This window comes from Bos indicus x Bos taurus, chromosome 10, assembly GCF_003369695.1.
Source record: "Bos indicus x Bos taurus breed Angus x Brahman F1 hybrid chromosome 10, Bos_hybrid_MaternalHap_v2.0, whole genome shotgun sequence".
In the NCBI taxonomy this organism is placed as follows: Eukaryota; Metazoa; Chordata; class Mammalia; order Artiodactyla; family Bovidae; genus Bos; species Bos indicus x Bos taurus.
In genome coordinates this window covers 82264048-82404244 of record NC_040085.1, presented here as the reverse complement: position 1 = coordinate 82404244, position 140197 = coordinate 82264048, and the positions used below count along the sequence as shown (strand labels likewise).

General features: G+C 47.0%; 6 protein-coding genes across 14 annotated transcripts in view; 4 read left to right on the top strand and 2 right to left on the bottom strand.

The window, feature by feature from the left end:
* Window positions 1–10926, top strand: part of NOXRED1 (NADP dependent oxidoreductase domain containing 1) — a 21143-nt gene extending 10217 nt beyond the window's left edge. Inside the window, exons 5-7 of the mRNA XM_027552530.1 lie at window positions 1–87; window positions 1465–1687; window positions 10726–10926. The exon at window positions 1–87 is cut by the window's left edge and continues 62 nt beyond it. Of these exons, the coding sequence (XP_027408331.1) occupies window positions 1–87; window positions 1465–1687; window positions 10726–10906 (491 nt within the window). The 3' untranslated portion in view covers window positions 10907–10926. The remainder of the gene's footprint in view (window positions 88–1464; window positions 1688–10725) is intronic.
* A 960-nt stretch (window positions 10927–11886) lies between these two features.
* SAMD15 (sterile alpha motif domain containing 15) lies at window positions 11887–23419 on the bottom strand. Of its 2 annotated transcripts, XM_027552524.1 has the most exons (3): window positions 21586–23419; window positions 20440–20538; window positions 11887–13635 (listed from the first exon to the last, which is right to left on the bottom strand). In XM_027552524.1, exons 1-3 carry the CDS (start codon window positions 23320–23322, stop codon window positions 13414–13416), a joined length of 2058 nt encoding a protein of 685 aa, XP_027408325.1. In that variant the 5' UTR covers window positions 23323–23419; the 3' UTR covers window positions 11887–13413. The 2 variants fall into 2 exon arrangements, with proteins under 2 accessions (XP_027408325.1, XP_027408326.1); XM_027552525.1 differs by lacking the exon at window positions 20440–20538.
* Window positions 23420–23596: 177 nt separating this feature from the next.
* Window positions 23597–56574, top strand: TMED8 (transmembrane p24 trafficking protein family member 8). Of its 4 annotated transcripts, none has more exons than XM_027552527.1 (6): window positions 23597–23806; window positions 40046–40127; window positions 48774–48903; window positions 50686–50812; window positions 51291–51596; window positions 52845–56574. In XM_027552527.1, the coding sequence occupies exons 1-6, from the start codon at window positions 23689–23691 to the stop codon at window positions 53060–53062; spliced, it is 981 nt and encodes a 326-aa protein (XP_027408328.1). In that variant the 5' UTR covers window positions 23597–23688; the 3' UTR covers window positions 53063–56574. The 4 variants fall into 4 exon arrangements, with proteins under 4 accessions (XP_027408328.1, XP_027408327.1, XP_027408330.1 ...); XM_027552526.1 differs by having other exon boundaries at window positions 50671–50812; XM_027552529.1 differs by lacking the exon at window positions 23597–23806 and adding an exon at window positions 26585–26656 and having other exon boundaries at window positions 50671–50812.
* Window positions 56575–67744: 11170 nt separating this feature from the next.
* On the bottom strand, window positions 67745–83258 carry GSTZ1 (glutathione S-transferase zeta 1). Of its 3 annotated transcripts, none has more exons than XM_027552522.1 (9): window positions 82917–83258; window positions 75653–75704; window positions 73771–73838; window positions 73171–73251; window positions 72469–72594; window positions 70937–71015; window positions 70339–70391; window positions 69545–69594; window positions 67745–68284 (listed from the first exon to the last, which is right to left on the bottom strand). In XM_027552522.1, exons 1-9 carry the CDS (start codon window positions 82929–82931, stop codon window positions 68158–68160), a joined length of 651 nt encoding a protein of 216 aa, XP_027408323.1. In that variant the 5' UTR covers window positions 82932–83258; the 3' UTR covers window positions 67745–68157. The 3 variants fall into 3 exon arrangements, with proteins under 3 accessions (XP_027408323.1, XP_027408322.1, XP_027408324.1); XM_027552521.1 differs by lacking the exon at window positions 82917–83258 and adding an exon at window positions 75978–76197; XM_027552523.1 differs by lacking the exons at window positions 67745–68284; window positions 69545–69594; window positions 70339–70391; window positions 70937–71015; window positions 82917–83258 and adding exons at window positions 71033–71334; window positions 75978–76220.
* Window positions 83259–83292: 34 nt separating this feature from the next.
* POMT2 (protein O-mannosyltransferase 2) lies at window positions 83293–128170 on the top strand. 3 transcript variants are annotated; one of them, XM_027552518.1, is made up of 21 exons: window positions 83293–83861; window positions 94025–94109; window positions 99658–99762; window positions 102056–102164; window positions 103804–103912; window positions 105662–105821; window positions 107506–107612; window positions 108470–108552; window positions 110521–110630; window positions 114540–114606; window positions 116854–116923; window positions 118658–118736; window positions 119901–120052; window positions 120488–120579; window positions 121636–121712; window positions 125036–125107; window positions 125421–125480; window positions 125570–125675; window positions 126490–126630; window positions 126775–126889; window positions 127761–128170. In XM_027552518.1, exons 1-21 carry the CDS (start codon window positions 83398–83400, stop codon window positions 128059–128061), a joined length of 2664 nt encoding a protein of 887 aa, XP_027408319.1. In that variant the 5' UTR covers window positions 83293–83397; the 3' UTR covers window positions 128062–128170. The 3 variants fall into 3 exon arrangements, with proteins under 3 accessions (XP_027408319.1, XP_027408320.1, XP_027408321.1); XM_027552520.1 differs by having other exon boundaries at window positions 83429–83861; window positions 127723–128154; XM_027552519.1 differs by lacking the exon at window positions 99658–99762.
* A 6282-nt stretch (window positions 128171–134452) lies between these two features.
* Window positions 134453–139654, top strand: NGB (neuroglobin). The gene is made up of 4 exons (XM_027552517.1): window positions 134453–134636; window positions 136045–136156; window positions 136763–136882; window positions 138256–139654. The coding sequence occupies exons 1-4, from the start codon at window positions 134548–134550 to the stop codon at window positions 138388–138390; spliced, it is 456 nt and encodes a 151-aa protein (XP_027408318.1). The 5' UTR covers window positions 134453–134547; the 3' UTR covers window positions 138391–139654.
* The last annotated feature ends 543 nt before the right edge of the window (window positions 139655–140197 follow it).

The following is a 140197-nucleotide window of genomic DNA, read 5'->3' as shown; positions in this document are numbered from 1 at the left end:
TTGCCCACATCTGGGGGGCCAATGAGATCACCGCTGCTCTCCAAGACCCCGTGATTCTTCAGGCTACCTGCCCCTACAGCCCTGCTGGTAAGGGCTCACCATATTTTTGGCACTTTTGAAAATTACCTTCCTCTTGACCTGTTGCTGTCTTATTAAACCCTGGTGTGGTTGTGCTGAGGGTGTGTGTGGGGGGGAAGAACATGCTAGATGCTAGATGGCATTCTCAGCTACTTAGGTTTTATATGGGAACAACTTTGGTGGCAAAAAGCAGCCTTTTTAGGGACTTCCCTTGTCAGTCTAGTGGTTAAGAATTTGCCATCCAAAGCAGGGGGTTCGGGTTTGACCCCTGGTTGGGGAGCTAAAATCCCACATGCCTCGTGGCCAAAAAAACCAAAATATAAAAAAACAGAAGCAGGGCTTCCCTGGTGGCTCAGTGGTTCCACCTACCAATGTAGGAGATGCGGGCTTGGTCCCTGATCCGGGAAGATCCCTCATGCTGCAAAGCAGCTAAGCCCTTGTGCCACAACTATTGAACCAGTGCTCTAGAGCCCCAGAGCCAAAACCACTGAAGCCTGAATGCCCTGGAGCCCACGCTCTGCAGCCAGAGAGGCCACTGCAGCGAAAGGCCCGTATATTACAACTAGGGAGTAGCCCCCGTCTGCAGCAACTAGAGAAAAGCCCGCGCAGCAGTGAAGACCCAGCGCAGCCAAAGATAAATACTTAAAAATGTATATGAAAACTGAAAGCCGCTCAGTTGTGTCCGATTCTTTGTGACCCCATGGACTATATAGTCCATGAAATTCTCCAGGCCAGAATCCTGGAGTGGGTAGCCGTTCCCTTCTCCAGGGGATCTTCCCAACCCAGGGATCGAACCCAGATCTCCTGCATTGCAGGCGGATTCTTTACCAGCTGAGCCACAGGTGTGTATGTGTGTATATATATGTATATATATATATATGTATATATAAACAGAAGCAATATTGTAATAAATTCAGCAAAGACTTTAAAAAATGATCCACATTTTTTAAAAATCTAAAAAAAAATTTTTTTAAAAAGCAGCCTTTTTAAAGGAAAAGCTGAGAAGTGTGATTAATCAGACCTTCTAAGGATGAGTTGGAAACAACCAGAGAGGAAAGCCTGTTTAAACAAAAGAATGCAGCCTGTGGGACCAAATGGCTTTTCCTTACTGTAATCTTGCAGTGCGCCTTATTGCAAGAACCATTCCAGAGATTTCCCAAGATGCATTTGTCATTAGCAATGTCTACATTAACCTATCTGTAGGTAGGGTTAACACATGACGTGTTATAAAGGACACACCCAGGGCTCTTGGTCTGGTAAAGAAGTTTACATAACCAAACTGTCTTGGACAGAAGGTAGCTGTTCACTGTCTGGGGTTTGTCCTCGGTTCCCTGTAGACCTTTTTAGGTGGTGCTCACTGGTGTTTCCTTTCTCACTGATGTTTAGGGGGAATAAGCCTCAACATCAAGTGGCTGGAGGGGATGTTTTATGCACTCTTAAACTTCTGCACAGCAAAGGACATGCCGCACCCCCAAGTGCTGCAGCATCTGAGCGAGCTGTTCTCCTCCCAGCACCTCAAGGCCTGTAGGGAGGGCGAAGCATCACCCCTACAATTTCAAGCCCAAGATTTTGTCAGTCAGATCTATGCCAAGAACCTGTCTCAGAGACGGTAGAGTATCAGACGGTGGCCGTTCGAACTTCTCCCACACTGTTGTCTTAGCAGATGTTTTTTTATTTTTCCTTTCATGTTCTTTTAAAAATTCATAAAAATAATACATTCTTAGGAAAAAAAATCCAACTAGTGGAGAAATGAGAGCCCTCTTTTGCCCCCACCCCAATCCCTTTTTATAGACCACCTCTAATCGCTTTTGTCTCTTCACCTTATGTATTTACAAACATATATGTATATTAGCATTATAGTATAATGTGTATGCATATCTGTATCTATATGTACATTTTAGAAACATGGGGACTATACTCACTATGTCATAGGTATCGCTCTGTGTTAGTACAATAATATCTACTTCATTCACGAGCATGGTATAGGCATCTGCTGGATACATTTCTTTTTTTTTAATTCATTTATTTTTAATTGGAGGATAATTGCTTTACAATATTGTGTTGGTTTCTGCCATACATCAGCATGACTCAGCCCTAGGTATACATATGTCCTGGTGGATATGTTTCTTTCTTTTTTTTTTTTTTTTGTTTTTGGATATGTTTCTTTAACTGTATTTATTCATTCTATTTCCTCTTGATGGCATTGTACCCCGGCCCCACATTTTGCATAAAGGAACTGCTTTGAACATTTTTATCCTTAAACTTTGCACACTTGTACCAGTAGAATTTCTGGGTCAGAGGTTATATATATTTTATGTTTGACAGATATTCCTAAATTACCTATCAAAAACATGATGCTTACTTATATTTCCAGCAATAGTGTACGAGAGGGCCATTTCACTATAGTTTCATAACTATTAGATCATTCTTATTAATCTTGAATAATCTAATGGGGACAAATGTTTGCCCTTGTTACCAGAGACTTCCATGTCATTAAATCCACCGGATACTTTTATCTTTTTATTTAAAAGAATAGATACAATTTTTTTAGAGCAAGTTTAAGTTTACAGAAATATTGAGCGGACGGTTCCCATAGAGCACCTGCCTCCTGACCTGCAGTTTCCCCTACAACCCCCTCACGTTCACGTGGCAAGTTATTATTCCTAAAGTCCAGAGTTCATGGGATTCACGATTTTCTTGTTAGTTGTGGTAAAATACACAGAACATAGAATTTACCATTCTTTTTTAAAAGTGTTTATTTATTTTGGCCACACCTCACTCACAGCCTTTGGGATCTTAGTTGTCCGACCAGGTACTGAACCTGAGCCACCTATAGTAGGAACATGGTCACGGGACACTTCTAAATCCTTTTCTTTCCTGGCTATTGAACATAGCATCCTTCCTGAAGCGATTGCGTCTCTTAGTCTTCCTGATATACTCACATGCTCTTCGTTTTCTTCCTGTCCCTTTATCCTGCCTTTCCAGGTCCTCTTCTGCCCCATCCTTAAATCTGGGAGTTTTCAGGGCTCTGTCGAAGCCTTCTTTTCTCATTCTACACTTTGTTCTTGGGTGGTCTTTTCCACTGTGGAGACTTGGGTTGCCATCTTTACTCTGCCAGCACTGGACTCCATATGCCTAGCCTAGATGTCAGTTCTTCATACCCACCATCTCCACTCAAACTCCATGTGTCTAAAAGCATCCCTGCTCGCATGCCTGCTCTTTCAGTGTTTCTGTCTAATTACACGCTCCTTGGAAGAGTTGTTCAACCCAAAACCTGGAAGAAGTCCTTGATTGTCCCCCTCCCCTGCTCCCCCCCACCTTTTTTTTTTGGCTGTGCTGGGTCTTCGCTATGGCATGTAAGCTTCTCGAGTTGCATTGCATGGACTCAGTTACCCTGCAGCATAGGGATCTTAGTTCCCTGACCAGGGATCAAACCGCGTCCCCTGCATTGGAAGGTGGCTTCTTAACCACTGGACCACCAGGAAAGTCTCTTATGTTTTGTATTCTAATTAGTCACTAGTGACCTGTGACACACTTTCAGTTTGGGCATCTTCCTCCCCCCTTTTCCTAGGACTCCCTTTGCCTCTCTCTTATGTTGGATCTCTTTTTCCTGGACCCTGTCTTCCTCTGGCTTCATCTACTTCTTCATTATGATGGAATATGTTTTCCTGTACTAGCTTCTTCCATAAAGGCTGTGTGGTAATTTTTAAGGACTATGTATGACAGTGTTTTTATTTTACACTAATATTTTATTGAAAACACAGCCAAGGTGTAGAATCTAGGTTAGAAATAATTTCCCTCAGAATTTTGAAGGCAGCGCTCCATTGTCTTTCAGCTTTTAGAGTTGCTGTTCAGAGGTAGAGGGCCATTCTAATTCTTCAGGCCATGCTTGGTCTGAAACCTGTTTGTTTTCTCTCTGGAAGCTTATAGTATCTTTTGATCTCAGCATCCTGAAATTTTATTATGTGTCATGATGTAAAGTGAAGTGAAGTCGCTCAGTTGTGTCCGACCCTCAGCAACCCCATGGACTGCAGCCCACCAGGCTCCCCTGTCCATGGGATTCTCCAGGCAAGAACACTGGAGTGGGTTGCCATTTCCTTCTCCAATGCATGAAAGGGAAAAGTGAAAGGGAAGTCGCTCAGTCGTGTCCGACTCTTCGAGACCCCATGGACTGCAGCCCACCAGGCTCCTCCGTCCATGGGATTTTCCAGGCAAGAGTACTGGAGTGGGGTGCCATTGCCTTCATGATGTAGGTCTATTATAATTCACTGGATTGGACACTTGGTGGGCCTCTCCCTTTTTTTCCCTTAACTTAAAAAAAAAAAAAAAGAATTGTACAATATAACATATACACAGAAAAAGTACGTATTCCATAAATTCATGAATATACAGTTTAATGAATTATTGTAAAGCAAATATACATGTAATTGCCACCTATAAAAGAAACAGACTATTCAATGGTCATTTTCAATCTGCATGTTAAGTTCTCCAATTTTCTCCAATTATGCTTTGATAATTTCCACCCATTCCCTGTTTCCTCTCATTTTATAAGCCCAATATTGGATCTGCTGGGCTGATCTTTTGATTTTCTTAAGTTCTCCTATTTTCAGTATTTTTGTCTTTTTCCTCTGCTTTCTGAGAGATTGCGTCAACTATCTTGTTTTTGTTTCTGCTATTATATTTAGAACATATTTTCATTTTCAAATATTTCCGTAGTCTCCAAATATTCCGTTATTATGTAGCATCCTGTTGTCATCTTCCTATGCAGTACCATGTCTTATCCTTTGAGAATGTAAATGATAGCGTTTTTTTAATCCTCTGAGAAGTCTGTTTCCTTTGGAATTTTTTTGATCATTTGTTATGCTCTCCATCATTCATTTTAGAGATTTTCTTTCAAGTATATGGAAAACCTTGACTTCCTGCTCATATTTAAGATCCTGATTACTGAAAAGTTGCTTGGAAACTCTGTGTTTGCTACCATGGTCTCTACTGTAGAGTGATTTGATCAGCTTTTCCTTCAGTTCAGTTCAGTTCAGTCACTCAGTCGTGTCCAACTGACTCTTTGCGACCCCATGGACTGCAGTTCACCAGGCTTCCCTGTCCATCACCAACTCCTGGAGCTTACTCAAACTCATGTCCATTGAGTTGGTGATGCCATCCAACCATCTCATCCTCTGTGTCCCCTTCTCCTCTTGCCTTCAGTCATTCCCAGAATCAGGGTCCTTTCAAATGAGTCAGTTCTTTGCATCAGGTGGCCAAAGTATTGGAGTTTCAGCTTCAGTATCCATGCTTCCAATGAATATTCAGGACTGATTTCCTTTAGGATGGACTGGCTGGATCTCCTTGCTGTTCAAGGGACTCTCAAGAGTCTTCTCCAACACCACAGTTCAAAATTCTTCAGCGCTCAGCTTTCTTCACAGTCCAACTCTCACATCCATACATGACTACTGGAAAAACCATAGCCTTGACTAGATGGACCTTTGTTGGCAAAGTAACGTCTCTGCTTTTTAATATGTTATCTAGGTTGGTCATAACTTTTCTTCCAAGGAGCAAGTGTCTTTTAATTTCATGGCTGCAGTCACCATCTGCAGTGATTTTGGAGCCCCCCCCACAAAAAAGTCTGTCACTGTTTCCATTGTTTCCCCATCTATTTGCCATAAAGTGATGGTACCAGATGCCATGATCTTAGTTTTCTGACTGTTGAGTTTTAAGCCAACTTTTTCACTCTCCTCTTTCACTTTCATCAAGAGGCTCTTTAGTTCTTCACTTTCTGCCATAAGGGTGGTGTCATCTGCATATCTGAGGTTCTTGATATTTCTCCCGGCAATCTTGATTCCAGCTTGTGCTTCATCCAGCCCAGCATTTCTCATGATGTAATCTGCATATAAGTTAAATAAGCAGGGTGACAATATACAGCCTTGACATACTCCTTTTCCTATTTGGAAACAGTCTGTTGTCCCATGTCCAGTTCTAACTGTTGTGTCTTGACCTGCATACAGATTTCTCAAGAGGCAGGTCAGGTGGTCTGGTATTCCCATCTTTTTCAGAATTTTCCACAGTTTATTGTGATCCACACAGTCAAAGGCTTTGGCATAGTCAATAAAGCAGAAATAGATGTGTTTCTGGAACTCTCTCGCTTTTTTGATGATCCAATGGATGTTGGCAACTTGATCTCTGGTTCCTCTGCCTTTTCTAAAACCAGCTTGAACATCTGGAAGTTCACGGTTCATGTACTGTTGAAACCTGGCTTGGAGAATTTTGAGCATTACTATACTAGCGTGTGAGATGAGTGCAATTGTGTAGTAGTTTGAGCAATCTTTGGCATTGCCTTTCTTTGGTATTGGAATGAAAACTGACTTTTTCCAGTCCTGTGGCCACTGCTGAGTTTTCCAAATTTGCTGGCATATTGAGTGCAGCACTTTCACAGCATATCTTCCAGGATTTGAAATAGCTCAACTGGAATTCCATCACCTCCAGTAGCTTTGTTCATAGTGATGCTTCCTAAGGCCCACTTGACTTTGCATTCCAGGATGTCTGGCTTTAGGTGAGTGATCACACCATTGTGATTATCTAGGTCGTGATTATCTTTTTTGTATAGTTCTTCTGTGTATCCTTGCCACCTCTTCTTAATATCTTCTGCTTCTTTTAGGTCCATATCATTCCTGTCCTTTATTGAGCCCATCTTTGCATGAAACGTTCCCTTGGTATTCTCTAATTTTCTTGAAGAGATCTCTAGTCTTTCCCATTCTATTGTTTTCCTATATTTCTTTGCACTGATCACTGAGGAAGGCTTTCTTATCTCTCTTTGCTATTCTTTGGAACTCTGCATTCAAATGGGTATATCTTTCCTTTTCTCTTTTGCCTTTCCCTTCTCTTCTTTTTTCAGCTGTTTGTAAGGCCTCTTCAGACAACCATTTTGCCTTTTTGCATTTCTTTTTCTTGGGGATGGTCTTGATCCCTGTCTCCTGTACAATGTCATGAACCTCCGTCCATAGTTCTTCAGGCACTCTGTCTATCAGATCTAATCCTTTGAATCTTTTTGTCACTTTCACTGTATAATCATAAGGGATTTGATTTAGGTCATACCTGAATGGTCTAGTGGTTTTCCCTACTTTCTTCAATTTCAGTCTGAATTTGGCAATAAGGAGTTCATGATCTGAGCCATAGTCAGCTCCTGGTTTTGGTTTTGCTGACTTAAAACAAGAGCTTCTAGAGCTCTTCTTAGAGCTTCTCCATCTTTGGCTGCAAAGAATATAATCAATCTGATTTCAGTATTGACCATCTGGTGATGTCCATGTGTAGAGTCTTCTCTTGTGTTGTTGGAACAGGGTATTTGCTATGACCAGTGTGTTCTCTTGGCAAAACTCTATTAGCCTTTGCCCTGCTTCATTCTGTACTGCAAGGCCAAATTTGCCTGTTACTCCAGGTATCTCTTGACTTCCTACTTTTGCATTCCAGTCCCCTATAATGAAAAGGACATCTCTTTTGGGACTTCCCTGGTGGCTCAGATGGTAAAGCATCTGTCTACAATGCAGGAGACCCGGGTTCAATCCCTGGGTTGGGAAGATCCCCTGGAGAAGGAAATGGCAATCCACTCCAGTACTATTGCCTGGAAAATCCCATGGACAGAGGAACCTGGTAGGCTACAGTCCATGGGGTTGCAAAGAGTCAGACACGACTGATCGACTTCACTTCACTTTGGGTGTTAGTTCTAGAAGGTCTTGTAGGTCTTCATAGAACCGTTCAACTTCAGCTTCAACTTCGGCTTCTTCAGCATTACTGGTTGGGGCATAGATTTGGATTACTGTGATATTGAATGGTTTGCCTTGGAAACGAACAGTGATCATTCTGTCATTTTTGAGATTGCATGCAAGTACTGCATTTCAGACTCTTTTGTTGACTATGATGGCTACTCCATGCCCACAGTAGTAGATATAATGGCCGTCTGAGTTAAATTCATCCATTCCAGTCCATTTTAGTTCACTCATTCCTAAAACATCGATATTCACTCTTGCCATCTGTTTGACCACTTCCAATTTGCTTTGATTCATGGACCTAACATTCCAGGTTTCTATGCAATATTGTTCTTTACAGCATTGGACTTTATTTCCATCACCAGTCACATCCACAACTGGGTGTTTTTGCTTTGGCTCCATCTCTTCATTCTTTCTGGAGTTATTTCTCCACTGATCTCCAGTAACATATTAGATACCTACTGACCTGGGCAGTTCATTTTTCAGTGTCTTATCTTTTTGCCTTTTCATACCGTTTATGGGGTTCTCAAGGCAAGAATACTGAAGTGGTTTGCCATTCCCTTCTCCAGTGGACCACGTTCTGTCAGATCTCTCCACCATGACCTGTCTGTTGGGTGGCCCTACATGGCATGGCTCATAGTTTCATTGAGTTAGACAAGGCTGTGGTCCATGTGATCAGATTGGTTAGCTTTCTGTGACTGTGGGAAAGACTGAATATTGGTATCTTTAAGTCTTTGGGACCCAACTTAGGGAAAGAAAGCTGCATGTGTATAGGGGTAGTCTTATCATTCAGAGTATTTTTTCACTTTATGTCTCCCCTTTCCAACATATCCTTGCTACTCAAACTGCCTGACAGCCATGCCAGCATCTGTGCATTTGTTTAGAAATGTAGATTCCAGGGCCCCACCCCAGATGTATGGAATCAGAATCTGCACTTTTACAAACTCCCAGGTGATATGCCCATTACAGTTGGAGAAGTGCTGCTCTACAGTCTTTTTTCATCAGATGATGTTGGAATGGGAGGCAAGGGATATTAATCTTTCCACTATCATTGTAGTTTCTCAAATTATCTTTATATTTCTAATCTTTGTTTTATAAAGTTTGAAGTCATATCATCTGATGCACAGAAGTGCATATTTTTATACCTTCCTGGTGGATTAAACTTTTTAATTCTATCCCCCTCCCTTTAAAAAACTTTTTAAAAGATTATTTTGATTCACATGCAGTTATTGAGAATACAAAGAAACCCCATGTGCCCGAACAAACCATAGTACAATAGCTATATGTAGATATTTGTAAAACTATAGCCAATACCACAACCAGGACATCGACACTGACACAGTCAAGATGTAAAACAGCTCTGTAACTAGGGATCCTTCGTGTTGTTTCTTCCTAAACTGGCAACCATTGAGCTGTTCTCCATTTCTATGATTTTGTCAGTTCAAGAGTACTATATAAATAGAATCATGTATTGTGCAACTTTGGGGACTGGCCTTTTTCATTCAGCAAAATTCACTGGAGATTCATCCAGGTTGCTGTGTATATCAACAGTTTGTTCCCTTTTATTGCTGGGTAGTTCATGGCATATGTATGTACCACAGTTTGTTAAACCATTCACTTGTTGAAGGACATTTGGGATGTTTCCAGTTTTGGGGTATTTATTATGCATACAGATGCTCTGAACATTCATGTACAGGTTTTTGTATAAACATAAGTTTTCATTTCTCTGGGACAGATGCTTAGGAGTGCAATGACTGGTTGCATAATTTTTTTAAGACACTACGAAACTGTTTTTCAAAGTTGTTATTTCTTTTTACAGCACTAGGAATGTATAATTCAGTTTCTCTACATCTTCACCAGCATTTGGTGTTGTCACTAATTTTTGTTTTACCATTACACGTATAGATCGATTCATGGAGAAGTGACATCTTTATAATGTTGAGTTTTTCCATCCATGTACACAGTATATGTCTCTGTTTATTTCATCAGCATTTTGTAGTTTTCAGTACACAAGTCCTTTACATGTTTTGATTTACACTAAGTATTCCATTTTGTGTGTGTGAAAGGAACTACATTTTTAATTTCATTGCCCAAGTGTTCACTGCTAATATATATAAACAAAATTTATTTTTCTGTGTTTATTTTATATCCTGTGACCTTGCTGAATTCATTTATTAGCTCTAGGAGATTTTTTTGTAATTTTTTGGGATTTTTCTACATAGACAATAATGTCATCTACAAATACTGATGACTTCAGTTCTCCCTTTCCCATCTGTATGCCTTTTATTTCCTTTTCTTGCCTTATTGCACTGGCTATAACTTCCAGTGGTATGTTGAATAAGTGTGGTTAGAGCATATATCCTTGCCTTACTCTTCATTTTTTAAATACTCTAAAACTATACATCTTAATGTTTTTAACTTGAATTCCACTATAGACTAATACTTAACACTGCCCCATTTTTATTTGCATGTTAACTCTCTTTCTTTCTCTTTACAGTTGAAGAGGTTATCTTTTTTTTTTAAAGAGGATATTGTAAAAGAAATGACGTCTCTCCCATTTCTAATTTCTATGATCCCCTTATGTATTTTCTATCTAAATTCAAGGAAAATATACCAAAAAGGATGTTGATTTTATTATCATTCCCCAATTATGAATGCCTCCCCAAATGTATTTAGAGAATTGTACATGTGAAAACTCATAAGTACAATTAAATCCACATATTGAATAGATCCAGATGAAATTTTAATTAAGATTTTTGATTAGTTTGGTATAGAAAATGAAGAACCTTATTTCCAAGTGGAGGAAAACTTTCTTTAAAGGCAATGTTTAACAGAAAATCAGATGTATTGAACAGACATAAAAAAGTAACAGTATTTTTTTTCCCTACCCCAGGCCTTTCCCCTTGTTTGATCTGACTACTGTGCAACTCAAGGAAACTCCCTTTAGCCAGTACCTCTCAAACAGCACTACTTTTCAGGACTGCTTTACCCATCTGTATTGTGACTCATTTGGCATCTCCCTAACCAAAGAACAAGAAGAGCCCGAGGTTTCCACGGGTTCTCCATCCCAGTAAGAGAAGAGACCTCTCAGGAATCATGAATTTTTCTCCTTCTAATCAGGTAGTGCTTTGATTATCTCAACTGTCAGTGGAAGTCATGTGATTGTCTGGTGTTTCCCATATGTTAGGCAGCGAGGAAATTAGAAAATTGTACTGATGGCTCTTTAAAATTTAGAATAAAACAAGCAGTTCTTTACATCAGTATGTTTGGGTGTGTCTGGCTTTTGGAAGCAACTGAATGAAACTACATAACCTGACACATTTAAGTAAGCTGCTTTCCCAGCAACTAAATATCAGTTCAGTAAATTCAAATTCTCCCTCATCTAAACACTAAATTCAAGAAGCTATACTGTCATTATTAGATGGTTACATACTTTTTCTGTAGCATTCTTTTCCTATAGCAGTATGTAACTACTTTCTATACAGTATATACATTCCTATAGCAGTATGTAACTACATTCTCTACAGTATGTACATTCCTATAGCAGTATGTAACTACATTCTCTACAGTATGTACATTCCTATAGCAGTATGTAACTACATTCTCTACAGTATGTACATTCCTATAGCAGTATGTAACTACATTCTCTACAGTATGTACATTCCTATAGCAGTATGTAACTACTTTCTCTACAGTATATACATTCCTATAGCAGTATGTAACTACATTCTATACAGTATGTACATTCCTATAGCAGTATGTAACTACTTTCTCTACAGTATATACATTCCTATAGCAGTATGTAACTACATTCTCTACAGTATGTACATTCCTGTAGCAGTATGTAACTACAATATGTAGCTACAGTAGATAGTCACAGTCTTTTCCTGTAGTAGTGTGTAGCTAACAAATGAAACACCTTGATTTTCCTACAGTTTGGATAGAAAAATAAGATGTGTGGTAAACAATCACAGTGTTCTTGCCTGGAGAATCCCCATGGACAGAGGAGCCTGGTCGACTACAGTCCAGGGGGTCACAAAGAGTCGGACACAAATGAGCAACTAAGCACAGCACAGTTCAGATTTATTTCAAGTTTTGCAATTGCTTTATGTCAATCAGAATAGAAAACAGTATTAGTAACAATCAAGTTGAGAAAGGATGGTGGTGACTATGCTGTCACTAAACAGAACTATTGTTAGCCAAATGTTAAAGTACTTTCGAACAAAGCCATTCACCGTACATGGAAACCACCAAGGTCTTAGGTTAATCATTTACATTTTTCTCTTTTGCATGCTTGTGAGCCAAGCAGACTCAATGGTACTATCTTAAATGGTCCAAGATAAAATTTTGTTAGTCTGTTGGGGAAAAGATTAGGTTCATCATCAAATATTAATATTCTTGGTATGAAAGCTAAATTGAGGCACTGTTCTTTCTCTCACTGGGAAAAATAAAAAAGGATTCCTTTGAATATTCATTCAGGTGTAAGGAACTGGATAGGGTACAGTGGTTTTTTGGATTAAGAAGTGTCCCTGGGAAGAGAAAGAGAAGTGAAAGTCTATGAAAGGAATCGGAGTCATTCAAGCAACAAAAAGTATTTTTAATTTCTTGTGAGCAGTCCAGTCATGCGTAGCCGCTGGTCTGTATTTCATTTTATAAAAGTCTGGTGGTACCACATAGAAAGCCTTGTAGACAAACCCCAGACCTACTCCATGGTCTGTGATACTTCTATAAGCCATGCTGTTTTAACGGGTAAATACAAATCTAAAAAGATATTTAAAATTTTTTGTTCTCTGATGCCAAAAAGGAATGAGAACTCCCCCCACCCCTACTTTTTCACAAAACATTTTCTTTTAAAACGTGTAATTTTAATCCTTTTTCTCTGTTTTGGAGATGTATGCTAATATTTTTTTAAAAGTGAATAAACCTTCTGCCAGTTTTCCATCCCAGGACGGTCTTCTGGGGGCAGGGCTGTTGGGGCCACTTTGAAATGTGAGCATTTCAGGGGCACTTTGTCTTCCTGACACTGGGAGTTTAGCCTAAGGGCTTGGCTCCAGGTAGTAACTTTCTGTTTGTCATAAAGATATGAAAAGTTTTAATTTCTTTTGGATACAGACAGTTAACATGTCAAGAATAGATCATATCTGCCTGGCTATATAAAAGAGTAAGAGGTCTTTGTCTCAACAATCTCTTTAGTGACCTGCCTATAATGGGCATCACGGTCTGATTTAATGCTGATTCAATAATTATCTGGGATTATCTGAGCTGGCAGGTGATTTTACTTTCAGTTATGTTTTCCCAATGTGTTCCAAAACCAGATGAAGTAGAAGAATTTATCAGGAAGTCTTACAGTTACCCAGAAAGAGAGCTGTTGCTATCTTTGTTTTAACAAGGGGCGAAGTTGAAACATAAATAAAGGGAGGGCGCTGTGAGTCAGTGGCAGAACTAGGAATGGACCAGCAGTTCAAACTCTGATTCTGAATGAAGAGGAGAAAGAAAACACAGAAATGCCTCATTTCTTCCCCCACATAATTTAGTTTGATTTTCAAGTTAAGTGAGCCAGCTTGCCCTACAGGTCAGTGGACTATAATGCTGCATCATTTTCAAGGGTGGCCACCCGTGGAGCATGATCCTGTAATCCCATTTCTCGCGCAAATTCAGACAAGGTCAAGGAATCAGACTTAACTCCACTATGACCTTTTCGCTCTAAAAATAAGCCAATATTGTCTCTGTAGGGAAGGCGGATGGAGCGTGTGAATAATGGCTCTTCAATTCCCAGCAGCTTCCGGGTATGCCGAGAAATTGCCTGTAATGCAAGGATAGCTTTTTAATGGGAATTTCCTGAAAATACAACTATAATTGAGTAAGTTTTACTTAGTTTCATAGACCTCTTGAATGCTAACCCCTCAAGCTAGTTCTATGAGGAAATAAAACACTGAATACACTGAAAGGCTTCCCACCCTGGAATTATCAAAACACATTTCTTAAGAGAAACATCACATGATTTATCTTTCTACTTAAAGATGTTTCTAGGCCTTTGGATCAAATAGGCACAGATGGGTTCATTTCTCTTTTTTTTTGGCTAAGCAATCTGACCAACAATATGAGCAGATAATATGTTCAGATTAGGAGCCATGACTTTCTCTAGGAAGGTTAATAAATAACTTGTCTATAAGGGGCTCAGTTAATAATCAACTAAGAAAAAAAGCATTACTCAAATAGTTATTTGGTGCATTGGACTGGAAGTAAATCTCAAACACTAAAAAGCAGACATTAAAATTCCAGTTAAAACGCGTTAGTGCTTATACTTGTGTATTTTTTTAAAATACTTTTGCCAGAATTTTCAACGTCTCTAAAATATAGTTTGTATTCACTGAGTACCATGCCACTTGATATGCTCGATTAAACTGTCATTGCACTTTCAAAGTCTAGTTTTAATTGTAGATCTGCTATAACATTGCTATTTGAATTCATATTCTGCCTCTGGGTGAGAATGTAGTCCATGAGACTGCTGCTAGAATACAGTCAAAGGAGTACGTAGAATGAATTTGCATTTGTTTAAAAATACTGGCCATAGTTACAAGACTGTAAAATTCACACCACAGATATTTCTAAGCCTGATGCAAAACGGCCCAGAAAGTGCATTTTAGATAAGATAGCTTTCTTCTCAAATCTGACTTAAATTGGAGTTGTTCAGACTCTAGGGGTGGTTGTAGGTAAAGGACAGAGTCTGTATCATTGCCTTGCACTCCCGGTGGGAATACTAATTGAGGTCTGTGGCCACTGAGGTTTCAAGATTCAAAAGACAGACACAGAGGAGTCCTTTAAGCTGAGTTCCAATTAAATGTGGAAGGAATGGAGAAATAGGGAATCATCATTAGAATAACAGTAATAACTGATGCAAAGCTTTAAGGTGAAACAGGTAATTTGCATAGCCTCAAACTACCTTCCCCAGTATGTTTAATACTGGTGGTATTTACTCTAGGTCTGTGCTGTGCTGTGCTTAGTCGCTCAGTTGTGTCCAACTCTGCGACCCCATGGACTATAGTCCACCAGGCTCCTCTGTCCATGGGGATTCTCCAGGCAAGCATACTGGAGTGGGTTGCCATGCCCTCCTCCAGGGGATCTTCCCAACCCAGGGATTGAACCCAGGTCTCCCACACTGCCTGCAGATTCTTCACTCCCTCCAGGAGGCGGGGAGCTTAATTCTCCTCCCTTTGACTGTGGGCTGGACTCAGTAACTCACTTTTGATGAAGAGAATATGAAAGAGAAACACAGTAACTGTGGTGAAGAAATTTGCAGACACCACCTTAACCCAGTGATCAAAGTCAACATCTCCAGTAATAGATCATGTCAATGCCATGTACTTCCTGCCATGATTAACTGATATCATCTGTGTGATGGTTTCCCCACAAAGTATAATTCCATGGGAAACATGAGACAAACTGAGGGAAATCTACAAAATACCAGGCTGCTGCTGCTGCTGCTGCTAAGTCACGTCAGTCGTGTCAGACTCTGTGCGACCCCATAGACGGCAGCCCACCAGGCTACTACTCTTCAAAGTGTCAAGGTCATGAAAGACAAAGAAAGATCAAGAAATTGTCCTATATTGGAGAAGACCAAGGAAACAGGACAGCTGAATGCAATCTCCAACTGGATCTTGGAATGAGAAAAGGACATCAGTGGGAGAACTGTAGAAGTCTGCATCAAGTCCATAGTTTGTTTAATAGTTCTGTGCTGGTGTTAATTTCTTTGTTTTGATAAAGGTATCCTGATTACATAAGATGTTAACATTAGGGGAAACAGGGTTAAGAGTACATGGGAACTCTCTGTACTATCTTTGCAACTGTTCTGTAAAACTAAAATTACTTGAAAATTAAAAAAAATTTTTCCATTTAGTGACAATTGCTGACATGTTGTTTGTGACATGAGTTGTGCTATTTAAGCAGCTTGCAACAAGGCAGGTGAGTAAAATTGCTGAGGTATTATAAAGCTGGTAAGGCTCTACTTTGAAATATACAATCAGGCATATAAAAGGAATGGGCAATTCATTAGTTCTTCTACAAATATTTGTCACAAGGTTATCTGTTATCTTTTGTTCACTTGGACTGAATGGTTAAAAATATTTTGAGAAATAATTTTTTAAGACAGCTAAAGTAAACGCAGTGCTATCTTGTCTATTAATAGCTTGTCCCTAGAGTAAGTAGGGACAAGAAAAGGACATATAGAAATATTTTCTCCTTTTTTACCAAACGAGTGTATCACTACAAATGGGAAACACAGAAGAGCAGTTTCCAGAGCTCTCCTGGCCAGGGAAGAATAATAATTAGTGCTTCTTTTCTTCTGCACTCCTCCCAGTCTAATCTATACATTTAGCTCTTCTCTGGTCATCTTAGTATGTCCTAGGAAGGACAAAGGGAAAGGCGAGTTATTTCTATAGGGGAAGAATGAGTAGTTGCAAAATTATGAAAGTAAAAGGAAGTTGAAGAGAACAGAAACTGGCCATGAGTTAACTGCAAGGCTTATAAATGGGACTTCCCTGGTGGCTCAGACGGTAAAGCGTCTGCCTGCAATGTGGGAGACCTGGGTTCGATCCCTGGGTCAGGAAGATCCCCTGGAGAAGGAAATGGCAACCCACTCCAATTTTCCCCTGGAGAATTCCATGGACAGAGGAGCCTAGCAGGCTATAATCCATGGGATCCCAAAGAGTCAGACACGACTGAGCGACTTCACTTCACTTATAAATGGGAAGCACAGTTTATATGTGATCCAATTTCTTAGCAGCCATGTCCAAAATTCTGTACACTCAAGCAACCTGTCCTGACTCCTCCCAATCTCTAATGCCTATGAACAATGATAATTGAGAGTTGGCATGAAAAAGATAGCTACATTGCTTAAATGTTGTTATGAGATAAAATTGTGGATGTACTGTACTAGTGCTATAATTACAATGGTGCAGTAACAAACGCTTAGTGTATCAGTAAGGAAGGTATCTGTGGTATGCTTAAGGTCACTTTTGATCTCTAAAAAGTTACCTGTATCATAGTGTATAATTAGCTTTTTTTACGTGGACCTGTCAAGCAAAGCTTATCTAACATACCTGTAGGAATATCTTGATCTTTGTTACCCTAGTGATTTCAAGGAGAGGCCATATTTGTCTACTGCTTTGATAAGTATTCCAAAGTTTGCTTATTCAAACTTTTTGGAATATAAGGAGAGACTACTGGGTTCATCATTTACTCTTGAGGATTTCAGAAGATATTTAAGACCTCTTGCTTCTTGCAAGACTAGAAAAAGCATAATTAGAATTTTTATCATTCACATTGATATTGTACTTTTGGAATGAAAATGTCAAGGAAAGCAAAATGACTTGGCAGACTCTTAATACGTTCTCATGATGAAAAGTTGAAGTTTTTGGTGTTTAAATGTTTTAGGAATTTATATTACAAGTTACTGTACATTTTTGCAAAACTTTTGCAAAAACTTTTGCATAAACTTTTGCATTTCTGTTCCTTATTTTTATTTAGAAAATTGAGTACATTACATACATAGGTAGAAATTAGAGCTCATAAAAATGGTTGTAGTATCTTTGAACATAAAAAGGATAAGATATTTACCTCGTAGTACTTGGTAGCTACATGAAAGCATGATTGTAATTAATAATTTGTAATAAGTTGCCCTTTTCTATATTATGTATATGTGGGTTCACAGTTACAAAATTATTCATTTAAAGAGGCAATATTTAAAAAAGAGGCTATATAGTACAGTGGTTTAAATAGAGCATGGATTGGGATATTACACAGAATATATTTGAATCCTGGCTCTTATTATCTGAATGATTTTGTGTAAGTTGCTTCACCTTTCTGGCCTCAGTTTTCTCTTCCGTAAATGGGGATTAAACGAAGTGATAGATGTGTGGTGTCCAACATACAGTAAAAACTCAGAGAGGATAGCTATTGATGGAGTACAAGAGACTAAATGTTCACTTCAGTTCAGTCGCTCAGTCGTGTCCGACTCTTTGTGACCCCACAAATCGCAGCACGCCAGGCCTCCCTGTCTATCACCAACTCCCGGAGTTCACTCAGACTCACGTCCATCGAGTCAGTGATGCCATCCAGCTATCTCATCCTCTGTTGTCCCCTTTTCCTCTTGCCCCCAATCCCTCCCAGCATCAGAGTCTTTTCCAATGAGTCAACCCTTCACATGAGGTGGCCAAAGTACTGGAGTTTCAGCTTTAGCATCATTCCTTCCAAAGAACACCCAGGGCTGATCTCCTTTAGAATGGACTGGTTGGCTCTCCTTGCAGTCCAAGGGACTCTAGAGTCTTCTCCAACACCACAGTTCAAAAGCATCAATTCTTTGGTGCTCAGCTTTCTTCACAGTCCAACTCTCACATCTATACATGACCACTGGAAAAACCATAGCCTTGACTAGATGGACTTTGTTGGCAAAGTCATGTCTCTGCTTTTGAATATGCTATCTAGGTTGGTCATAACTTTCCTTCCAAGGAGTAAGCGTCTTTTAATTTCATGGCTGCAGTCACCATCTGCAGTGATTTTGGAGCCCCCAAAAATAAAGTCTGACACTGTTTCCACTGTTTCCCCATCTATTTCCCATGAAGTGATGGGACCAGATGCCATGATCTTCGTTTTCTGAATGTTGAGCTTTAAGCCAACTTTTTCACTCTCCTCTTTCACTTTCATCAAGAGGCTTTTTAGTTCCTCTTCACTTTCTGCCAAGGAATACGTATTTAACAATTTAAAGGATTTCTTTATATCTTGTTGTCAGAAAAATGAGTTTATATATTAACAAAGATAATTTTTTTACTGTCTAAATCATATGACTTACGGAATTATATAGTTCTAAGGGCTGATCAAGAGTTACCTAGGGGGAAACTCCTTGGCAGTCCAGTGGTTAGTACTCTGTTCTATTGCTGATGAGAACTCGGGTTTAATACTTGGCCAGGGAACTCAGATCCTGCAAGCCATGTGGCGTGGCCAAAAAATAAATAAAACTCACCAAATTCCCCTTGGGTGGGGAAAAAGAAAAGAAAAAAGGAGTCACCTAGGGAACAAATTCCAGGGCCTACCAGAGACCTAATGAATCAGAAGCTCTGGAGCCTGGAACCCAGGAATTTTTTTTTTTAAGTCTCACTTGATTCCAAAGCCTATCCAAGATTAAGAACCACCAAGGCAGAGCATTTATGGGCAAAAGTGTAATGAATGAGATGGTATGTTGAGATGGGAGGTATTTAAGCAAAGGTTAGAAATGAGATTATATATGGGAAGTTTTATACACTACAAAACACTATACATGGAGGGTACTGTTATGCAAAGATAATCATGGACTGTTGGTGCTGGAGAGATCTTAGGAAACTGAGGTCCAGAGAGGTTAATGTTAACTTGTTTCAAAGTTAAGGAGTAGAACAAGCAAAACGCACATGGTGGTTTTTTTTTTTTTTTTTTTAGTGCCATATGGGTATTAGAGACATAAAATGCAGGACAGCTTTGGAGGTGAGGCTACCATGGGCTGGGAAGATCGGGAAAAATTTCCTGGGGAGATGAGAATTGGCTGGGGTCATGAAGGATGACTAAGATTCATAGTAGTCATGCAGGGAGAGGGGGAACTGAACAAAGATATATTAGTAGGAGGAGGAATGCATGACACAGGTTTTCGAGGGTGTGAGCTTGACCTGTGAGGCTGGAGCAGGAGATTCATGGTGGTGGGAGAACACTTGTGGAGGATCCTGAATCCTAAGCTAAGGAGTTGTGTGTGTGCTTAGTAACATTGTTGTGTCCGACTCTTTGCAACCCCATGAACTGTAGCCAGCCAGGCTCCTCTGTCCATGGGGATTCTCCAGGCAAGAATACTGGGTGGGTTGCCAAGCCCTCCTCCGGGGGAATCTTCCCAACCCATGGATTGAACCCAGGTCTCTCTCATTGCTAGAGGATTCTTCACCATCTGAGCCACAAGGGAAGCCCACCACTGTAAAGCTAAGGAGTTGAGACTATCTAAAGAAGGCTTCTGAGGAGAATACTGTGTAAATGGTTGGAAAGTGACAGTCTAAAATCAGGGCCCTTGAATCCAAAAGGGCCTGTGCTGTGCTACATTGGTTCGGTTGTGTCCAACTCTATTGTGACCCTATTGTGAGCCCACCAGGCTCCTCTGTCCATGGGATTCTCCTGGCAGGATTCCTGGACTGGGTCGCCATGCCCTCCTCCAAGGGATCTTCCCAACCCAGGGACTGAACCCATGTCTCTTGTGTCTTGTGCATTAGCAGGTGGATTCTTTACCACTAGCACCACCTGGAAAGCCCCCAAAGGGACTATAGACAGAGGCTAAAAGCAGGCTACTGGAATGTTGTGTATATTCTAGTAAAGGTCTGAACAAGTGGGAATGGAGAAAACCAGATGCTATAGGAGGAGAGAGAGTTCTTGGGATCTTTGTGGGGAATCAAAGAGTGGAAGCAACCACTTTGAGCCTGGGGCACTGGGAGTATGATAATACCACTGGCAGAAATCGAAGGCCAGGTTGGAATAAAAGGAGGTTGGTTTGAGATAGATGGTAGTACTGCTGCAGTGCTCTATCAGGAAACCATACACAACTCACCTTCATGTCCTCAAAATCTGTTATCCCCATCTGAGGGAGGTTTGAGCAGTTTACATGTATGAGTTTTCGGCCACTGATGAAGTTTGTGGTAAAACACTCCTGTCAGTACAATGAGAACATCACTCAAAAGATGGATGGCAAATACAGGAAGAAAAAGCAAGAAAGAGAAAGGGAGGAGGCAAAGAAGGAAAGAGGCAAGGAGGGAGGGATAAAGAAATCATGTTTGTTGCTAGCGCTGTACTGAGAAAAAATAATTTTAATAATCCTAATAATCCTACATATTTTAAACTCAATTAAATTTCATAATGCTGCTTATTTTTATTTTTGGGGGGTATGATACAACCAGTGCTTCTTTCTTACCTGAACTACATTTTTAAGTAGAGAAGTACCAAAGATTTCAGATCTTGCATTGTCTGTAGTAGCCTAAGAACATACTTGGCAGTGAAATAAGAGGATTCACTCCATTTTAAAAAGAAAACTAGTCTTGGTTAATTGGCTATAAAAATTAGTACTGGTGGGTGATCACAATACATATAACACATTTGGGGTAGATACTAACAATACAAGTTCAAGTTAAGGGAGCTGCTAATAAAAACAAAGTACCAAAAAGTCTACCTCAGGGACTTCCCTTGGTAGTCCATCCAGTGGTTGGGAGTTCGCCTTCTGGTGTGGGGGATGGATGCAGGTTCCATCTCTGGTCGGGGAGTTGGGATCTCACATGCCACAGAGCAGTTACCAAGCTTATGAGCCGCAATGAAGACCCAGTGCAGCCAAAAAATAATTTTTTTTAAGCTTAAAAAAAACCCAAACCAAAAAAATCTACCACGGATGAAATCTTTTTAGGAATACAGATTTCTATGAAAAGAAGCCTACGTAAATTAGTCTTTATTCAAGGATTGTAGAGAAGTATAATCACTGTGATGAATAGGAAAAACAAATGTGACCTTTCCCTCCTCTCCCAATATACAAATATATGTATATATCAGTGCAAAGGCCAAAATTAAAATCCAAGTTACCTCTACCATCGTCCATGCCTGTCCTACACTTTTTCCAGTGAAGACGCAAAATCTCAGGTAAGGATAGAGGAATAAGAAGTAAAGGAATGAGAGTATGTAACACACACACACAAATGTTATTTTTGTGTACCTTGTATTGAGGGAAGCCTAGCTGGCAAATCCACGTGGCAACTTTTTCTGGGCTCCATTGAAGATACTCAAATTGTAGATCAGAATTTTTTTCTGGCTGGGTGTCTCTATCTTTATATACCAGTTTCATTGACTCTAGGCACAGATCTTGCTTTTCACCACAGGACTCTTTTAAATCCCTCTGAGACTCAGAGAAAAAGGAGTAGAACTCATAATTGGTATCAGAAAGCTGGAACAGATTTTGGAGTTCTTTAGAAAACTCATAATCTGTATTCACTGAGTCTATATCACTTATTGGAAGAGGCTCTAATACATAGTCTTTTGAAACTTTAGTTTCTTTTATTAACAAATTTCCTATTGGATAGTCAGAGTACTCAGCCTCATCCCTGTTGACAGAATGTTTAAATTTGATTGCTTCTGGCCTATCTTCCTTGGCAAATTCTACAGGTGTCTCTTTTCTAAGTAGTTGCTTGGTTTTATCCAATAACTCTAAATCTATCTCCCTAGTTGGCTCTGTTTGTGTCTTCTCTTGTTCTACAGGTGTCTCTTTTCTAAGTAGTTGTTTGGTTTTATCCAATAACTCTAAATCTATCTCCCTAGTTGGCTCTGTTTGTGTCTTCTCTTGCACCTCTGGTTTGATCTTCTGTGGTGGCACTTGACCTGTTTCTTCAGTTTTCTCTGGTTCTTTCTTTGGAAACTCTGCTTTAGTTTGTTCTGGGGGCTCTGGACCCTTCTCCTCAGTTGACTTTCTTAGTGTCTCCTCTGATCTGAACTTCCGTGATGGTGTTCGATCTGTCTCCTCGGTTGACTTTTTCTGCTTATCTTTTTTATCTACTGGTTTGGTGTCCTGTGGTGGCTCTAGAACTCTCTCTGAAGTTGACTTACTTGGTGTCTCCTCCTGAACTTCCGGTATGGTCTTTCCTGATGGCTCTCTAACTGTGTCCTCGATTGGTTTTCTTGACTTTTCCTCAGAAAACTCGGATTCAGTCTCTTCTAGTGGCTCTGGAGTTTTTTCTTGTGTTTCCTCAGTAGCTGTACTCGGTTTCTCTTCTGGAAACTCTGGTTTGGCCTGCTCAGGTGACTCTGTCCTTTTCTCTGTAGGTGACTTACTTTGTATTTCCTCTGGATTCTCTGATGTGGTCACCTTTGGTGGCTGTTGATCTGCCTCTTCAATTGATTTTCTTGGTTTCTCACTTGGAGATTCTGGTTTGGTCGGCTCTGTAGGTTCTAGACCTGTCTTTTCATATTGCTCTCTGAGTGTCTCCTCTGGAACCTCTGGTTTGCTCTCTTCTATGGGTACATCCTCAGGAACATCCGGTTTGGCTTCCTCCTCTGGTTCCTCATGCTTTCTGTCCACAGGGCTTTGCAAATCCTTCAAAAGCTCTCTTTCTATCTGTCCAAAAGTCTCTGATTTTACCTCTAGGGGAATCCCTAGCTCAACCTCGCTGAAAAGGTCTATCCTGAACTTGTGGGGAACCTCTTCCAAGGAGGTCCAGGTTGGTTTTAGGTGCGGAGGCACATCTTTAGCACTCTCTGGTGTCTTCTCTTTGAAGGCCTCTTCCTCTATCTCTGGCTGTGGCTCTTGGTCAATCTCTACAGGAATCTCTGGGCCTGCCTCTGCCACGCTGCCTGGTTCGATATCTTCGGTCATCTGAAGAAACTGAAGTTTCGGTCTCTCAGTCTTCAGGTCTTCATTTTCGTCAGAGGGGGAATCGTAATCCTCTGGGACTTCAGCCATGACGCAGATGAGCCGTCGCGCCCAGGCCGCCTAGCAACTCCAACTTCCGACAGCGTCTCTATGGAGACCACGACTTCCGGCCAGGTCTCAAGGAATCTTCCCCCTCCCCGGGTTTTGTTTGTTCTTTCAAGCACTGACTAAAAATCTGCCATAGCTGACTGAACTGAACAACCCCCCTCTGCCCCGCCCCCCGAGCCCGGGTCGCCAGCCTCCGCTGACCAGAGCTCCCGCGAGGGCGCGGGGGCCGGCTCGCTGCCCCTTCCGGCCCGCGGGCTCCGCTCGGCTCTTCGCGGCGGAGCTCGGCCTTCGGCTGTTTCCGGAGCTCCCGGCGGCGGGCGGCAGAGGCGCTGCGGGCGCGGGCTGCAGATGTCGGACCCACGGGCGGCTGAGGGGCCGGGCGTCTGGAGCCCCGCAGCCCGCCGAGGGCCGGCGCGCGGCCCCGGGGACGGCTCGGGAGTGGAGGGGAGCCAGGCGGCCGCCTCAGGTACGCAAGGCCGGGCGCCGGCGGGTGCGTGCCGTCGGCCTCGGGGCCCCGCGCTTCGGCGCGAGGCTCGGGCGAGCTCCGTCCGGCGATGCCTGGAGGAGCGGACCGGCCTGGGGGGAGCACCTTCGCGCGCGGAGCCCCTGCCTCGCCTCTGCCCGGGCCGCGACCCTCCTGCGCCTAGTACCCCCATCCCGGCCGCTGCCATTCTCCGGGCTTGCTCTTCGCTCGAGATTATTTTCTACTTCTGTTTTCGAAATACCTTAGTTCCTGCCCGCTTCCTTTCTTAGATCAGCCCGGGTGGTAGTGACCGAGCTGCTGTGCCCCCGGCGGCTCTTCAACCTTCAGCATACGCCCGCCCGTCACTCCTTGGCTGCTGACCCCCGACCACGCCGCCCTGGCTGCCCCAGGGTTTCTGGGTACCCGCCCTGATCCTCACCTCTGTCTCAGGTCCCGACCTTCTTCCACGCGCCTCTCCGCCCGCATCCGAAGAGGGAACCTCGCCTTCATCTGTCCAGAATCCTATTTGCTCTAGCCTCTTTCCCTCTCCTCCACGCCCTGCACCTAGGCCCCCCGCACATCATCTTGCATCCTTTTCTGTCCATCAAGAGTGGGCGGGATGAAAAGCAGAGTTGGAAGTTGTGTAGGCTCTGGGGTCTCTTTGAATGAACATAGCGGCCAAGGCAGGAAATAGCGTCCAAGTAGGAACGTTGGCGACCTGCCTCATTCTCCGGGACCCTCTTCTTGTTCAGGTGACTTATCTCGTTTCTACCCACGCTAGTTTCCTCCGTGTGGATTGCTACATTGTTCGAAGGCGAAAGTGTCCCGCGGTTGCACTTTTACGTTTCACGTCTCCTTATCTCTACACGGAATGCAACTGAAAAGATACTCCTTTGAAATACAGAAGGGCAGGTGGAGAGAGAACTGGTCTCCCCAAGTAGCAAGTATGAATTAACTTTCCAGTTCTGAAATTAAAATCGACCCCATATAGTACAGGTGGTCCATGGAGCCTGCGTTGGAGGCTGATTCTTTCATTTACTTGGGCAAGTTATTTTTCTGTTTGTTTCCTCATCTATACACTGTAGTACCTGCCTGAAAGACTGCTGGGAGGATTGCATAGACCAGTGTGTATGAGGCGCTTGGTGCCTAGCCCAGGGTATGCAGATTACTGGTGTTCCCCATTACTGTGAGAGTAAGGTCTGTTTTTGCGCACTGAAACTCCATGTGCGGTCAGAGGTGTTCTTGAATGTGTATCTTCCAGCATGGTGACTTTCTTTGTCTTTTTCTTCTGTCCTAAATAGCTCCTATTTCCTAATGGGCCAAAGTACTTGGGACACACACACACAAACCCCTTTGAATCACCCAGCTTTTTCCTTTTCCTGTGACTTTATGTTCTCTTACTTTAAAACGTTTAACAATTTTTGGCTTTTTCCTTCTTACGAACTCTGATGCTTTGTAGTAAATCAGAAATTTTAAGCCTACTTTCTGAAAGATTGAGCAAATGAACACTCAGAATGTCTCATTAACATCTGTTCCTTGCATCTATCAATATTTATAAATTAAGGCTTTTTTTTTTACTTCCTCTTTAGATCTTTGTGGCAAATATACCCAAGCACTTTAAATATAAAGGCCTTAAGAATAGTCCAGAAATGTGTTGGAGGATAGTGGGTTTGTCTCTGAGTGTGTCTCCCCCCAGCCCACCCCTTGTAATTGGTTCCTGCGTTCACATTTTCCTCCCAGGACTTGATAGAAATACTTAGGATTACTTCCTTCCTCTTGCCCTCAGAAAGCAGGGTGAGTGTTGTTTCTTTTATGTTGTGTAGGGGTTTGTTATTGTGGTCCGGAACAACCTCTTCCCCTTAAGGTAACATTTGTTGTTAATAAAATAGCTAATAAAATAATAGTAATGAGAGCTTACAGTAATTGAATGCTTACTCTGTGCCAGAATGTGGAAAAAGATTTCCTTGTATTATCTGACTTAATCCTGTCAACAGTCATTTCCTCCCCATTTTACAGAGCAAGCTACAGCTGAGAGAGGTTAACTTACTTGCCCAAGTTAGGTGTGGAGTTTTCACCATCTGTATGAAATTGTTACTTTGTTTTGATGAAGTTCCCAATAGTATATTTATTTTTTGGCCATTAATCAAGCATTGATATTCTCGGGCAGGTAATGGTCTTTGCCATCAAGGGGTTTTTAGTTTGGTAAAATGAGAGTGCCAGGAAGAAAAATCAACAATTCAAAACTTCATATAATTGGGTGTCTTTTATTGCAGTTGTTTATGTGCGTACCCCCAAGAAGTCGGCTGGAGGGTGGAGATAGAGCCTATCTTGTCTATTTCTCTCCTTGATGTTGTGTCCTAGGTGTTCTGGAAATGCTTGCCAGATTGTGAGACGAAGTCTCAACATACATAGAGATTTGAAGGAGCATCCAGTGCGTATCAGGAATGTTCTTTAGGTTAAAGCAGTGGTTCTCAACTAGGAGAGATTTTGCCTCTCCTAGGGGACATTTTGATTGTCACTTGGATTGGGAAGGAGAGGAAGCGCCATCACTGAGATACTGAGACTCAGAAACTTCCCTCCATGTATAGGAAAGAAGTAAAATATTAGTTGCTCAGTCGTGTCCAACTCTCTGCGACCCCATGAACTGTAGCCCATGAGGCTCCTCTGTCCGTGGAATTTTCTAGGCAAGAATATTGGAGTGGGTTGTCATTTCGTTCTCCAGGGGATCTTTCCAACCCAGGGATCGAACTGGGGTCTCCTGCTTTGCAGGCACATTCTTCACTGGGTGATCCACCGGGTGAACATCCTCCAGTGCACAGGACTGCCCCCACACAGAGGATTATCTGGTCCCAGGTCAGTAGCGCTGCTATCGAGAAATCCTGAATTAGAGTTAAGCTGGGTTCCAAAGCGCTGTGGACAGCATGCATTTGCCTTAGCTCAGAGGTGTGTAGGCTTGGGAGTAAACTCAATACGCAGCTTCAAATTAGGAGTTTGATTGAATCCTTGTGCCGCCTTCCTCTGAAAAATGACCCAATGAGTAAGCAATGGAGTAACCAATAGAGACCTAAAAATGAAATCAAGAGGTTTCTGTCATCCTTTCTTAGAGGGAAAAGTGCAGTAAGAAATGAGATTGGACATGCAGTTGTTATTGAATTAAGGGTTTAGATGTCTCAGTGTGTCTTATTCTTTCAAAGCAGGAATTTATAATTATCCAGAATAACTGTGACTTGTTTTTTCAAAGTATTCTCAATAGAGACTACCTTTTCAGGGTCTTCATATTTGTCAGCTGAGGTTTTGATTATGAACTAAGAAAAATGTTGATGTTCTGAACTAAGCTCTCCAGTGGTCATAGTGTTCTTGTTGCTTTATGAACTGTAATTATTTTTAATAGTCTTTTATTTGGGGCACCTGGGTCCTTCAATTCCCAAGAGGAGAGAGTGAGCACTCGTTATAGAGTGAAACTGAGGCATACGTTACATCACTTAAGAACAGCTCTTTTCATTCTTTCATGGCTTGTTTGTTTGTTTGTTTGTAGTTTAGGGAGCTTTGGGGAAAATAAAGGGCTAAGTCTGTTATAACCTTGAAGTCAGCAGTAGAACTTGGTCTGTTGTATATGACCCTGAGCTATCAACTCATGTAGACCGTCAAGGACTGCAAACAGGTCAGGTGAACTTGAACTTGTTTGTTATTCGTATGTAGGACTTAGAACAGTGCAATAAGTCTTTCTCCAGTTTTGGAAATGTTGCTTATCTGTGGCTATTTCAATTTCAATTAAAATTTTAAAATTAGTAGTTATCGTGTTGGATGGAGCAAAAGAGTGGATGTCCATGCCAAAGAGTCCCTGTGGTTTTGGGGTTTCTATTGTAGTTTTATATCAAAAGAGTATAAATTGCTTCTGCCTGTGGTTATTTCTTTTTTTTTGCAGCAGTTGTGTTTTTATGCGGTTGAGGTGGTCCATTTAGTCCCGTCATAATTCTGTTTGTAACGGTACAACCGAGGTTTGTAATCTGAATGACCATGGAGTGTGACCCACTCCCGAGGGCTAAGGAGAAACTGGATCACATGAACGTGGTCTCTGGATTTGGTTGGACTCTAAACTCAGCTGGTTTCTTTTCGTTTAAGCTTCTTGAATCTATAACCATGTAACCTGCTTTTGGTTCCTCTGTAGTTGAATCTAAGAGGCTAGGCTAATTATCTCTTCGCCACCTGTTTAGTGAAGGAAAAGTCCTATGAGACCTATTCTGAAGAACCCTGAAAAAGCCGGCGTTTTGGTTCTCTTTGTAGAGAGTACAAAGTACACACTACATTTAAACACTACATTTAAATCTGTAGCATGACCAGAATGTCTAAAACCTTATTCTGGTAACATAGAAAGAAAACATATTTTTTAAATTGTCAGATATAAAATAAATTATTTTAAGAAAATTTATTTTTTCCTTCTCACTTTTGCTATAAAGGCCATCAATTCAAAATTGAGTTATTCTCTCTCTCTCTTTTTCTTCCTTAGTTTTTTTGGTCTCATCGTGTGGCATGCAGGATCTTAGTTCCCCAACCAGGGATTGAACCTGTGTCCCCTGCAGTGGAAGCTTAGAGACTTAACTACTGGACTGTCAGGGAAGTCCCTAAAAATTGAGTTATTCTTTTTTAAAATTGTTTTTGGCTGAGCCACATAACTTGTGGGATCTTAGTTCTCTGACCGGGGATTGAACCTAGTCCTCAGGCAGTGAAAGCAATGAGTCTTAACCACTGGACCGCCAGGGAATTCCCTAACATTGAGTTATTCTTGAGTTTCCCGTTTCTTCTTTCTGTTCATTGTTTCCAAGACTTTGGCCTTTCAGTTACCACTGTCAGAATTTTTGCCACGTTAGAGAGTACATTCTAATGGTTATTTTTTTTTCTTTAAATTGATGTTTAAAATATTGTTTCATTCTAAATAATATTCATAATATTACTAGTTTGATGCATCAGTTTTCCTAAGACATATGAAAATAAATACCATTCAAATAAAAAACACTGTCCTAAGTACCATCCAAATTTGCAACACTTGTCCTGGTTTCTCTGTTCTCTTCTAGAAATACTTGTAGAATTGGTCTACATTTGGCTGACATAGTAAAAGCTATACTATAGAGAAATTGGCTTTTTCTTCTTTATAGTGTTCTTAACTTTACTAACTAAATTTAGGAAACCTAAAAAGCTGTGTTTGTAATTGTTTTCTTTCTCTGTAAAACAGGACTGTATCTTCAACACTTTAAACTTCTGGAAATAAACTATATTTCTTCTTTTCTTCCTTCCTGCCTCTTTAAATCCAATTACAAGTTATTTTAACAGTAGTTCTTATATAATTTAGTGAATATCTTTAACCTTAAAAATCAAAAGCAGTATCTCTTTTCACTCTTTTCCCCTGCATATATTCAGTCTTTCAGATGCTATGGGAAGTGGCTTTTCACATATGAAAGATGCTCAGCCTAACTCATTGTGAGGAAAGTGGAAGTCGTAACTGTGTTGGGTAGTTTGATGTCTCACTGGTGATAAGGGTGTGCAGAAACAAACACTTTCATGCATTGCTGAAGGGGGTGGAAATTGGTACAAATGCTATGGAGGGCAATTTGTCAATATCTTTCAGAATTACAATATATGTCCTTATTGCCCCATTTTTTCCAGGAGTTTATCCTATAGATCACACACCTGTTTAATTAAAACAAATACAAGTTTATTATAGCATTGCTTGTAATGGTGAAAGATTGGAAAAAACATAAATGTCCATCAATAGGGAACTGGTTAAATGAATTATGGAATACACTGCCAGTGAAATATTAACCAGCTGTGGAAAGGAATGAGGAAGTTTGTTATATATAGTTACGGAAAGGTCTCTGAGATGTAAGTGGAGAAAACAAAGCATGTGTTAGGATGTCTAGTATGTTCATTATTTGTATGAAAAAATGTATATATATATTTTTTTCTTTTTATGCACACACTTTTTTAATGTAAAATATCTCTGGAAGACTACACAAAACCTAATAACATTGGAGGTAGGGACTGAGAATGGAGGAAATTTTCTCTGTATACCTTTATGGTTTTTGAATTTTGAATAATGTGCATATATTACGTATTCAGAAAAACTATACACAAGTATGTTATGAGATTCTTCACTGTGTTTATTTTGTAAGTTACAGCCATTCTACATATCTCTTTTTGCTCATCAGGAACTGACTTCTGGACTTTTTTCTCTCAGATGAAATTTCTATGAAATACAGTTTGCAAATCTGCTTAGGGATTATTTTCTTACTTTTTTTAATTGAAGTATAGTTGATGTATAATACACAGATTACAGGTATACAATATAATGATTCATAATTTTTAAATGTTATACTCCATTTATAGTTATTATAAAATATTTGCTATGTTCCCCATGTTGCACAATATATCCTTGTTAGCTTATTTTATTATGTTACTCTTTAAATCCACTTCTGTCTTCCTTTGTTGTGCTGTGCTGTGCTTAGTCTCTCAGTCGTGTCTGACTCTTTTGCGACCCCACAGACTGTAGCCCACCAGGCTCCTCTGTGCATGGGATTCTCCAGGCAAGAATACTGGGGTGGGTTGTCATGCCCTCCTCCAGGGGTCTTCCCAATCCAGGGCTCAAACCCAGGTCTCCCACATTGCAGGCAGATTCTTTACCATCTCAGCCACCAGGGAAGCCTTATCTTTGTGCTAATTTTCATTTCTGTCTTAAAGTTCAATGTTATCGAAGTATTCATTATGACTCACTACATACAGAGGCTTACACTGTTTTCCAGTGACTGACAGAAGGCAGACTTTTAAAGTTTCTGTTTTGTTTCCATTTTATTCACTAAGGTATCTTCAAACTGAAAAGGGGCGAGGCAATGCAGGTTTCTGTTTTGAGTAATGGCAGACTAGATAATTGGGGTTAGTTATCCCACTGGAGACAATTAGGAGATAATTGTCGAAATATAAATATCTGCTTAAAGATCCTGGAGATTCATTACTCAGGTAATGAATGATTATTAGACTGTGATCCATGTGAGGGCAGAGAGAGAGGGGACCGAGGATCAGAGTTCAATTTGGGGTTCTTCTCTCCTCTGAGAGGATATGCTGGACTCGTAAGTGGACAGACTGAATGACAAGACTGTGAAAGCATGTCTCTGAATTAAAGCAACAGGGATTAATCAAGTAGGGGGAAGCGTTTCTCTGGGCTAAAATCTTGAAAGGCTATGTTCTAGAAGTAAGGGTAAGTTAGAAGCAGGCCATTGCAGAGACTACAGCTCCGCTTCAGAAACATCTGAGTTCATGAAATTGGGTTAAGATTACCCCCGGGTGTTAGTGCCCCCTCATTATGGAAAAAGCAAAGCCAAATCTTTTCTGAAGGGTCACTATAGTCTTCAAATTATTTTGACAAACAGTTTTGTGACACAGTTTCTGGCATGTATCAGAAATGACCAGGTGCATGAAAAGACACAATCTAAACAAAAATCAAACAATGAGTAAAACTGGATCCACAGGAACATCAGATTTTAGAGTTACCAGATACAGACTTTAATTATATTGTAATACAATATAATTCAACTATACCATTATACTATAGTATAGTATAGTGAATATACTATTCAACTATATTTCAATTAAAAATTGTATTTACTGTGTTCAAAGAGATAAAAGAGAAGCTTGAGAAATTTGGCAGAAAATTGAAATTTATAAAAATAGAACCAATGAGCAATTCTGTAACTGAAAAATACAGATGAAAATGAAGAACTCTGTTGATAGGTCTAACAATAAGTTATTACACCTGAAGAGAGAATAGTGGACTGGAAGAAAGGTCAGAAGAAAATATGTAAAATACAACAGTGGAGAATTCAGGAAAGATGTAAGAGACGTAGAGGATGTGGTAAAAAGTCTAACATTCACACAGTCCTCCTAGAAGGTAAGGAGGTCAAGAATGGACAGAGAAATATTTGATGAGATAATGGCTGTGAATTTTCCAAAACTAATGGAATCTACAGATTCATGAAGCCTTGTATATACCCCCAAGCAGGGGTATATAAGTAACAATAGGTACACATTAAATTAAAACTGCTATAAAACCAAAGCAAAGACAAAATATTACAAGTAGCCAGAAAAAAATTACACTTTGCCTTCAAAGGAATAGTAATTAGGCTGACATCTGGTTTATGCACAGAGCGATGAAAGCTAGATTATCTTTAGAATACTGAAAGAAAATAACTACCAATATAGAATTTTTCTTAGTTAAAATAGTCTTCAAGAATGAAGGTGAAATAAAGATATTTTCAGGCAATTAAAAGCAGGATTTATTACCTACAGGTAACTATATTCTTTAGGCAAAATCAAAATGATTCCAGATGAAAAGGAAATTGCGGTTTAATGTCCCTCATTAACATAGATGGAAAAAGTCATTAGCAAAAGATTAGCAGACTGAATCCAGCCTTATGTATGACCAAGGTGGGGTTTTACAGAAATGCAAAGTTGTTTTAACATTTTTTTTAAGTCAGCTGTATAATCACCATTTTTATACAGTAGAGGATTAAAATTGCCAGTTTAATAGCAGCAGAAAACAAAAAAAGTGGTAAAATTCAGCCCCTACTTATGGTTCAAAACTCTTAGGAAAGCTGGGATTAAAAGGAAACTTTCTTAATTGGATAAAGCATATCTACAAAACCCCCACAAGCAGCGTCAAACTTAATGGGGAAATCTGAAAGTTTTCCTTTTAAGATTAGGAATAGGACAAGGTTGCCCACTCTCGCCACTTGCTTTTCATCTTTTACTGAATAGCTAGAACAGTCAGGCAAGAAAGAGACTATATAAGGATTTTAAAGGAATCCTAGTGAACCTGTGGTTTGCAGACGATGACTGTTTACACAGAAAGTCCAAAAGAGTCTATAGATAATTTATCAAATTAATAAGTTTGTCCAAATTGTTGAGTACAGGACAATATGCAAAATTCCATTGAATTCATGTATACTAGCAAAGAAGTTAAAAATACATATATATGTATATATAATTTGGCATAAAGTTCAAGTACCTAGGAATAAACCTCACAAAATATATGTAAAAACTTTATGCAGAAGATTATATTATTATTGAGAGAAATTAAAGAATATCTAAGTAAATGGAAGAATGTATCATATTTGCAGTTTGGAAGACTCCATATTGTGAAGCTGTCAGTTCTCCCCAACTTGATTTGTAGATAAAATGCAATCCCAATAAAAATCCTAGCAGGGTTCTGGTGGGCTTTTAGGGTGGAATTTGACAAGCTGGTTCTAAAATATATATATACAAATGAAAGGCCATAAAATTGCCAAGACACTTGAGTAAGAACAACAGATGGTAAGGTTTGTTCTATCATGTATCAAGACTTAAAAAAAATTTTATTGGGCCCTCCCTAGTGGTCCAGTGGGTAAGACTCCATGCATCCACTGCCGGGGGCTCAGGTTGGATTCCTGGTCAGGGAACTAAGATCCCACATGCCACGTGGCTCTGGCAAAAGAAAACATAAATGGATTAAGGCTTTTATAGAACAGCCCACTAGGCCCTAGAAATAGAATAAGAGCCTGGAAACAAAATCTTTGATTTGCAACAAAGATTGTACTGTGGAGTAGTGGAGAAGGAATGATAAGTGTTGCTGGTAAAATGCTGGGAGGGATTGGGGGCAGGAGGAGAAGGGGATGACAGAGGAAGAGATGGCTGGACGGCATCACCAACTGGATGGACTTGCGTTTGAGTGAACTCCGGGAGTTGGTGATGGACAGGGAGGCCTGGCGTGCTGCGATTGATGGGGTCGCAAAGAGTCAGACATGACTGAGCGACTGACCTGAACTGAAGAGAAAAGAAAGGAAAAAAAAGCCAACTTCATCCTGATCTCATACACCATAAACACAAAAAAATCAACTCCAGTTGAATTGTAGATCAAAATGTGAAAAGAACCACAACAAACTCCTAGAAGATAATCTAGAATATTTTCTTGATCTCAGTGTAGGGAAAGATATCTTAAATAGGACAAAAAAACACTAATAAAGGAAAAGATGACAAATTTTGAATTAAGAACTTTGGTTCATCAAAGGACAGCATTAAGAGTAAAAAGGTAAATCACAGAGTAGAAGCATGTGTTTATAACACATATGGTTGATAAAACTTGTATAGAGATCTCATAAATAATGAAAAGAATTCAGCTCTCAGCTTTTGGCTTGGAGGAGGCCAAGGTGCGCCTTTGTTTGGTTGTCCCTGATCCAAATTCAGCTGACACCAGCTGCCTGCACGCCACAATCCCTTGTTTCTTCTTTTTGTTTGATGCATTGCTTGAATGCATCATCTTCTGTCTCTGACAGTTGTCTGCTTAGCCATCAGCTTTTATATGGCCTGTGAAGGCTTCTCTCAAAAGGTAGGCTCAGTCCCTTACCCAGCTGAGGCTCTTCACAGAGACACAGTGAGTCTGTTTTGGTCTCTGGTATCAATCCCAGATTTGGGGAAGAGAACTGGACACTTCGAGGCAAATATTCACCCAAAAGCAATGGCCAGCATTATGTTCGTTGGTCACAGGACTGCCCCTTCAAGGCTGTGGACAGGGGAAGTTCTTTTTTAAAATAATTTTTAAAAAACATATATATTTATTTTTGGTTGTGCTGGGTCTTTGTTGCTGTACAGGTTTTCTCTAACTGTGGGAAGCGGGGACTACTCTCTAGCTGTGGCGCGGGCTTCTCATTGCAGTGGCTTTTCTTGTTGCCAAGCATGGGCTCTAGGCATGTGGGCTTCAGTACTTGTGGCACGTGGGCTCAGTAGTTGTGGCACCCAGGCTTAGTTGCTCCGCGGCATGTGGGATCTGCCCAGACCAGGGATAGAACCCATGTCTGGTGCATTGGCAGGTGGATTCTTTACCACTGAGCCACTGGGGAAGCCCTGGAGAAAGTTCTTAAGAAAGAGTTGTAAACATCTCTAATATAACATCATTCTCTATATAACAGTGAAAGAGTTGAAACAATCTGTAGCTCTAATAGTAGAGGCTTGGGGATTGGTTAAAGAAATTATGGTACAGCATATGGGGTAATATGCAATATGGACCTAACAGAAGCAGAAGATATTAAGAAGAGGTGGCAAGAATACACAGAAGAACTGTACAAAAAAGAGCTTCACGACCCAGATAATCACAATGGTGTGATCACTCATCTAGAGCCAGACATCCTGGAATGTGAAGTCAAGTGGGCCTTAGGAAGCATCACTACGAACAAAGCTAGTAGAGGTGAAGGAATTCCAGTTGAGCTATTTCCAATCCTGGAAGACGATGCTGTGAAAGTGCTGCATTCGATATGCCAGCAAATTTGGAAAACTCAGCAGTGGCCACAGGACTGGAAAAGGTCTGTTTTCATTCCAATCCCAAAGAAAGGCCATGCCAAAGAATGCTCAAACTACCGCACAATTGCACTCATCTCACACGCTAGTAAAGTAATGCTCAAAATTCTCCAAGCCAGGCTTCAGCAATACGTGAACTGTGAACTTCCAGATGTTCAAGCTGGATTTAGAAAAGGCAGAGAAACCAGAGATCAAATTGCCAACATCCGCTGGATCATCGAAAAAGCAAGAGAGTTCCAAAAAAAACATCTATTTCTGCTTTATTGACTATGCCAAGGCCTTTGACTGTGTGGATCACAATAAACTGTGGATAAATCTGAAAGAGATGGGAATACCAGACCACCTGACCTGCCTCTTGAGAAACCTATATGCAGGTCAGGAAGCAACAGTTAGAACTGGACATGGAACAACAGACTGGTTCCAAATAGGAAAAGGAGTACGTCAAGGCTGTATGTTGTCACCCTGCTTATTTAACTTATATGCAGAGTACATCATGAGAAACACTGGACTGGAGGAAGCACAAGCTAGAATCAAGATTGCCAGGAGAAATATCAATAACTTCAGATATGCAGATGACACCACCCTTATGGCAGAAAGTGAAGAGGAACTAAAAAGCCTCTTGATGAAAGTGAAAGAGGAGAATGAAAAAGTTGGCTTGAAGCTCAACATTCAGAAAATGAAGGTCATGGCATCTGGTCCCATCACTTTATGGGAAATAGATGGGGAAACAGTGGCAGACTTTATTTTTTGGGGCTCCAAAATCACTGCAGATGGTGATTGCAGCCATGAAATTAAAAGATGCTTACTCCTTGGAAGGAGGGTTATGACCAACCTAGATAGCATATTAAAAAGCAGGCATTACTTTGCCAACAAAGGTCCGTCTAGTCAAGGCTATGGTTTTTCCAGTGGTCATGTATGGATGTGAGAGTTGGACTGTGAAGAAGGCTAAGTGCCAAAGAATTGATGCTTTTGAACTGTGGTGTTGGAGAAGACTCTTGAGAGTCCCTTGGACTGCAAGGAGATCCAACCAGTCCATTCTAAAGGAGATCAGTCCTGGGTGTTCTGTGGAAGGAATGATGCTGAAGCTGAAACTCCAGTACTTTGGCCACCTCATGCAAAAAGTTGACTCATTGGAAAAGACTGTGATTCTGGGAGGGATTGGGGGCAGGAGGAGAAGGGGACGACAGAGGATGAGATGCCTGGATGGCAACACCGACCCGGTGGACGTGAGTTTGAGTAAACCCTGGGAGTTGGTGAGGGATAGGGAGGCCTGGCGTGCTGCAATTCATGGGGTCACAAGGAGTCGGACACGACTGAGTGACTGAACTGAACAGAACTGAAAATTATTTTTTCAGCCCCAGGAATTCCCAGGGGGTCCAGTGATTAGGACTCCATGCTTTCACTGCCAAGGGTACAGGGTTCGATCCCTGAGCGGGGAACCAAGATCCTACAATGTGACAAAAAAAAAATTTCTTTAGTCTGATTTTATTGACTCTGAAAAATTTTCGTAAATAATTTCTCTAATACTAGGTACATGTCATTTTAGAAATATAAGTATATAAACATGATTTGTATATAAATATTTATATAATATATACACATATAAATATTATATATACATTTTTATTTGTAATGAACCCTAGAATAAGAAGCTGTGAAACATTAATGGAATAGTTACTGGAAAGCTGTATTAATACCTGAGCTAGTAGGTACTGCAGTCCAACAGATCAACTCGTGGTACAAAATCGTCTATTAGAACCTATGGTTTCCATGCCCCACACAAAGTTGATGGCTGTGGATAGAGGGGGAATATATAAATATATGGATGTATACATGTATATATTTATCTATATATATATGTGTGTGTATTTCTGAAAGGACATGCACCAAAAGGTTAACAATGGTTATTTTTGTCTAGTGGGATTGTGTTTGGTTGTTTTTTTGTTTTGTTTTCTGTGTTTCCTGATTTTTCTACACTGAATAATGGATTATTTGTGTATTAAAGTCTGGAAGGGTAACTGAAAAATGTTTTCTACCTGTATTTAAGTCGTTATACAATGAGCAAAGCATGTGTTTATGTCATTTCAACTCCCTGTGCTGTGCTCAGTCGATCAGTCGTGTCCGACTCTTTGTGACCCCCTGGACTGTAGCCCGCCAGGACAGAATTCCTGTCCGTGGAATTCTCCAGGCAAGACTACTGGAGTGGGTAGCCTATCCCTTCTCCTGGGGATCTTCCCAACCCAGGAATCAAACTAGGTTCTTCTGCATTGCAGGCAGATTCTTTACCAGCTGAGCTACCAGAGAAGCCCTTAAACAACCTAATTTAAAATAGATAATATGGATACTTAAAGTTCTGTATTTAAGTTAAAAATTTTCCAAAAATCTGTTTCAAAAATAGAGCCTAGGAGAAGCTAAGCTTGGAATAAGTTTATTTTTATAAGCCCTTGGAGATCTTGATTGATTTAGGCCAATGGGATAAGTTTGCAGTTAAAAAAAAAATAAATCTAGAGCCCAGTTAATATATTACATCAAGAAATGCCGTGTCCTTATTAAGAGATGATTGTGTCGATGTACTCTGCATGGTTTAGAACACATCTGGAAGAGTTGTCCATTTTAGCTCTTTACTTGCAGCGGAACAAAGAGAAACAAGATGAGGCCGGCAGCATCAGAGGTTGTCTGAGGGATGATGGAGAGAACTAGAGGTGGTTGGCCAGGGAAGGAACTTGCAGGAAATGTGATAGCAGTCTGTAAATATTTGAAAGGATATTGTGGGGAGTAGCGATCGAAGAGCAGAATTTATTAGGAAGCAAATTTTACTTAGGTCAACATAGGAAAGAGCTTTCTAGTCTCATTATCTCTCGGTGAAAAGGGCCTCTTCACAGATGGCTGGACCCTGGGGAACAGACTGGGGACCCTGGGGATTTTTGTCTTAGACCCAGTTCCTTTGTGGAGAGGTGTGAGAAAACCTCAGTCCTCCTCCTGTGTTTCTCCTTTCCTCTGTTGCGCTCCCACGTTCCCAACACTTCTAATCCTAGGTGTATGGAGTACTTGCCCATGCACTGAGCAGTTCTGCAACACCACCTGGGTGTCCTACAGTTGAACTCAGTGTTAAACACGCTCTGCCTGGAGATAGTGTCAGACCCCAGTCGTTGAGGGCTTAGTCCTACAGAACTGCTCCCGCCCCGCTTCAAATGCCAAACAGCAGTAGTAGGTCCCCAGGTTACCCACAACTTCCATCAGACGTGATTACAGACTAGAGGCTCCCACGACCTCCTCCCCCTTGGATTTGATTATTTGCTAGAACAAGTCAGAGAACTCAAGGAAACACTTAGGTTTACCAGTTTATTAAAAGATATGGCAAAGGTTACAGATGAACAGTCAGATACAGAGGGCAAGGTCTGGGAGGGTCCCAAACAGAGGAGCTCCTGTCCCCGTGAAGCTGGGGTGGGTCACCCTTCTGGTATGGAGACATGCTCACTGAACTGGCAGCTCTCCAAAGCCAGTACTTTTGGGATTTTAATGGGGGCTTCATAATGTAAGTGGGATCCATCACTGACTCCATCTCCAGTCCCTCTCCTCTCTCAGGAGAGTGGATGGTGGGGCTGAAAATCCCAAGTTTCTAACCATGGCTTCTTTCTGGCTACCAGCCCCCATCCAGGAGCCCAAGAGTCACCTTATTAGAACAGGAGACCCTTATCACCCAGGAAACTCCACAAGATTAAGGAACTCCGTGTCAGGAACCAAAGTCAAAGACCAAATATTAGAACAAAAGGTAACTCCTAGTGCTCTAATCACTTAGGGAATTGAAAGGTTTTAGTTCTGTGCCAGAACTAGGGGCAGAAACTAGTATGTATGTACATATATAAAAAATATGTATGTATTTTCTATTATCTCACAGGAAATTTGGTCGCAAAAGCTCTAAGGTCTTTCCACTTATGAATTGACAAAAAAAAAAACAAAGAACAAAAAACTGATCCTATTCATATACAAAAAAAAAAGACAAAAGTTGAATCACAAATATTTGCTTGTCATTTATACTTTTATATTGCTACCAAACTCTGAAATTTTCAGTGTTTGAGGTTTACGTCAGTGAGTTGTATTTTATATTGAGAAGTGAACTTTGGGCTTCAGTTTCTTGCTGTCTTTACTAGAGGAGGTTCACCAGGGGTTATCTAAACACACTGAAGCAAACGCTTTTCTGAGTGCTCACAGAAAGGCTAAATGAACACACCGTACAGCTTGGTAGCGCCTAATGGTTGCGGTTAATCGCCTGGGCTTGCATCCTCTCTCTGTGTTTTCCTTTGCTTGCTTGCAAAGTGCATCCACCGTAGGCTTGTTGTGAACCGCGTCTTCATGGCATATTTCACATATGTTTTCCTTGAGGATGCCCAGCAGCTACTCAGTAAGTCATTGGTGAGTGAGTACATGGATGAAATGACAAAAGCCCTTTACCTTATCCTGAATACACCGATGTGAGCTGGTCGAATGTAGAGGTGGCAGTCTCTGCTTTGGCACTGAATTCCAGTTCATTTCACTCTACATTCCATTCTGTCCTTTATGTTCTACCTAATTTAACCATTTGATGTCTGTGAAATGGGATCCTTCAATTAGGATTAATTTTGTGGGGACTTGTTTTGGGAAATGACTTTTTTTTTTAATGAGTGGGTTATAATGGTCTTGAGAATTCTTAGATATGAAGACTTGAGTGATTTATGTACTGGGCCTCCCAGAGTATAAAGTTTGTGCCTGGAATATTTTTAGAAAGAGCAAGTTAGATGAAACTGCCAGGTTTTTTTTTTTTAAAGACATAAGATAATTTTGATTGTGTTCCCTCTCAAGTATTGAATTTTTCTTCCCATGATTTTCCAGAGGATGAAGATCTAGAAAACACCAAGGTCACCTCTGTAGCAGCTTCTGCCTCTGATCCAGAGCCCGATTCGTCACCCTACAGGTAGGGACCACAACTACTTTGGATATTATGCTTCTTGGGGTTTTATCTTCTGAGGTTGTAATTGATGAAAAAAGTAAACAGCGACTTCAAGGGGGAAGACAAGTTGAAGTAAAGAGCATGGAATGTTTTGTCATTAATTAATCAATCCTTAAGCATGTTAGGGCTTCCTCAGTGGCTCAGCCGTAAGGAATCCGTCTGCAGTGCAGGAGACTTGCAGGAGACTTGCAGGAGACTTGCAGGAGATACTGGTTTGATCCCTGGCTCGGGAAGATCCCCTGCAGGAGGAACTGGCAACTCCATCCAGTATGCTTTCCAGAAGAATCCCATGAACAGAGGAGCCTGGCGGGCCACAGTCCATAGGATTGCAAAGAGTCAGACATGACTGAGCGACTGAACAACAACAAAGTGTGTTTAGGGGCAATGTCAGGTCTATCTCAGGTTATAAAATTTTCTTTTACTCTCAGAGAATAAAACTGTAACAAATAGTGCAGTATCTTCATTTATCTCCTCTTGAAGACCAGGTTCAAACGTTAAAACATTTAGAAACAGATTTAGACTTTCAAGAGAGTGTGTGTTTGGTTTTTACCCATAAAATTCACACACACGCAGAAGTACAGCATTGGAGGCAGATTTTCATTGTGTAATTTTCAGATTAAATCATAGTGATGATCTTCAGATTGTCATTCTTAATTTCCCACTCCACCCATCTCATTCACCTGCCATTACTGGTATCAGAGTATATAGCAGAAAGGGAATAGTAGTACTGAGTCCTGAAATAAGTAGAAGCCTCACAACATTATTGGAATGATTAATGAAAAACCGTGCTGTGCAGGTGGGTATTACAGTCCAGCTGATCAGCTCATGGTATAGTACTGGCCAGTGGAATCTGTGGTCTCCATGCCCCCCCCAAAGTTAACAGCTTGGGGTGGGGGAACGTCAGGTTTTTTTTTTTCTTGGCCACACCACATGGCATGCAGGATCTTAGTTCCTCGACCAGGGATTGAACCTTAGTCCCCTGTAGTAGACATGTGGAATCTTAACCACTGGACCACCAGGGAAGCCCCCCCATGATTTTTTAAAAATATTATTTCTTAAGTAGAAATTCTTTCTTCCTACCTTTGTATATGAAATAAAACTTTTTCCTCCAGAATTCAGACAATGGAAGATAATAATGATTACTGTAATTATAATAGAGTTGGTGATAATAATATAATAGCCACATTTTTTTTTAATGTCTGTCTGTAATAATGATGATAAAATCTTGTGAGTTAGTTGCTCAGTCGTATCCAGCTCTTTGCGATCCCGTGGACTGTAACCTGCCAGGCTCTTCTGTTTGGAATTCTCCAGGCAAGAATACTGGAGTGGGTTGCCATTTCCTTCTTCAGAGGATCTTCCTGACCCAGGGATTGAACTCAGGGCTCCTGCATTGCAGGTGGATTCTTTACCATCTGAGCCACCAAGGAAGCCCCAAATAAAATCTTACTTTTATCGAATATTTGTTTGCTCAGTATTGAATTAGGTGTTTAAATGTGTTATCTAATTTAATCCTTGTAAGAAACCTAATGAAATAAGTATTTTTTTAAGATGAGGAAAATTAAACAGTGAATGTAGTAATTTGCCCAAGTTCACACAGCTTTAGTTTTGCTTGCTCTAAAACTTATTCTCGTAAGTAGCAATATAAGGGTTCTGAGTTCTATGCTTAGAGCTACTCAGTTCAGTTCAGTCACTCAGTTGAGTCCAACTCTTTGCAACCCCATGAACCACAGCACGCCAGGCCTCCCTGTCCATCACCAACTCACGGAATCCACCCAAACCCATGTCCATTGAGTCGGTGATGCCTTCCAACCATTTCATCCTCTGTCGTCCGTTTCTCCTCCTGCCCTCAGTCTTTCCCAGCATCAGGGTCCTTTCAAATGAGTCAGCTCTTCGCATCAGGTGGCCAAAGTATTGGAGTTTCAGCTTCAACATCAGTCCTACCAATGAACACACAGGACTGATCTCCTTTAGGATGGACTGCTTGGATCTCCTTGCAGTCCAAGGGACTCTTGAGTCTTCTCCAACACCACAGTTTAAAAGCATCAATTCTTTGGTGCTCAGTTTTCTTTATAGTCCAACTCTCACATCCATACATGACCGCTGGAAAAAGCATAGCCTTGACTAGACAGACCTTTGTTGACAAAGTAATGTATCTGCTTTTTTTTTTTTTCTGCACCATCCTGTGGTTTATTATTTTTTTTAATATAAATTTATTTATTTAAATTAGAGGCTAATTACTTTACAATATTGTATTGGTTTTGCCGTACATCAACATGAATCCGCCACGGGTGTACATGTGTTCTCCATCCAGAACCCCTCTCCCACCTCCCTCCCCATACCATCCCTCTGGGACATCCCAGTGCACCAGCCCCGAGCATCCTGTATAATGCATCGAACCTGGACTGGCGATTCGTTTCACTGTCTCTGCTTTTTAATATGGTGTCTAGGTTGGTCATAACTTTCCTTCCAAGGAGTAAGTGTCTTTAAATTTCATGGCTGCAGTCACCATCTGCAGTGATTTTGGAGCCCAAAAAAAGTCTGACACTGTTTCCCCATCCATTTGCCATGAAGTGATGGGACCGGATGCCATGATCTTAGTCTTCTGAATGTTGAGCTTTAAGCCAACTTTTTCACTCTCCTCTTTGACTTTCATCAAGAGCCTCTTTAGTTCTTCTTCACTTTCTGCCATAAGGATGGTGTCATCTGCATATCTGAAGTTATTGATATTTCTCCCAGGCAGTCTTGATTCCAGCTTGTGCTTCCTCCAGCCCAGCGTTTCTCATGATGTACTCAGCATATAAGTTAAATAAGCAGGGTGACAATATACAGCCTTTACATACTCCTTTTCCTATTCGGAACCAGTGTGTTGTTCCATGTCCAGTTCTGACTGTTGCTTCCCGACCTGCGTACAGGTTTCTGAAGAGGCAGGTCAGGTGGTCTGATATTCCCATCTCTTTCAGAATTTTCCACAGTTTATTGTGATTCACACAGTCAAAGGCTTTGGCATAGTCAATAAAGCAGAAATAGATGTTTTTTTGGAACTCTCTTGCTTTTTCCATGATCCAGCGGATGTTGGCAATTTGATCTCTGGTTTCTCTGCCTTTTCTAAATCCAGCTTGAACATCTGGAAATTCACAGTTCACGTATTGCTGAAGCCTGGCTTGGAGAATTTTGAGCATTACTTTACTAGCGTGTGAGATGAGTGCAATTGTGCAGTAGTTTGAGCATTCTTTGGCATGGCCTTTCTTTGGGATTGGAATGAAAACTGACCTTTTCCAGTCCTGTGGCCACTGCTGAGTTTTCCAAATTTGCTGGCATATTGAGTGCAGCACTTTCACAGTATTATCTTTCAGGATTTGAAATAGCTCAACTGGAATTCCATCATCTCCACTAGCTTTGTTCGTAGTGATGCTTCCTAAGGCCCACTTGACTTCACATTCCAGGATATCTGGCTCTAGGTGAGTGATCACACCATCGTAATTATCTGGGTTGTGAAGATCTTTTTTGTATAGTTCTTCTGTGTATTTTTGCCACCTGTTTTTAATATCTCCTGCTTCTGTTAGGTCCCTACCATTTCTGTTCTTTATTGAGCCCATCTTTGCATGAAATATTCCCTTGGTATCTCTGAATTTTTTAAGAGATCTCTAATCTTTCCCATTCTGTTGTTTTCCTGTATTTCTTTGCACTGATCACTGAGGAAGGCTTTCTTATCTCTCCTTGCTATTCTTTGGAACTCTGCATTCAAATGGGTATATCTTTCCTTTTCTCCTTTGCTTTTCGCTTCCCTTCTTTTCACAGCTATTTGTAAGGCCTCCTCAGACAGCCATTTTGCTGTTTTGAATTTCTTTTTCCTGGGGATGGTCTTGATCCCTGTCTCCTGTACAATGTCACGACCCTCCGTCCATCGTTCATCAGGCACTCTGTCTGTTAGAACTACCAGGTTATTACATATAAGGATCCTTTTGGAAGACATAGTCTCCTCAAGGCACTGATTGAAAAAAAGTGAAAAAAGTGTTTGTCGCTCAGTCGTGTGTGACTCTTTGCGAACCGATAGACTGTAGCCTTCTAGGGTCCTCTGTCCATAGAGTTCTTCAAGCAAGAATACTCGAATGGGTTGCCATGCCCTTCTCCAGGGGATCTCCCCAACCCAGGGGTTGAACCCAGGTCTCCAACATTGCAGGCAGATTCTTTACCACTGAGCCACCCGAGAAAGAGATAGTTCATATTCTCAGCAAATCCCCTGAGGAGAATGTCCTCTGTCCTTCCATTTTCCTTTCCCACCTTTGTTCTGCGCATGTTGATTTGTAGGATTCTTGGGGAATGGCTTTTGGTACAGAACTGATTTCTTTTTCTTCTTAAGAGTAAATGAATATTTTGAGTGAAGAATATAGAATATTCTTAGAAAAAGGGAGATACATTGTTCAAGTTTTTTTTCTAAAATCTAGTGTGTGAAGAAAAAAAATCCAGCGAGTATGATGCCTGAAGGCTGGTGTTTGTGTTTTTTATATTTTCGCAATGGAAATGGCACGGCTCTATCTTTTCTAGTGAGGCTGGCTGGCTGACCTGGCTCTCCCTCCCTTCGGGATGGCCTCCCTGCTCTGGGTTAGCATAAACCAGAAGGCTTACAGTGGGTGTTTTTCCCTTACCTGGTTCATCATCAGCATCAAGTGATTTGCAATTTATTTTTCCCCAGATACCCTTCACTAATTCTTTAGAGCATAAAATGCTAATGTGAATATTAAATTTATGTAGCTGTTGCCTGTCCTGTCTAAAATATTTTTCTAAATAAGCAGAACTGTATTTGTGCAAAGTAACATACACAAAGGCAAAGGAGAGATTAGATTTTAGGGCCATACACAGTAAGCTCGGGCTGATGGTCAGATTAACTGTGTGTTCTCACATTCTGAATAGTCCTCTTTTGTTCCCAAACGAAAGTTAACTCACTCATTTAATCACTCAACAGGTTATTTGTTGAGAGCCCGCTATTACCTGGCAGTGTTCTAGGCACTGAAGACACCATAAATGAACCAACAATCCAAGTCCCTGGTCTCATGCCGCTTATATTCTAGTGGGGGAGGCAGATGGAAAAAAAGTGAACATTGTATTTCATAGAATCTAAATTGTCATCAACTATAAGATGCAAAGAGTCGGACATGACTGAGCGACTGATCTGATCCGATAAGATGTACTGTTATTTTATATACCACCAAGAAAGGAAAGAATGCCCAAGATAGGCTAATAAGAGACTCCCCAACACACATGAAACTGGGACCCCCAAAACCTGCACCTTCAGTGAGAAGAGAAACAAAGAAAGAGATCGTTCGACACAGAAAAGGACCTGAGGGGCAACTTGAATGTCTCCGCCTTGGCACTGAGCGAGAGGAGGAAAAAACTCCTCCCCTGAGAGTATGAGCCAGAAGTCTGTTGTCTGAACTCATTCTGCCAGTGTGATCTAAACAAAACTCTCAGACACAACTCAATTCAAGTCGCCTCAGTTGGTGGCATTCCCAGGCCCTGGCAGGGATTCCATGTCATTCCAGGCCCCAGACTGTTTTAAGACAGCAGCAGTTTTTAGGACATCCTGTATATCAGCTGTATTAAAGTCAGAAAACAAAAATGTGTCTTGCAATCAACAAGAATATGGTACATAGTACATCAGGCAGTCATAAGTGCAGGGTGGAAAAATAAAGCAGGGTAAGGGTGTAAAGAGTGATGGGCCAGGGAGAGGAAGCATCCCCAAAAGCAATGGATGAGCAGAAGGGAAGAAGGAGGGAAGCAAGCCCTGAGAAACTGGGGGAGGAGGATTCCAGCTGAGGCCATGTTGTTGTTTTTGTTTAGTCGCTAAGTCGTCTGACCCTTCGAGACCCCGTGGACTGTGGCCGGTCAGGCTCCTCTGTCCATGGGATTCTCCGGGCAAGAACACTGGAGTGGTTAGCCATTTCCTTCTCCAGGGGATCTTCCCAACCCAGGGAGCAAATGCCCATTTCCCGCATTGGCAGGTGGAGGCCATAGCACACCTGTGTCCTTAGGTGAGGGAGAGTGAGGTGTTTGAGGACTCAGGAGAGTGAAGAAGCCATTGTGACTGGAGTGGACTGGGGAAGGCAAGAGATCATTCTAGGAGATAAAATCAGAGTGCAGAGGGCCTTAGGGTTCCACGGGACAGGCTCGGCTGTGGACGCTGCGCATGCAGAGGGAGAAAGACCCAGTCCCTGCCATCAAGCTCACCTCCTCATAGAGGAGACAGTTAATAAGTAGTGTCAAGGAACCAAATTGGACTCTCATTTCTGGGTTTAAGAGAATAAAATAGACTCACAGCCTAGACCAATTTACACTTTACACGGGATAATCAACCGCAGCTCTGATCTTCGTAGTAACTGCCCCTTGTTTGTTTTGAGGTAAGTTTAAGTGACTTAGATATTGTAAACGATGGCTCTGTTTTATCTGAGGAAGAGCTGATTTATAAACTAGAAGTGATTTTTCTTGTTTATGTTCAGAAAGAAAGAAGAAAAGAAACTAATGAACTCCAAAGTAAACCCTGTGTTTCCCCATGCAGTTTATAGTATTGGTTCCCAGTCATTCACTCAGCCTTTCTGAGGACATGGGCGATACCCTAAAGCAGCAGCTCTCAAAACTTTACACTCTTAGAAATTATTGAGGACCTTAAAGAATTTTTATTTATGTGACTTATATCTATCAATGTTCACCATACTAGAAATTAAACCTGCAAAATTAAAAAAAATCATTCATTTAAAATAACAATAAGGAATTCATTACATGTTAATATTAATAACTTGGCTTTAATGAAAAACAACTAGTTTTCAAAGAAAAATAGTTCAGTGAGAAGAGAGATGCTGTAAATCTCTTTGAAGTGAAGTTGCTCAGTCGTGTCCAACTCTTTGCGACCCCATGGATTGTAGCCTACCAGGTTTCTCCATCCATGGGATTTTCCAGGCAAGAGTACTCGAGTGGGTTGCCAATTCCTTCTCCAGGGGATCTTCCCAACCCAGGGATCGAACCTGGGTCTCCCGCGATGTAGGCAGATGCTTTTACCATCTGAGCCACCAGGGAAGTCTTTAATGTCTGCATTAACAAAAGACAGTTGGATTCTCAGGTCCGCTTCTGTGTCCATTCTGTTGTGATATCATATGTCAGGTAGTGTCTGGAAAATGCTTAACAAGATGAAAAAAGGCAAACAATATTTTAGAATTATTATGAAAGGGTTTGACTTCACACACTGCCCTGAAAGAGGAGTCTTAAGGATGCCAGCGGTCCCCAGACTGTACTTTGATAACTGCTTCTCTAAAGACTCCACCCCACATTTTGATGGCAACAGATTTTCAAGAGGCCTGGGATATTGCACTACAGCCCTGGCATTTAACTCCACTTTTCTAGTCTCTCTGAATCCAGAAGAAATGGAAGAGAGAATATGTTATTCCCTTGCTTCTTTAAAATTAGCTATTAGAATAGTTGTATCTGAAGTCATTGGAAGAGTAGATTAATATGCTTTAAAAAGGAAAAAAAGTGGGCTTCCCTGGTGGCTCAGTGGTAAAGAATCTGAGTGCCAATGCAGGAGACACAGGCTCGAAACCTGATCTGGGAAGATCCCACGTGCCTTGGAGCAACTAAGTCCCTGTGCCATAGCTACTGAATTGCGCTCTAGAGCCTGGGAGCCCCAGCTGCTGAGCTCACGAGCAGCAACCACTGAAGGCCTTGCACATCCCGAGCCCGTGCTCCACAAGAGAAGCCACCGTAATGTGGAGCCCACACACCACCACTAGAGAATAGCTAGAGAAAAGCCCGCGCAGCAACAAAGACCCAGCACAACCAAAACTAAATTTAAGAAAGAAGTATAAAAGATCATACTTTTTTTTTTTTTAAAGAGGAAAAAAAAGTGGTTGCCTTGCTTTTATCACCCGTGAACTGGCTGTGCGCTGAGTAGCAGTGATAAGACGTGAATGGAAACACTGAACTGCTCCTGGGATAGCAGGGGAGAGCCTTGCCTTGCTAATCAGTCTACACTTCCTTTCTATTGTGATCAGTTTCAGGCTTGGGCGGGGCCTCCTCCCTTTACTTCTAAGGGCAGCTTTCTGTGTAGAACAGAACCGGGATTCCAGCCCCTCTTTTGTTGAAGTTCTGCTTGGAGCAAATGGCATGGGTCCCAGAGTGGGGAATAAAAGCCAGACCTGCAGTCCACCTTAGACAGCTGACCCGTGTATTTACTATGGTTCTCGGGTCCTGGGACCTGGCATTGTCCGTCCTGGGTCCTCACATGGTATCACTGCTTTACTGTGGGGCCATTTCAGCCCAGGGCGTTGGTCAGCTGAAATGACGGTGGACCTAAATGCCAGAGGAAAGCAGGGGTTGGGGGTGCCCTTTGAAGGCTTTTTTTTTTCCCTTTCATTCTGAGTTTCTCCAAGACTACTGTACCTTTTAGAAGAGTCCTTGAGGGGAATTCCTGGGCAGTCCAGTGGTTAGGTCTCCATCCATGTTGTCACTGCCACGGACCTGGTTCAGTCCCTGGTCGGAGAACTAAGATTCCAGAAGCCACATAGATCAGCCAAAAAAAAAAAAAAAGAGTCCATGAATTGACATGCTGTCTTCTTCTGGGAGGTCACAGATGGTGTCTCCAGTGACAGAGGATGCCACAGAAGATAAGCAGAAGGCCGCCCATGCCGGGGAGGCCCAGGCCTCGGTGGAACAGGAATTGCTGTCTGCTGACCAGACCCAGATCCTCAGCAAGGTCGGGAGCACGTTCTTTCTCTCTGAAAAGCACAAGTTTGGATGCGTTTGGATAGATTGGAATTAGAAAGCACTGCCATCTCACGCTTAGTTATGTGGGGAACAATCGTGTGTATTGTCCCCAGGTCCCTCACTGTACTAGCACCCAGTAAGCATCTGTTCAAGAAATGAAGGGTTATAATGAATGTTCACATGTTGTCTAAAATCCTCTCCATCTGAGGAGCCCTTAACCATTGAATTATGTATTAGTCTCAGCTTTCTTGTGGTAGATCTACTTGGGACTTATGGTAAAGATTCCATAGAAGTGGTACTGATAGCAGTGGTCTCCCTGCCTTGGAGGGAAGAGTTGTTCATATCATTATTAACATATACATTATGTATCATGTATACATATATACAGAATACATTATATATAATATATACATATTAACATATACAGAAGAACAAATGGTGTTGGTGTCAGTAAAGACAATTCCAGGCATTATAATTACATTCGTATAATGCTTTATAGTTTACAAAGCCTTTTTATCCAACAACACTTCATTTACCCCTGAGAACAGCGCCGTGAGACAGGTACTACTACTATGTTGCTACTTTACAAATGAGGAAACTGTGGTTAAGAGCTGGTATTGACTTTACTTTGCAGCTAATAAGTTGCAAGCTAAATCTTTGTTTAACCTTCTGGAAAAGGAAGGACTCATTTAAGGAAGTTAGTCAAAGTCTGGTTTAACTCATTTAATAGTGGTGATAAGAGCTGAAGGACTCTCTAGAAACAGATATTATGAGAATATAATCTGGGAGGATTACTGCATCCATGTATTCATTCATTCATTCATTTCTTGCAAATGTCATTCTGACACTTGACTGGAGTCACTGATGTGAGCTGTCTCACGGATGGGCTCTTCCGTGTTGGCAGTAGGTGTGCATTTCTTCTTGAGTTGCCTACCAACTGCTTGGAGAAGGAGCAGGAAATTAAGGCACGATGGCGCGAAATAGGGGAATGCTAATCTGAGTGGTTTGAAGTGAAACCCACTAGGGAGAGGCCGCTGTCTCCTGCTATGGGTCAGTGAGGGCTGTGAGTATCGATTGACATTTGCACTCTTCTATGCAAGTCAGATGTCTGGCAGTGGGTATACTGTTGAAATGCAAATCCTGGGGCTGGTCTAAGGTGAGATTGTGATTATTTATAGAACATTGTTGGTGGATGAGGCAGCTTGTGTCAGGTGGGACGTCCAAGGTGTGCCACGGGTGAGAGACAGGGGGACAAGGGAGCCAGAGTAGGAGCCGGGTTCTTTCTCTACAGTACTTTGATGGACTGATGGACAGCGATCTGGAAGGAACCTCTGGACGGAAATTGTAGCAGGAGGACGTGTGGCTGAGTGAAGGCCCAGAAGCAAGAGCTGTCCTGAGAGGAGCTGTGGGGAGGGGCTGTGCAGGCGTGGCCAAGAAACACGGGAAAGTCAGTAGCAAACCTTGAGGATGTTTGTGGGCCAGGTTTTTATGAAGAGTCTGAAGTGGGAAAGTAGCAAAAAGCTGGAGAGAACATGAAAGAAGCTCTAAACTAGGGAACATGTTGGTGGCATGAAAATAAAAGTGGGTAGAGTTTATTACAACCTGTGGCTGGAGGAGAGAAAAGGAACGTTGACCAACGGGGGTCAGGAGACTTGTGAGTCAGGAGAGCGGAGGTAATAATAATAAGGCAGGGCTGGCAGCCTTCAGTTGGAAAGAGGCTAATAGGAACCTGCCTTTGCATATGTCCTGTGACCAGAACTCTCTTGTGCAGATGGCCAGGTACCACGGCCCACAAAGGTCTGGGGACATCGTGATGATCCAGTCTGAGCACACAGGAGCTGTCGATGTTCTGTCAGCTGATTTGGAATCTGCAGACCTGCTGGGGGACCACAGGAGAGGTGAGACCTTTGGGGGCGTAGAAGGTGTTTTTGTTTTGTTCCTGTAAGTACTTAAAGAAGGGCAGGCAGATAGATGGAAGGAAAGAAAGGAAGGAAGGAGAACGCATCAGATTACATACGACCAAAAGAGGAAGAACAACCAGTGTCTGAATAGAGTAGGCTCTATTCAGTTTATATATATATGGTACTCTATTTACTGTATATATGTCTGGTACTCGATCCTGGTGTGTGTGTGTGTGTGTGTGTATAGATAAATATTTATGTATTTATTTATAATAAAGTTTAAAAGAGACCTGTTTCTTGAGCTGAGCAGCTGACCCACCTCAGGGCAATGCTCCCTCCTTCCTTGTGAACAGAAGTCAAGGAAGCCAGTAGGAAGAACGTCTTTGACTATGACCACCTCCCCTAAGCAAAAGGCCGGGTGTGGCAGCGTTTCCTCGGGGTTTCTTTCTCAGTAGTAAGCAGTCTGTCCTTTCAGTCTCCCCACCTCTCATGGCTCCTCCGTGCATCTGGACCTTTGCCAAGATGAAGGAATTCAAGAGCAAGCTGGGCAAAGAGAAGAACAGCCGTCTGGTGGTGAAGCGGGGGGAGGTGGTGACCATCCGGGTGCCAACCCATCCCGAGGGGAAGCGTGTCTGCTGGGAGTTTGCAACTGATGACTATGACATTGGCTTTGGAGTTTACTTTGACTGGACCCCGGTAACCAGCACCGACATAACGGTGCAAGTCAGTGATTCCAGTGAGGATGAGGACGAAGACGAGGAAGAAGACGAGGAGCTCGAAGGTACATTGAATTTGAACATAATTTGCGGTCTCCTTTCCTGGTTCAACCTAATTTCTAGCAATCACCAAGCGATCACTTCCTGCCTTGTACCCGTCCTCCTGTTTCTGAGAATGCAGGCAGAGAATCCCTTTCAGCTTTGCAAGCCAAGTTGAGTGATGCAGGCTGAAGTCAGACCCTCTGAGAACATTCTGGTGGGGTAGCAGTGATGCCTGAGTGGAAGGCCTCTGTTCTTTTTAATCGGTACCTGGCTATGTTGTCCTCCAGGATCTGCTGGGGACGGGGGTGGGTTGGGGGCAGGGAAAGGGGTGTTGTGCTGCTGTGTGTAGAGGCAGTGTTTTTCAGATCACGTATGTAAACCTGAGATTATTTTTTATTTCTCTCTTAGAGATATTTATATTTCTTTCTCTGTGGGATATTTACATTTCTTCTTGGTCTGGAACCAAGCTGAGTGACTGCAGTTTGCCAAACATACCCATTCTCTCCTCCTTCCAGACTGTCACAGCTGGCTGACTTCTGTTTACTTCTTCCTTCGTGCCCAGAGCAGTTTTAAAAATAGTCTCTGTGCTATATTCCAGTCCTTACTCACAAGCCTACTCACAATGGCCCTAAGGCTGCCTTTATTTTTTTAAATAAGCATTAATTAGCCTTATTCCTTGATTTTCCCATATCATCCTACAGTCAACCCCTTAACTTGCTTCTTCATGGAAAAGCAAGTCTATAGGGAGGTCTGCATGTATTCAAGAAGGAGGAGAACCTAGGATCTTATTTGTTGCTCCTCAGGGGACCATTAGGGGTTTGGGGGTCACTTGCTATAGCACCTTTACCTGCATTTCCTACTTCCTTTAGCGAGTTCTTTCACCTGTTGAATCTTCCCTTCTTAAATATCTTGCCCTCCCCCTTGGAAATTTCCAGATACTCCTTGGAAATTTCCAGATACTCCTGGAGCTAGGAAGGCTCTGTAAGGCTAAATCATTGTTTCTCAGTGCAAATACTGTTGGCATTTGGAAGGAGACACTTCTTTGTTGAGAAGGTACTATCCTGACATTTAGCACTCCTGAACCCTTGAGCGCTAAAGGCCAGTATCACCTACTAGTCACTCCGATGGCCTAGTTGGAGGCCACTAGACATTTCCAAATGCCCCGTGGGGGGAAAGCCACCAGCTTGTTACCTGGTTCATCTTCTTGCCTTCAGGTAGGCCTTTTTGTTCTCTGAATTCATAGCTGAACACTCTGCCCTTTGCTCACGCAGACCCCGTCCCAGCTGGAGACGTGGAGCGAGGCTCCAGGAGCTCCCTGCGGGGCCGCTACGGGGAGGTCATGCCCGTGTACCGCCGGGACAGCCACCGAGACGTGCAGGCCGGCAGCCACGACTACCCCGGCGAGGGCATCTACCTGCTGAAGTTTGACAACTCCTACTCCCTGCTTCGCAACAAGACTCTCTACTTCCACGTCTACTACACGAGCTGAAGGCCCGCCGGGACGGGACGCAGGTGGCGTGCGCCGGCTGGAGCAGGCTGCCAGCTGGGGCCTCTTGTCCTGGATAGGCAAGGGCTCCAAGCTGAGCGTGGGGCGCCCGACCCTCCCGCCTTGCTGGCGGACCTGACTGTTGGCCCCATCCGTGTAGCTTTGCCCCGTCCTTGGCTTCCGCAGATGGTGGCGTGGTACCCCTGCTCTGTGGTCCCTGACTCACGCTCTCGTTGCTTCCGACTCCAGCAAAATCTCTCTGCGGAGGACACCCATCAGGCCAAAAGCCTAAAAGGAAGTTGGGTGTTGCCTTTTCAAAATAGGTTTGTTTTGGTTCCAGGTGTATGCTTTCAACTGCTGCGCTCTCCTCTTGCAGAGCCTTCACGCAGGCGAGTTTAGTGGCCACCCACTCTCTTCACTTTTCTAAAGGACAGAAAGAGGGAACAGCACTCTGTCCGTGAAGGAGCCCAGTGTCGGGGATGCGGAAAGCTCTGGCCAGCCTCTCACCACTGCCGTATTCCCGCCTGCTGGTTCTGCCCGTTCTCTAGCACAGGCTGGGAGCCCTCACTGCCTCTGGAGGGCTGGTGATTTCACCCTGCCTCTCCTTCTCTCCTTTCCCTTTTCTAAGTCTGTGCCATCACAGCAAGAACTTCCATGCAGTCCAAAGTGATGATCCCTGTAGTCTAAGCTATTCTGGGAAGAAAAACTGCCTCCATCACTTCCTATTTCAAGAGGCGGTGTTCCTTTCCAAGGGCCCTGGGGGTGGAAGGGGGAAGGGTGGAAATTAGGTACTGGGTTGATCTCAGATGCCACATCTCCGGAAGTCAAGTGTTACTAAATCATTTTATGTATAATCAAAGAAGGAGGGGTAGATAATCTGAGAGAAGAGGTTAAAAAACAAAACAACACTCCAGATTCCCCACCGCTTTTTTTTTTTTTTTTTTTTCGTCTTTAGAAAATGGGTGATATTTAGAAATTTTGCTTTGGGACCAGTCAGATTTCCTAAGTTTCTAGATGTCTAGGTTGCTTGCATTCAGGGCTACAGGCTTTTGGTGTTCGAAGTCTCGAAGGGGAGGTGGTCATGAAGCCTCACTGCTGCTGCTGGTCGGCTTTGTTCTTTTACCAGGCTGAAGCCTGTACGTTCCCTGGGGAGGGCCTTTTCCACGCCATGAAGCGGGCGTGCCGCGGGGAGCTGCCTCCAGTGTCCCCAGAGGCACGTGGTGGCCAGGCCCCGCCCCAGCCAAGGAGGAGGCACGTCTGCGACCATGTACCTCCTCCTCTTATTCCTTGCGTCAAGCCTGTTACTACTGCCTTAGAATTCTGAGGAAGAATTAGATTTATTTATTACTTTTATTTATTGTTAAAGCCACATTTCACTTCACCTTTGAAACAGTTCCCATCTGTTTCTCAGAAGGCTTCCTTCCACCTGCCCTGAGACACCGAGGCCCCCTCTCCTGTGGAGTCTAACTAAATGGAGATTTCAGGCAAAGACAGGGAGGGCTGATGTTCCACTCCTGTGGGGTCAGTCCCCGTGAGGCTCTGGGAGGGGTCTGCCCCTCCTGAGGTGGACGAATGATGCCCCCCCGACCCCAGCCTGCTGCCCGCAGTACTCCCTGTGAGGATCTCTAGGTTGTGAGGGAATCTGCCCGTTTGTCCAGGATTGAGTGAGTGTAGAGGACTTGACCAGCCAACCAGAGGCATCCCGTGATGCCAGGACTGCCAAGCCCTCCGCCTGCTCTGAGGAGTCAGCTGCGTCACGATGCTTCCTTTGGCTCCTTCCTTCCCTGTGTGGGAGCCTCACACCACGCCTCCCCTCTGCACAGAAGCAGAAACTCAGCGACCAGGGCTCCCCACGACAGGTCCATAGCGGCACCTCCGTCACGAACAAAGGGCGCTAGAGCCGCACCGTCTGTTCCTCCGGGAGCACAGCCCCAGGTGGGAGAGGATGCGGGGCCCACCGCAGCATCCCTCCTCCTCCACGCGGCCTCATACCTCCATTACTTTACGTCTGAGTGTGTTCTGTAGAGGATTATACACTGGCCCAAATCTCTATGCCCTGTAAGAAGTTAGTAACTATTCTAGCAACTGCCTATTGAGGCGCTGAAAGCAAACTCGCTGTGCGGTCATCCCATCAGGTAGCCGTGTGATCATCACTGAAATTGAATCATGCCTTAGCTAATTGAATAGAATCTTTATAAAATAATTTTCTACCGAGCTCTTCTCCAGTCAGCTAAAGGCTGGCTTATTTTTCCTGTTTATTGTTAACTTCCGACTTTCTGTTAAGATGGAGCTGTCAGGTCATTGGAGGCTCCCTGGGATGACACTTTCTGTTGTTGATTTTTGCCATGAGAGTCTCTGTATACTTGTTTTCTTTAGAATCCTAGTTCTGTTGCATCCGGGAAGCCTGAGGGACTCGTTCCCATCGCCTCAGTGTGCCTGTTATTGTCTGGTCACTTTTGAAGTCCTGGACATTGTTATATTTCATTCTGTACCTGTGTTTCGTTAACAGTCAGTGCTTCTTTGATCCATTCACACACACACACACACACACAAATAGCTAAAAGAAGATATTTTCACCATCTAATGAATTTACTATCCCATATTAAGTCATCTGAAATTACTGAACTTTGGGGACAAAATATTACCTATAAAACACATGTAATTACTGAGAATTTCATGGTTCAGCAAACCCTAAGAGGTCGTCACTTCCTTAGTCTCTCTCTCTCTCTCTCAGTTTACGGAACCAAACAATGAAGTGAAAATCACTTGCTTTCACCTTCACCCTGTTCTTTAGAGCATAAATATTAATGTACAATGGAAAGAAAGTACTTCCCAGTAGGAGAGACTGGAAGTCTCTCCACAAGGTGGCCAAGTTCTTAAGTTTCTTTGGTTTATTTAGTTTTGCTACTTTGTTGAGAGATGGGACATTTAGAAAGTTTAGGGTGTTAATTTTTCTCAACATTTTATTTTGAAAAATTCTCAGCAAACAACATTTAAAAGAAGTATAGTATAAGCACCCTTATGTATATCCGTCACGCAGATTTTAAAATTATAAACTGCTAACTTTTAAACAAAGATGATTCTGCTGTTCTGTTCCTTTTGACAAGTGTCCGGTAGAGTATTCCCTTCACAGACATCACCTCTCCAGTGTCAGAGAGTTCCTGGTTTTTAGCAAACTCAACTCATTCAGTGCCAGTTAACCAGGGAGGTGATCCTCATAAAAATATTTCCTGTTCTCCATTTTTCAGAACTCATGCTATATTTTCCCTTTTGTACTCTTGCCTGGAGAATCCCAGGGACAGAGGAGCCTAGTGGGCTGCCGTCTATAGGGTCGCACAGAGTCGGACACGACTGAAGCGACTTAGCAGCAGCAGCAGCAGCAGCAGTAGGCTCTAAAAGCTAATGTTTTCTTCTCTATCTGGCATGTCAGAGTGAAGGTAATTGTGAAACTGCTTTCCACTGGAAGGACTTTTTTCTGATCTCTGTTGCTTTCCAACATATCCTCAGGACTGAAATTAACACTCGGATCCTCAGACATAATGTAGCTTTAAAATGGAAGTAGGTAGTAACTTGAAATTAGGCCATTCTTAGTTTTTTTTTCCTTAATTGATTCATGCACTTTAAAAATATTTTTATCTGTTATTTAGGAAAGAAAATCTTATACTTTTAAAAAGTATATATTGTCCCTTATAATATATATATGGAAGAGTTTTAACTGAAAGTTTCCTGAAAGCTCACTATCTTATTTTAATCAGTGGGTTTAGATATGACTATAAAACATCATTTATAGAAAATATCTGTATGTTTTTGATGAGCCCTATCCAGTCCCACTTTGAAAGAAATTAGGTGAAACCCAAACCCAAAATATTTTTATGTTTAAGACCACTTTTCTGCAGAATGTTGCCTTTTAACCCCAAAGTATAAGGTTCTAAGGTACAGAGCTGAGTGACCCCTAACATTTACACAAAAGGCTATTGTTTTAGAGGAAGGGATAGGAGTGAAAAGGATTGTGCAGCTTGAGGAACTGCTCTTTTTTTTTTTTTTTTTTTTTTACATTGATAGTAAGGAATGAAAACGAGAGAGAGAAAAGCTATTAAATGTATCCCAGAATCTTGCTCATATACTGATTCTGTGTAGTTCTTTAGTTTGCTTTTCATCCATTGAAATTTTTCTTTTGGCCAGAAACCTCACTGGTTCTCACTGTGCTTGTTGGAGACATCCCAGACTCACTTTGCTTTCTTTTCCAACAAGATTGCCTTTGGAAATATTTTTTTTTTCTAATTTTATTTTATTTTTAAACTTTACATAATTGTATTAGTTTTGCCAAATATCAAAATGAATCCACCACAGGTATACATGTGTTCCCCATCCCGAGCCCTCCTCCCTCCTCCCTCCCCATACCATCCCTCTGGGCCGTCCCAGTGCACCAGCCCCAAGCATCCAGCATCGTGCATCGAACCTAGACTGGCAACTCGTTTCCTACATGATATTTTACATGTTTCATTGCCATTCTCCCAAATCTTCCCACCCTCTCCCTCTCCCATAGAGTCCATAAGACTGTTCTATACATCAGTGTCTCTTTTGCTGTCTCGTACACCGGGTTATTGTTACCATCTTTCTAAATTCCATATATATGCGTTAGTATACTGTATTTATGTTTTTCCTTCTGGCTTACTTCACTCTGGAAATATTTTTGAGTAGGTCTCCTCTGCTAAGTGTAACCCTGACCTGAGGATTGACTTCACCTCTATACTCTCTGGGACTTGTGGGTCCAGCGCCATGAAAAAAGATGGTGACTTTAGAAAGGCTAGGAGGAGTTCCTGCTATGTCCCCGTAGCCTCAGTTGGTTTTGACTATGGCCAAAAAGGGATGAAACAGATTCATTTTGACCAACATCCCGGAATAGCCTCAAGCCACAAAACTTTTTGTGAACGAGCTGTGCCCTCTGTAGGCTGACCTCCCTGTGAGGGGTAGGAATCTATTTCCCTTTCATCTTGTGTGGGCCAGTCATACACACACAGTCAATGGGACCAACAGACAGACGCAATTTGGTCTTCCTTTTAGAGCCTCCATTTAGAATCTCTCCTGGGTCGAAAAAGTTCACACCAACCTCTAACTAGTCTCTTTCCACCTAGCCAGAAGCGTAGACCTTTTGGAAGCCTGAATTTGCTAGAAGTGGAAAGGGCACCGACCCTATAGAATCTTAGTGGTCGAAAAGAATTGGAAAGTGAGTTTCCGTATGAAGGAAGGTGGTCTCATTTTTTTGGTGAGGGGTAGCTTGTTAAGGGATTCATGCTCTTTAGAGAGCAAGTCCTTGTATTCATTGTATCTGATTGAGCTCATGGAGCCACCATGCATGAATCTTTGGGGAGTAAGTAGGGGATGGGTGTTTAAAACTAGTCACAAGTTGGGTGCTTCCCAGCAACCCAATATATGGTGAGTGTCCCTATGACCGAAGTCCCAGTTTTCATGCATGTGGGATCCTGTCCCTAGGCCCTCATTTCCACACAACTGAGAGACAGAGAGGGGCCAGACCCATATCCAAGTTTACATAATTAACCAGAATTCGATAATAGTGTGAGCTGAGTAGATAAGCTGATCAGCCTTGGCTGGAAGTAGGGCTGGGAGGGCGTATGACTTACAGCCCCACCTTGGGATAGCTGGGTGGGTAACTCCTGTGTGACTGTGCAGTTGGAACTCTCCTTAAGCTCACCAAGTGAGTGAAAAGGATGTGATGATGCTATACTGATGGGGATGACACACTAATTGAGTTGGCTGGGAAACAGAGCAAGGCCTCCGTCTACGGGCCCTAGACCCTGTCACCGGCCATGCGTGCGATCTCAGCATGAGGCGGCAGCTCTGCAGGTCCGCAGAGTCTGGCTTCAGGGCCCACTGAGGGGCCAGTCTAATGTGGGCAGTGACTCTGGCCTTCCGCAAAGGAGAACCTCCTGAGAGTCTGTTCCCATTGGCCTCTTTTCTGGGAATGGGCGGCGGCACCCTGGCAAGAGCTGCTTTGGTTCTTTTGGTACCTGGTTAATGATCAGTGTCACCCACTTGCTCTGTCCAGCCAGTCCAGCACCTGTGGGCACGCCTTTGACATCTACCCAGTTATTTAGGTAGTGAGATTAGGGCAGGATCTGGGACCCAAAGGGTGAGAGAAACTTTGCTAAGTGTTGTGTGGCCAGATTTCAGAAATCACCACTCCCTCTGGGGCGCTGCCCTGTCCCTCATGAACCAAGAAGGCCAGACAGAGCCCCTCCTATCTTAAAGTCTTGTCACTAGTCTAAGAAAACTCAATTAATTACCTAAACCCTTGTTAGTGGGGGTTCATTTACAAACAGCAGTGTCCTCAGAAACTAAGTCCAAAGGCACAAGATTCTGGCTTTGAAATAATCTGTAGTCCCGGTCACTGGTTTGAACTCACAATCTGATTTCTTTCAGTCCCCCAGGTATGTGGACCAGAGTTGATTTCATGGCTCTTCTTCACTCTGATAAACAGATGAAGAACATGTATGCCAGAAATTTAGAGATACAGGCTTTTGAAAAATTAAATTCCATAGTTCTCTGTCATTTTAAGCTGACAGGTTTGATTCATCTAGGGATAAAATATGTGAAATGGTTTCCAGGGGATCAAGTACATATATTTTCTGAATGTTCTGATACAGGATCATGAACAATTGTAAAGTTTTGGTTTGAAATATGATAGTATATGGGATAACAGAAGAGCCTTTAACTCACAGTCAGGTAAAGGAGCTCTCCTCCTGAACCCTTTTCCTCACTCAGGTTTGAAATGCCTCATCTGTAATGTTACCTGTAATTGATTATTACCGTTGGTTTTCAGGTTCAGTCAAGGATCACATGGAAAACATTATCCTAATTCTTTCCTCTCCTCTCCTAAGCGGCATATTTTACTGAGAAATTTAAAAAATTTAAAACTCCACTAGCATCCTCTTCTGAAATGATTGTCCCATAAATGAATCTGTTTTTTATTTAGTCAACCTAAATTATTTCCATTTAGCTATGTTCAAGAGCAAGTAAAGTGTGGAGAAAGGAACCTCATCACCCATGACTCTGCTGTACCCTTTTCCCTTAATAATGGGAAGTGTCCTGAAATCCCCAGAAGAAAGCTGCTTTGTAATCAAAGTGATGGATTATAAGAAAGCCAGTCTTTAGGTAAGGATAATTGGAATAGAGGAGGTGCTTGAAGATCTCCTAAACTACCTTATGCCATTTAGCTTGTGTTTCTGAAAGGCCTGCTTTGGCGCCATGCACTGAGATCTATCAGTTGACTGAAAGATGATCAGGCTTTCTTGGTAAATGTTTTTAAGCAACTGGCAACCACCAAGGCGTTCTTTCCTTATCATTCTGGATCATGCACTGATGCTGACATTGCAGAAAGGGGTCTGGAAGGGAAACAGTGTCACAGCCTTTTCTCTAAAATACATGGTATCCCAAGCGATCATTTGTCACAGTCAACTAGTTATGTGTTCCCTTTCATGACAAATGCTGCCAGCATCGCCTATGATTTCTAAGAACTCTGAACCAAATTGTTATTTGTTATGTCCTGCTGAGTGGTTTTCCCTTTAATAAAATACTGTATTTCCACTACCCCGTGGCACTGAGCGTGTTGCCTGAGACACATGGGATCCTGAGCTATTGTTCCTGAAATAGCTCAGTTCTTGTGTTTTTATATTATGTAACCATTTTGTGATGCTTTTGTGCATTCTTTGTCTTCTCTTCTGAATTTTGACATGTCATAAATAAACTTTTTCACTATGCACCTGAAACATCTGAGTTATACTTTAATTTTTAACATTTTTTCTTCATCTCTTCTCTGCGTCTTAAGAGGATAAGTGTTCTTTAAATCTGTGAATTATTTTATAATCTATTATTATAAAAATTTAAGAAAAATTAACAAGAAAAAGTTAAGAGTGAGATTAATGATAGAGCTTTCATCTGCATTTGAATTAAAAAATATATATGTATATATATATATTTGGCTGTGCCAGGTCTTGGGTGCTGCACGTGGACTTTATCTGGTTGTGGAGCACGGGCTTCTCATCGCCACGGCTTCTCTTGTTGCAGAGCATGGGCTCTCGACCTGCTGGCTCAGTAGTTGTAGCATACAGGCTTAGCTGCTTCGTGGCATGTGGGATCTTCCCAGATCAGGGATAGAACCCATGTCCCCTGCATTGGCAGGTGGATTCTTTAACCACTGGACCACCAGGGAAGTCTGCATTTAAATTTATAGCTGAGTATGAACTGGGATCTGGGCTTGGCCCAAGGGAAGAAACGTTAAGAGTTGTCGTTTAGTCGCTAAGTCATGTCCAACTCTTTTTGCAGCCCCAGGGACTGTAGCCTGCTAGGCTCCTGTGTCCGTGGGATTTCCCAGGCAAGAATACTGGAGTGGGTTGCCATTTCCTTCAACAGGAATCTTCCTGACCCAGGGACTGAATCAGTGTCACCTGCATTGGGAAGCAGATTCTTTACCACTCAGCCACCAAGGAAGCCCCTAAGTTTAGAGTGATGATTACTAAATAGAACTTCATTTGTTTTGTTAGTATTTGATCCCCAGGGATGTCCATTTTCCGGTGGGCTGACTCTATTCAAACTAACAATCAGGACTTTGGACACCACAGTAATCATTGAACATAGTCTGGGTAATACTCGGCCTACTTTCATTTGTTCAAATGACACTGTAAGATACCTTCGACCTGCCTTACAATGCCGCCTCTGCACATCCTTGGCGTGTACTCCAGAACAGGAAGGACTCACATCTGAGCAGAGGGGCACCATTAAATATTTTCTTAAGTGATACCTGTGGTCCTAAGATAAGCCTGTTTATTTTCCCCTGCTTTCTTTTACCACATATGTATTATAACTTACTTTAAAAAAAAAATGCTGATATTTTTATTTAATTTTTTTTTTTGGCTGAGTCGGGTCTTCATCACAGCAGATCTTCGTTGTGGCCTGTGGGATCTTTCCTTGCAGTGGGAGGGCTTCTCTCTAGTTATGGTGCAGGGGCTCAGTAGATATGGCGTGTGGGCTTGCCCCACACTATGTGGAATCTTGGTTTCCTTGACCAGCAATCAAACCTGGGTCCCCTACATTGGGAGCTCGGAGTCTTAGCCACTAGACCATCAGGGAAGTCCCTGGGGATCTTTAATGCATTGTGTTTGGGTATGCCAAATATACTATGTCACTGATGACACAGAACATATTGGAGATAATTTTCTAACTTTTGTTTTATTTTTTTCTGTAAATGGTTGTTTTTCATAGTTAAATCATTATCACTTGGCTTTTGCTGCATGAAATCTCATCCCCACTGAAATCAGGAAGCATATGAACAGGCATCTCTTTTTTTAATTAATATTATTTTTGACTGTGCTGGGTCTTCATTGCTGCTCACAGACTTTCTCTAGTTGTGGCGAGCAGGAGCTACTGTAGTTGTGGTGCTTGGGTTTCCCACTGCAGTGGCTTCTCTTGTTTAGGAGCACAGGCTCTCGGCAGGCAGCCTTTTGTAGTTGTGAAGCATGGGCTCAGTAGTTGCGGCTCCCAGGCCCCAGAGCACAGGCTCAATAGTTGTGGCTCATGGGCTTAGTTGCCCTGCGGCATGTGGAATCTTCCTGGACCAGGGAACAAACCTCTGTCTCCTGCATCGGCAGGCAGATTCTTATCCACTGGACCACCGGGGCAGTCCCATTTTCTAACCTTTAAAGGCACCCTTTATATGATCTGTCATATCATTGACCCTGACATTGTTCAGGATCATATACATGTGTGCACCCACACACTGCAGCCCTTGACATCCAGTCTGATGTTCTTTAGCTCATGAAGTTCTTGCTACATTCAGCAGACATCTTAGTTCAGGTATTTGCCCTAAGTGGGCTAATGCCTGCTTTTGACCTTGGGAACAAGAGCTAAATAAGCTATGTTCAAAGATTAGGAGGAGCCAATAGAATGAGACTTATCTTATGAACATGTATATCTACCTGCTTATCCAGTAGTTAAGTTTGCTGCTGTCCTTCATGATTATGTAAAATTGCTTGGAACAAAATTGTTTATATTTTGATATGTTCTTAAAGATTTCCTGGCAGCACCCCCATTCTGCTTTCATCCTTCTAAAGTATTTATCAGGACTTACTATTTCCCTGGTGGCTCAGACGGTAAAGCGTCTGTCTATAATGCAGGAGACCAGGGTTCAATCCCTGGGTTGGGAAGATCCCCTGGAGAAGGAAATGGCAATCCACTCCAGTACTATTGCCTGGAAAACCCCATGGACAGAGGAGCCTGGTAGGCTACAGTCCATGGGGTTGCAAAGAGTCAGACACCACTGAGTGACTTCACTTTCACTACTTCCATAGAGCTGGAAGATTCTCCATATCTAATAACCAGCATTAAGTCATTCCAATATCTGTTCTTCATCCACTATGGCCACGCCCACTGCAGAAGGAGGGCAGATCAGACCGCCCTGCGTCCTTGGCATCCTGGGATTAGGTGTCTACGGATCCGTCTTCACAGATCTAACAACTGATGTGGAAATAAAGAAGGACCTGCCTTTTACCACTCGGTCAGCCATGGGGGAGAAACGCTTCCTGGAAAATATCCTCTCAATAGGAGATGGCTTTTGGATTGAGAGATATATCTGAACTCAGCCCCTGCCCAGTCAAATAAGAATTTACTTGCAGACTTGAGAGAGTTGCAGAGGAGGTCATTTTAAAAACCCTCTATAGAAGCTTAATTATTGCTAAGCACTGGAGCCACTGTCTGACCTCTAGAGAAAAGTCTACGCACTTGGGGAAATATTTGCTTCTTCATGATCTGCCAGGGTCCTAAAAGAGGAAGAGACATTCAGGGAGGGAGAAGGTAACCAGCCATGATTGTATAGGGAGGGCATCTCTCAATTTCACCTGCATTTATGGAGTGAGGCTAGTTGCTGTGCTTGGAACTGGCGTCAAGAGAGACTGGTCAGTATTGCAGCCCTAGAGGAGCTTGAGGGAGCTCTGCCCTCACACAGGGGAGAAGGTATAGGAATGTTGCTTTCTCCCTACAGCACAGCTAAGTTACTCTGGAAATAGAGAAGAGTCTTCTCTTCTCGCCCATGTATCCAGCCCCAGGTTCTGGGAGGATGGTTTCCTAGGGGGGAGGGGCTGAAGCTGGTCACATCTCAGGTCTCTGCATTTCTGAGCAGCAGGGCAGCTACCCATGTTGATGCCCTGGACACCATGGAGGCCACAGGGCTGGAACACAGATAGCCTCGGTAGCTTTAAAACCGCAGGCCTGGAACCCCACAGATGTTCTCCTTTCTCAGGAGTTGCGTTGTTCAGTGAGGCCACAATGCTATGCATCCGGCTGCCCCCCGCCCCATTCCTTTTCCATCCCTCAGCTGGTCCTGAGCTGGTGGCTTCCCTGGGCCTGCCTGCTCTCTGTTCCTTTCAATTCCCCCTGGTTCCCTCACCTCCATAGTCCCAGCCTCCAAAGCTCACAGGAAACTCCAGAAAAGCTGCAGCAGCCTCTTGGGAGCTGAGTTGGTTCTGGGTTAGTTTTCTCCTTGATTCCAGGTGAAGAAGGCGGCAAGAATGGTTCCCAGCCCTGACCTGGAGACCGTTTTGCTATAGACTGTGTGATGAGCTCCGTGGCTCAGGTTCTTTAAAACACAAAAGTCTCCCCTTCACAAAAGCATCATGTAATAAGGAGATGGACTGTGGTTCCTCTACAGCTGAGAACCACAAAGGTTAGTCAGCCACATCTCTGGGTGGCTTAAGTCGTGGATGTGGGGACGCCTGAAGAACCCAACCCAGTGTTTCTCGGCAGCTCAGAGTAGCCCAGAGTGAGTTTCTTTGGTTTAGACACATCTGTTTTTGTGGGGGAAGAACAGGTTTGTCTGGGCTCGGGGAAAACCAGAAGACAAAAGGAAGGCCTCAGAAATGTGACGACTCCAAGGATCTCGCTGAGACCAGAGGAAAAGTGAGTGTTTTATCTCTACCCTACCCAACCCACTGCTGGTATTCACCTCACAACATGTGTCAGAAAATTCGTGTTGAACTAGAGAGGACCAGAACTATGAGAAAAATATAAAAATGAGTTTTGTGCATGAGGATGGTTTCTACATATGCTTGATAACGGAGGCTGTATTGCCTCTACCTCATTTAGATTTCCTTAAAATCCATTCAGCTTTGGCCACCAGTTTTAGGATGGATGATGGAGGCCCTAAGGTTAAACAGGTTAATTTTTTTTTTTTTTTTGACCGCACTGCAGCATGTGGGACCTTAGTTTCCTGACCAGGGATTGAACTCTTCCCCTTGGATTGGCAGCACAGAGTCCTAACCTCTGGACCTGCAGTGAAGTCCCAGACAGGTTAATATTGTGCTACCCATCCAGGACGAGACGTGAGTTGAAATACATCAGCTCTTGGACATTATCTCAGATCAGACATACAAGCAGACAGGCATGATGTTTGGGCAGTGGAGTGAGAGCTGGACAGGTCAATGTCCAGAAGTCAGTGGGGAGGCATAAGCTCAGCAAGAGCAGGGGCTGCAGCTGCCTTATCCAGTCACACAGCCACAGCCCCCAGCCCCCAGCCCGTGGGGTGGGAATGCTCACCACATGCTGGCTGACTGAGTGGAAAGAGGGGGTCCATTAGCAGCTGGAGCAGGACGGCCATCAGCCCCCGGCCCATGGGCGTGGGAAGGCTCACCGCACCCTGGCGGACTGAGTGGAAGGAGGCGGGTCCATTAGCAGCTGGAGCAGGACGGCCCCCAGCCCCCAGCCCGTGGGCGTGGGAAGGCTCACCACATGCTGGCGGACTGAGTGGAAGGAGGGGGGTCCATTAGCAGCTGGAGCAGGAGGGCCCCCAGCCCCCAGCCCGTGGGCGTGGGAAGGCTCACCGCATGCTGGCAGACTGAATGGAAGGAGGGGGGTCCATTAGCAGCTGAAGCAGGACGACCCCCAGCTAGTTTCTAGGAGGAACCCCAGCCCACCCGGCTCGTTATACCAAGTTCCCCATGAAATCGTTCAGACTTGGGGCGTAGGCTCAGCTTGTCTCTGTGTCTGGAGCCTTGTCCTAGACATGGGTTCTGGCTGGTGCCTGCACTTCCCAGAAGTCTGATGGGCGGGGAGGAGGGAGGGGTGGGAGGACGTGGTAACCTCAGCAGTGCTGGCAATCGCTTTGGATTATTTGGGCTTCCGAAGGCACCTGTGAGTGCGAGGCAGAGCCAGCTGTCGCCTTGATCTGGGGACGTGGCAGCAGCACCCCAACTGGCCAAGCCTCACTCCTGCCGCTCACCCACTGCTCCTTGCAGACCCCACTCTCTCTGGACGGCGAGGGAGCGCAACCTGAAGTGTGGGGCCCCCACTCTTCCCCCTGAGCTCAGTCCCTCTTTAAAATCCACAGGAGCTTGAATCACCTTCAAAGTCCAAGTCAGGTGACCATTACAGATCCCCAAGTTGAGATTAGTCTCTGATCTCAAGGTTTCTTGGAGAGAGCCCAGGGGAGCCTGATGCAGCCAGGCAAGTCTGGAGCAATCTGGGGGAAAGGGCCCAGACGGCAGCAGAGCAGGACACACACAGCCTCCCTCTCCACTGCTGTGTTTCATCTCCCTTCCGGTGCTTCTGTCTGTCTCCACCGGGACAAACTCGCTTTGGGACCAGAGTAGCCCACCTTGGTTACTGGAGAGCCTGGAACCCAGGTCATCTAAGAGATGAGATGCCACCAAGGAGCCCAGGATGAGAGGGAAGAGCTAGGTGCCCTGGGATTGGAGCTCAAGAAAAGGGGACTCACAGGGACTTTTCTGATGGCCCAGGGGCTAAGACTCCGAGCTCCCAATGCAGGGGGCCCAGGTTTGATCCTGGGTCAGGGAACTAGATCCCACATGGCTGCAACTAAGAGTTAACAAGCTGCAATTAAAGATCCCGCATGCTGCGAGCAAGACCTGGCACAGCCAAATAAATAAGTAAATATTTAAAAAGAAAAGAGAGGGGACTTCCATTTGGACTGGACACATATATCTTAATTCCCCATTTAAACCTCAGTTACACAGGGGAAGATAAATCTCAAGTATAGGATATACAAGTCATCTTGTTTCTTTCCCAGAAGTGACCCCAATCTCCCCACAGAGAGCAGTGGGGAGATCATCTCTGTCTAGACGTGATCCTGGTTCTGGCTGCTCACTGCCAGGCTTGGGGACCTGGTCCAGGGAAGCCCAAGGTAAGCTGTTACCAGGTTGGTCTCCTGAGCTCACCAGTTGGAGGCTGTTTATGCTGCCCGTGGAGGAGCCTGCCTCCACTCCCAGGACCATTCACAACGGGATGTATCCTAAGTATCAAACCCTGGGGTTGGTCCAGAGAACGCCGCCCCTGAAGATGAGGGGCTTGGCTGAGAGAGCCTTAGAAGTGGTACCACTCTCAGCCCTGGGCGCTCAGCTGGTCACAGGATGCTCTCTCTCCTGCTTCTCATACCTGTTCTCTCCTGCTTCTCATACCTGTTCTCTCCTGGGTCTTGTCTGACTCTCTCAGGCAGGCTTTGGGGCTTATTTTTCTTCCTGGCCCTTGGGTCCCGAGGGCCAGGCCAACCACAGGGGGTGGGCAAGGGGCTGGCTGACTCTCCTGGTCCAGACGCAGGGGGATTCCAGCCAGGAAGAGGGTTCACCTTCTGGAACCCAGCTCAGCTTTAAGTGACACAACACAGACACCTGGGCTTTAGTTTAATGATCAGATTCCAGGGTGGGCTGTCTCGGAAGTCAGTTAACAGTCGAGGAGATGAGAAGACGCACGCAGACTTCCTCATGGCTCCGGTAAACTGGCCAGACGTTTCAGCCTACATTTACTGCATCCTCCTGACTGCCTGAGACCCGGACACCAGGTAACCTCCTGCCTTACCCACTCCCGCATCCTCCCACCCCACCCTGCCCACGGGTGCCAAACGAAGGGGCGAGGCAGAGACTGGCCCGGTGGGAAGGCAGAGCCAGTGCGAGGGTTCAGGTCTTCTGCCTCTCTGCAGTCAGGGCTCGCTCATTTCCAGGTAAGTTCAGCCCAGGCCGTGTCGCCCCTGCACCCCTCCCTGCCTCCCGCCCCAGCACCAGTGGGGCGCGGTTTGAGAGCTAGGCCCTCAGCTCAGGGGGTGTATCTGGCTGCCGACAGGGGTGAGACACGTGGAAGGCCTCCAAGGCCAGCAGTGACTTGTTGATGCGGCTGATGGTAGGGTAGGGGATGAGGTCCACCTTGAACCTGGGGCAGAGAAACATCCATCTAAGCCGAGGTCCGCAGGGCACAGCCTGTGGGCGGTGGGCAGGGCTGGATGAAGCCCCTGGGGCTGGCCGGCGCAGGCCTAGGAAGGCGGCCTGCCGGCTGGGGGCTGCATTCATAGGGAGCTCTCTGCGGAGGGGCGGGTATCCTGCAGGACCATTTCCCGCTGTTCCCACTCAATGGGAACGGGCTGCCGTGGCAGTCTACACGACTTACATGTGTAAGGCTGGTTCTGGGCTCTCATATACAGATTATCTCCCAGCCATTTCATGAGCTTCTTGAGGGGAGGGAATGTGTCTACACATTCCTGTTGCTGCTGCTGCTAAGTCACTTCAGTCGTGTCCGACTCTGTGCGACCCCACAGATGGCAGCCCACCAGGCTCCTCTGTCCCTGGGATTCTCCACGCAAGAATACTGGAGTGGGTTGCCATTCCCTTCTCCAATGCATGCATGCATGCTAAGTCACTTCAGTCGTGTCCAACTCTGTGCGACCCCATGGACAGCAGCCCACCAGGCTCCTCTGTCCACGGGATTCTCTAGGCAAGAGTTCTGGAGTGGGTTGCCATTTCCTTCTCCAACACATTCTTGTTAGTGTTTCCATAACTGTAATAGTCCCTGGAGTGAGAAATGGCAACCCGCTCCAGTATTCTTGCCAGGAGAATCCAATGGACAGAGGAGCCTGGTGGGCTACAGTCCATGGGGTCCCAAAGTCAGGCACAGCTGAGCAACTGAGCACACGCATGTGTATGTGCATGCTCTCTCTCTCTCTCTCTCACACACACATACACACACACACACACACACACAGAGCAGTGCTCAGCACGATGCCTTCCACAGAGAGGTTCTATCTAGGCCTTCCTGAAGGGCTGATGGGAGGAAAGCAGAGCTCACTGCTGGGCACAGACACACCACACGGGAGAGAGCAGGCTCTCAGAGAGTCTCCTTCAGGAGTGTCCACCAGGTGAGACACCCCCTCCTGGGAGCAGGGACTATGAGGCATCCCCTGGGCTGTGGTGGGCATGGCAACGGTGTTACACCAGCTTCTCCTGGCCGTCTCCTATGGGCCACAGTGGCTGCTGTGGCCTGGCACGGGGTGGGGGGGGGGTACGTTGGCCAGTCAGGGAGAGTCTGCATGAGATGTCACCTCAGTAGATGAAGTCAGGGCCTGACAGTAGGAGGAAGCTGGGTGTTTTGAGGGGAGCGGCCAGGAGGAGGAGAAAGGGTGCCGTGGCGCGCTCTTACCTGTCAGCATTTGCCACCTGCGGCGCTAAGCACAGGTCAGCCATGGACACCTGCAAAGAGGGTCAGGGGGGCTTTCATCAGGGGGTGCACCTCAGGCTCACGCCGGTGCCTGTACCGGGGTGCTGGCCTCTGACGCTGCCATCTGTCTCTGGCCCTTCTACCCACCCCAAGGCTGCCCTCCCCCTGCTTGTCTCCCGTGGGCCCAGGCGGGGTCTGTCCCTTGGGTAGAAACACTTCTCCCAGCTAAGCTCCAGCTGCCCTGACAACCAGCTCTGTGGGTAGCCAGAGAAGGCCCGCCTGCCTCAGTGGACAGTACTGTCCTCGTTAAAAACCACCAGCATGTAGGGAGGGCGCCCAGCAGGGACGGGATGCCTCTGGGTGCGGGCTGGGGGTGGCGCTCGGGAACCAGAATTACCACAGGGCCAGGGCCTCAGCCTATATGAGCCGAGGATGCCTGAACCCTAGAATCCTGTCACTGGAAGGGAATGGAGACACTGTCTAGTCTAATCCCTCATGTGACAGCTGGACCACCTCTGCATTTTGGAGACGAAGTCTTTGACTTGAATACCTCGAGGAATGAGAAACTCACTTCCTCTTGAGGCAGCTGACCAAGGGGACCACAGGAGCGCCCCACGAGCCAACTTCTGCTTAACACAGAGGGTGCCCTCCCCCACGCCCACCGCAGCCGCCTCCTTGGGAAGCTCTGGAGACCGAGCCTGCCCCAGGCTGGAGGGAGGCGGCTGAGTCTCAGGGGGAGACGGCGGCAGCCTGAGGCGGCCCGGGGAGGGGCTTACCTCGTCCCCCACACAGTACCTCCCCGCCGTGCTCTGCAGGATCTGCTCCAGAGCTGTGGGGAGGCAACACGGCGACTCTCACTCTGGGCACGGAAAGGGGAGATCAGCCTTTCTGGGCTTTGGCATCCATAGCTATGACAAGGGCAGCTGTCTTGAGTAGCAAGGCTGGAGTGTGTGCTGGAGGGAATGCGGCCATCGGGCCTGGAGATGGGTGATGGGGTGTGGGGGTGCCTGCCCTCGGCAATTGCAGCTACTCTTCCCTCCCAAGAGGACAAGACCTGCCGCTGGCCAAGGCAGTGGTTCTCACGCTGAGGGGCGCCGCGTTGCGGGCCTTGGCTTCCTGCCCGCAGTGGGCAGTGGAGCAGAAGCTGGGCCTCTTATCTTCCAAAGGACTCGGGCGTGAGGGTCACAGAAGCACCAGGGGTTCAGGTCAGGTTTGCTTGCTGCCCAACCCACTGCCCCCTCAGCCCTGCCCATCATGCCACCACTGTCAAGGCCAAAGGGCCTGGGAGGTTGCTGTAGATGCCCGGGGCCCTGGGTGTGAGGGCCATTTCTCTGAGAGGTCACCAGGGGGCAGCTCACAGGAGCGGGGACTCACCATTAAAGCCAGAAGTGATGGCCTGCTGGGCCCAGGTCAGCTGGTTCTCCTGTCCCACCTGCTTCAGGACAGACAGGTTCTGTGTGGCCCAAGGAAAAATCAGGGGTGAGCTCTGGGAGCCAGGCTGAGCCCACCCACTCCTCCAAGGCCCCTCAGGCAAGCCCAGTTCTCATGCGGCCTTTGACTGTACACCTGTCCTACCCTGGACCCTGCGAGCTCCTTCCTCCCATCTGGGCCCCGGGTTGGAAGGGAGGTGACCATCTTGGAGGCCACCTTCTCAGGCTGCCCCAGAGTCCCCTGCAGTCTGGAAGCCTGTGACTCCAGCAGAGACGTGGAAGGTGGGGGTGCACCCCAAGGCCTCTCTCCCTTGCGTCCAGTGCTTCTCCGTGACATGGTTCCTTGTGAAGAGGGGGTGTTGATACAGGGTAGGGGGCAGGATGGGGGAGGCACACAGGACTAGCTTTCAGGAGATCCAGATGGATGTCTGTCTGCTCTAACTTCCTTTGTTAAAAAAAAAAGCAACAAGGGGGCACAGGTGCACAGTCCGGGGTCTGTCACTCTTGAGTCACTCCACCTCTCTGGGCTATTTTCTTCTTTTTTGGATCCTTGAGACTATACAGTCCATGGAATTCTCCAGGCCAGAATACTGGAGCGAGTAGCCTTTCCCTTCTCCAGGGGATCTTCCCAACCCAGGGATTGAACTCAGGTCTCCTGAATTGCAGGCAGATGTTTTACCAGCTGAGCCACAAGGGAAGCCCTGGGCTATTTTCTTATTTGCAAAGTCACTCCATCTTTCCGGGCTATTTTCTTTTTTGCAAAGTCAGGAGTTAGCACAGATGAATTTTTTAAAAAACAGATGAACTCTTTTAACAGTTTTCTGTTCTGCTACTGCTGCTGCTGCTAAGTCGCTTCAGTCGTGTCCGACTCTGTGCAACCCCATAGACGGCAGCCCACCAGGCTCCCCCGTCCCTGGGATTCTCCAGGCAAGAACACTGGAGTGGGTTGCCATTTCCTTCTCCAATGCATGAAAGTGAAAAGTGAAAGTGAAGTCACTCAGTCGTGTCCGACTCTAGCGACCCCATGGACTGCAGCCTACCAGGCTCCTCCATCCATGGGATTTTCTAGGCAAAAGTACTGGAGTGGGGTGCCATTGCCTTCTCCATTTCTGTTCTACCAGTGACAATTAAAAAAAAAATCTGAAGCGAATCCCAGTCTATGACAGAGAACAGGTGAAAGGGAGGCTGCTCTGGGTCAAGGCAGGACCTGGGTGACTCACCTCTCCCTGCCTCCTAGCCCCTTCCCACCTCAGAGGGAGGTGCTGCCTCTGGAGGTGTCCTTGGAAAGCTGGGGGCCCCCAGGGGATGGGTATTTTCTGGCTCCCCTCTTCCCTCTGCCCCACAATCCAGGGCCAAGTCCCTGAGGGTCCCCTCTGTCCTCCTGCCCCCAGCCCCCACCCACTGACGAGCTGGGTGCCGAGGGTGGGCTCGCAGGAGCGAGGGGAGGGAGGGAGCGCACACACACAGGAGCTGCACCTGCAGGGGCTGGATGCCACTGGCGATGAGGTCGGACACCATGCGCACCTGCGCCCTCTTCTTTGGGTCCCGAGGCAGGAGTCGCGGCGTGGGCCGGGTCTCCTCCAGATACTCGATGATGGCCAGCTGTCCAGAGGGGAGCAGTGAGACAGGGACCAGAGGGGACGGCCGATTCCTCCTCCTCCACTCCTCCACTGCACTACGTCGTTCAGTCACGTCCGACTCTTCGTGGCCCCACGGACTGCAGCCCACCAGGCTCCTCTGTCCATGGGATTCTCCAGGCAGGAATACTGGAGTGGGTTGCCATGCCCTTCTCCAGGGCATCTTCCCGACCCAGGGATCGAACCCAGGTTTCTTACGTCTCCTGCATTGGCAGGCAGGTTCTTTACTACTAGTGCCACCCGGGGAAGCCCAAATCACCATCCCACCTTTTTTATCCTTCTTACCATCCTCCCCTCGAGCCCCGTGAAGCCAAGAGGCTCCCCAGGAGGACAAGCTCATTTTGGGCCCTTGTCCTGCTGAGCTTGGGCTCCCCCCATGCTTAAGTCTCCCCTCAGTTTCCAAAGCAAGCGGGCAACCTCCCTCCCTCCTGCGTCCCTCCTAAGAGCTGGGCACCCTGGGTAGACACAGGGAAGGAAGGTCCGTGAGGTCCTCTTGTCCAGGCCCCATACTCATGCGGGGTCTCCCGAAGCTTCCACTTACGGACTGGCCGATGGTGATCCCATCAATCTTCAGGGCTGGCACCTGCTTCATGGGATTCAGGGCCTGGAATTCTCCAGAGAACTGTGGAGACGAGGCTCTGGTGGACTGGGCGGCCGGGGCTGAGCCAGCTAAAGCAGAGAGGAGCAAGCAGGAAGCCCCCAGCCTACTGCCCACCTGCACCCACCTCCCTGGGGAAGGCCCTGGCTCCAAGGCCCCGGGTGACACCTGGGGGAATCCGTGCAGAATCCCGAAGCCCAGTGGCTGCTGAGACACAAGCTTTGTCCCAGTGGCCTGGCTGTGTGCTTGTCCCTGCACCTCGTATGTGGCCACCAAGGCGCCTCTGCAGGGTTCACCACCCGCCCTCCTGGAGTCGTGCTGTGGTATAGCTCCTGGAACCTGGGCCTCCCCATGGCCCCGGCAGCTGCTGCACAGCCTGCTGCCCTGTCCCATGAGGGAAAGCCAGCAGCCTTCTCCGGCCGTGGGGACTACAGGGCACAGGACTACAGGGTTCATCCTCATGGGCAGAAGTCTGCATCCCCTGCTGGGCCCCTCTCCGAGGCCTCTGCCTCCTACATCGTGGCCTGGGGGCGGCCTCCTTACCTGCTGGCCCCCATCCTTTGTGAGGTTGATGGCTACTGTCTCATAGTCGATGTTTTTCAAGGCCAGAGCTAGGAGAGATGGGAGACGGCAGTTGGGTGACCGCCTCCGACCACATTCCCCAGGGTGACCAGAGAGATGGAGTCTTCTTTCTCTGCACCACTGGGGGAAGTCCTGGGCCCTGCTTCCCATCTCCCTTGACCAGCATCTGCTCTCCTACCCCAGGGCCCTGACGCTCTGTCTCTCTTCCTCCTGGGCTCACTGTATCCCCAGGGGAGGCCTTTGGGGAGCCCACGCCGTGGGCTCCTGGAGGACAGCAGGGAAGTGTCCCCGTCATCTCTGCCCCCTGCAGGGCCTCACCTAGCAGGGAGCGGGGCTGATGTGTTGGAGACACGCACTCATTTCCCCAGCCAAAGCCATCTGAGGGCTGAGGGAAGGCACTCAGTGACCAGGCAGGGCCCACATGGACTGATGACACTCTGGTTCTGTTTAGAGAGGAAGCCCTTTCTAATCCATTCTCTCTGTTCTTCAGGTTGTTGACTGCAGATTCCAAGCAGGGTGCTGGGACTCTCTGGTGGTCTCAGAGAGGCATAGCTGGGACTCCTAGTGGCTGGATTTCCTCTCCTCCTCCTTTGATGTTTCCCCACCCCCCACCACCCATCCCGGCAAAGTGAGGGTAAAACAGTCAATCGCAGTGGAGGAGACTGTAAAAGTGTGCACACTTGTGCATTAAAATACGGCGATGACCGGCATCAGGCAAAGGAATGAGGGGAGGAGGCTGAGACATGTCACAGTCTGCAGAGCCTGGAGAACACTGGGCTCTGTCAGCTGTGGTCAGCTCCACCCTGGAGGGTGAGCGTGGTCGGGCCGGGCCGGAGGCCAAGGCACACCGGGCTCGCAGAGACAGCGCCCACGCTGCTGGTCTGGCCCAGCCAGGGCGGAGGCTGTGGGCCGGAGGAGGGCGTCTTCTTCGAGGAACGTGTCCTCCGGCAGCCCGATGCTCTTGCCCACCGAATCTAGCAAATACCAGGGGCCTGTGGGAAGAGGGGGTCGTGGAGGATGGCTTCGTAGTCAGGACGGGGCTCCTGGTAGCAGGCTGCCGGGGTTCAAATGCCATCACATTCACCCGCTAGCCTCATGGCCTTGGGCAGGTAACTTCATGAGCCTCTGTGCCCGTTTCCCCAGCTGACAGGCAGCACAGGGTAGGAAAGAACATGGACTCTGGAACAACCAGACTAGCTGGGTCAAATTCCAGCTCCGCCCCTTACTGGCTACGTGACCTTGGGCAAGTACCCTTGGGCAATCTCCCTGTGCCCCAGTTTCCCCACCAGTACAATGGTGACACCAGTAATAACTCCCTCCTAGGGTTGTTCAGGTTTAAATGGAGTCATGGACACAAAAGCACTCAGCACCATTCTCTCTCGGCAAGAGCCTATGACTCTGAGCTTGGCCAAGGGCTGAGTGAAGCTGAGCGAGAGAAGGGTCAGATGAGGACTGAACCAGAGGGGCCGCGGTTTCTCCTTCCCTGAGGCCTCTGGGGTTGACACTGGCCAGTTCTGTTTAATTTGCCAGATCAAATAAGATAAGAAGTGAGGAATGCCAGCTGTTCCCTGCCAGTTACCAAGGACCTCTGAGTTCTCTGAGGTTGCCTGAAGCATGGTTGCTATGGGGCTTTGGAGAGCAGTGTGGGAGAGGTGGCGGGTCCAAGAGGAAAAACAGCCCCTTCCTTCCTCTTGTTGGCTTTGCAAGGTAGACATGCCTTCAAGGCTGAGGGCTCCAGGAGATCTGCTGGGGGTGGTACCCTGAAAAGCTGGTACCCAGCTTTTCACCCACACTTCCCTCCACCCTACCCCACCCTGGCTATCAGTGGAGGCACAGCTCTTACCGATTCGAACTCTCCATGAGCAGGAGCTTCGGAAATAGGAATACAGGATGGGCTGAGGAGAGAGGAAGAGGAGGCACGTTAACCCATGCTTGGTGGGTTCTCAGCCCCAGAAGTCCACTGGAGGGGAGGCAACTCCCAGCCAGGAGGCTCCCAGCAAGCCAGGCCTCCTTCCTTAGGCCTGCATCGGGAAAATTCAGGCCAGACTCAGAGCTATCTGGGATAGAAGCCTTGGGGGTCGTGTGGTGACTCCAACTGTGCTGTCATGCGTCCCTGAGGTCCCAGGGACTCCCCACAGGGGAAGCCAGTCTGCAAATGCTTTCCTTACCTTGCTCGATTCAGCCATGCTGCTGTGGTGACCCCTGGCCTCTCAGGGAACATCCACTCTCATAGAGCTGCAGGGCAGGGGGAGTAACTCTAAAGGGGTGGATCCTACTACCAGCCAATGGGAAGCTGGGCTAAACAGGCATCAGGGGAACTTTGAGTCTGGTCAGAAGGCCTCTTGAACTTGTGGGAAGCCTTTTCTGCTTCTGGTGGAGCCGGGTCTGGTGTCCCGGGCAGACAGGAGGCGTAGTTTTGAGGTAGTAGTTCACGTGGTGCAGTGGGCTGGGAGCTGGCATACCTGGGGTCTGGTCCCAGGGCAGGAACTAGCTCTGCGTGACTGGGCACAGAGCCCTGCCTTCTCTAGTCTTCAGCTCCCTCATCTGTGAAACGAAGGGTTGCCCTAAAATGACAGCTTAATACCTTCTGACAGTGGCAGAGATATTGGGAAATCTAATTTTCTGAGCTTTGGTGCCCATCTCTTTCAACATTCCAGCTACCAGTCCTCCATGCTCTCAAGTGATCTCATTAAAACAGCTAGGGAATATGCCCATTGACTCCAAAGCTGAGGTCACAAGCTGGCAGCCCACAGTGTTCTGTTTGGTCTATACTGTATTTAAAAACCTTTCAATTAGTTGCTAACATTAAAAATCATATTGTTTTATATATAAATCCTGTTGCCTGTTTTTCCTTAAAAAAAAAAAAAAGTCTGGCGATACTGGACTGTTTTCTGAGTAGCAACACTGACCAGAGACCATTAATCACCCCCTTTAGAGAAAGCACGCCCTCTCAGATCTGCCATGGTCCTGTCCCTCATTTTTGTTGCTTTAAAGCCCCTGAAGGCAATAGCATGTGAGACATCACCTCTAAACTTTTGGGACTCAAAGTTAGTTTCTCTGGTGCTTCCAGGTACCCAGCATTTCAAAGCAGAACCCAGGACAGAATTACCAGTAATTAGCACTCATGAATCTTCCAGCAGACACATATGTAGCCTTATGGATGAGGGAGAACTCAACAGAATTTCTCAGATTACCCCTGTCTACCATCTCTCTATAGACACTTCACCCAAGTTTCTTTCTGCTTCTGCAGGCACCAGGTCACCAAGCTGCTTGCTACTGAGTCATTTCCTAGGGAGGTCGATAAGAAGTCTAGGGGTCCCCAAGGAGAGAGGGGTCTGGAATTCTCAAGGAGGAAGAAGTTCAGTTCAGTTGCTCAGTGGTGTCTGACTCTTTGTGATCCCATGAATTGCAGCACGCCAGGCCTCCCTGTCCATCACCAACTCCCAGAGTTCACTCAAACTCACATCCATCGAGTCAGTAATGCCATCCAGCCATCTCATCCTCTGTCATCCCCTTCTTCTCCTGCCCCCCATCCCTCCCAGCATCAGAGTCTTTTCCAACGAGTCAACTCTTCGCATGAGGTGCCCAAAGTACTGGAGTTTCAGCTTCAGCATCAGTCCTTCCAAAGAACACCCAGGGCTGATCTCCTTTAGAACAGACTGGTTGGATCTCCTTGCAGTCCAAGGGACTCTCAAGAGTCTTCTCCAACACCACAGTTTAAAAGCATCAATTCTTCGGTGCTCAGCTTTCTTCACAGTCCAACTCTCACATCCATACATGACTACTGGAAAAACCATAGCCTTGACTAGAGGGACCTTTGTTGGCAAAGTAATGTCTCTGCTTTTGAATATGCTATCTAGGTTGGTCATAACTTTCCTTCCAAGGAGTAAGCATCTTTTAATTTCATGGCCGCAATCACTAACTGCAGTGATTTTGGAGCTCCAAAAAATAAAGTCTGACACTGTTTCCACTGTTTCCCCATCTATTTACCATGAAATGATGCCATGATCTTCGTTTTCTCAATGTTGAGCTTTAAGCCAACTTTTTCACTCTCCTCTTTCACTTTCATCAAGAGGTAACGATTCCTCTTCACTTTCTTGCATAAGGGTGGTGTCATCTGCATAGCTGAGGTTATTGATATTTCTCCCAGGCAATCTTGATTCCTTCCTTGTGCTTCCTCCAGCCCAGCATTTCTCATGATGTACTCTGCATATAAGTTAAATAAGCAGGGTGACAATACACAGCCTTGATGTACTCCTTTTCCTACTTGGAACCAGTCTGTTGTTCCATGTCTAGTTCCAGTTCTAACTGTTGCTTCCTGACCTGCATATAGATTTCTCAAGAGGCAGATCAGGTCGTCTGGTATTCCCATCTCTTTCATAATTTTCCATAGTTTATTGTGATCCATACAGTCAAAGGCTTTGGTATAGTCAATAAAGCAGAAATAGATGTTTTTCTGGAACTCTCTTGCTTTTTTGATGATACAGCAGATGTTGGCAATTTGATCTCTGGTTCCCCCGCCTTTTCTAAAACCAGCTTGAACATCTGTAAGTTCACGGTTCACGTATTGCTGAAGTCTGGCTTGAAGAATTTTGAGCATTACCTTACTAGCATGTGAGATGAGTGCAATTGTGTGGTAGTTTGAGCATTCTTTGGCATTGCCTTTCTTTGGGATTGGAATGAAAATGGACCTTTTCCAGTCCTGTGGCCACTGCTGAGGAGTGGCCACAAGGAGGAAGAAAGGACAAAATTTTTTTGCTCTACATTCCTTAAGATTATATAACAATGTATCCTGCCAGAGGACAGTCTCTGGATTATACCTTCTGGCTAATCCTGTTATCTTAAAATGTAAATTATGGGAGTAGGTTTGGTCTTTACAAGGATTAGATAGATAGATAGATAGTGAAGTCTGACTCTTTGCAACCCCAGGGACAGTAGCCAACCAGGCTCCTCCGTCCATGGGATTTTCCAGGCAAGAATACTAGAGTGGGTTGCCATTTCCTTCTCCAGGGGATCTTCCCGACCCACGGATTGAACCCAGGTCTCCGGCATTGTAGGCAGACGCTTTACTGTCACCAGGGAACTTTTTACAAGGATTATATAACAATAATGTACCTTGCCTGAGGACAGTCTCTGGATTAAACCTTCTGCTAATCCTGTTATCTTAAAATGTAAATTATGGGAGTAGGTCTGGTCTTTACAACCTCCAGACATTCTTTGGATTCACTGGAGAGTATATAACTCCATTGCCTTAGAGAGTATATAACTCATTGCATTACTCCATAGCAAGAGGGTACTCTTTCTACCCCCTTCTGATGTCTATGTCAGAAGCTTTCTCTATCTCCTTTATACTTTAATAAAACTTTATTACACAAAAGCTCTGAGCGATCAAGCCTCATCTCTGGCCCTAGATTGAATTCTTCTCCTCTGGAGGCCAAGAATCCCAGCATCTTTGCGTGGTTCAGCGACAAGCTTTCATCTCGGGGGCTCATCCAAGATTCTTCAGAACAAGGTAAGGATGCTTGGAGCTCTAGTTCTTTGTTCTCCTAGTGAACACGTTTTCTGCTGTACTTTACTAACTCTACGCTGTGCTTGTGTGAATGAATGAAATGCCCTGCGTGAAGCAAGTGAGGAGCCCTGCTCTGCGGTTCCACAGTGACCTCATACGGCTTATGGCAGAAACCTGTCGGGGGTTTATACCAACCTGCCAATGCCAAGAGGCATCCAATGTCTCCTTCGGTGACCAACCAGAAATGGGCAAAGCATGTGGACCGAACTCTTTCTCAGTCAAACTTTCGGTCTCTTTGACCATTTCATAACTCCTTGGAAATTAGGAGTACTAACCTAATCTGTCGCATCATAGACTTTCAAGGGACTTATGAGCTATGCTGTTACTGTGTATTGTTACTTAGATCCCAAACTTGGATTGGTAGTCAGGAAGCGCCTAGCCTCACTAGGAATCGAAAGTTTGGAAGTTAGATGGAGCTCTAGCTACAAGAGCATCTCTGAGGTTAAAGGTTACTGAGATTGGAACTACAATGGGTTTTTTTTTTACTTTGGTAACGCTGGGTCTTAGTGGACCAGAGGAGACTCTTATACTGGTGTGGTGACGCTTAGGAGGCTCTTATACTGGTATGATGATGCTTGGAAGGAACATCTCAGTTTTATGTTCCTTATCGGTCTTATTGTGGTCAGGAATATACTCAGGGTCGTGCACAGGCACTCAGGTGATGAACGGTGCCCCCAGCGATCTTAGCCTGGGAGGCATTCCAGAAGGTTACTCTGATTGCACCCCAGGTGGCATCAGAGGTAATGGTGAAGAGCCGGATGTTAGGGATGCCATCAGGTCTATCCCTGGTACATCCCCACCCCGTCTCGGTGGTAGAACCGAGAGGGACGAGTACGGCGCCTGCGTCGGTTAAGTGACAGATTAAGTCTGACCAGGAAAGAAAAGCTTTGGTGTAAAATCTGTCTATTCCCCCATCTAGAGCAAGGAGGGATGCCTCCAGTAGAAAGATGGCACTGGTCACTTTTTTTCTCTCTTACAGATGGGCGCTAACTATTCCAGCCTCAGTCCTTTGAACTATATCCTGAAAAATGGATAGATTTGATGCCCAGGGCTTAAAGAATTTACACCTGGTCTTCCTATGTGATACTGCATGGTCATGGTATCCATTAGAGGATGGCAAACAGTGGCCAGTTGGAGGGTCTCTTAAGTATAATACTGTTTTACCATTAGACTGGTTCTGTAGAAAACAAGGGAAATGGGTACAAATAGCATATGTGTTGTCCTTTTTTCTCTCTGTGAAATATGCCAGACTTGTGTCCTAAGGGTATAGATTTGGGTGTGACTCCTTCAGGTCCCTCCTGTCCTCCTACTTTATTAGATGAGATGGAGGACAGGAGACAAAGAGATAAAGAAAAGCAAGTTTCTCCAATCTATCCCTGGGATCATATGCACAGAGCAGCCAGAGAGACTGAGGAACAGCCACACAAGCTGTTGCTTCTTCATGAAGCACCCACCGGGAGAAATAATCAGTCTATGAGAGTTAATAAGCCTTTTTCTTATTAAGAAATACAAAGAATCAAGGAGGATCTGGGAGACTATTTAGAGGACCCAGAAAGATATATTAGAGCTTTTAAAGGTGTTACTCTGCTTTATGACCTTACTTGGAAGGATGATGTATATCTTGGAAAAACGCTGACTCCCGACTCAAAAACTCATTGGAAAGTATATAACTCCATTGCTAACACTAGCAAGCGGGTACTCTTTCTACCCTCTTCTGATGTCTACGTCAGAAGCTTTCTCTATCTCTTTTATACTTTAATAAAACTTTATTACACAAAAGCTCTGAGCAATCAAGCCTCGTCTCTGGCCCTGGATTGAATTCTTCTCCTCTGGAGGCCAAGAATCCCAGCATCTTTGTATAGTTCAGCAACAACCTTTCACTACCTGACCCTGCTTTCATCATCCTCGAAATACCAACTCCACTTTCCATGCAGGTAAGGACACAAGTGGGAACCCAGTCCTCCTAAATTAGTTCCTGAGCCTGAGAGTTTTAGTCTATCCTGAAGGCAACTTTCATGGGGAAAGTGAAGATAGTTCTGGCACAGAGGGCAAGTGATAGGCAGCAGACATCCTTGGAGGAAGAGTTTGGTGGCCACAATTAGATGTACCCTGCTCCACAGTGCCTCCCTTTCCTTACCTGGTTAGGCTGGAGGGGGCCCCTGAGGCCCAGAGGCAGCAACTGCTGAAACAGAATGGAATCTCTAGACAGCCGCAAACAGTAGCTTAGAATCTCTGAAGAAACACCTTACCTAGTTACTGAATGTTATACCTTTGACCTGTGCTAAGGGTGAGCACAGAACCACTGTAAATGCCATTAAGCCCTCACGTTTCCTACTTATGGGCCACCAGCAGATATAACCAAGGGCGGTTTCTGGTCTCTCTCTTACCAATGATACCTGCATAAACCATTCCATATTCCTTTTTGCATTTGCAGAGCTAAATTTTAAAAGTTAAAAGAGTGAAGTCACTCAGTCATGTCCGACTCTCTGCGACCTCATGGACAGTAGCCCACCAGGCTCCTCAGACCATGGGATTTTCCAGGCAAGAATACTGGAGTGGATTGCCATTTCCTTCTCCAGGGGATCTTCCTGACCCAGGGATTGAACCCAGGGCTCCTGTATTGCAGGCAGACGCTTTACCATCTGAGCCACCAGGGAAAGTTCTATTATTATTAAAGCTATGCTATATTCCACCTGATGTTCCTGCCACCTTCCTTTGAGCTACAATCGCTGTTCTCACTCTTTAATAAAGAGATTGATATAGCGGTTTGGGGACAGGCCTGGGAAATGCAAATTAAAACCGGTAAAGTCTCCAAGTGATTGTTATGACCACAAGTGCCACCACCTCCCCTTGGCACTCTCTCAAAATGCAAACAACCCTGGAAGGCTATTTGCTCACTGTAAGACCCGATGCTGAAGCTGAAACTCCAATACTTTGGCCACCTGATGCGAAGAGCTGACTCCTTGGAAAAGACCCTGATGCTGGGAAAGAGTGAGGGCAGGAGGAGAAAGGAGGAGGGGACGACAGACGATGAAATGGTTTGATAGCATCACCGACTCGATGGACATGAGTTTGAGTAAATTCCGGGAGCTGGTGATGGACAGGGAGGCCTGGCGTGCTGCAGTCCGCGGGTTCGCAAAGAGTCGGGCACGACTGGACTGAACTGAAATGAACTCAACTGAGACCTGTAGGGCTGACCGCCGGGAAAAAGTACGCAGGCCAGTGTGCAGAACAGGGAGACGAGAAACGGTGCTAGGAAGCCCCAGCGGGTCGAGCTGGGGGCTGGCGAGACTAGCACGAAGGGTACGACTAAAACAACCCGCGGAACCTCGAGTTCCGTGCCTCGGGCCCAATCCCCGCTCCAACCCCCAAAGACAGTGCAACGCGCAGGCGCAGAGCCGAGTCCGAGCGGCGCACGGCCTGCTGGGAGTCTTTGTGGGAGCTGTGGGCGGGGCCGAGCGTCACCTTTGACCCCGGCCCCAGGGTTGTCTCAGTGTTTCTAAGCAGCGGCCCCTCGCCTCAGATACGCGGCACAGACCTTCCCTACTTGCATCTCGCGCTGCGGGCGGCCCCTCCTTCCGGGTCAGGAAACTTCGCGCCGGCGACTCTCCGACTCGGCGACGATTCGGGCCCAGTGGGACCCTAAAACGTCGAACTTCGGTTTTAGTCTGGGTAGAAGAGAGGGTCCGGCCCCCAACACGTCAGAACTTCAGTTTTGGTCTTGGTAAAAGCGAGGGGCCGGACCCAACACGTCAGGACTTCGGTTTTGGTCAGGGTAGAAGCGAGGGGCCGGACCCAACACGTCAGGACTTTGGTTTGGGTCTCGGTAAAAGTGAGGGGCCGGACCCAAGACGTCAGGACTTTGGTTTTGATCTGGGTAGAAGCGAGGGGCCGGCCGAGCATGCGCCCCAAAGTCTTGGGTAGCTCGGCCCACCCCGCCGCCACGCCCCCAGCCCCGGCGCCGCTGGGAGCCGCAGCTCTCTGAGCCCGCCTTCTCCCCGGGCCGGCGCCCGCGCGTCATGCTGTGCGCCACTAGCCGCCTCCTAGCGGCCCGGGAGGCGAGCGCCCTCCCCGCCCACCCCAGAGGCCGGGCCCCGGCGCCGCGCAGCCGGCGCAGGGAACTACATTTCCCAGGGCACCCCGAGCTGCCCCCTGGTGACTTCTTGGTGGGGCGCTTCACGAAACCCAGCGTGCCTACGGGCCGGAGGGTCATCCTGAGGAAGGGAAGAATGCCGCCGGCCGCCGGCGGAGGCCTGGCGGGATCCGAACTGCGCCCCCGGAGGGGCCGGTGTGGGTCCCAGGCGGCTCGGGCCGCAGGCCGGGACGTGGCCACGGAGGCGGCTACAGCGCGGAGCCCCAAACGGCCTGCTCTTCCGAGCTCGCGGCGCTTCGAGGCGGCCGGCCGGTGGGCCCTGCTGGCCCTGGTGACGCTGACGTCCTTCGCCAGCCGCTTCCACCGTCTGGACCAGCCGCCGCACATCTGGTGAGTGCTGGGAGGGTCTGGGCGGGCGCCGTGGCCACGAGGAAGGAGGGGCGCGTCTTCTCATTGGCCCGGGGTCGCGGAGGGGCGGGATTCACAGTGGGAGGGGCGGGGCCCGCTGGTGGGTGGGGATACAGGTTGCTGGTGGTGGCCTTTGGCCAGGTGCATCCTTCGGGAGAAGAAATAGATTTTAGCTTTGGTGGGTGGCAGTGAGATTCCTCAGTATGTGAGGAAGGAGTCTTCCTGTCTTGCAGATTATGCTGCAGTGCCTCACGTGGCTTTTAAAGATGCTCTGAACTTTCCCAGGAGAATTGGAAATCCTCAGTATAGAATTTCCTCAGCCCGAGTTGCTAATCTGCAGGGTGTCCGCGCCTCAGTGGGCGGGGGTGGTGGGGGGTGGGAATGTTCCTACTGGTTCCTAACAGGTTTTCAGGAACCTGAACAACTTGTGTGTCCATGGGTGATAACAAGTGTCCCACCTGGCAGGTCTGGGGTCATCCTGTGAGGAGAGACATATTTTCTTACAGATTTTGTTGGACTGAGTTGCAGGAGTCAAATTCATTTAAAAAGCTTCAAGAGTCTCCAGCTGGAAAGAGGAAGAGCTTTATATGATCTGAAAATGGTTAATGTGTTTGACCAAAAAGTGATCCTATGTTTTCTTTGCATCACTGAGAAGAAAGTTAGTGTAGAGGTTGATAGAAATGGAACTCCTTGACTAAAAAGCAAGCTAACAGATTATCAGGTTACCCCACTTGGAAGCTAAGGAATTAGCTTGTTATTATTTCATGAGTGCTGACCGAAGATATGAGACTCCTGGGTCAGAGTCAAAAGACTTACTACTCGCAGGATGAATATGGGCAAGCTGGATTCAATTTCTCATGGCCCGGAAACCCCCCATGGTGGCGCTATGGGCTCAGATGGAAGACCTAGCACACGGTGGGTTGCCTTGCAACTAAGGAACAACAAACCCAAGGGATTTACTGTTTTATAGCAAGCAATAAGCAAGCATACTTTTTGTCCTAGAGAGAGACGTTATCTCATCTCTCAAGGCTGCTGGATGCAAACATAACTTTGGGAAATGGTTCAGGTGAAATGTAATCAAGGCCCTGCATTCTGGGCATACCCAGAGAGATATGTGGAAGTACAAGAGAGCCATGGAGGACTGTCTTTCCCAACAGGCTCACTGCTTGATTTTAAGCTGTCTTGGCTTCTAGCAAATCTTCATATGAATGTTCAGCTCCATTGGCTACTCTGGGTAGCCTGACTCACAGAGGCATGGACCAAGTCTGTTTAATTTGTCTCATACAAGACTTGATTAAGGCTGCTGTCACCAGGACTCAAAGCAGCAGGGTGAGGCCAACCTGTGATATTAACCTATGCCCTCCAGGGTCCTGCATTTGGCCACCTAGGAAGAATTATATGTGTGGAGGAGTTGGGAGGAAGGACCAGTAAGTCTTATTTCAGATAGCTGGGATGTAATCTAAGGCCGGTCTATTATCCATTATGGTCTGTACACAGATGTTTAGACTGACCTCTGGTTTTTGGTGTCATTGCCAATAAGAGTTCTCTCATTAATAAAGCAACTCCCATTCCCAATGGAAAGACATTCCAAGGCCCAGTTCTTCCCTACATTCTAACATATTATCTGAAGGGGTGCATGTCACTGCAGTTCAGGATTTTCTATTAAATTTTATTGGGATTGCCACAGATTTGGTTTAGACCACCATTTCAGTGATTTGGTTAAACCACATGGGCAGTGAGTGTCACTGAGTAGTTGCAGCGTCTGTCACTATATAAGGTATAACCTGTGTGGATCACAGTAAACTGTGGAAAATTCTGAAAGAGATGGGAATACCAAACCACCTGACCTGCCTCTTGAGAAATCTATATGCAGGTCAGGAAGCAACAGTTAGAACTGGACGTGGAACAACAGACTGGTTTCAAATAGGAAAAGGAGTACGTCAAGGCTGTATATTGTCACCCTGCTTATTTAACTTACATGCAGAGTACATCATGAGAAACACTGGGCTGGAAGAAGCACAGGCTGGAATCAAGATTGCCGGGAGAAATATCAATAACCTCAGCTATGCAGATGACACCACCCTTATGGCAGAAAGTGAAGAGGAACTAAAAAGCCTCTTAATGAAAGTGAAAGAGGAGAGTGAAAAAGTTGGCTTAAAGCTCAGCATTGAGAAAACGAATATCATGGCACCTGGTCCCATTACTTCATGGGAAATAGATGGGGAAACAGTGTCAGACTTTATCTTTTTGGGCTCCAAAATCACTGCAGATGGTGATTGCAGCCATGAAATTAAAAGATGCTACTCCTTGGAAGAAAAGTTACGACCAACCTAGATAGCATATTGAAAAGCAGAGACATTACTTTGCCACAAAGGTCCATCTAGTCAAGGCTATGGTTTTTCCAGTGGTCATGTATGGATGTGAGAGTTGGACTGTGAAGAAAGCTGAGCACCGAAGAATTGATGCTTTTGAACTGTGGCACTGGAGAAGACTCTTGAGAGTCCCTTGGACTGCAAGGAGATCCAACCAGTCCATTGTATAGGAGACCAGCCCTGGGTGTTCTTTGGAAGGAATGATGCTGAAGCTGAAACTCCAATACTTTGGCCACCTCATGCGAAGAGTTGACTCACTGGAAAAGACCCTGATGCTGGGAGGGACTGGGGGCAGGAGGAAAAGGGGATGACAGAGAATAAGATGGCTGGATGGCATCACCGACTTGATGGACATGAGTTTGAGTGAACTCCGGGAGATGGTGATGGACAGGGAGGCCTGGCGTGCTGCAATTCATGGGGTCACAAAGAGTCAGGCATTACTGAGCAACTGAACCGAACTGAACTGAAGGTCCCTAGGGTGTCAGGAGAAGCATATGAATCTGTATCAGTCATACTTCCCAGGTGGCTCAGTGGTAAAGAATCTGCCTGTTAATGCAGGAGACAGGAGACTTGGGTTCAATCCCTGGGTTGGGAACATCCCCTGGAGGAGGAAATCCCAACTCATTACATTATTGTTGCCTGGGAAATTCCTTGAACAGAGGAGCCTGGTGGGCCACTGTCCATGGAGTTGCAAAGAGTCAGACATGACTGAGTGACTGAGCATGCATGCATACTGATAGAAGGTGGTGTCATTCTTTGTTTTTGCATGTGAAGGGAGATCCATGTTGGGGATTAATGTTGATATCATCAGGTACATGAGGATAGTTCAAGACTGGCCATGTACACATGAGTTTTTCTGATTTTGTAGCAGGGTGATAGATTCAGCAACAGGTCAGATTGCTATATACAGCTGCCAGTTGCCTTAGTTGTATCATAGTGTTTTGGCAGTATAGACTCTGGGCCTAGGAGGCAAACAGCATTAATTATTTCCCTTCTCTTTACATTTTCAGGGTCCTAAGATGTTCCTTCCCTAGATGGCAAGGTTCTTTCTTTCTTTTTTTTTTTCAATGTCATTCTCCCAAATCTTCTCACCCTCTCCCTCTCCCACAGAGTCCATAAGACTGTTCTATACATCAGTGTCTCTTTTGCTGTCTCGTACACTGGGTTATTGTTACCATCTTTCTAAATTCCATATATATGCGTTAGTATACTGTATTGATGTTTTTCCTTCTGGCTTACTTCACTCTGTATAATAGGCTCCAGTTTCATCCACCTCATTAGAACTGATTCAAATGTATTCTTTTTAATGGCTGAGTAATACTCCATTGTGTATATGTACCACAGCTTTCTTGTCCATTCATCTGCTGATGGACATCTAGGTTGCTTCCATGTCCTGGCTATTATAAACAGTGCTGCGATGAACATTGGGGTACATGTGTCTCTTTCCCTTCTGGTTTCCTCAGTGTGTATGCCCAGCAGTGGGATTGCTGGATCATAAGGCAGTTCTATTTCCAGTTTTTTAAGGAATCTCCACACTGTTCTCCATAGTGGCTGTACTAGTTTGCATTCCCACCAACAGTGTAAGAGGGTTCCCTTTTCTCCACACCCTCTCCAGCATTTATTATTTGTAGACTTTTGGATCGCAACCATTCTGACTGGTGTGAAATGGTACCTCATAGTGGTTTTGATTTGCATTTCTCTGATAATGAGTGATGTTGAGCATCTTTTCATGTGTTTGTTAGCCATTTGTATGTCTTCTTTGGAGAAATGTCTATTTAGATCTTTGGCCCATTTTTTGATTGGGTCATTTATTTTTCTGGAGTTGAGCTGTAGAAGTTGCTTGTATATTTTTGAGATTAGTTGTTTGTCAGTTGCTTCATTTGCTATTATTTTCTCCCATTCTGAAGGCTGTCTTTTCACCTTGCTAATAGTTTCCTTTGATGTGCAGAAGCTTTTAAGGTTAATTAGGTCCCATTTGTTTATTTTTGCTTTTATTTCCAATATTCTGGGAGGTGGGTCATAGAGGATCCTGCTGAGATGTATGTCGGAGAGTGTTTTGCCTATGTTCTCCTCTAGGAGTTTTATAGTTTCTGGTCTTACGTTGAGATCTTTAATCCATTTTGAGTTTATTTTTGTGTATGGTGTTAGAAAGTGTTCTAGTTTCATTCTTTTACAAGTGGTTGACCAGATTTCCCAGCACCACTTGTTAAAGAGATTGTCTTTAATCCATTGTATATTCTTGCCTCCTTTGTCAAAGATTAGGTGTCCATATGTACGTGGATTTATCTCTGGGTTTTCTATTTTGTTCCATTGATCTATATTTCTGTCTTTGTGCCAGTACCATACTGTCTTGATAACTGTGGCTTTGTAGTAGAGCCTGAAGTCAGGTAGGTTGATTCCTCCAGTTCCATTTTTCTATTTTATTTTTCTATTTATTCTATTCTAATTATTTCCCTTCTCTTTACATTTCAGGGTCCTAAGATGTTCCTTCCCTAGATGGCAAGGTTATTTCTTTCCTCCCACTGCCATATAATCCCTGTGTCCCACTTAGTACCTGTAATCTCACCTTTACTCCAGTTATTGCCTACTACTAATATCCAGACCTTTCTGCCATGAGCACTGTCAGAAAATTGACAGAGACTTATTATGCCTCCCACCTTGGCCCACATGAGCTATTGTAGAGGGTCTTCACAAGCAGTGTATTCAACCAAGTGATCTTTATTTTTACCTCACTCCAATGAGAAAATCTAAGTAACTGAACTAGAATTAAGTTAGAATCCTATAAATCTTGCACCCCCACCCCCCACCCCCAGGCTGATCTGGAGTTGCTGTTAAGGGAGACAGACCAAGCCCAGGAATCGTCCAGGAAGAATCTCAAATTTTCCAATAGGTTTTTATAATGCTCCACCCTTTTTATCCTGATCATTACCCAGTTGGTGGCCAAGAGGAGATAAACACCTAGTTTTAGGTGGCCAAACTATGTGACTGAAGTGTATGAACCAAGTGGAAGTGAGTCAAGTATAATCAGAAATCTTTTTGAGAAGACTGTTTAGTGCTTGACAACATCCGATACCTGTGGATGGTCTGGAGTTGGAATGTCATTGGATAATTTGACTGCTGGGCCGTTGCAAAAAAAAAAGAAAAAAAAAAAGGTACACCATTGTCAGACTGTAGATGGTTTGGAATGCTGAGAACACGACACAGTTTAGTTTTAAGGGCCACAGTGGTATATCTACAGGAAGGTGATTGGACTGGAATAGCAGTATCAACATTGTAACCTGAAAAGGTGGCGGCAGCTGCAGGGCAGCGGTGATAGCCTGGAGAGGGGAACAAAGTCCTGATATGGTCAGTTTCCTTGAAGTGGGCAGGGTCAGTGCCCCATGCAGTGTGGCTTCCTTTACTACAAGACAAACAGGCCAGCTTTTGTTAGGCAGCGCAAGTTTCCGCAATGTAGCAATGGCCTCTGCTTTGGAAACAAACAACCCTTTACTTTGTGCCTCAATGGTGGTAGACGTATTTCCATGCCTGGTGTGTTAGTGGCAGCAGGTGGTATCCTGGCAGTGATGGCAGTGGTCAGGATGGTGCAGGTTTGATCAACAGCTTGATTCTAATCAGTCTTAATAAAATACTGGCCTTTACTGGGGGCATCTTCATGAGAGATCCAGATTGTCCCATTGACAGGCAGCCATGATTTTTTTCCATGATTGGCTCCAAAGAAGGGGGCTTTAAATTTCTTAATATATATAGCCTTCCAAGTGACACACCAGATGGTTAGGCCAATGGAAAAAGCCTAAGAGTAAGTAAAAATATAACTTGTCTGTTTCTTAAGAATATCATCTAAGGCACAGGCGTTGACTTTTGATTCAGTGCATTGTGCCAGTCAATTATCCCTTTTTGCAGTCGTCTTTCCAGAGTTGTCAGTGGGGCTGGATGATAGCTGCTGCCCTGTGGCTACCATCTGCTTTTAGTTTAGCCAAACCATCAGTAAACCAGGCACAAACATTAAGAGGAAACTCTGGGAATCAAGACCTCACTGAGTCAGGGGCTTTGCTGCAGGTGGTGGAGTGGAAAATAGTTTCTTCGAAAGGGACAGCTAACACCTCTGTTTGAGAAATCAAGATGCTTCTAGGGCCAGGCCAGCTATGCTCTTGAATATACCACTTCCGTTTCACCAACGAGGCTTACTCAGCAGTTTCCTTGCTAGCCACAGTTTCAAAGCAGCACGATCAGGCCAAAGACTATGGTTCAGGCTCTTCTTAATTTCAACAAGAGCTTAGGAGTAGGTTGATAGTTGCTTCTTTTAAAAGATATGTACTTGAAGCCTATGTCCAGCAGATGGCATTGCTTTCATAGAGAACCTGCCCACCGCCCACCCCCGCCCCCGCAACCCCATTCCATCTTTAAAGCTGTAATGTCCCATTTTTGTGATTATATTGTTTCTCTAGGACCCCTTGGGAGGGGACAGGATCACCTCTGACTATGCAGCAGTCCCTGAATGGGATAATCTTTGACATGTGTAGGATAAATACAACAATGCATCCAGCAGTGGGAGCCACAACAGTAGTTTCAAGGGCCCCACCCACAAGGGCACTTTACCTTCCCTTCCCAGATGGGAACTTGGCTCAGACCCTGTCAGTCGAATCTGGGTGCTTTCCCTGCTCTTTGAACTAACAAGTCTAATCGGCCTGCATCAGGAGTTACAGACAGCCACCTAGAGATTATGCTGCTCCCAGGTGGGGAGTCTGGGCAGTGCCGGATGCAGGGGGCAGGAGGAAGCCTTTCTTCCTTGTAGGCCCTGGACAGGTTTGCCCCACTTCTTCCCAGTGTACTTTCCTGTGTCTTGTGAGCCCCTGGGCTTAGGGACCTTCTTCTTTCAGTCCCTGTGCTCATTGCTCTGGTCCTCCCTGCAGTCCTCGGCACTTTGGTAACCCCTGCACCTGGCAGATCGTCTCCGAAACTCTAAGGGATTGAGTAGGGCTCCTGTATCCAACAGGACCTTGAGCTTGAGTCCCCTCTCCTCACCATGCTAAGATGAGTATGTGTGGCCTTTATAGTCCCCTTTAGGGACAGGGAGACCTTAACCTCACCTTTCATCATTTTTCTCTTTGAAGCAGCTCAGATTGTGGCAAAGGGGCGGGATCATGGGACCCAGAGGGACAGAGTGGCTCTGAATCTCTGAGCCAGGCACACTTTGAGCTTGAGCACACAGCTCACCCAAGGACCTTTCAATGTTTTCACTCTGCCCAGAGTTCTGTATGGAATAGCAAGGTCCTTACTGTGGGCACCATTCAGGTAAGCTTTGGGAGCTCCGTGATTCTTCAGCTGCATCCATATTGCGGGTCCTCAGCTAATTGCCCCATACTGATAATTACATCTTTTCCTGCTTTTACCCAGAAGAATGTGAGCAGTAACCAAGGCAGCATTCAGACAGTTTGTTTCATTTCTGCCTCTCTCCACTCAGCCTCATTCATAGATAGGCCAGGGGAAGATTCTTACTACCTCCCTTCCCCACCACTTGGGCAAGAGCATTTACTACCAGATCCAGGGAGTCTTCTGTCATCCCCTACCCCTGTCCCTGAGGGGCCTTGTCCTTTCTCTTAAGGAAAGCTATAACTCGGAATCCTTTGCTCATCAGAGTTTAGGGTTTTATTTTTACCCTGTGTGCATGCTTAGTCACTTGTCATGCCCGACTCTTTGCAGCCCCATGGACTGTACCCCACCAGGCTCCTCTGTCCATGGGATTCTCCAGTCAAGAACACTGGAGTGGGTTGCCATTCCCTTCTCCAGGGGATCTTCCAGACCCAGGGATCGAACCGACGTCTTCTGCATTGGCAGGCAGGTTCTTTAGCACTAGTGCCACGTGGGAAGCCCTTGTTTTTACCCTACTCACCAACTAATCAGTTAGTCTGTCACTGTTCTATGGATGCTGCCAGGAGACAAAGTCCTGGGTCAGAGACAGCCGATTTCATTTCTCATAGTACAGCAAGCAGGATGGGCATCAGTATGTTGGCATCAGCTCCGCTTGCCCCTAGTGTCCCATGTGATGCCCTGGGCCTGGATGAATGCCTGCACATGCAGTGGGTTGCATCACAGCCAAGGTGTATGGAGCTTGGGGAATCCGCTGTTTTATAATAAGCAGTAAACCAGACTGCTTTCTGTCCCAGAGGGAGATTCTGTGTCTTTAGGTTGCTGGAAGCATAACCCAGAGAAATGGCCTGAGTAAAGAGCTATCAGGACCTTGCATTCTTGGCATATCCTGCAAGGTCTGTAGGAACCCGAGAGAGCCTGGGAGGACTATCTCCCACCACAAACATGCAGTGGAAGCCAAGAGGAAGTGTGAATATTACTACTAGTTTTACTTGAAAGTAAAAATCTTATACTCCTTTATCAGTATGTTTCCATACAGACTTTGAAACTAACCACAAATGTTGGGACAGTTTAAATAGCGCCCCGCATGTGTGGGACTACAGTCTGCAGAGTTCTCTCACATGTGTTACTCGATAACTCCCTGGGAGATGGACTGGCAGATACTATTCTTGTCTGCTTCATGGAGATGAGAAAAGAGGTCCAGAGAGGGTGAGTGACTTTGCAGGGTCACGCTCACCCTGGGTGGCGGTGCTGGGACCGGGTCTCACTCTTTGTCTACAAGTCTGTTTGTCACGCTGCTTGGAAGTTATTTTCTCCGTTTGACATCACCAGGTCACCATCCTCATTTCATGTCAAGCCCTGCGCTCAGCAGATGCAGGAGTAGATTTGCCCTTCTGCCTAGCTATTAGAGCCAGGGAGGAAGACAAACAAAAGAGCCCTGTATTTTTGCTAAGAGCGTGTTTTGCCCCTCATGTTGTAGGTCAGCGATAACTGCTTATTGCAGCTGACCTGGGGATGGATAGTCACTGGAAAGCAACTGCTCCTCTGAGCTGCAGGGAGAGACTGACACACACCAAGGGCCAGGTCTGCTGGATAACTGGCCTGCCACTGTAAAGCCTGCATGTAGTGGGGTGAAAGGCTTACTGTGGTTTTGTAGAATAGGATTTTTACGTTGTGTTTAAAAGCTAATGTGTTAGAATCACTTCTTTCCCTGCAAGGTAATTTTCAAGTAAATAATGAGGATGGGCTTTAGATTGATTGTTAACTTAGTGAGAAAGCTCTTACTTTTTATAAAAAGTTCAGTTCAGTGGCTCAGTCATGTCCAACTCTTTGTGACCCCATGGACTACAGCATGCCAGGCTTCCTTGTCCATCACCAACTCCCAGAGCTTGCTCAAACTCATGTCCATTATTATAGCAAGATCAGAGTTCACAGTCAGAGGTTAATTATCACAAGGTTGGGAGCAAAATCAGACTGCAGCCCACAGTGTAGTTTGTAACAGCAAGAATAACGTAGTTTTTAGTAGTCTTGGGGTTAGAAGTTAGCAGACTTGGAAGAAAACTTATTGCAAAACTTTTTATAGTATAGGAAACTCTTTGCTTTTTTAAAATAAATAGAAACTCAAGATACAGAATAAGTATAGATTTAACTTAAATTTATGATGACAGGTTGGTATTTGCTAGCCTTTATCTTCTGTCTAAATGCAGGTTAAGGACCAGCTTGATGTCTTGTTTCCTCAAACTACTTGCATTATAAGCACTTTTTTTAAATCCAGATTTTCTCATTAATTGCTTGAAACTTGTAGCCTTTGGTTTTAATTTGGTAAATTTAACCATGCTGTATTAAGGCTATTTGGGTTGTATGATGATGTTAAGAATTTCATTTCTCTTTCTGTTTTCTTTTTAGTTGGGATGAGACTCACTTTGGAAAAATGGGAAGTTACTATATCAATCGCACCTTCTTCTTTGATGTGCACCCACCTCTGGGAAAGGTGAGCAGTGTGGTGGACTGCAGTCTGCTAAGGGTTGGAGCCCAGTCTTAGGTTGGGGTTTAATTCGTGGGCTTATAGAAAGAACACTCTGACATCCCAGAACAGCTGTTTTCATGGAAACATTTGGTATTTTTAGGAGTTCTCTGGGCTCAGAAATGGAGTTAGAATCCATCAACTGAAGGGTGGATACAAAATGTGGTATTCTATATAAGATGGAATATTATGGAGCCATAAAAAGAAAGAAGTATTGACACATGTTGCAACATGAATTAATCTTGTAAACATTATGTTAAATGGAAGAAGTCAGACATAAAAGGCCACATATTATATGATTTCATTTATATGAAATATCCAGAATTGGCAAATCTGTGGAGAAATTTACATTAATAGTTGCCAGGGCTTCCCTGGTGGCTCAGTGGTAAAGAATCTGCCTGCAATGCAGGAGACCTGGGTTTGGTCCCTGGGTGGGGAAGATCCCCTGCAGAAGGAAATGGCACCCCACTCCAGTATTCTTGCCTGGAAAATCCCATGGACAGAGGAGCCTTGTGGGCTACAGTCCATGGGGTAGCAAAAGAGTTGGACGTGACTTAGTGATTAAACAACAACAATAACAAGGGGAAGGAAGGTTGGGCGGTGACTGAAAATGGGTGTGGAGCTTCTTTTTGGGGTGATGAAATAGTCTGGAGTTGGGTAGTGGTGATGGTCACACAACCTGTGAATAAACTAAAAGCCACTGAATTGCACACTTTATTTTTTTTTAATTTGATTTTATTTTTAAACTTTACAGTATTGTATTTGTTTTGCCAAATATCGAAATGAATCCACCACAGGTATACCTGTGTGAATTGCACACTTTAAAATGGTGAATTTTATGGTACGCACTGCTGCTGCTGGTTAGTCGCCCAGGTGTGTCTGACTCTTTTCGACCCCATGTAGCCTGCCAGGCTCCTCTGTCCATGGATTTCCCAGGCAAGAATACTGGAATGGGTTGCCATTTCCTTCTCCAGGGGATCTTTCCCACCCAGGGATTGAACACATGCCTCCCACTTGGCCAGTGAATTCTTTACCACTGAACCACCCAGGAAGCCTGGTTTATGTTACATGAATTTTATCTTATTTGAAAAAAGGAAGAAAAAAGAAATAGAGGGAAAGAATCTGTTGCAGAAGTAGTTAGGGGAGCTGATTGTCTACAAGGGCAGGGAACTCTTTTCCCCTCCCTGCTCGCAGCATGTTGCTTGGCCTCTTCCTTTCACATGGCTTCCAATTAGAAATTCCACCAATCAGAATTCATCTTACTCTCCGAGAAACAAACACTCCTAAGAAGACTAATGGATTAGCCTGGGTGTTCACTCAGTCCTTTCTTCCTAACTGGAGGCTGAGATTTTTGGTACCAAGGGGACAGGAATTGGCCTGGTATGAAGTGTTCTTGGAGTGTGGAGTACTTGGAGCTGAAGGCAGCGGGTGAGAGGCGGCATGGGTGGTGATTTGTGACAGGTGGGCTTAGGGGCAGGCACCAAAGCATGGGGTGGGGACCAGGAAGAAGGCCCTGCAGGTTTCAGGAGAGGAGAGGAAAATGAGGTAGGTGACCTATTTCAAAATTAGCTCCAAACCCAGAGAAGAAGCAAACAATGTTACGCTTCTTTTTGTCTCCTTTATAACAACAATAAGAGAGCGGCAGTTGAACAGTCTCTTTTAGTCACTGTAGATGCATTAACTTACATAATGCTCAGAACAACCTTATGCACTAGGTACTGTTCTATCCTCATTTTACAGAAGGGGAAAGTGGGACTCAGAGCCATAAGTGGTTTGCCATAGGGAGTATAGCCAGTAAGTGGTAGAGTCCAGGTTCAGCCTGGCTTACAGTCTGCTGTCTTAACTATCATACAGCTGCCTCCCTAACTTGCCTCGCCCCAGTACTGGGGCAAGTACATCCATTACCACTGTAGACTTAAGCCACAGAACCTACTGAATATTTGCATTGGTCCAGCCTGGGAACCAGCTCCACAGAGATTTTTCACAGGAAACCCAGCCCTGTCTTGCATCTGGAGAGTGCCTGTCCGGTTTTGGAGTTCACTAGTGCTCAGCAATTCATGGGGTCGCAAAGAGTTGGACACAACTGAGCGACTGAACTGAACTGAACTGAACTGAGTGCTCAGCGCAATGAGAACAGTGGCAGCGTTGTTTTTGCGGAAGCCCTCCCTTCCTCCCATCTGGTTCCTGTGTGAAGGGAGAAATGGGAGGCTTCTTTGTAAGGCTGCCACCAGGGAGTGCAGTCCGTCTGCTTGTGTTCTACCTGCTTGAAAGACTGATGCGCAAAGCAGCTTCCATAGGTTCTGAAGCCAAGCTAGTCAAAGAATCAGAAAGCCCCATGGGAGCTGGTGGTCCAGTGGTTGACTTCACCTTTCAATGCAGAGGGTGCAGGTTGAGCCCCTGGTCAGGGAGCTAAGATCCACATGCCCTCAAGGCCAAAAAGCCAAACTATAAAACAGAAATAATATTGTAAAAAATTCAATAAAGACTTTTAAAAAAATGGTTCACATAAAAAAAAAAAAAAAAAAAAACCCTTGAAGTGGTGACTAGGAAGTTTTCTCCTATAGTACTGAGGCCAATGCCTGCTGCTTCACACTGGCCCCAGCCCCGAGTGCCGGGGCTCCAGGGAAGTGGGTGCTTTAAAATAAATAAAAATGCCTGCACATAGCAAGAAATTTGATTTGTATAGAAGGAAATAAAAGGTCAAAAGCTACCTTCTCTCACATTTCTATTCCTCAGAGGCCACCAGAGCCACCTTTATTAACATTTTCTCCTATATCCTCTCAGAAACTTTATACAAGTACAAGGGGGTATACATTTATTCACGTGTATATATTAGTACACAGGAACAGCACATTATGTATGCAAATAGAAACAGACTAAAATTGAGCAACTTGTGTTTTAAATATATCTTACCTTTTTTCCACATCAGCATATAAAATGTACCCCGTTCTTTTTAGTGGATATATAATATTCCATTATACACGTAAGCCATAAATTATTTTGCCTCTCTTCTACTGGTGGGTATTTACGTTACTTCAGTTTTGAGTCATTACAAAAGACCATGCAGTGAACTTCCTTGTACATTTGTCTTTTCATAGTTGTGCAGGTGTGGCTAAAAGAGCCTCAGCAGCTGAACTGAAGAGGCGAAGGATGTGCACATTTAGATTTGAGTTAGACATTGTTAAGTTATCCTGCAAAATGTGATAATATATGTACTCCCACCAACAGTGTATGAGGGCACTTGCTTCCCTCACCTCATTGCTAGCACTGGTGGGATCACACTGCCAAAACTTTGCTAATTTGAAAGTAAAAAATGGTATATAAGTGTTTCCATTTGCATGTCTTCCTAAATTAGACTGAAAATTTTTTTTGTATGTTTATTAGCCATTAGTGTTTTGTATTTTTATGACAGCATTTTTTTCTAGTGAATTCCTCTTATTCATACTGATTTGAATGAGTTCTTGAGTTAGAAAATTAGCAGAGTGGGCTTCCCTGATGGCTCAGATGGTAAAGAATCTGCCTGCAGTGCAGGAGACGCAGGAGACCCAGGTTTGATCTCTGGGTTGGAAAGAGCCCCTGGAGAAGGGAATGGCAACCCACTCCAGTATTCTTGCCTGGAGAATCCCATGGACAGAGGATCCTGGTGGGCAACAGTCCATGGGGTTGCAAAGAGTCAGACATGACTGAGTGACTAACACACGCGCTTTTTTTAAGTTTTATTTCACTTGTTAAATTTCTAATTTAATTTGTTATTTTTGACTGCTAGATCTTTGTTGCTGCTCAGGCTTTTCTCTAGTTGCAGCCAGCGGGGGCTACTCTTCATCACAGTGTGCAGGCTTCTCGTTGCGGGGCTCCTCTTGTTGTGGCGTGCTGGCTCTAGGGCTTGTGGACTTTAGTAGTTGTGGTTCCCAGGCTCTAGAGCACAGGCTCAGTAGTTGTGGCTCATGGGCCTAGTTGCTCCATGGCATATGGGATCTTCCCGGACCAGAGATCGAACCTGTGTCTCCTGCGTTGGCAGGTGGATTCTTTACCACTGGGCCACCTGGAAATCCCCTCAGGACTACTTTTACCCTTATGGGAACTGAGAGGGTACTGAATTTTGAGTGCTTGTTCATTGCTAGGCAGAGTACCAGGTGTTTCACCTTTGGCATCTGCTCTGAGCCTTACAGTCATCTGCGAGGAAGGCTTTATTACTTGTAGTTCAGAGAGTACTAAGTACTGTCCCCAATTAGAGACCTCATATGGGAGGCACTGAGATCCAGTCACCTGTACATTTCCTCCTGCTATGCCACCAGCCCAGCTGTCTGGGAATTTATGCACCAGGTGGGCTTGTCCTCTGAGATCCCAGGTGGGAAGGAACATTCATTTGGTTGTCACTTCTCAGTTTAAGTTCATCTGGGTATTCAGATGGCTCTGTCTTCTCAATACCTTATATTACTTTATATTAAATTAATTGACATTAAATATAACTTCTGGACTTTTGGATTCTTCTTTTTTTTTTAAATAAGGATTTATATTAATTTACTGCTGAGTTTTGGTTTCTATGTCTTGACATGGAACTATGGAGAGTGACTCTGTTTAGAACTACTTAGAGAAAAAAGTGAGTTAGTGGTCCATATCTGAGCCCCCAGAAGCAGCGTTGCTGGGCAAGGCTTTCCCTCCGCACAGCCCAGCTCGAGCGCAGGGCTTGGGCCCAAGCAGCCTGGGGCTGTTACCAACGCTTGGTATCTGCTGACAGTTCTTAGGTTTTAGCTGCTTCTAATTATATGTGTGAAAAAGCAAGTTTTACACTATTGATGGTCAAGGAAAGAGAAATGAAGAGGCTGATCCTCTCAAGCGTTTTGAGGGATTCACAACTCACAGGCTTAGTTTGCAGTTGATGTGTTCAGTTTGGGGATGTTCCAGGGTGGCCTCCCTTTGGAAGACTGGCAGTAGGAGAAACCAGTCCCTGGCCTTCTGGCTTAGTTTCCACCAGGACTTTTCCCTTCCGCTCCGAGGAGGTGCATCCATCTGCGTTCTCCTCCCCATTTTCTCCCCTTCTCTCTATGCCTGGTGTGTAGCCACTTGGCCTCTTTCCTTGCTCCTCATCCTGACTTGGAGCCTCATTTTCCTTTCAGTGGTGCAGTCTCCCAGGAATCAGCCCCTACCCACAGCCTCCGTCCATGAGCTGTCGTGTTTTACTTCACAGCAAGTGAAAAAAGGCTGAATGAGGAAGCCCCTCACTAGCCCTACCCTTCACACTATGATTATTTTCTTTTTAAGTACTCAGTCTTCACTGTACCCAAGGACTTGGCCTTAACACAGGAGAGGATTTGTTTCAAGCCGTGAGCTCTGTAAACAAAAGAGTCTTTGCTCTGCAGCAGCTGCCGGAGAGCAGCTCCCCCACTGCTGGGGGCTCCTCCTGTGGACGGTTGTCGGGGAAGCCAAGGTCTGGGTGCAGCTGGGAGGGGAGTGTGGAAGAGACGGAGTCTTCTCTCCGAGGCCTCTCATCTTTATGTTCTGCCTCTCTACTCAGATGCTGATTGGTCTGGCTGGCTACCTGAGCGGGTACGATGGCACCTTTTTGTTCCAGAAGCCTGGGGACAACTATGAGCATCACAGCTACATGGGAATGAGAGGAGTAAGGCTTCCTGACTTGCAGTTGGCTGCCTGAACTCTGGGGCCACACTCAGTCAGAAATGTTAACAGTCAGAAGCCCTCAAGTGGTGGCAGGTCTAGGAAAAGGGACTTTGGGGAGGAGGGGGTGATTGGACCCATGCCCTGTAGTCAAGATTCAGAGCTGGGGTGAGTAAGAAGAGCTAGAGAGAACATAGGTAATACGGGGATGACACAGGTGGGAGCAGGCCCAGCCTGTCACCTGTTACCCTGCCCATGAGCGGCATCAGGTTTCAGATCAGAGGGCAGCCCAGGACTCAGGCGACCAGGAGGCTGCTGCGGCCCTAATGTGGGCCTCAGCACATTGGCAGGCTACATGTCCTTCCTCTGTGGCGACAACTGCTGCAGTACTGCCTCCCTCTGAGGCCTTTATTGACACGTTAGCACCCCCACCCCCCGTGACCAGGTTCTTCCCTCTTTTCCCCATGAAGATTTCAGGCACACACAGGTTTTCTAGTCTTTTAAAGGAAGTGTATGTTTGCCCAGTCCCACTGTGCCCTGAGTTCCAGCACCAGCCCTGACAGAACATGGCAGGGCCTAAAGACCCAAGTGTCTGGATACCCCATGCTGCTGCTGCTGCTGCTGTTAAGTCGCTTCAGTCGAATCTGACTCTATGTGACCCCATAGACTGCAGCCCACCAGGCTCCTTCGTCCCTGGGATTCTCCAGGCAAGAATACTGGAGTGGGTTGCCACTTCCTTCTCCAGTGCATGCATGCATGCTAAGTCACTTCAGTCGTGTCCGACTCTGTGCGACCCCATGAACAGCAGCCCACCAGGCTCCTCCTTCCACAGGATTCTCTAGGCAAGAATACTGGAGTGGGTTGCCATTTCCTTCTCCAGGGCACCCCATACCTAGAGCTAAATTGGACCTACGGGAAACATCCTCCAGTGTGGAACTCTCAGAGCGGGTTGCATTTGCAAATCCCTTCCCTCAGGGAGTTCAAAGCAGTTTAGATAAAGGTCATGTGATTATTTGGGCTCTAGTCTTTGGCTTGCTTGTGCAGTCATATCATACTGTTTTAAACAAGGACTGTCTACTACCCTCAAGTTCATCACTCTTGAGTGATTCTGTGTCTTCTTAATGATGTTTGATCACCACCGAGCATACAGAATTGGATATCAGCCTGACTACGATCTTGCTATGGAAGTGAGAAGACCAAATATAACAGCCTGTTGCCTTTCACACCAGGGCACATTGCTTTCTGCTAACAAAAAGTGACAACCCAAATGTGAGAATTTCCATTCCTTTGGGTTTGTCTGATTACTTTTGATGGATATGGTAGGGGACTAGAGAGAACACTGGTGGTTAAAAACAAAACAAACCGAAAAACAACTGTCCAGATGCTAAACCATCAAGCTGTCTTTTTTGTAAAATCAAAATACAACCTTTAGATTAAAGAGTGGTTCCTGGTGTGATTGGATAAAAGGACCAAGGGAGAAAAAGCAGAAACAGCATTAGAATTCTCTAAAATATTAAAATATCTTGAGAGCTATTTCTCTCCTTACACCGGTTTTTGTAACAGAAGCTAGCGTCTATCAAGAACTTTCTGCGTGGTAATAAACTTTAGCTCATTTAATCTAAAAAGTAAGCCCTGGGGCTCCCCTGGTGGTCCAGTGGTTAAGAATCTGCCTGCCAATGCAGTAGATGGGTTCAGTCCCTGCTCCAGGAAGATTCCACATGCCACGGGGCAGCCAAGCCCGTGCACCACGACTACTGAAGCCCACGCACCTAGAGCCCATGTTCTGCAATGAGAGAAGCCACCACAAGGAGCAGCCTGCACACCGCAACTAGAGAGAGCCCACACACAGCAACGCAGACCCAGTGCAGCCAAAACTAAACAGATAAATAAAAATTAAAAAGTACGTCCTCTGAGGTAGGAGTGTTTATTTTTCACAGAAGGGGAGGCTGAGATACAGAGATACGACTTTGTCAAGGTCACAACTAGCAATGATGGGTTGGTCCAATCCCAGAGCCTCCCACTTAAAACCAGTGTGCCCTCCTCCCTACACCTCCCTGGCTGAACTTCGCTGATTTCATGTCAGTGCACAAGTTGGTGCTCAATGAAAATGTAAATGTTGCTTGATTTGATACTTCACTGTTACACTACCCTTTCATATTTAAATGTATTCAAAGTCATCATGTCATGCCATCCATCATCAGGGCCCTCCGTCTCAAAAGACCAGTTTGTACCAAGTCAGGTAGGTCCCTGATGCTTTGCTTAGTTGGTCCCTTGACTGCTTTCCTGTCCTTCCCTAGTTCTGTGCATTCCTCGGCTCCATGCTCATCCCCTTGGCCTACCTCACCGTGCTGGAGCTGTCCCGGTCTCTCTCAGCAGCGCTGCTCACGGCCGCCCTCCTCACCTTTGGTAAGTTGTCCTAGACCACGTTTCTTGAGAAATTGACTGCCACTCTATGAATGTAGCTAGAAATCAATGCACTTGAAGATCCTTGTCTGTGGGCCTAGTTCTGAAGTAACCTTAGGATTGGGTAAATGTATTCCAGATTTCCTTTTACTCACTAGTGATACTTACATATATGAGTACTTGTATGTAGCAAGCCTTTATAGTATTGGAGGTGTGAGAGAGTATGGGTAATCCCAAGGAATAGATTATCTCTAAGTTATCTGCATTTGAGTTTGGAATGCATAATACATGTATGTGTGCTTGTGTGTATGTGTGTGTTTGAAGGAGGCTTACAGTTCTAATTCAACTAGTATTAGTTTGCAAGATTAGTTTGCATTCCTTAAACTAATTTCACCTGAATGCAAGGGCATATGCCTCCGAGGCAGCTGGGTGACAGAGGAAAACAAAATAGAAATTTAAATTATTTCTGTGGATAATCCTCACATGGATAATTGAGAGTTGGTCTGTAGAAATTGATCCTGTTGCTAGCCTGGCTCATATGAGAGTGAATTCATGATCTCATTGAGCTTAACATTTAAAGAAGTCTAAACCAGTTTAGATGGTTACTTTAGGGGTGATTCTGACTTTGCCCTGACAGATAAGGTTGCAAGATTATAGAATCTCCCTCTAGAGGACTGGTGGCTTTTTCCTTGGGTCTTTGATTTCCCTCCTCAGTAGTTCATTTATTCATTTTTCATTCAACAACTACTTTCAAGCATCTACTTTGTGCTAAGCCACTTTCTTGGCCTCAGAGGTTATGCTGATGAGATAGGACTATCATGGAGCTTGCTTACTAGTGGGGCAGATGACAAATAAACAAGTAAATTAGTAAGTTTAACATTTGAAAGAGTAAGTACAACATAGAAAATGGGATAGGGTAAGAAATAGAGTAATACAGGGTGATTCTGTTTTAGGTAGGGTGGTCGGTGAAGAGCCCCCTGAGGAGGCGGCCTTGAGCAGATATCTGCGGGGACAGCATGTACTGTGGTCCTGGTGCGAGGCAGCCCTTGGGAGGTTCAGAGAACAGCAAGACACTGAGCCCAGAGCAGAGCACGAGAGCAAAGGAGGCTGGACGGGTAGGGAGACCAGGGCCATCTCAAGGAGTTTGTTAGTCTGAGTGAGATGGGAAGACATTGAAAGACTTAAGCCAGGCCATGATATAAGGAAGTTTTGTTTAAGAAAATCACTTCAGCACCTGCATGGAGAGTCAACTCCCAACACAGACTTCATGTGAAATGGTTAAGATTCTATCCTGGGTATATGTAGTTTGTGGCTGTGTAAGCATGATGGCAGAACTTTGGATGGTGGCAGTTAGCAAGAGCCCTTGTTTCAGGATCACTCTGTCTGAATGAATGACACGATCCCTTCTGGGGTCAATGGCCTGAAAGTGTGAGATGCTCTTTCATATCACTGGGCTTTGGTGTACCCCAAAGCTGTGTCCTTCTGCTTTCCAGTTGACTCACTTGCCTATCTAATCTTGACTGCACAAACGCTTACATGCAGTTAAGCCCAAGGGGAACTGTTTCTTAATGCTGGGGTGTTTTGTTCTCAGGGGGGCCTGTCTCTGATTCCACTTTTTGACCACTGAGCTCATGTTTTTCAGACACAGGATGCCTCACTCTGTCCCAGTACATCCTCCTTGACCCCATCTTGATGTTCTTCATCATGGCTGCCATGCTGAGCATGGTCAAGTACAACTCCTGTGCCAACAGGTCAGCAACACCATCTCTGGGAGGGGGTGTCAGAAGCTGTGGCAGCTCTAGAATTTCTATAACGTCCAGGGTTGGGGTGGGTACAGTGCCTAGAGGACTTGTCTTGAAACTGAATTTCAGGCAAGTATACTTTAAAAAATATTTTAGATTGCCCATTTTAGATCATAAAAATAGATTTACAGAAGTTTTCTATACTTTTATTTTTGCTTTCCTAAGACTAGGAAAATATCAGTTGTCTTTTTCAAGAGCCTTGTTATTTTTACAAGGGTGGATTTGGGTGGGGGTTTATGTTACTTTATGAAGGAGTCCTAATGCCTTCCCCCACCCCACCAGCTAGCCACTCCTGAGCACCAGTGCTGGTTAGGAGATCCCAGGACAACTTAATTCTTCATGTGCTCTGTCCTAGAGGGGAGGGCAGCAGACTAGGTGTTGCCTGGGAACTGTTTGTCTCCCTGCCCTCAGTCCTGACCCAAGGATGGGAATGATGTACACAGAGGTTGGCTTGAAGGGCCCACATGGATCAAGAGAATCCCTGCAGGCCCTGGTCAGTCCTAAAGCTGCTCTGGAGGGCCTGGTCTTCTTCCAGAAGAGTCCTTTCCAGATCATCCTTTGCCTCTAAGAGAGTAGAGTAGGTCATTGCATCCAAACCAAAACAGCTGGCTCTGCCAAGGCTTTTCCAGAAGCAACCTGATTTCACGGCAGCCAGGCCATGACTTCGAGCTCTCTCTGGGTTTGGCTTATCTTCTGCCTGCACCATATGCCCTCCCACCTGCCATTTCTTGATTACATACTATGTGCCAGGTATTGTGCCCAGAGCTTAGGGTTCAGGAACACATAGATCTTGACTGTTAAGGCGCATTTGCTCTGGTGGGGGTGAGGGTGGGGAACCTGGGGGTCTGCAGCTCTGAGCACTAAGTGCTCTAATACAGTAGACCTTGGAACCGACTGCCTGGCTTAGCACCGTGCTCCACTGCTGGTGGCTGTTTCATGACCTCTCTGTACCTCGAGTCCTCGTCTGGAAGAAGAGGCTGATGACAGGCTCTGTCTCCATGAGGTTGTAGTGAAAGTTAAAGGGTTAATACAGGGTGTGGTAATGGGGTTTCCATGGGGCTTCCCTGGTGGCTCAGTGGTAAAGAATCCACCTGCCAGTGCAGGAGATGCGGGCTCCATCCCTGGGTTGGGAAGATCCCTTGGAGGAGGAAATTGCAACCCACTCCAGTATGCTTGCTGGAAAAATCCCATGGACAGAGGAGCCTGGCAAGCTACAGCCCATTGGGGTCACAAAGAGTCAGACACGACTGAATGACTGAGCCCCCTTGCACGCACTAGTAAAGTGCTCAGAACAGTGCCTAACACGTAGTAACACTCAATAATAGCTGGCTTTTACAGGGGACAGTCCACCTGAATCCAGTGGGCTACTCTGGATTTTCCTTTTTCTTCCACTTGATTGGTCACCACTGAAGAATAAGCTCTTGCTTATTTGACGCCCCTTACTTACTTAGCCAGGGCTGCCATGACCCTCCTCCCCAGAAGAATCGTGCTCTCACACGTTGCTCCCGCAGTCTCAGGGGTTTCACAGACCACATCCACCTCGGCGCCATGTGTGGTCCCTGAGGTTGGGAGCCCTCACGAGAAAGGCCACAGGGCAGCCTCTCAGAGTCCGGGGACCTCTGCCCCTCCCCGCGCTGCACTTGCTATTGAGTTTGGTTCCAGCCACCAAGCTGAACTCTGTGTCTTGTTGGTTTTCAGGCCCTTCTCTGCCCCCTGGTGGTTCTGGCTCAGCCTGACCGGCGTTAATCTGGCTGGCGCTCTGGGGGTCAAGTTTGTTGGCCTCTTCATCATCCTGCAAGTGGGGTGGAACACCCTTTCAGACCTTTGGCACCTGTTTGGAGACCTCAGTCTTTCAATGGTAAGAACCCAAGCGCTTGTAGAAACGTCTTTGCTTCCTAGAGCCAGCAGCATTTCTCCATTTCTGCTGCAGGGGGCAGAATGGCTGTGTTCCGGGCCCCAGGTAGGCTGGATCCAGCTGCCCTCTGGAGGGCGCAGGGCAGCAGGGGATGGGCCATGACCAGCGGCTGGACAGGGAGAAACGGAGAGGATGGACTGACATCCTTGGGGTTCTCTTTTGGCTTTCATTCCTGCATTGTTTTTTAAATGCTCTACAAATGACTCATTGGAAGAAACCCTGATGCTGGGAAAGACTGAGGGCAAGAGGAGAAGGGGGGCGACAGAGGGTGAGATGGTTGGATGACATCACCGACTCAATGCACATGGGTTTGAGCAAGCTCCAGGAGATGGTAAAGGACAGGGAAGCCTGGTGTGCTGTAGTTCACGGGGTTGCTAAGAGTCGGACATGACTGAGTGACTGAACAACAACAAATGATCCAAAGGGATCCTGTTCCACTGGGTTCAGCCACGTGTATGGCAGACACTGACTGCATGGGACTGTGTAAACTCAGTGGGCTGACTTTCTGAACTTACAGTTTTCTCTTCCTGACCCAGAGTCTCCAGACTTGGAGGCCAGTAAGGGCCTTACAGTTTATTACAGTATTATTTATTAAGAGCTGACTCTGTGTCCTGCATTATGGAAAATGCTTTACCTTTATTATCTCATTTCCTCCTCATAACAGTCCTGTGAGGCAGGTAGTTATCACCCTCTTGATAAATGAGGGAAACAGACCTAGAGAGGTGATATTGTTCCCAAGGTCATACAAGTAGTGAAAGGTAGATCTAGGATTCAGAAAGGAGAGGCTGACTCCACACCTACTGCTCTGCTGTAACACCTCTCCATCACCTCTGGCCCTAAGTCCCAACAAGTTCATTTAGAAAATATAGACAGACCATCCAGTGAGTGTGAGACCCAGAACATGCAGATGAATAAAACAAGATTCCTGCCCTCTAGAGACAATGGAGACAGAGAAATAAGAATGAAAAGAAAAATATAAGTCATGTTCCAGCCAACAGGTGCAGTGAGAGCACAGAGGAGGGTGCAAGCCCAGGCTCAGGCATTCCAGGAAGGCTTCTGGGGGAAAGCTGAGGCCCAAAGTGAAGATCAGGAGCATTTATTCATGTTCACGTGGTGGGTGAGGCCAGTGCAGTGCAAGAAGCATAGGGAAAGTGCTGGGTGTCAGTGTGATTGGGAGGGAGAGGAAGTGGGGAGTGATGATGCTGAGGATGCAGGTCACGCCTTGTCAGCTGCCTGGGGGCAGCCCAGGCCCTGGGTGAGCATGTGGACAGGCAGCGGAGGGCTGGCCAGCGTCAGCCCTGGCAGTGCTTGGTTGGTTGGGTGTTATAAGAAGGCTTAGGGTTTCCACATACCTTTTTCTCTTGATGGCCATTAGTTTTTCAGTTGTTTCTGATTATGACTTACATATGGGCTGATGTGCTCAGTTGTGGCTGATTCTTTGTGACCCCATGGACTGCAGCTCACCCGGTTCCTCTGTCCGTGGAATTTTCCAGGCAAGAATACTGGAGTGGGTTGCCATTTCCTTCTCCAATGACTTACATGTAAAAACTTAGAAATAACACACACATCAGGCATAAGGCATAGTGAAGCCTCCTCTGCCCAGTGCTGGTACTGACTCTGTTTGCAGGTGACCTTGGGAAAACACCTGACCGCTCGCATCCTGTGCCTCATAGTGCTGCCACTGGCTCTCTACATTGCCACCTACGCTGTCCACTTCATGGTGCTGAACAAAAGGTACCGCCAGAGCCTTGCCAGTGTCTCACTTCTGTCCTTCTCTGTCTCTAAGCCCATGGAGGAGCTGCGTGATTTCCTAGGTCTGTGGTTGGGATGACCCGAAGGGGACCCAGGGTTGGTTTCCTCTGGGTTCTGTCTTATGGGTACCCTGGCCTGAAGGAAGAAGAGAAGGCCTTTGTAGCCAAACTGCCTCTTGTCCCTAAAAATAGTCCCCTTGTGCTAACAGGGATGGGGGACCATGAGCACGTACAGTTGGAGTGAGGGTAATAATAACAAGGACACCAGCAGCTCCCATTTAGACGGTAGGAACTGTGTCAGAACTGTGCTCAGTGTTTTGTATACATTATCTCATTTAGTCACAACAGTTCTTTTGATTTTTTAAAGTCCCCGATTTGTAAATGAGACGTTGAGACTAAACGAGGCCAGGTACCTTACAGAGCTCGCCTAACTAGCAGGGGAGCTGCAGTTGGACCCAGTGTCTCTGACGCCGTCCCTGTGTCTGCCCACCGCACCGCACTGCCACTCCCCTGTGCGTGTGTGCTTCGCTGCTCAGTCGTGTCTGGCCCTTTTGTGGCCCCATGGACAGTAGCCCGCTAGGCTCCTCAGTCCGTGGGATTTCCCAGACAAGAATACTGGAGTGGTATGCCATTTCCTTCTTCAGGGGATTTTCCCAACCCAGGGATTGAACCCCCATCTCCTGCACTGGTGGGAGGATTCTTTACCACTGCACCACCTGGGGAGCCCACCACTCCCTTGTATGTCTTTTAAACCGTCCACTCAGAGCTCTTCCCAGGGCTCCTGGGAAATCGTATTTTCACTCCTTTAACTGCTCCCTTCCGCTCCGCCCTCCCCCGCAGCGGTCCCGGTGATGGCTTCTTCAGTTCTGCCTTCCAGGCCCGGCTTTCAGGAAACAACCTTCACAACGCGTCCATCCCCGAACGTGAGTGTCTCTCGGCCTTTACAAAGAGAGAAGGGCAGGAGGGATTCCTGGGAGTTGGATTGGAAAAGACGATATGATAGCCTGAGTTACTTTAGATGGCAGAGTGGGAGAAAGATCCAGTTAAATCTGGTCTGAGCACTCATGAGGGTGAACAGGGACACAGAAAGTACAGAGGAGGGCGTCCTGAGCAGTGAACTTTTTGATCAGAAGACGGCTTGTCCGATATGGCTATGGGAAGGTAACAGAGGGAACCTGGGGGCGGGGGATTGAGCCCTTTGGGGCTAATGGTCAGTTCCCACCAGAGTGTCCTGTTCACAGAGAGTAGTTGAGCGCATGTTAGCCATGTTGGAGGCTATGGGGCCTGGAGTAGGATCTCTACGTGATGTGGCTATGTGAGCTCAGTATATTAAGAGGGAGTGCAGAGCTCTGGGGATCAAAGGTGTAAGAGATCACTTCTGTAGGGGGTCAGGGGGAAGGGAAAAGAGGCACACAGAATGAGATAGGTTGGGCCCAGGAGATTGCTTCCTGGAGTCATGGACAATGTCCTGTGGTCTCTCCAGGGCCTGGAACACAGTGGGCCCACCCAGACTGTGGAAGGAATGAGAAATAGGAAAGCAGGTAAAAATTGGCTTGGAAAGGTAGACGTTGGGTTCCACGTTGGCTTTGAGAAGCTTGAGGAAACCCACGCAGCGGGGCCTGTGGGCTCTTAGCTGAGGTTTTCAAAGGAGTCCTTTGAAAAGGGACAGTTGATGCTGGGCGTTGGCTGTGGTCTGAGAAGAAGCTGTAGAAAGAGAAGAGGACAGGGAGAGGTCAGGTCACTGGGGAGTGCCGGGGAAGGGCTTTGCAGGAGCAGTCCAAGAAGGAGTGTGGGGTTGAGGAGGGAGACAGCCTAATCAAGACGCAGCCATGGCCAGAAGCGTGCGGGGCTGTGTGTGCTGGCCAGCATGAGGCCTTGGAAGGATGATGCTGTGGGGTTATCAAATTGCTACTTGCCATTTAAAAGGCCCAGTTCAGTTATGCTCTCTTCATTAAACCATCCTCTTCTCACCCTTTGGGCAAGAATTTATTCCTCCCTTCGCTGGGCTCCCACCATGTCACACGTTGTCACACCTTTGCTGGAACATGGGCACATCGTCCTATGCTGGTCACTGTGTGAGGTCATCGTCCTCAAGACTGGTCTCTGCTAGGTCCACAGCCAGGCCTCCTCCACCTTTGCATCCCCTGTGTAATTCATTGTTTTGATCAAAATGAATGAACAGAGGAGGACAGGAGTGCCCAGCTCAGGTGCAGGGAGACCTGTTTCCCTGGAGTGGGGATGGGTGGGCAGCCGCCTTGCAGAGCATGGAGAGGAGGGGCAGTCCTGAGCGAAGAGGCTTCTTCCACATAACCCAGGGCCTGTGGTGGGAGGGATGGATGCTCTCGGGTAAGCTGTTTACTGTGGGTTTTTTCCCTTAAATTCAGATAAAAAACCCAAAATACCATTGAGCAACTACTGCATGTGGTAGATTCAAAAGGCACAAAATGATATGCAGTGAAAAGTCTATCTTAACAGCCTGTCTGTCTTAACATTATATCTTGGAGAACATTCGAGATGAAGACATAAATACTTTCTCCTTGTTTATCCCATGGAATGTATATAGTAGACCTTGACTAAAGGACAAGTTGTTTCTGGTCTTTGCTGTTACAAACAGTGCTTTGATAATAGCATTGTGAAACCCAGCCTCTTCTGAAGTGCTTTGGAGTGGGGAGGGGCGGGGAGGGTGCAGGTGAGACTGTGGTGACCTCCCCCTTGAGGTGACTCCCTTGGGGTGAGGAGGCAGCTGCGTGTCTTGCTTTTCGCAGTCCTGGGCCCAGTGGAGTCTGTTAGAGGGTTGGTGGGTCCTGTGGCTTCAGAGCCGCCCCCAGCCCAGTCAGGGGCCGCATCCACCCTGGGCCAGCTCACACCATCTGCTGCCCTCCTCCTCCCAGACCTGGCCTACGGCTCCGTGATCACTGTGAAGAACCTGCGGATGGCCATCGGCTACCTCCACTCGCACAGGCACTTCTACCCCGAGGGCGTCGGCGCCCGCCAGCAGCAGGTCAGTGGCCCTCTGTGCACTCGCACCGCGGCCGCCTCGCTGATTGCCGTGTCCAAGCCCGCCCTTCTCTTTTTGCCTCCCGTCCTGTCCCGTACTCTTTCCCCTGCTGGAAACACCCTGCCCCCTCCTGTACCCTTTTCTCTTTTCCCTGGCTAGCTCTAGCGTCCCAGGCTGCCACTGGGGACTTCCCCTCTGACCACCACGTCCCGCCTCTTCCTGGTCCTGGGTCAGATGTGTCTAGTGTGGGTGGTGTTCTTGGCACCCTTGATGAGCCTGTGTGGTAATTGAGCTGGGAGCGCTTCCTTCCTCCTGTCTCCTTGCTGTGCAGCTGCTGGCTCCTGGGAGGCTTGGGTGCCTGGCTCGGTGGCCGGCACAGAGTGGATGACGAGCAGAGCATACAGGTTATAAACCCAGATCTGGGAACCAGACTAGTGTATCTGAGTTTGAATCCTGGTTCCACAAGAGTGTGACTTTGAACAAATTCCTTAACCTTTCTGTGCTTCCATGGGTCATCTTTAAATTAGGGAAAATAAATGGTACTTCCCTCCATCTCTAAGGTTGTGAGGATTGAGGGAGATGATCCATGTGAAGTGCTCATTGAAGTGTTAGCCATGAGTATCATCTGAACCAGCGAGGGACACTGTCCGTGTCCATGTGACAGGGTGGTCGGTGTGGCTGTGGGGACAGTGCCTGAGAGGGAGGAGGGTGTTAGAGAGGTTGGTGGGACCGGCTAGTGAAGAGGCCTCCAATAGATTTAATTTTGTTCTGCTGACATTGGGGAGAAAACTTATTGAGAAACTTATTAAGAGATAAGATGTGATTAGGTTGCTAGTTTAGAAAGACATCTCTAGCAGGAGTGTGATGGATTGGAAGGAGGAGCAGACCAGAGGCAATAGTCATAACAAAGGATGGTGAACAGTCCTCAGGGAGAGGTGGGGAGTGTGATTCAGGGCCCAGAGACTGACACATGTCGGGTGAGCCATATCAGGTCTGTAGTCTGGGGGTCAGGAGGTCAAGGTGCATGTGTGATGATGCTGGTTCACTGTAATCAGAAAGGGAGGAGGAAGCGTGGCTTGGGAGACGAGTTTGTGGTGTGTTTTCTAGGCCTGGGGCCTGTCTCAGGAAGGAGACATGAGTGTGTAGCATACAGGTGTTAGTGACACAGTGACATTGCCCTGAAGGGGTGTGCAGAGGGGAGGGCAGCGTGTAAAGCAGCGTTAAAGGCGCTCAGAGTGGCACTGGGGAAGCAGCTGAGAAGGAGGGAGTGGACGGGGAGGCTGGAGGAGAAGGGGAGGGCCTGGCAGCGTCTCCGGGGGCAGGAGACGCTGGCAGTTCAGGTGCTGCAGAGACCGCGGAAAAGGAGGCCTGGGCAGGGCAGTGTGGGAGGCCTGGCAACTTGACCAGGAGGCTTCTGTGGCGTGGTCAGGGTCGAGCTCTCAGATGGGTGACCTGAGGAGAGGGAGGGAGGCGGGGGCTGCAGGGCTGGCTGCTGTCCTGAGAAGCTTGAAGTGCAATTTCTCTTCCTGCAAAATGGGCGAAATCGTTACTCTGAGAAACTGTTGCATCTCAAAGTGTTTTATTATTTCCTTATTTACTAGAAAGTTGACCCAGAGTATTGGGTTTTGGTATCAGTTTCCCATTCTGGGCTCTCTGCTTGTCTCTAGGGCAGTGGTTTTCAGCCCTGACTGCGCTTTTTTCATAAAATCCACTGGAGAGCTTTTAAAAAATTCTGAGATTCTTGCTTAATCAGTCTGGGATGGAGCCCATGCCTTGTGTATTTTTGTTTCAGTTTTAAGCTCTACAGAGGAGTCTAACATACAATTTGCCCTTCTGTGGTGATACCTTGCTACTGATGTCATGTAGTAACAGATGTGGTGACTGGGAACCTCTATACTGTGACTTCCCTGGTGGCTCAGGTAGTAAAAAATCTGCCTGCAGTGCAGGAGATCTGAGTTCAACCCCTGGGTTGGGAAGATCCCCTGGAGAAGGGAATGGCAATCCATTCCAGTATTCTGGCCTGGAGAATCCCATGGACAGAGGAGCCTTGGCAGGCTGCAGCCCATGGAGTCGCAAAAGAGTCGGATACAACCGAGCAACTAACACTCACTCACTCATACTGTGCAAAGAGCTGTGTTCTGAAGGCCCTATGAAGCTGGTCCTAGTGCTGCCCACCTGAGGCCCATGGGTGGAGACATGAAGTCGTGAGAGTTCTCCAGCGAGCATGTGGGCCAAGGGATAGAGAGTCTGACTTTGTCACTGACTGAGTCTCTGAGCCTTCCTCACCTGTGTCTCCATCAGTAAACTGGGGGATTGGACTTAATAACCTCTAGTAGCCCTCCCTGCCCTGTAGGTCAATGTCTTGTCAACAACTCTGGGTCTTGATTTTTAAAGTATTTTAAAAAAAGTTAGACATGATCTGAGGACCAGTGTTTATCCATGTAGATTGATGTACAACATTCTATTGTAATAGGATACCTATGTTCCTAGGAGACCTCATATTATAAAAAAAACTTCATTGTAAAAATAAATGTTTCAGTGGGAAAAAGAGGTCATGGACTTACATTCATAATAAATAAATGACTTTTCTAATAGGAATTTTAATAATAATGATTTTTGTAAAAAAACAACACAGAGTGCCCCTATGAGCACCACAAAACCATAACATCCTTGAGTAAATTCAGGTTGGGTGAAGTAGATGTATGGGCTATTGTTTCAGAGTTTGAACTTAATTTCTCTATGGCTGCCAAACTTTTAACTTCTTGTATGTTCTTAATACTGTTGTCCCTAATTTTTTCTGAGAAAGCAAGAGCCACTGAAACAAAGCAACCATAATATATGCATAATTTTTCCCCATATGCTAATTCCAAATCACTTTTGAAGTAAATGTCATGTTTTATCCAACTGGAGTTATTAAAACTCACGTTGTAAGAGAGAGGTGTTTATTTCTGTTGCTTCTGGGTGTTTATGTGCTTGTTTGCATGCTTGACACGATTGTATGTATGTAGTCCATCCTGGGAGCTTTGGATTAGCTGGCCGGGTTTGAATCCTGTCTCTCTAGCTGACAGGCTGTGTGACCTTGAGTGGAATTGCTTAACCTCAGTTTCCTTGTAAGTAAGGTGAGGGTAGCCATCGTACCCACAGCCTAGAGATGAGATGTGCCCAGTACTTAACACAGGGCCTGGCAGTAGATGGTAGCCCTTTCCAACAGCAGCAATTTTATAAGCCTTTTCCTGTGCTGGTAAAAAAAAAATGCCCTGAAATGTTTTCTGTGTAATATTCTTTCCTGTGGACATTCTATCATGTTAACTATTCTTTTGTTATTGGGGTTCCCAAGATTTTTGCTGGTCGATTAATCGCAGCATTACATACGTGTGCATGGGCACACACACACACGCGCCATTTTTAAAAATTAGTATATACAAAATGGCTGTGGCTAAAATTTCAGGCTTCTAGGACAAGATATTAATAGAGCTTCTTCCATTTCATTTGGCCACATTCTAGAAAACATAATAGCCTGAATTTTTCATTTAGAGAGTTTGAGGCATGGTCTTGATGACTTTTTAAAATGCACTAAATCCTCTTTGTGTGCTGTAGACTGTGTTACACTGTGTTGTCATGTTTCCTGCCTCAAGGAGGCTGGAACTTGAAAGACAGGATGCAGGGAGGCACAGAGACCAATCAAAAGGGCTTTTGTGGGAAGATGCCTCTAAGTGCTGAAGGAAGGAGGAAACGCACTTAGCAAACACTGCTTCTGGCCCCGTCTGGAAACACGGCCCCTCGGGTGGGTGGCTGGGGCTTCTGAGAGAGCCCGGAGCAGTCCCGGCTCACTGCTGACTGTCCTGTGGCTGACTGTGCTGATGGTAACACTCTCCTCCCTCCCACCACCCCCTCCTTCCCCCACCCCCCCAGGTCACCACCTATTTGCACAAGGACTACAACAACCTGTGGATTATTAAGAAGCATAATTCGAACTCAGGTAATGCGGCAGAGAACTGATGCTTCTATTGTTACTTACTCTGAGCCTTCCTTAACATTTCTCATGCTTCCAAAAGAATGGTTCTAGGATGGGCTTTCCTGAGCATTCTTTGCCATCTTGACTGATCTCAGTTATCCTTTCAAAAGTGATTTATTGAGCCCCCGCTATATTCCAAGGACTGTGGTTGGTCTAGGGATAAGCAGTGAGCTAGAGTGATAAGATCAGGCCCTGAGAGCTGTCATTTTGAAGCCAGAGAGCAGGCCGAGGCTCAGACTTGGTCTGGATGAGGTTCCCTGGGTACGTACCGGGGACACACAGTCGCTGCTCTCGTCTGATTTGGAGCACAGCAAGCCTTGCAGACCCCAGCGTGTGGTACGGCGTGGCTGTCCGGATGTGATAGAGGGCCGCTGCCCACTGCTCATCCCAGAGCTGGGCCAGTCAGTGGGAGACCCGTGGGCCTGCCAGCCCTCTGGCTGGCCTTGTCTAGGCTTGCACAGCTGCCTCTGAACGGCCTGGGCGAAGCAGCTCTGAAGCACACCTGGCCTCCTGGGGCTTTGTGGCAAGGGCTGTGTCTGTATCTTCTGTTTTTTGGACAGACAGCTGGCTACCTGCAGGCTGTGCCTTCTGCTGCAGTTGAGAAGAGAAGAGAACAGAGGGCGTCTCCCGCTCACCTGCCGATTGTCTTCTGCCGCAGGTGTTCACTGTGACTCCTCGGCAAACACCTCCTGGCTCAGCCTGTCTCGAGTCAGCTGCTCCTGGTCTTCATGGAGAAGTGGCAACTTCTCATCTGAATTCATTTTCTCTGTTCCTTTCCCCAGCTCCTCTTATTGCCATGGTTTTCTGACTAGAAACGTGACCGACATGACCAGTGTCTTTGCACCTACTCCTCAGTAATATGAACTATGACACCATTGTGTGCCTGCATGCTCAGTCGCATTAGTCATGTCCAACTCTTTGCGACCCTGTGGATGGTAGCCTGCCAGGCTCCTCTGCCGGGTCTGTTCTGTACCCTTATAAGACTGGTATAGATTGTGCTTTGACTTAACAGGCCAAATATAAGTGGTCTATTGCAATGAGGATTTATGAGGGAAGACCAGCTGTCTTTCTAAAGTCAAGTGGGCACAGACCAGCTCTTTAAGCATCCCTGTTCTGTTACCCTGTTGTAGCTTCCAGGTTAAGGTGGCTGCGTTTCACCCAGTAACGAAGGAGTCGTGTGAAGGCAGGTCGCCCCAAGCACTTGGGAAGTGGGAACTGTCTAGATGAAGGGTTCTGTGTTCTTGATGGCCGTGAGTGCCCCTCCCCCACAGGCCCATGTGAAGTAAAACTTCCCTCCCCGTTGATGTACCTGATCTGTCATCTTGCTGATTATTCTTTTTAAGAGACCTTAGGAGGCAGCGTAGGAATGGGCATCTCTCCAGCTGAGGTCTCGAATTCTCTTGCGAGCCAGTGATTTGTCCTGGTAGATCTCTTTCCTGACCTTGAGTGTTGGTGTCCACTCCTGGGACAGAAATTTGCAAGGATCCTTCTGTGTTGCTCTGATTACTGCCACTTTCCTTTTCCACTGTCGTCACTTCATTAGATCTTCATTGGTCTTGACTTCCTGATGATGTAGAAGTAGTCCTTTTCTTCCATCATTTTCTTTGGTTCACATTGATCAAGTCTATTGCCAGAGACAAGATAATCACTAGCAAAATATGCAGGTTTAACGTTTGATTTTGAAGAGAGCTGCGCAAATGATCATTTGCATGGGATTAATATTTGGCAGACTTTATTTTTACTACCCAAAGGAAAATCTTATTATTTATCTTCCCAGCTTAAAAATCTTCTAGTTGGGGGCTTCAGTGCTTGGCCAATAAAGGCCACGTTTCCCAGCCTGGCATACACAGTCTCGCCCCACTTGTCCACCCCCTGACCGATTCCCATTCTCCTTTCTGCCTGCCTTAACCATGTGAAGTCATTTGCCATTGATCAAATGAGTTTTTCTCTTTCCTACCTCTGTGCCTTTTCCCCACTCGTTCACCTGACAAAATTCTCCCTCTCCTTTAAGAGTCTTTTCAAGCATTATCTCTGGGGCACGCTTCCCTTCTCACCTCAGACGGTTGGCTTTGGTCCCACAGCATTCTGTCAGCACCTCAAACAGGAGTTACCACATTGTAAATACTATAACTCTTTACTGGTAGGCCCTCGATTAATACTAGTTTAATGAGTGAACGATTTCGGACATCAGTGCTTGTTTCTTCTTGGCAGATCCCCTAGACCCTTCACTCCCAGTGGAGTTTGTGAGACATGGAGACATCATTCGACTAGAACACAAAGAGTAAGTAAATTTGCTGTTTGGCATAAATGAGTGGTTTGAGCGCCAAAGGTAGGGAGCTCTTTTAAGCAGGAAATAAACAGAATCAGATGTGGACCAAGCCCTAGTAAACAGAGCAAGGCTGCTATGCTAACATGGGAGAATAATTACTTTGCCTGTTTTGGCTTTGGGAAGCTTTGGACTTTGAGTTGGACTTTGAGGGTATCTTTCAGTTTCCTTTTGCCCAGGGGCAGCTGGGAGAGGGCGGGGGAGAAGTATTTGAAGGGCCCAAAATTTCTTCGTAAGGGGTTGCCTTTAAAAAGATATGAGTCTGTTTCTGAATATGGCAAACTAGTTCACTTCTCCAGTGTTCTCCCTGAAAATAACTCAAAATGCCAGAACAATGTAAAAGCATCTTTTGAAAAGCATGAAGAACAGACAAAATAGTAAGGAATTACTACATCAAAATCTCAGTGAAAGGGGAAATACAGAGAAAAAGTGGGATGCTGTGGCCCTGTCTGCCTTGTCCCTACGATCTTGAGTTTTGAGCTTTGGTTTTTGACTGCCTCTTGAAAGAAGTTTTGAAGGCCAAGCTTTAGGCTCACCCAAAGTGGTGAGTTATTGTGATCTTCACTTCAGATTTATAACCCCCAAAGGCTTGGTGTTAGGGTAAATCTGCCCTATCTACCTGTATTCAGAGTTTATTTGGGAAGTCAGAGTGCCCTGGGGGTTAAGGTTTGTCAGGGAAACAAAATCTGGTTCCTGAGAAGTAGTGATTACCAACTGATCTTCATATGGATTTGCAATCCAAATTGATTTTACATGGATTGTCTGAAAATCTTCAAGGCATGAATTTAAATGAACATAATCCTAGATGTGGTAATGTCTCCTAGGTACCTGGCCAAAAGCAAATGTGAATCCTCTTTTGGGAAAGAAATGTTGTTATCCATTCCTATAAATCGTTTTTCAGTAACAGTGTACCGAAAAAGTAACCAAACACTCAAGGAAATAGGGCACTATGTACAAAATGAATGGGAACAGTAGATGACAGAAGCAGCCCTGCAAAAGTTTATGTGAATTATCACATACAGATTTTTAAAATAAAATCAGTGGTTATTATATATATATATATATATATATATATATATAAAAGCTATAAGCAGTGTTTTTTCCCTAGTCAGTAGGATTATGGATACTTTAATTTTATTTTTATAATGAACATTGACTACTTGTTATGGATAAAAGTAAGGATTATTACAAAAAGCAAAAGTAAATAAAATCTCAGTTAAACCCTGCACTTCCTGCACAGATCCCCACTTGGTAAAACTGACAGGAGCAGAAACAGTAGATGGGAGGGAGGAGGTTTGCCTGTCTCTGGCATATGTGGATTACAAATTTTAATTTTCTTCCCCCTAAAGCTGCCTCATAAGTCAGACTAGCTTGCCTCAGACCACCAATGTGTTCAGTCATCCCCTCTGCCCACTGCTCAAGTTATGGGTGAACAAGAAGTGGAGCCTTTTTCTTGGCACGTGGTCCAGTACTCCTGTTGGTCTGTCCCTCCTGGCTTGGGCAGCTCTCCAGTTCTCTGGGTATTTCTTGTGGGTGAATGGGCAAGAAGGTCCTGGTTTGTTGGATTTAGAAGTTTTGATTCTAATTTTTCTTCCCTGAACAGATGACTCTGAATATCCTGGGTAAAAGAAGAAACATCACACATCTCTTTTCTTCAGGATAATGGCACTTCTCTCTCTTCATTTCCAGGACTTCTCGGAACTTGCACAGTCACTATCACGAGGCCCCCCTGACCCGGAAGCACTATCAGGTCACTGGCTATGGCATAGTAAGTGAGCCACTCGAGTGTGAGCAGGACGCCAAACATTGTGGGGCCTGGCTCAGCGCCATGAGGCGGAGCGGCCTTCCCAGAATTCCGGAATGTTCCTAACGATTGGCTGCACAGGGACTCTTAGCATTCAGGAGCTTTTTGGCTAGGCTTGCTGTGGGAAAGGCCGCCTGTGAAGTCTATTTTTTTCCATCTCTTGCCTCTATAATAACCATGCCATTTTTATGTTCTGACACATAATAAATGTCAAATATGAATACTATTTGAGTCTTTTTTAAAATCATATTGTACTTAGAAGCCACAGGGCCACAATATGAACCCAGAGGAATATACAGGTCTATCCTTTGCTAGATCCCAAATTCTCATTGGCTTTATTTTTACGGATTACCTCTCTGTTCTGCAGAGGAATATTGTCCACCTTGCTTTTGGATTTTTCCTTCTTGGGGTGACGCAGCTTATTGAGGAAGCTCTATGAGTACTTACGACTTGGGAAGGAGTTTGAAAGCAAAAACACCTAGTGGGAAGATAGATTTATGACCAGCTGTCTAAGTTCCCTTCCAAGGGCTTTGGTGCTTCAGTAAAGACTCTGGGTTCCTTAAGGTAGAGTTCCCAATCCTCTTTCCATTTGCTTATCCCACATTATACTAGAGCCAAGACTCTGAACTTCATCTTTTTCTGGTGGGCATCTCCTGATGAGAATTAGACACAACTGTCTTAATTTCCATAGTATGATATCTAGGCTAGACATTCCTTAGATGGATGAGTGTCCATATGGCCATGGTGACGGATGCAAAGGACCCAAATTTATTTCTGTTGGCTCATAGTGATGTCTTGAGTTTAATTTAAGGGCAGAAGCATCTATTTAGAACTTAAACTGTAGTTCTGTGAAGTGAAGGATTGGACTTCAGGTTCCAGGCTTCATACTACTTTTGTTGGTTGTGATAATGAGGCCTGGGGAAATGGCAGTCACGTGGGATGTTCCTTGGGATGTTTCTCTGGCCCTCTTTTTCTCTTTCCCACCTCAGTCACTTAGGCCAGTTTGGTCTTTGACCTCTGTAACATGATGGCATCTGAAAGGCTGGCCATCTCCCTTTTTTGACGCGCCTTCTCTGAAGTCATCTTATTAATGTTTTCTTTGTATTTTTTTCTTAATTTATGTGGCAGAATGGGTCAGGGGACTCGAATGACTTCTGGCGGATTGAGGTTATAAACAGAAAATTTGGAAACCGAATCAAAGTGCTGAGAAGTCGAATTCGCCTCATCCATCTGATCACAGGTTGTGTCCTGGGCTCCTCGGGAAAGGTCCTGCCCAAGTGGTAAGTCTCTGGGGGTTTGGCATCCCAGCAGTGGCTCATGCTTTTCCTTTCACACTTACAAGGAGAATGCCCCGAACTTCCATTACCGAATGATCAGTGTTCCCCTCGTGTTTGGTTTTTCTTTGTGGTGGATGGAGGGAGAAAAGCCATCAAGAACTTTATGGAGCCCAGAGCTCCAGAGTTCCTGTGGTGTTTCACATGTTGTAATAGTTGAGCATTTCTATCTCTGGCCTGTGATAACTCTCTGGTTCTGTGTCTCTAAACTGGGCATGATGTAGGCTAGACTACTTCTGGGATGGTCATGAAACAGAGAAGTGAGAGGCTGGAAAGAGCATGACCGCTAGGTTGGAAAGAGAAGCGTTCCATGCGGCTGGACAGCACTGCTGTCTGGTGAGTTTCAGGTCTTCTGAGAGACATTGTGACTCCTTTTCACAGGGGCTGGGAGCAGATGGAAGTCACATGCACACCATACCTGAAGGAAACCCTCAGCTCCATCTGGAACGTGGAGGACCATATCAATCCCAAATGTGAGTGAGGTCATGTCCTGGGCTGGCTCTGAAGGGAACATCTCTAAGTCATTCTTATCTGAGGAAAATAACCCTTTACAGACTCTGCTGCCATGGTATCTTATTGTTGCATTGTCTTCCTTTTTTAAACCTAGTCTCTTCATATGAATTGTCTGCACGGGCAGCTCCTTTTTCTGCCTGCTCACTTAGACTTCCTATTCTTCTTAAATTCTTCTCCCACAAGTGACCAGTGGCCTCACTTGGGGCCAGAGCTGGTTGCCTCTCACTGGATTTGACTCCTGCTGCCGCCTGCAATGCAGGTCCCTCTGCTTGCCTCCTTCTGGGCTCTCTGTTCCCTCTGTGGTTACCTCCCTAACCTCAAGGCTCAGAGCAAGCTGGTGCTTTCCCTTTCTGCCCCTGCATAGGCTCCTCCCCTCCCCACATCCAGCTGAGGCTATTACAGAAAGTGATGGCCACGGCCCTTGATCGATCCTGTATTTATACTCCCAGGCTCCAATTTGACATTTCCGGTCCAGTGTCATCTTCAACTCAACGAGTCTCTGAGCTCATCCTCTGCCTCCTAAACTACCCCCTTTAGGCTTGATTTTTCTTCTTCATGCTTCCCACTTCATTCTTACCACCTAATTTAACCAACCAGCTAATTAACTAGCTAATTAAACAATTCACTGACGAGTATGCTGGGAGCCATGTAGGGCCCTGGGGATGCCTTGGTGAATGAGATAGGCTGGGTCGCAGTCCTCACAACCTGCTTCGGGTGTGGGAGCTGCATTTGGGGCAGCACCATCATGAAGGGTGACGGCCCAAGGGCTGTGGGTGCCTCTGGTTGGGGGTGCGGTGGGGTGGGGCTTTTCATCTGTTGCCATTGCCTCCCTCAGAATGCCTGCTGAGTGCTACAGGCTGAGGGAATGATGGAGAATTCCTCAACACTCTCACAGGCTTGTTAGCTTGTCAGGAAGGTTACCCTCAGACCCTGGCAGCAGAGTGGATATCATGGACAGACAGCTGTGAGGAGAGGCTGTGTGAGGAAGGTTCACGCCTCTATCTTTCTTTTTCCAGTGCCAAACATCAGCCTGGAAGTGCTGCAGCCCAGTTTCCCTGAGATAATGCTGGAGTCCCACATGGTGATGATCCGGGTACCGTGACCCCTTCCCACTGGGAAGCTTCTCCAAGAAGTCTTAGGCATCCGCAGATTTGGATCACAAATCAGTAACCATGCTATAGGCCCGCTGCCCGCTTGTGGAGGACTCTGAAAGTGTCTTCACATACTGACTTAAACTTGGTCTTCCAAGGCACTGAATGATGGTGGTGGTGCTGCTGGTGGTAACTTTGTGAACACTTACGCAGCTCTTGTGTGCCGGGCACTACTGTAAGCCCTGCACATGTATTAACTCACTCACTACTCATTACAGGCCTCCAGAGATTCTGTCCCCAGTCTACAGAAGACAGAACTGAGCATAGAGGTTAAGGGACTTACCCAGGGTCACAGCTAAATGGAAGCGGTGGATCTAGGCCTTCAGAGTCAGTGCTAGTGACCACTACACTCCTCTGCCTCTAAGTGATTCTCAGATCTGTTCAAGTGGCAGAGCCCCTGAACATTACAGTGCTCTTGGCTGAAAATCATGAGACACTGATAGTTGATTCCATCATATGAAATTAGAATCAGCTAGGATGAAAGGCCCGGAGAAGGCAATGGCACCCCACTCCAGTACTCTTGCCTGGAGAATCCCATGAATGGAGGAGCCTGGTAGACTGCAGTCCATGGGGTCGCTAGGAGTCGGACATGACTGAGCGACTTCACTTTCACTTTTCACTTTCATGGATTGGAGAAGGAAATGGCAACCCACTCCAGTGGTCTTGCCTGGAGAATCCCAGGGACGGGGGAGCCTGGTGGGCTGCCGTCTATGGGGTCGCACAGAGTCAGACACAACTGAAGCGACTTAGCAGCAGCAGCAGCAGGATGAAAGGCCAATTTGAGTGTGCTGTTTATATGCAGCATAAAATCCCAACCAGGACCCCACTCATGTTCCCAGAGAGAAACAGACTGCATAGGGGGGCATGGTTGATGCTTTTCAAGGTTTTAAAGACTCACTGTTTGTGCTCTATCATTAGTAGCTGACAGCTGACATAGGTTTAAGAACAACTGAGAGACAAAATCTGTAAATTGAGAAAATTCTACTCACTAGCTTAAAATTTCCCCTTTGAATTGGAAAACCCTCCTGCAGTTTTGATGTAGAGGGAGAAGGCTCTTTACTGTGGCTTCTGGAAAACTGGCACTCTGCAGGAACAATGTTTAGAGCCAGGTTTGTGGACCTCTGCGTTGATGCAGAGAGCAGTAGCTCTTGTTTTTTCTTTCCTGGTGAGCCACTGTCAGTTGGTCTCTCCTGGAAGTGATTATGTAAGCAGCACTTGGTAAATACAGTTGACTTATTTCAGCAGATTAAATTTAAAAATCCAACTTTTGTCATTTTTGCACATTGGGAGGTGATGAGTTGACAGTAACCAATCTCCGGGTCACTTCTTCCCTGACTCTGTGCTTGTAGCTGTCACTGTGGCCTGATGACAGAGCTCTTTTGAATATATGCCTGTCAGTCAAAATAGTATTTTAGATCTGGGTAGAATTTTAAGACTAAGTCTAAATAAATAGTCTCATTTCTTCTTTCATTATCTAAGAGGTGGAATCAAAGAAGAAAAGAGACATAAGGAAACTTTGTTATTCAACGGATGTAGAGTCACAATGGGGAGAGAGATCAAAATTGTCTGGACTGTAGAAGCCGCAGGGCATCTGTTAGCTGAGCAGGGGTCTCAGGCCTGGGCAGAGAAGGCACCATGCCTGCTGAGGTTAGCTGGAACAAGCCCCCTGGGTACTAAGCATAGAGAACAATGCATAGATATTCAGATTTTCCTTGCTTCCATTTCTTGGTTTACTAAAGGAGCTCGGTTTCTGAAGAGTTTAATATGTAGGATGCCCTTGGCTTGTTCTAACTCTGGCTGGAGTCCCTGGTTTAGGGCTGAACCGTACTGGCTGGAAGGAATTGATTTCCCTCAGCAGTTGCTCTGGGGTCCAGAATGATTCATTCTTCATTGTGAGGTTCTTAAGATGGCCATAGTGGTTGAGGGGCTGTGCAACTGGCCCATTTGGATCTGACACCCCCCTGTACTTTCTACCCTGAAGGAGCAACCCAGCCACCATAGGGAGGCCTGCAGACAACTCCCAAGCCCTTGAGGCATTGGGTTAATAAGGCCCTGGCTGGTGGTTCAACGAACCAGGCAGGCCTGGATTTTTCTTGAGCTAGACCCGTGGTCCTTATTAGAGCACGGTTTGTGCCTCCGAGGGGGTATTTAATGATGTCCGGAGATGTGTTTGGCTGGCATAATGGGTAGGGGTGCTATCCAGTGAGTAAAAGCTAGGGCTGCTCACCACTCTACATTGCACAGACCAGCCCCCACAGGAGACATCTGCAGCCCAAAGTGTCAGAGTGCCCAGGTGGAGAAACTTTGACCTGACTCCTCCTTGGGAAATGCCTTCTCAGTCTGTCTGATGACGAGGTTGGCGCCTTGTTTTAGCAAAGGTCTGATTTTGCCGTATGAAGACAGGTTATTAGATATTCTTGGCTGGTGGACTGAAGGGACTGAGACTGAGTCCTTCAGACTAAAGTGTGCATTCTCAACCGGGGGGTAATATATTCTTAGAGGGCGAATAAAAGGAAACAGTTTTTTAATGTATAAAACACAGGTATTCATTCATTATATAAACAGCTAAACGGAATATCTATAGTATTAAAATGTCATGAGGGGACTTATTCTGCTGATTGTTTTGCAGTATATACCAATGTTAAGTCATTATGTTGTATACTTGCACCTAATGTTATATATAAATTATACCACAATTTAAAAAATGCTTTAAATGTCACTGCAAGGGAGTGTTTAAGGAAAATATATCTTAAAAATATTGACTGGGGACAGGTAGTAATGAAAAAAAATTACTGAGAAACACTAGGCTAAAGTAACTTTTCCAGAGTCCAGGAACTTAAGAGTTCTGGGTTTGGGTTTGAAATTGGCCTTTCAAGGAAACAAATAACTGAGCCCTGATTTTACACGCCCCTCTCCTCATCCTCTTGACACCTTATCCTTTGCCAGGAAGATGGATATATATTTTGTGCCAAGGGAAACAGGCCTGTCATGCCTCTTTCCCTCGAGCAGAGAGTCTGAGCAGACTGTCTCTGCCAGGACATGGAGGCCTACTCTTTGGGCGAAGTGGGGCAGCTGTGGTCAGCAGGTGTGCGGTGACTGAGAGTGACCCCTGACTCTCCCCTGCCAACGAGGGAGAGGGCAGAGGAGAGAGGGCTTGTCTTGACATGGACATGTGGCCACACATCAGAGATGCCCGACCCTCACGTTCCTGTCAGCCTTCTAGAGCTCTGTCTGGACCAGCTTTTTCCTTACCACTTTCCTGCAGGGGAACAATGGCCTCAAGCCCAAGGACAATGAGTTCACGTCCAAACCCTGGCACTGGCCTATCAACTTTCAGGTAGGGCCCAAAGCGAGAGCTCCTCCCCGGGAACGGAGCTGAGGAGGAGGCTGTGGAGCCTGGCTGGCGGTGGGGGGATGCTGGGGTGGTGGGGGCAGGCCTTGCCGGGCGGAGGGTGGCCGGAGACGGGCTCTGGCTCTGCTTGTGCTCGGCTGGACCCAGCCTCCCCAGGGAGCTCATGGAGAAAGTGCCCGCTCCGAGCCTCCTGCCTAGGCTCCCTGTCTGTGAAAAGTGGCCGGTCTTCCTCCCCTGGAGACTCAAGCAGCTGGGCGGGGCTGAGCCCTGTCCCCACTCTGTGTCCTTTGCTCCACAGGGCCTGCGCTTCTCAGGGGCCAATGACACCGACTTCCGAGTGTATCTGCTGGGCAACCCGGTGAGTGCCCCTCGTGCTGCGGTGGGGCCCTGAGCGTGCCGCAGGGTGCTGCTGCCTCCTCTCACCCGCCCGTGCCCGTCTCCCTGCAGGTAGTCTGGTGGCTGAACCTGCTGAGCATCGCCCTCTACGTCCTCTCAGCGAGCGTCTTTGCTGTGGCTGTGCAGAGGGGCGCGCATCTGCCTGTCGAGGTTGAAGGTCGGGTCCCTGGGCTCCCCTGCGCCCACCTAGCAGCCCGAAGGGTGCCCGCACTTGGGGAGTGCTGGCCTGCTGATGGGCCATCCTCTGCCTTTCCCTCCCTTTCTTCCCTTCTCTGTGACTTTTTAGAGCTCAAAGCACCAGATGCCTAGTGCTGTGTTAAACCCTGTGTCCTCCCAGCAGAGTTTATTACCTGTTTATGGATTAGGAAACCGAGGCACAAGGAGGTTAAGAACCTTGTCCCAGTAGGTGACAGAACTGAGGTTCACACCCAGGTGGTCTGCGTTCAGAGCCTTCACTGTTGACCTCTACACTCTGTGCACGACTGCCCATTTTTTCTCTTCTGCTCTCCTGTCCTCTAGTCAGGAGCAAAGCAGCCCCCAGGCCATGGGCTGCAGCATCCAAGACGTTCACACAGGTCCTCTGCTGCCTCTGCAGCTCCGTGTCTGCAGACATGGTCCCAGGCCACCCCTCCCCAACCCCCGTCCTCTCCTGTGCCCGCACCCCCGCCCCGTCTTGCTGCAGAGATCTGTGTGGCAGCAGAGATGCGGGAGCTGGGGCCGGAGGCCGGGCGGCCTGCTCCTGGGGTTGGGCGCCCCTGCTGGGGGTGCCCAGGCCTCCCGGGCCAGGGAGTAAGCAGTTCCTTCTCCTGCCAGCCGCCGTAGGGTTGTTCACCCTGGGGGGTGAGGGACGGAAGGCCCATTCGGGTGACGTGGCTCCTGTGAGTCACATGGCGAGGAAGGGGCAGAGCTGCACGGGGCAGGCTCCATGCCCGTCCCTGTCGGCTGACCAGGCTGTGCTGCTTGGGGCTCAGGGCTGTCCCAGGTCCTGCTGCGAGGAGGCGGGCAGCTCCTGTTCGGCTGGATGATGCATTACTTCCCCTTCTTCCTGATGGGCCGGGTCCTCTACTTCCACCACTACTTCCCCGCCATGCTCTTCTCCAGCATGCTCACAGGTCAGCGCTGCCCTCTGGGACCTGGGTGATGAGGGTGGGCGGGCCGGACGAGACCACCGTGGAGCGGCGGTGCTGGGGGAGCCCATCTGCCTCCCCAGAAGACGTCCTCTGACGGAGCAGTGAGGGGTTTCCCTTCCTCCCCAGGCCTTCTGTGGGACACCCTCCTGCGGCTCTGTGCCTGGAGCCTGGCCTCCTATCCGCTGGCCAGATGCGTGCACGTGCTGGGCATCCTGAGCCTGCTCCTGGGAACTGCCTACAGGTGAGCGCCCGCTGCACCTGCATGGCCGACCCCCCAACCCCAAGGCCTCAGCCCTGGGTGCGTTTTTGAGCCCCTGTTGAAGCACACTGGTGCCTGGCTGTGTCTCCAGAGGTTCGTTCTGGTTTTGTTGAGCCCAGTTTGGGCCCTGTCAGCCACTGTTTCCAAAGCCCTCCACGTGACCTGAAGGGGCAGCAGGTGGAGAAACATGCACTAACGCCCTGCATTCTCACCTCTAGCCAGCGGCTCCCAGCTCTGCACCTCTCTGGCTCATGTTGGAGAGCACCCCTCTGCAGTTACCTGGCTCCTAGCTGGCGTGGCTCTCAGCGGGGGGTAGGGGGGGCAGGTGGTAGAGGGTCGCCAGGGGGTGCAGTGTGGCTCAGAGTAACTGCAGGGAGGATGCTGTTTGGCAGGCCGCCCCCTCCCCCATCTCACAGTCTCACAGATCTGCAGTTGAGCATCACTGGCCTTGAGGGGCCAGGGGCAACATAAAGTCCTGAACTGGGAATAGGAGACTTGTGACCTGAGAGCACATCCACATTTTAACAGAGAGTCTGGGCCACACAGCCAATGACCAGACCCTGGACTGCTCTGTCTCCTGGGCCTCTTGAGAAGAGTCCTTTTCCCTTACTGTCATTAAGTCGCTCTCTTTCAAGGTCCCAGAGTATGGTGTCCCCACGTGGTGAAGTCACACAGGCGTGCTGACACCTCAGGGTGGGTCCCGTAGGTAGAGAAGGTCTGAGGAGCTGAGCGTCAGGGGTCTCAGGGCTCCCCGCCTCCGCCGAGGCCCTAGGGTGCCAACTGCCACCCCCCCCCCCCCGGGTTCTCCCCCACAGTTTCTACCTCTTCCACCCTCTGGCTTATGGGATGGTAGGTCCCCTGGCCCAGGACCCCCGAAGTCCGATGGCCGGGCTCAGGTGGCTGGAATCGTGGGACTTTTGAGGCCACTGCGAGGACTCCAGCCTGAGACCAGGACCTTCGTGGGGACGGCCAGCTGTGGAGCCAGTCCCCGGACCCTCCAGCCGTGGAGGAAGCAGCCCGAAGAGCCTGTGGACTTGCACTGCCTGCCAGCACGCAACCCGCTGGGGAGCACCGTGGCCCTGCTCCTCACAGAGGCTCCTCCACTGGCTCTGCTCAGCCACAAACAACTTCCCTCTCAGCCCCGTCCCCCATGAGTGGATGAGTGTGAGCGTGCGTGTGTCCGTGTGCCTGTGCAGTGTAGACCATGGCTGTGGACAGTGGAGCATCATAAACTCTAAGAAATCGTCCAGGGCTACAGTAGTATTTTCTGGTGTTTTTTTCTCACTGGATTGGGTTGTAAGATTCATCAGAAATTCTCAGCTCCAGGAAGGCTGACTGCACTGACCCCGCCTTGGGGAATTACCTCGGGTGGAGCCGCCAGGATCGTCAAGGCTGTGCCGCCCTCCTTCCCGCAAACAAGCAGATCCCTAAGCCAAACACCCCAAGCTGGAGGGCCCGCCTCCTGCCCGCAGTGTGTGCTCAGGGGCCCGGGCCCCAGTGCAAAGCAGCCCCGCTGGCCCTCCTCAGCCCTCGGCTCCTTGCCGTCTGGGAATGCTGGGCGTGTGGTTGGCGAGGGGCACGGCACCCCATCCCTGGTGCTGTGTCCTCAGGGCCTGGGAGCCAGGGGCAACTAGTGGCTGCCCATCCCCTTCCTTTTGCATCCAGCCTGGCTGTGAGGTTGGGACCCGTGCTCTCCCACCGGCCCCTCTCCTAGCACCCAGGGTGAACGTGAGGGGTTGGGCTGAGCTCCCGGTGGGGTGTCCGGGGCCAGGTTGCCCGGCCTTTCTGGGCTAGTGCTCCTGTCACTCACTAAGCTTTCCCCATGCCTCCTCCTCTGGTCCCCAGTGCTGATGCCCTCCTTTCTCTCTGTTTCACCCCCTTCCTCTGGGTCACTGTTTCACCTGTCTCCTTTTCCCCAAGGCCCCAGAGCACCTAGGCATGCATCAGAACTTCTCTTTACCACCTTGAAGCCCAAGCAAGCAGCTCAGAGCTGTTCCTTTTACTTCCTCCCCAGGTGAAAGAGAGAAGGAAAACCCTTGGGCCAGAACTGAACTAACCCAAGGCCAATCCCTCAGCCCGCCTTCGTCCTCCTGGTGCATGACAAAGTATTTTTTTTTTGTCTCAGAGGACTGTAATGCTTCAAGGTTTAATGATGAACCTCTTGCTACTTTCCATCTTCCCTCCTCTGTAGCCCCCACCAGCTCTGCCAAGGTCAGAGCTCTTTCGAGCTTTGCTCGGTGGTTGCCACGGAGACTGGAAATTGGTCCCAAGGACAGGCTGTGCTACCCACTGGGTGGTGGGGAGGGAAGCTTCTGGCCATGCTCGGATGCTCAGACCGACCATCATTAAAGTTAATAGAGGAAACGCAGTCACATCCAAAGCAAGGCAGGTTTGTTAATTAGATCTGGGGCCCCCGTGACCTCCCTTTCCCAGGGCTGCAGCCCTTTTGACTTCCCCTAGCAGGAAGCACTGCTGCCGGGTGCTGAGTCTGGGCTGCTTGCTTAATTGTGTTTCTGGAAGGGAGGGAGAGCAGGGATGGAGAACCTCTGCTGTCCCATGCCCCCCAGCCCCCCACTTCTCTCGCTCAGACCAAGTTGCTTTCTTCTGAGCTGGGGGCAGGGGGCAGCCCTCTGGGTGGGCTCTCCTGGAGATGGAATGCGGGAGACCCTGGGCTTGACTGTTTCAAAAACCAGTGGCCCCACGCTGACAACTGGGAGGTGGTGGCTGCTTCTCCCAGTGCCTTACTGCCTAATAGGAACTCGTTGGAAGGGAGGTGCCCTGAAGGAGCCAGAGGGGCAGCCACTCTGGTGAGGGCAAGGAGGGTAAACGCTCAGGTGGCCTCCTGCCCAGCCGCCCTCCTAATCTGGCCACCCCGGGGACAAGAGCTTCCTTGGTCTCTTCCACTGCTCTCCGGAGATGGGAGAAGAGCTGTCTGCCCACCCCACCCCCTCCTTTGCCCAGGCTGGCGCACGCTTGGCCAACACAGCTCCAAGGACCCAAATTGTGTTGTTAGAAGATGCTGGGGAAAGGGGCTGTCAGAGCCATGCTCTGCACATGGGCTCCAGCCCCCGGAAGAATGTGACACGTCCCGCAGACGTGCTGGTGGAGGAAGGAGACATTTGCCAGCTCAACCTCCAGCCAACTTCTTAAACCACATTTTATATTAAAAAAAAATTTTTTTTTCCACAGATAATCAGAGGCCATTTACTTTTGTAATAAATAGCTCTTATTTTGAATGCCATGTTGTTCTTGTTGTACTTAATTGAATCTGACTTGCCCTCTGGCTCCCAGAACGAAAAGAATGTTTGGAGTGCAAGAACCGTTCCATTGTGTCTGGAGTCTGAGCCATTCTGACTCCAGCAGAGGCCCTGGGCTGGGCAGGTGAACCCGGCTATAGCAGGAGACACTGAGGCCCTCTCATGAATAAGGTTACTTGAGTAATGTTGGTTGTTACTTGTATTTATTTAAACTTATTCCCAAATAAGCAGGAAGCTGGACCTTATTTTTCCCTCTCGTAACCTCGTCACACAAATATAAGGAGAGAGAGAGAGAGCGTCCACTTTGAGACAGCTGAGCGGCCCAGCACTGCAGCACTGATGTCCATTCTGCTCCCCAGAGGCCCCCGTCTTGGCAGGCGTTTTCTCATCAGGGGTCACGTTAAGGTCCGAAGGAGGTAAGAGCTGATGTGTTTTGGACCGTAGCTGAGGGAGGAGAGGAGTCCAGTGTACTGTGAAACCGGGGGCCTTTGGGGCTCCCTGACCACGCCCCCCTCCTGCTTAGGACCAAGAGGAGCTGGAGGGAAGAGGAGGGAATCCTGCAGCCCCTCGGGGGGTAGAACTGTCAAGGACAAGCAGGCTAGGAAAGGACCAAAACCTTCCTGGCACAGCTCGGTTTACCACCTCCCAACACGTCTGTGACACCCGAGTCCTCATAAAGGCCCAGTGAAGTCACAGCGTTTTTGTCCCCGTTCCACCCAGGAGGGATTCCATTCCTTAGCCGAGGTGCCACGAGCAGTCAACAGTAGAGCCAAGGCTGGGTTTCCCAGGTGGCGATAGTGGTAAAGAGTCCTCCCGCCAGTGCAGCAGATGTGAGAGACCCGGGTTCAATCCCTGGGTTGGGGAGATACCCCTGGAGATGCTAAGTCACTTCAGTCGTGTCCGACTCTGTGCAACCCATAGACGGCAGCCCACCAGGCTCCCCCGTCCCTGGGATTCTCCAGGCAAGAACACTGGAGTGGGTTGCCGTTTCCTTCTCCAATGCATGAAAGTGAAAAGTGAAAGTGAAGTCGCTCAGTCCGTCTGACTCTTACCGATCGCGTGGATTGCAGCCTACCAGGCTCCTCCGTCCATGGGGTTTTCCAAGTAAGAGTACTGGAGTGGGGTGCCATCGCCTTCTCTGTCCCCTGGAGAAGGGAATGGCAAACCCACTGTAGTATCCTTGCCTGGAAAATTCCCACGGACAGAGGAGCCTGGTGGGTTGAAAAGAGACAGACACGACTGAGCACTCAGCAGCAGCAGCAGGGCCTCGGCACTGAGTTGGGCTTTTTCTGCTTCTGCAGCCTGGTGCTGGGACTAGAAGCACCTGCCCAGGACAGCCTGGATCCCCTGGGGAGAAGGCATAGCCTCAGATTAGCATGTTCCTTCGCACCTGCTGCCTAAAGCACCGACAGCTCGTCCAGGGCCCGGTGTTTGCTGGTGCAGCTAGACCAGTGGTCTTCTGGGATGGAAAAAGCCTTGATCTGTAGCATCTGTCCAGTCTCATGGTGCAGATGCTCCACCATGGCCTCTTCCAGGCCACTAACTTGATTGATGTCACTGAGAAACTGGAAAGACTAACCCAGTTGGCTCTCCCGAGCCATCTAAGAGCCAGCTCCAGCACCCTTTTGACCCAGACCCGGTGACCTTGCCTTGGTCGGAACTATGGATGCAGCTCTTGCTCACAGTCCATTAAAGTGACGGAGACAGTGGAGCACAGAGGTTTGGAGGAGGGGCCAGGGTCAGCCTTGAGGTCAAATACTGGCCCCCCCACTTACGAGCCAGTTACTTAACCTCGTTGCCTCCATTTCCTCAACAGTAATACAAGGGCAAAATAAACAGGATCTACTTGACAGAGTTACTATGAGAATGAAGAAAGGTAATGACTCAAAGTCCCTTGCATAGTATCGACATGGATCTCAGAACGTGTTAGCTCTTTATCGTTGGTGATAAAGCAGCCTCCGTGACAACACTGGCCCTACAACACTGGCCTCTCCTCAATTAGAACCTCATGCCCAAGTCTGTGGGCAGATGCCGGGAGTGGGGCTTTTGTGACTTTTCCCCAGCCTCTCAAATGTGGAGTCCACCCCTGTGTCTCCTGATTGGAATACACCACCCAGACCGCAAGGCTCAGGCAGGTTCCTGGGCCTTTTCGCTCAGGGGAGCGGAGATTAGAGAGCACTTAGCTCTCTCCTCCTGCCTCCTCCCGGCTCTAAAAAGGCAGAGCGAGTGCTGACTGCACCGCTTACTAGCTAAGGCCATCAGCTCGCTAACCCGTCAGACTCCAGACCCTGCCCAAAGGAGAGAAGAGGCAAGCAGCGTCCCGAGAGTAGACTGTTGCCAGGAAGTGCACACTGGATGGAATGGGAAGCCTTAGATGAGCCAGCAGGCCTGCACGGAGCCCTGGGCATCTGGGCACCGAAAGATAAAGGTCCCCAGAGATACATGTGGCCCTCCCCACGACCTGCCGAGCTGGCTGCAGGGCCATGGGACGCCGACCCGGGAGTCTAATCCCCGAGCACCCAGCTTTCTCCCTTCAGCCCCCAGGCCCTTTGTGCTCTCCCTCGGGGATCTCCTGGACGCCTTAGGACACACGCCAGCTGCCTTGCAGCTTTGCTCCCCTGCTCCAGCCCAGAGACCCCCAAGATGTGAGGAGGGATGGGGAAGAGAGAAATAAGGTGTGCTCCCAAGTCCCGCATCCCTGGAAGAGGGAGAGAAGAGAGATGGTTTTGCCAAGTTTGCCTGGGAGCAAGAAGAGTGCTGCTGAGGCCCTCAAAGGATTCCATACTTCATGCCTAGCACAGGGTTGGCCAGCAGATGCTCTAGAGGGCAAGGATTCCATACTTCATGCCTAGCAGAGGGTTTAGCATGGAGCCTCAGCCAGTTCATGCCTGAAGGGTACACCCACCTTGTACCCACGGACCAAAGGAGGTGGGCTGAGAGGCTCCTGGAAACCCCACTCCACCCCCCTTACCACACCACCGAGGAAACTGGAAAAAAGAGGCGGGCAGACTGCCGGTGGATAGGCTTGGAGAGGACATAATGAAAGATAAGTGAGGATCTTGTTCTTTAAAACAGGGACCACTAGGCCTGGGCTGGGGCCCATGGCACTTGCAGGCTTGAAAGAGAAAGGTTCAGGTCTATTTAACAGGTGACCAACCTTACACCCTGAATGGCAAATTCAGGAGATTCTGTTTCATGAACTTCAAATTAAAGAAAGAAATAGTGCTTCTATTTAAACGTGTACGAAAGTCTATTAAAAAATCGCTGAATAGTAGAAGGTTCTTGCTGAACCCTCTCAGTTGTCCAGGCACTGGAGTGCTCACCATTGCTGCACCTGAGACCCCACCCCTGGCCAAGCAGAGCTGGGGTTAGAACCGGAGCTGACAGATTTCTAAGGATGGAAGCCTCAAGAAAACGCAGGCCTGGCTGGACACGGCGGTGGTCTTTGCCCTGTGCCTAAAGCTGAGCGCCCTGGTGGCCCCCGAGTGTGCCGGGGTGCTTCAGTCAGTAACCAGAGCTAGGGCAGACCCTGCCCAACCCTTCGCGGCCCTCGCCCGGCTCTGCCTTGTCACACAGGCAAGCGCCCTGGCCTTCTTCCACCCCCACCTCGGGGCTGCAGGAAGGAGACCTGATGCCAGGGGTCGGATGCGAAGGAGACCTGGTGCCAGGGGCCGGATGCCTCCAGGCAGCGTTTGCGTGGGGTAGCGGAGAGGCCAGCAGCTCCAGCTCCCTGCCCTAACTGCTGCTGCTGCTGCTAAGTCGCTTCAGTCGTGTCCGACTCTGTGCGACCCCATAGACGGCAGCCCATCAGGCTCCTCTGTCCACGGGATTCTCTAGGCAAGAATACTGGAGTGGGTTGCCATTTCCTTCTCCTTGCCCTAACTAGTAAGTGGTAAAATTGTCACCGGATGAGAAACCGAGCTCCCCAGAGGCTCGGCGATTCCCGTGAAGCTCTGAAGCCCTGTCCTTTCCCAAGCCGCCAAGTCCGCGGCCAGAGTCGGTCGCCCGGAGATGCGCGTCTATCCGGACGGAGAGGGGCGGGGGCCGCGGCGGCTTTAAAGAGCCCCAGGCGGGCGGCGCGGGGCGGGGCGCAAGGCATAGCGGCCGGGAGCGGGGGTACCTGGAAGCGCCGGGCCGGCGGGGGCGCCTCCACCTGGGCGGGGAAGGAACGGTGGCTGGACCATCCGCGCCCCACCCCACACACTCCCCCCCCGCCCCCGCCCCGCGCCCCCGGCGCCCCGGCCGAGGCGCGGGGACCATAGGAGGCGCCGAGTGGCCGAGGCGCCGACTGGCCGCGTCGCCGCGGAGATGGCGCGGCACGTGCGGTGACGGTGCCCGCGCCCCGAGGGTCCCAGCCCTGCGCCCCGCATCCCCGGGGCGAGCATGGAGCTCCCGGAGCCCGAGCTGATACGGCAGAGCTGGCGGGAGGTGAGCCGCAGCCCGCTGGAGCATGGCACCGTCCTGTTCGCCAGGTGAGGGCGGCCCGAGCGTCCCCGGGGGTGCGGGGAGCGGGGTGCCTCTCCAGGAATGAGTCGGAGGCGGCCGAGCCGGCGCCGGAGGAGCGGGGCGCGGCGACTAGTGGCGCAGCCCCTGCGGCTCTTCCCGCGGCGGCCGCGGCACGTCTTGGCGAGCGCGCACACCCCGCTCCCAGCGGAGCTCTCTGGGCGCCGGCCAGGGTCCTCTCCCGCCGCCCATCTCCCTATACTCTGGGCCCCGCGCTGCGGCCCCTCCCCGGCCGTGTGCCTCCTGAGTGTTCTTTCCCTGGGAGATGACTGCAGGGGTGCCCACCGCTGTCCCTACGGAGAGAAACCCAGGTGTCCCAAGGGCCTGCGTGGGAAGACTGTACTGGGCGCCTGGCCCGCAGGGCACGGGGTCTGGGCCCCGGAAATGTGCACTTCCAGTAATCAACTTCAGGATAAAGCTTTCCGAGGAAATGCCAGGCTAGGACCTGAGACCCTACAGGGAAGGGAGGACAGATGCTCAATTCTCACCACCCCAGAGGGGTGAGGGAGTGTGCAGACCCCAGAGGGGAGGGGAGGCTGCCTTTAACCTCAGCTTGAGGGTGTCTAGGTAGCCCCTCTGCCCTCACCAAGAAGACATGCCCCCTCACCATGGTTTTTCAAGAGCCTTGGCTCCTTTAAGCCAGCCCAGAACTTCTGAAGAGGTTTTTGTAAAGCCTCCCCCTTGCAAACAAAAAGGGACTAAATTTACAGTCTCCCTCCCAGATACGGAGGAGAGCTTATACTTGGGCCTCCAGCTTTCCCCAAACCCACTCTTTTCTCAGGCACCCTCTGGCCATGCTGCTCCCAAGCTGTGTGGCTTGAGACAAATGATCAACCTCTCTGGGCTTCTGTTTCCTCCTCTATAATATTGGGTAACAGTTACACCCACTGTTTAGGATTGTGAGGGGATACCTGCGTAAACCACGTGCAAGGTACTCAATGCTCAGAAAGTGTTAGGGCTTCTGAATACTAATTATTATCGTTGCTGGGCCAAGCGCCTTTGGACAGGATGGGACTGGGGGGTTCTGATCCAAGAATGGGAGAGAGGGGAGGAGAAGGAGACAGACGGCGGGAGGGGGAGTCCCCACCAAGGACTCCGGGCTTCCTGTTTGAGGACCCCTGCCTGTCCCAGCCCACACCCCTCCACGGTTTATGGGAGGGGCTTCCCTATGAGGCCTGGGGAACATGTGTTTTCCATGATGCGGAAGAGGTAAGAGGGGCCAGCGGCAAAGCTGGCCAAGCGATGCGTGCCAGGCTGAGGGTGAGCTGGAGTTTACACCCCAGGCTCTGCGCACCTTCCCCTGCTGCAGGGCAGCCAGGGCCCATGGAGCCTGGAGGGGCGACCCCCCCAGGGCTGACACCGGGCCTCCCCGCGCAGGCTGTTTGACCTGGAGCCAGACCTGCTGCCCCTCTTCCAGTACAACTGCCGCCAGTTCTCCAGCCCAGAGGACTGCCTGTCTTCCCCCGAGTTCCTGGACCACATCAGGAAGGTGAGGGGAGGTAGAGGGCCTTCCTGGGGGAGAACAGGAGAGAGAGAACCGGGGGTGGGAGAATTCCTTTGGCATCCTGACCCAGCCCTGGGCTGTGCCCCTTCTCCTGCTCCCTCCTGTCGAAGGCATCTGCCGCTTTCCCTCTGTGCTGAACTGGGCAGAGTTGGGGCACCCAGTCAGCCAGCTGCTCCCAGCTCAGCCCTTTGCCCTCAGACTCGTCCCTTGGCTCCTGTAGGTGGTGGTAGTGCTGATCCATCAGGGACCATTTCCCTGTAAAAACCAAGCTGGGGTTTTCTTAGAGGCTGGTGGCTCTTACAGGGCCTCAGCGTTCCCCTGTCCCAGGAGGATAATACTGTCCAATAGGTGTGTCTAGGGCTTTGAGCCCCTCAGCAGAAGCCAGCTTCCTTCATGGCCTAACATTAGTAGTCTGGCTACCATATGCTGAACGCCTGCTGTAGACAGACACAGGCTGCCTTTTGTCTCTGATCCCAGATAAACAAGGGTCTTCTCTTCCTTCTGGTTGGGACCCCCATGTTCGGCACTGATTATGAGCAGGGGCAAGGAGTTGCTCTGATCTCCGTTTCACCGCGACCTTGACTTTGGCAGGTGATGCTGGTGATCGATGCTGCGGTGACCAATGTGGAGGACCTGTCCTCCCTGGAGGAGTACCTGGCCGGCCTGGGCCGGAAGCACCGGGCAGTGGGCGTGAAGCTCAGCTCCTTCTCGGTGGGTAAAGGGGCCCTTTCTCTCTCCAAAGCTCCTGGCCTGAGGCCACCACTCTCTCCCAGGCCCCTCCTGTCCACCTGTTCATCTCTCCCTCTCCTAAACCTTCAGGTGACTGCATTGTTAGGTATTTGCTGTGTGACCCTGGCACTGCCTTGACCTCTCTGAGCCTCCAATTTTTCTTCTCTGGTGTGGTTTCTCTTAGAACCCATAGAAAGTGAAGGAGCCTCTGGGATTGCTGCTCAGTTTTATATCGGCATGCATAAAACCATCCCAGAACCAAACTGGCTTAAAACAATGACTTCTGATTTCCCTGGGCTCAGTTGAGCGGTTCTTCCGTCCCACGTGCTGTGGCTGGAGTCACGTGTGCACTGCATTCAGTTGGGAGCTCAGCTGGGGCTGCAGTGTCCAAGATGGCCTGTCATCCTTTGGGATCTCTCTCCCTGTGGCCCCTGATCATTCGGTAGTGGAGCTGAGCTTCATTCCAGAGTAGCTGCTGAGCTCCAGGAGGGAGTATTCTAAGAGGACAAGCCAGCCTCTGCTTGTATCACTCACTAATGCCCCACTGGCCAAAGCCAGTCACATGGATGAGCCCCGTGTCAAGGGCGTGAACCCTTGAGGGCCCCCTCACAGGGGACCACTCACCTGATGGCCCACCGCATGGTCCAATCACCTTGTCAGATGTAAGCACCTTGAGGAAGGGACTGAGTTTGTCTTGTCATTCTCTCCATCCCCAGCACTAGTACAGCGTCTGGCCTTTAGTGTGTATTCAGGAAATATTTGTGGAATAAATACACTGTATTTTATAATTAATAATTAAAAAATGAGAGCCATTATTATTGCTGAAGACTTACTGGGTATAGATGCTGTGCCAAGAGCTTTTAGTAGATGATCTCTTAATCATTCCAACAATCTGATGAGTTGAAAGTTTCACTCATGAAGCAACTGAGGCTCAGAGAGGTTACCTAACTTGCTCAAGGTCACACAGCTCTCAAGCACTAGAGTCAGAAAGTGAACTCAGGATGGCAGAGCCTGTGCTCTTAACCTCATGACTGCTGTCTTGCAGAGAAGGAAACAGGAGGGACAGTGACTTTGCTTGGTGTGAGCTGGAAGTGCCAGGCAACCCCTCACCCCCCACTCATGGGGTAGTCGTGAGGCTGGGAGTGGAGCGAAATGCTTCGTTCGCTTTAAAGCCTCACCTTTAAGTGGCACCCAGGGACTGGGGGGCAGAATCCTGCTCAGGAAGCATGGACCCCGTGCAGGAGAGCCAAAAAGCCCAGGAGTCCTTTCCAGCCCGCAGCCTGTTTTCTCAACTGTGGAATGGGGGCATGCCTCCCTGCACCTAGAAATGACAAGTGTCCCCCTTGCCTCTGCAGACGGTGGGTGAATCCCTGCTCTACATGCTGGAGAAGTGCCTGGGCCCTGCCTTCACACCCGCCACTCGGGCTGCCTGGAGCCAGCTCTACGGGGCCGTGGTGCAGGCCATGAGTCGGGGCTGGGGTGGCGAGTAAGAGGCGGCGCTGCCCAGCGGTTTCCACCTGGTGGACGCCCCCGCCTGTCTGTGTCTGTCTGTTGGTCTGTGTCCATTGTAGCCCAGGCTCCCCTAGGCCTCCCTGCCTTGTGGTCCTTGTCCCCTTGGCTGTGCCAGGGAGGTGATGGAGCAGGGCTGGGCCTCAGTCCTGCTCACCCCCAATCGCAGGTGGGGTGGCTTTTCCTTTCCGATTTCCTCGAGTTTCCCCTAGCTTCCTCTCTGCCAGCCCAGCCTTCCCCTCTGGCCCCCCCACCCTCCTCCAGGAGGAGGAGCAGTGTTTTGGCGGCAGAGGTGGCATGGGGCCCAGGGAGAGTGGGGGGAGGCACGGGGCTTTGAGGGGTGGGCGCTCCCATCCTCCTCCCTGCCCGGGTGAGCCTGGGCTGAGGCAGGCAGTGGGCTGGCTGAGCTTCGAGCACGTTTCCAGCTCTCCTGCCCTCAGCACGTTTCTCTCCCAGCAGTGTGTTTGCTTTGCACAAGGAGAGAGGCGCGGGACAGCTCTGGCCTTCGTGGCAGAATCCCAGGCAGCCGGAGCAGGTGGCCGGGAGACCAGCTGGCTCTGTGACGGGGCCCCTCCAGGTCTCAGTGGGGAGCAACCTCTCAGATGCCCCCCGATAAAGTAGTTTTTCTTTTCTCGTGTCAGGTGGGAACTCCCCTGTATCTCTGTAGGAAGCAGCTATCCAGCCAGGGTGGGTGGGCTAGGGAAGGGCCAGGAAGCTGGGGGCTTCCTTCTCGAGAGACCTGAGTCTGTTCCCCAGCCCTGACTCCTGCAGAGCCTGAGGCTTATCCCCCACCCACCCCCACCCCTTTCTGCCTCTGCCCACACCGACAGCAGGTCCAGGGCTCCTATATTTAATACCTGCTGTGTGCCTGTACCTGGGCTTCCCAGGTGGCGCTAGTGGTAAAGAGCCTACCTGCCAGTGCAGGAGATGTAAGAGATGCAGGTTTGATCCCTGGGTCGGGAAGATCCCCTGGAGGAGGGCATGGCAACCCACTCCAGTATTCTTGCCTGGAGAATCCCCATGGACAGAGGAGCCTGGTGGGTTATGGTCCATCGGATCTCAAAGAGTCGGACACTACTGAAGCGACAGCATGCACACACGTGTGCCTGTACTTAGCAGGGTTGATGGACAACAGCAGGAGAGTCCCCCTTCCCACGCTCTGAACTGTCTCCACTTTTATCTTTTGCTGAGTGCCGTGGTTATATAAACTCACGAGAAATAAACCTGTTCTGTGTGCCTCTCTGACCCTCTGGGACTGGTCTTTTCTTTGGCATTGGCTTGTGTCCAGATGAAGCTGCAGGGTGGTGGATGGAAGGTAATGTGGGAGGTCGGGGTCAGGAGGATCAAGGCCAGAGTGGGTGGAAAAGAAGGGAGGGGTGTGGGGAAACCAGTGGCTGAGATGGAGCAAGGGGTCTGTGGTGGAAACTGGCTGGCAGGGCACACAGCCTGATTACATTTCCCAGTGTCCCTTGCATTTAGGTGAGCTATGCTACTGAGTTCAGGCCAATGGAATGTGTGGACATGTGTACCACTTCCAGACCTGGTCCCCCCAAACTCCTGCCTGCTCCTCTGTGCTCTGTCATCCTCCAGTCATCTTGATGCAGATCTCAGTGACCTTGAGGGCCATGCCTTGAACATGGCAGACTCACAAGGTGGAAGGAGCCTGAGTCCTGGATCACTGCTTGCAGGACAGCACCCCCTAATTAGAAGTGCCTTGCAGCATCCAAGCGCTTCCCCTGAATGTAGTGCAGGGGCTCATTCATTTTAATTTTCTAGGAAAGAGACAAA

Coding starts and splice junctions, on each gene's coding strand:
- POMT2 (XM_027552518.1), top strand. CDS start 83,398: ATGCTGTGCGCCACTAGCCGCCTCCTAGCGGCCCGGGAGGCGAGCGCC. Junction 120,053..120,487: donor GGAAAGGTCCTGCCCAAGTG/GTAAGTCTCTGG, acceptor TCCTTTTCACAG/GGGCTGGGAGCAGATGGAAG. Junction 125,481..125,569: donor TGTATCTGCTGGGCAACCCG/GTGAGTGCCCCT, acceptor GTCTCCCTGCAG/GTAGTCTGGTGGCTGAACCT.
- GSTZ1 (XM_027552521.1), bottom strand. Junction 71,016..72,468: donor GTGGCATCCAGCCCCTGCAG/GTGCAGCTCCTG, acceptor TGGGCCACACAG/AACCTGTCTGTCCTGAAGCA. Junction 68,285..69,544: donor CAGGTGGCAAATGCTGACAG/GTAAGAGCGCGC, acceptor TCTCTGCCCCAG/GTTCAAGGTGGACCTCATCC.
- NGB (XM_027552517.1), top strand. CDS start 134,548: ATGGAGCTCCCGGAGCCCGAGCTGATACGGCAGAGCTGGCGGGAGGTG. Junction 134,637..136,044: donor GGCACCGTCCTGTTCGCCAG/GTGAGGGCGGCC, acceptor CTCCCCGCGCAG/GCTGTTTGACCTGGAGCCAG. Junction 136,883..138,255: donor TGAAGCTCAGCTCCTTCTCG/GTGGGTAAAGGG, acceptor TTGCCTCTGCAG/ACGGTGGGTGAATCCCTGCT.
- SAMD15 (XM_027552524.1), bottom strand. CDS start 23,322: ATGGCTGAAGTCCCAGAGGATTACGATTCCCCCTCTGACGAAAATGAA. Junction 20,539..21,585: donor TAGGCTTCCCTCAATACAAG/GTACACAAAAAT, acceptor TTGTACTGACAG/GAGTGTTTTACCACAAACTT. Junction 13,636..20,439: donor CAGATTTTGAGGACATGAAG/GTGAGTTGTGTA, acceptor CTTGCATTACAG/GCAATTTCTCGGCATACCCG.
- TMED8 (XM_027552526.1), top strand. CDS start 23,689: ATGTCGGACCCACGGGCGGCTGAGGGGCCGGGCGTCTGGAGCCCCGCA. Junction 48,904..50,670: donor AGACCCAGATCCTCAGCAAG/GTCGGGAGCACG, acceptor TCCTGTGACCAG/AACTCTCTTGTGCAGATGGC. Junction 50,813..51,290: donor GCTGGGGGACCACAGGAGAG/GTGAGACCTTTG, acceptor CTGTCCTTTCAG/TCTCCCCACCTCTCATGGCT.